At 39.8% G+C, this 119,858-nt stretch overlaps 2 protein-coding genes across 7 annotated transcripts; one reads left to right on the top strand and one right to left on the bottom strand.

The window, feature by feature from the left end:
* Nucleotides 1–15,654: 15,654 nt before the first annotated feature.
* GASK1B (golgi associated kinase 1B) lies at nucleotides 15,655–42,220 on the bottom strand. 2 transcript variants are annotated; one of them, XM_067551828.1, is made up of 5 exons: nucleotides 42,010–42,220; nucleotides 40,131–41,393; nucleotides 30,255–30,469; nucleotides 21,295–21,521; nucleotides 15,655–18,146 (listed from the first exon to the last, which is right to left on the bottom strand). In XM_067551828.1, exons 2-5 carry the CDS (start codon nucleotides 41,089–41,091, stop codon nucleotides 17,939–17,941), a joined length of 1,611 nt encoding a protein of 536 aa, XP_067407929.1. In that variant the 5' UTR covers nucleotides 41,092–41,393; nucleotides 42,010–42,220; the 3' UTR covers nucleotides 15,655–17,938. The 2 variants fall into 2 exon arrangements, with proteins under 2 accessions (XP_067407929.1, XP_067407930.1); XM_067551829.1 differs by having other exon boundaries at nucleotides 17,981–18,146; nucleotides 21,437–21,521.
* Nucleotides 42,221–52,501: 10,281 nt separating this feature from the next.
* On the top strand, nucleotides 52,502–80,881 carry TMEM144 (transmembrane protein 144). Of its 5 annotated transcripts, XM_067551831.1 has the most exons (13): nucleotides 52,502–52,751; nucleotides 53,518–53,662; nucleotides 59,372–59,569; nucleotides 60,939–61,061; nucleotides 62,496–62,595; nucleotides 63,092–63,172; nucleotides 64,891–64,972; nucleotides 66,151–66,227; nucleotides 66,925–67,043; nucleotides 68,858–68,977; nucleotides 71,345–71,442; nucleotides 73,387–73,440; nucleotides 75,415–80,881. In XM_067551831.1, exons 3-13 carry the CDS (start codon nucleotides 59,431–59,433, stop codon nucleotides 75,496–75,498), a joined length of 1,077 nt encoding a protein of 358 aa, XP_067407932.1. In that variant the 5' UTR covers nucleotides 52,502–52,751; nucleotides 53,518–53,662; nucleotides 59,372–59,430; the 3' UTR covers nucleotides 75,499–80,881. The 5 variants fall into 5 exon arrangements, 4 of the variants coding, with proteins under 4 accessions (XP_067407932.1, XP_067407933.1, XP_067407931.1 ...); XR_010920501.1 differs by lacking the exon at nucleotides 53,518–53,662 and having other exon boundaries at nucleotides 73,387–73,563; XM_067551832.1 differs by lacking the exon at nucleotides 53,518–53,662 and having other exon boundaries at nucleotides 59,375–59,569.
* The last annotated feature ends 38,977 nt before the right edge of the window (nucleotides 80,882–119,858 follow it).

Here is a 119,858-nt window from a genome sequence, read left to right as displayed (position 1 = left end):
AATTGCAGAATAGTGCCCACAGGTATCTCCTGTTATGTCAGTAGAACTACCAAGAGGATCAATTTAGACAGATTTTTGGGGGGATGCAGAGCTTGGATCATTGCATCACAAAAGTGTTTTAATTGCCTGCAGAACAGAAGCTGTGTCTCTCTATGAAATCAACCAGAGAAGTAGAATGGGTGTGCTTAGCAGAACGAATTAGTTACACTTCTTTTGTGCTAGGACTCAGGGTCTCATTAAGATTTCTCTTAACAAAATAATTCCCCTTCTAATAAGAAATCAAACAATTCCGATGCATTATTTAATTTCAGCTAATTCAATTGATCTTTGTTTCATAGAGGTCAATGACAAAGCTTTCCTTGACTTTAGTGGAAGCAAAAACCAGACCTTTATATATTTGTCAAAAATGGTTAGATTAAAGATTAACTTTCTCTGTTGAATATTTACTAGTGTTTCACTTCACTTGAAATATGAACTATAAGTCCTTTCACAAATAAAGTAAAGCTGTCTAGTTTAAATGTGGTGTCAGTAAATCTCTCTGTATCCTTTGATGTTTGTTATAAGACTGATCCAAAGCCCAATGTAGTCAATGGGAGATTTTCAAGGGCTTTTGATAAGGCCCTAAGTGCGGTGAGCTGGCATAATAAGTTATACATAAAATTTTAACAGGTCTCCTTGCTATAGCAACAATACTGCTGCAGTATATTTTTCTAAGCCATGTAACAGAACCATTGTCGCAAAATTAGAGCTGAAATTAGAGGGCTCTGAGCACACTCATTTCAACAGGTCATTCATTTAAAATAATGCAGACCCAAAATGGTGATGTTCCTAATGGTTATATTAATGACCTGATTTTTCTCGTTGTGTTTTTTTCAAGCATACGTCATTTGATGTTGTATATAAGACTACCATGTCTCTAGTAAAACAATACATGTAGACTCTATATCACAGTCCCAAAAAGTGACTTTACAAGGAAACAGTAAACCAGAGCCAATAGGTTCCCCCCCTCCTCCCCCCGCTGAATATTTGCTTTTCATTGTGTCAAACCAAAATAATTGATATATTTTATTATTAACAGTAATCCAGCACTAGAGGTGTGCTATTGTCCTGCTAATCGTCCTTATCTACTTCATAACAAATTTCACTCTTTGTAAGCATGTGGGGCTCCATTCTGCTCTCTGTGTGAAAAAAATAAACTGATAAAAGTTGCTAAGTCTCTGTATGTTGTATGGGAAGCTCAGCTGTGGGAATTGTCTGTGTGCTTGATTTCCAGATCTAGCCTTCTTCAAAATCTGGTTCTTTTTCTACTATTATATCTAGGCTTCTTTTGCTGCATATATTTTTTTTAAATCTCCCATGTGCCTTATTCTGGCTACTTATCTGTAATAAGGTTCCTACCCTCCCATTTTTAACTGACAGTAATTATTAACTAAGTAATTGTGATTAGGGGCCTGATCTGAAGCCTACTGAAGTCATTGGAAGTCTTTCCATTGATTTTAATGGGCTTTGGAACGGGACCTAAATGAGGAATAATCTTTGGCTAAAATGGCAGCATTCAAATAGTTTAGGCAACACATATTTGAGCAGGAAGGAAAACATATAGAGCCAAATTTCCTCTAGGATACACATCACTTTTTCCTGACATAGATATACATTTATAAAGATTTTAATGGTGACCATATACCTGAGTCATATGCATTTGTCTCTTAGGTTGTAGCATTTGGCAACATATGGCACATACCTTTCAGCAAAGTGACAAGCCAGCTGTGAAATCCCACAGACTAGAGGTAATATTCCTCTGTCAAAAATTCGTAACACTACATGCTTTTCACAAACTGAGAGGTGAATGCTCTCTCAGAAAGTGACGCAATTCCTTCTTGATGATTGTATAAGCAATTTCCATTCTGTTGCATCCTTCCACACTGTTTTGAAACAGTTAAATAAAATTTAAAATAATTCTAAATTATATTAATAACATCTGTGGACTGATACTTAGATTACTTGTTAAATAAAGAATATTACCAATGTAACATCACCTGCAGGTGGAAAACTACATGTATGGATGATGACTGTACTCCACTCATTTATTTATGCTCTCCAAGTTTCTCACACAGTGTATACATGGCACCTCTGAGGGATGGATTTTGCATTTGGAATTAGCGGAGAGATGTATAACACCACATCCGATCTAGCAGTTCCCTGCTACCAACTATGCTTCACAAGAGACATTGCTTATTTCAGCACATATATGGAATATATTGTGCTCATTAAATGTGCCCTGAAGACATTAAGACCTGATGGTCATTTATGCTCCATTTACATCAATTACATTTACACCAACTTTAAGGCCTCTTTCCTCTGCCAGAGCAGTGTAAAGAAACCATAAGTGTTAATGATAACTGAACCCATTAGTTTTAGGCAGGAATAGGTCAATAACTAATGTGAAAAGCTCAAACTGTCTTTTAATCAAACCACACCCAAACAGGTGCCACAATAACTTTATTAATATACGTAAAGTATCTTAATCTTACCTTCATGTTACATGTTGGTCCATCTTGGATATGCCTTTGGACTGAATTCTTCTCTTCTGATTTTCTTAATCTTTCCTTTCCTTCTTAGTTTACGCCTATATTCTCTGTCATCTCTTAATGCACACTTTTTCTTTACTTGTCCTTATTCCATTACTCCTTTATTATCTGTGCTACGGTAGCATCCAAAAACACCAGTCAGAGAGTAGTGCCCATTCCACTTAGGCACTATATAAACAAGCACTCCTGGTACAGGGACTTATTCTCCTACAGGTTCAGTTCTACAGCTAAAAGGTAGGAAGCTTCTCCAAATCTTGTTTGTACATTCCGAGTCTTCAAAACTGATTTAGAAATCTGTCCAGGGGAGCAGATTCTCTTGTAAGATTTCTGACTTTTTCTGGTGAGGCCAGAAATTCAGCAAAAATGAGGTTCAGCAGATGCAAAAATGCTTATCCATTCAGCAGTAACTTATTCATTTTGGCAATATAGAACCCCAAAACCCATCCTTTCCTAAGGTGGGATCCCAGGGCAAAGCTGGTAAAGAAGCCCTGGTCGCACAAATCCTGAACAAGGGACAGGATGGAGCTGTGGGGAGCTAATGCAGTGGCACTGAGGCTCTGGGACAATGTTCTTTGCCTTTGCATATCTTACAAGATCTACATGTATCTTCTATTTCTGTGGGGTTGGAGGAACTCTTGGCTTCCTTCCCAATGGAAGGATGTGAAGTAAACTCCATTAGTGCAAACTGGTAGAGCTATTTCCTAAGTAGAAGTAACACATGAAAGTTATTCAAATTTGTATCTTGAAAGAAACCAAAATTACTATTGCATTATTTCACATTATACCTTAATCCTTAAACTACCAAATATAGGGTACATCTTCACTGACAGCGGCAAATTCGTTGCCATCAGATCAATCTATCAGTCAGCGAAAACCCGCTCAATCAATCTGGAAGTTGACGCGTTAAAAACCCCCGTCAAGTGGCGCAGCACAGTGAAGACGCCACGTAGAAGAGGAATTATGAAGTCAACAGGAGTTATGCAAGCTGCTGCTGAGTTTGAAGGTAAGTGTAGACCAGGCCATAGACACTATTAGGAACCCATATTGTTTTTAAGGGCCTCTTAATTGTTCTCTGACGGTGTGGTTCTCTGTATTAACATAACTAGGAAAACATGCACACTCACTCCTACTGCATTTTAGCCATGCTGATAGCCTGATGTACAAACCATAGGGTTAGTCTTAGAGCTGACAGAAAAAGAACCAGGCTTTTCTCCACAAAAATTCTGAATAGTTTTTCTTTTCTTTTCAGCATTTTCCTTTGACATTTTAATATTTTTCATGGGAAAATTTGAAAATTTTCATTTCAGTTCAAAATAAAATTTTACTTGAAAGTGTGTTTGAATGGAGCAAAGATGTACTTCTGTGTAAACAGGAAAATGGAGAACTAAACCTGGGAATGTCTCCCCAAACCAGGAACATTGCTCAGAAACATATTTTTTTAACCAACAAAAGTACAAAGGGTGGGTGAACATCATCAAAAGATTTAGATTGAACCCAGCAAGGCTCTCATTTATGTCAACAGGAAGCTTGCCACTTATGGTCAGGATCAGGCCAAGGTTTGGCAGATCAAATCTTAATTGTGATGTGACAACATGACAAACGCAACCTGGTTATGACGCCAGCAAAATCCACGTTCCAGGGATGGAATGCAGGCAGCAGGAGACACCAGAAGACGGTACAGGAAAGCATGGCTTCTCTTTACCCATAAGTCCAGTGAAAGTCTCCCAGTATGCAGGACTTTTCCAAGCTGTCATTACATTGTGAGGTGAATGTGTCATATTTAAGTCTGCGATGTTTCAGTTCAGCAGATTCTAACAGTGTTTATTCGGAGGGACTCATTTTTTGTAACCATTCACCCAGTTCTTAAATAAATATATAACCATGGCATTGACCTCACCTACTATACTTATGAGTGAATATCACAGATTCAGTTCTGTACATGAAAATGGAAAGCAGATTTCACTTTGGTGACTCCTAAACAAGAAACTTAGTTAAAAGAACTGAGTGACTGAAAGAGTAATTCAATAGAGTCCAGTTAAAACCCTAAGAAGATTACACATACTTTGTAAAAATTCCATACCTCGAAAAAGAATCCCATGTTAAAAAGTTTGGAAATGAACAGCTAAGGGATCCTGCCAGCCCCTTATGCTATAATATTCTTCACTTTTCAATAAGCATGATCTAGAGCATTCACCCAACCTGAGGGTGGAACTGCTAGCCATGATCAAACCATTTATGTTTTCCACTCCCTGCCTCTAGGGTAGAGGGTGGGATTCTGTTATTCCTCCTCATCCAACACCTTCATAGTTCCTCCACACAAGGTTGTTTCAGTCAGACTTTGGCAGAATTTTACCCATCCACAGGAAGTAAATGGATTTATTTTTCCATACTAATTACCCCATAACTATGCTTTAAAAACCTGAGAGACATTGTGCTGAAAACATGGCCCTAAATTATGAGTGGAAGGTGGGGTGGCAATAGGCACTGAAACAGATGTAAGTTTTGTTTTCTTAGTAGGCAAGGCAGCCATTGTGAAAGCTGAAGGATATCATCACTGGGTGGTAAAGTTGACAGCAGAAAATCAAAGAAACCTTAGCATTAAGGCAACAATGTAACCAAAAAAAATGTGTCAGCTCTCCATGGCCTTGCAGATTATCACTCAGATCAGACCATGTTGGAAGGTAAGAATTGTTTCCCAGTATGGTGTTGATACTGCATGAGCTTTAATCTGTTGTTTTTTGCCTTTCAGATCTCTTGCTTCAGAACACAAACACTAACAAGATGACAAAAGCTGTATTTCAGCATTATATCTATTTGCGAACTAGCGTTTCAAGTTCAAGTTTAGACACACTAGCACACAAAGCAAAATGAAGAGGAAAATTGTGATTTTAATGGGGCTTTAACCTCTTTTGTTCTTTGACCTTTTGTAGCTCTCAGAATATATCAACACTTCTGTCGCATGAATTACCTTATCAGCTTAGTCGACGCTGATATAGCCATTTATGCATCCAATTACAGCTAGAAGCATAGATTTTGGTGGGTTTCAGCACCCTTTCCAGTTGCAGGTATCCCAAAGCACTAAAAGCAGTAAGGCACACAACTCAAGCACTGGGGAAGGTGTGATCACCCCAAAGGAGGAATGGAGGGGAAGTAGCATCATGCCCAGATTGTAGAATGACTGGTCGGCAGCTACTACTGCCTTAAATCTGCAGAAACTCCTTGCTTCTGATTTGTGGTGGGCAAAGGCAGGTTGGGAGAGTCAGAGAAAAATTGTATGTTACTGAAATACTGCATTTCATATTATACTTTTAAAAACTCTACATTTGAATATAAGACGACATTTTCAACACATATTAGTTCATTCTCTTTTTCCCTTTTATAACAAATTCAATCCTGTGATAGATGCTAGACTAACATCATCATATGACAATTCCTATGTTCCTAACACCTCCTAGCGAGATGGATAGCTAAACTGAGAACTTCTCAGAGCTATTGTTTCAGGCTGCCCACAGATTCAAACAGATGTGTCACTGCATTAGTTTATACTTTGTTCCCATTTTCAAAGTTTTCATCACAAACATAAGAAGTCTAGACTTAATTTTCAAAATAACGAAAGATGAGATTTGGAAGCATACAGCCATGCTCCCAAGAAAAAGTACCAGCTTGCTGAGCTGTTGTGAGTGAGCCTATTTCAACCCCTGAGCCTCAGAAAGATAGAAACTCAGTCTCTTTCCTAAGGGCTACTTTTTCTGTGATTGTTTGTTCACTACTGAACCCTCTAATGTTGTTTCACCCTCTTATAAAACTCTTTCCCAGCATGCACTTTTGCTTTAATTCAGGGAAAAGGCAAGCAACGGCAGCCCTCCAGTGGTCATTTGGCACCAGACTGCTGTGGACTCCACATATCACTGAACAATTTTGTGTAAATACAGGAGGCATACTGTTCTAGTACCAGTTACTCTTCATAACAAAAAATATCTTTAGTTGTCAACTAAACAAAAGCCTAGTTGAGAAGGATGAGGATGCTCATGCTATCTCTCTTATCATCAGATCACAGAGGGACATTTAGTAATAATAATAATGAAGGTCAGGATTTATTAGATGTACTTTTTCTGTAGAGGAGGAAAGCCTTATATGCTCATTGGAATCCAACAGCTAAGTAGGATAGAGCAGAACATCTATATAATACAAGCTCCCATTGTTTTTTTTTATGGGTCAGCAATAGCCATTCAATAGTTAATTTTTCAAATAATTGCTCTCTCTCATAGGTCTCTATTCTTTTGGAAATGTGAAACTCAAATAATTTTCCCTACCAACAGATCTTCCTCCATGATGTGTGTACACACATGTTTATTATTACAGAGTTCTCCTACTCCCATTTGATTTATTTGATAGAGGTAGAGCATGCCTTTAAATCACCACTCTGCGTTTGGGGTGGAGTGCATGTGAGGGGGTTACACAGCAGTGGGAACCCTAAGAGGAATTCAGATTACTGCAGCTGGACTCACGTGGTGGTGAGTGAAGGCCTGGTCTGGGGAGCAGGTGCAGTATAGACGCTATAAAACATAGGATCAGTGCAGTTAGAAAGGAATTTTTCTAGTTCATTTAGTCTAGCCTCTACATCAGGGGTTTTCAACCTTTCCTAGAAACTGTACCTCTATGGTCTCAAGGTTTCACCTGAAGTACCCCTTCATGGTTTTCCCTCCCAGTTCCAGTGGCATATCCTGGGTCCCCAGTGCCCAGGGGCCAAGCTTGCATTTGGGTCCCTCACCCACACACAGCTTTACACGCCCCCCTGTCGCGCAGGGCAGGAGGGGACCCCGGCTCCCACAAGATGGCCCCGCCCCACAGCTGTCTTGGAGAGTGGGAGTCTATGCCTGCGGGGAGGTTAGGAATATGCCACTTATCTCCTCCTGCCGGGCTCCACCATCCCCACCTCCACACTGACCCGCTGCACGGCATAGAGCTCTGGCCTGGCTCTGCTCACTTCTCCCCCCCTCCCCCCGCCCCACAGTTACCCACTGCGCGGCGCCTGGCTCTCTTGCTCCAGCCCTGCAGCCTGGCACTGGTTCGGAGGGGCAGCCTCAGCTCCCGGCCTGGGGGGGGGTGGGGCGGCCCCGCTGTGCGACATGAAGGGCCAGCCAGGTGCCCCCCCCACAGGCCGGCACCCAGGGGCCTGGCCCCCTCAGTACATGACTGCCCACCTCCCGCCAGGTCTGGAGCAGTGCCGGGACAGTCACCCCGATCCTCTTGTGTACCCCCTACGATACTCTGAAGTACTCTCAGGGGTACACCTACCCCCGGTTGAAAATCTCTGTTCTATATTTTCATCTCATCCAAAACCAGTCCACACATTACCATTAGCTAGATCCTGATTGACCAGCTGTGTAGAAAGACCAAGAACTGATTGGGCAGAGAGACTGAACTACCCTCTTACTCCTAGTGAGTGTTCTATTAAGAGACCATTTCTGGGGAATCGTAAGTAAGCTTGCAGGCTACTGCCTATGATTTGGATAGAAAACATCTAGGATTAATCCAGCTCAGTATCCTTTCTCCAACAGTGGCAAGTGATCCCTGGAGAACAAACTGCCTAAACGCAGTTGTTGCAACCAAGTTCTGGCCCTTGTAATGTACATCAAGGCTGGATTCCAGAGGAAATCTAAGACCGTCACAGCCTTTGTAGACCTGTCATCAGCCTATGATATGGTCCGGATTAAAGGCTTGATGCTGACGCTCACAAGGATCATCCCCTTCCGCAAAACACTATGACTGTTATGAACAATGCTGAGCAATAGGTGGCTATGTGTCCACTTGGGCAACAGAGTCGTTTCGCCCCAGATCCTCAACAATGGACTGCCACAAGGCTCAGTGCTCACGCTAATGTTTTTCAATGTTTACATGAGCTACATGCCTCCAACGAAGTCATGCAAATTTGCATATGCAGATTATCTTGCCCTGGCAATGCAAGCAGTCACCTTCAGTGACATTGATTCCACCTTGAACAGGGAGCTAAACACCATGGCGGAATATTTGGCTCATGCCCAATCCTCACAAAACAACCGTCCCTGCATTCCATCTTGATAACAGGAACGCTAAGTGCACCCTGAAAGTGACTTTCTGTGGCAACCCTGTGCGACATGACCCCACTCCGACCTAGATAGAGTCTGGAGGTAGGCATTTAGGGAAAGACCTGTGTTAAAGATGATGCCCAGGTCATAGGTGCTGGAAATAAGGATGCGGTACGTGCAACTGCAGCCCCCTGGCTTGAAATGGTTTCCATTATATGCATGTTTACAGGTTGGTTCAATGACTATCAGTCCTAAGTGACAAGCAGGATGCTGATGCTGTCCACAGTGATTGACAAAGTAGGTAGAAGGGTAGGTTTGAAGGGGGAAGATTAAGATCTCTGTTTTTACCCATTTTGAGCTTGAGCTGATGGCTAGGCATTCACAAGGAAATGTCAGAGAGACACCAAGATTTTCAGAACTACAGTTTGTTGTGTTTAAAATAGTTAATTCTTTTATCTTCCTTTAGCATGATGCTTTTATAATAAAATATTAGCTAATTTTTAGGTATCAGCAGTTTCCTGTGTTTCAGTTTGCCACAACTGCACCACTGCTTCCTTGCAAGTGTCCTTTAGCCCTCTAACATTTTTAGCTTTCTGAATGTGTATTTCCTTTTCTGGAGAGATTGGAGGCAGGAAACGCTGTCCATTTTTATCTCGGGTATGTCATGTACTGAAAAGAATTAAGAAGTATGTCCTGTTGTTTTTTGAAATTCCCAAACCAAAAAGGCTTATCAAAGCGCCAGCTTTTACCATCTGTCAGACATAGTTTTCACACTTCATAAAACTGCCTCTCACGCTGGTACCATTTTCTGTAACAGTTTGTTAATAAATTCCATCCAAATCTTCAAGTGTTTCACATGACTGGCTGAAGGATATCACTGATAAGGCATGCTTATGCTGCTTAGCAGCCCTCCAGGGAATGCCATGCTAATATTTTTGTGGAAGGAAACACAGATAATATTCCTTAGCAGAGGATGCCAAGCCTACATAATTAAATGACAAGTACAGTGCAAAAGGCTAACAAGGAAAAGGTCCTGATAATCTGGGACAAACTGAATTTTTAGAGAAAGTTAGATTCACCTATTTCAACATCAGTTTCAATTCAACAGACTATGTTGGTATGACAAATGCTAAATTCAGTGCAATCCAATGTCTTCCGAGAATAGGACTTCATGGCAAAAGAAGGTTTTTATACTATGTATTCATTTAATTACGGTTCATTGCTCATGCTTTCACAGACTGCCACACATTAGGAGGCATATTTTGCCCATCTTACACATCCCACAGTCTACTTTACTTTTTTATGATTAATTTCTTATCTTGTGTGTAGTGCTCTATATTTTGAGCATAGGAGCTGGACATGTCTTTGTATTTCAATCTCTCTTCTGTACACAGATTAAAATAATTCCTTCTGGGTTTTCAGTATTCTATTTTCTGGGATTTTTTTTTCTTTCCAATTGGTGATCACAGATTCTGTTTTTGTTGAGGATCTGCCCATTTTGTGCCAGACCCTCAGCTGGTGTAAATCATCTTAGCTCCACCAGCCAATTACAAGAACCACACAAAATTACAAGAGTTGCACATCATAGAAACCTGGATGCAGTGAACAAGATGTATCTCTTGAAAGATCTTCAAATCAAGTTGCTCCCAGATGACCAGTCATTCTCTGTGCATTAAACTATAGTATTCATATGTGTCTATACCTATTGGTATTACATACAGTTATCACCAAGGAAGAGAAGGAGGAACTAAGCTTCACAGAAACATCACCAAGAGAACTAAAGACACTATTTTCATCATTCCATGGGAGACACTCATACAGTTAATCAATACACATACATTAGGAAGGAAAAGGATATCTACATTTTTATCATGCAAAATTTCACTGAGATTTTTCAGTGAAAATATGATTGGTACAATATGTGATCAATCACATCTTGTTCCAGAAAACAGAATTCATAGGAAGTACTTTGCAAAATTGTTATGAAGCTCCCTATGGACCTGAAATCATATTGCTAAGTTGGAAAGAGCTCATCTGCTGGACTCTTTCAAGTGGGCATGGAGTCAAAACTGCTTCACAAAATTATCTTATCCATCTTTGGAAACACAGAAATAATTTCTCATATTCCTGTAGATAAAGAAAATATTGGCACATCTTGCAAAATTGCAGTCTCCTTCATCTCATTGAGTGCTAGTCTCACTCTTAAACATCATCTCATTTTGAAACACTGCGTTTGTACCGTAACATATGGCAAGAGGTGCAGATGTCAAGCCATTATGTATTTCATTGTAATTACTGATTTCAAATGTCCAAATTCTTCCATGGGATGTGGGAGTAGAAGTGAATCTGAAACTGGTTCAAAAGCCTTGTCAATCCCAGGAGACCTATTTGGAGCCCAGATTATTAGCAGGAATTGAAGGTCACCTGACTGGAGGCCCTGTACCCTGCACCAGTTCAGTATCCCAGGTAGTTCCCCTGCCCATTCTATTAGAGTCATGCTGCCAAAGACTTCTTCTAGCTCCAGTGCTTTAAAGCAGGATCCTGATCAAGGAAGGATCCTTAGGGCCTCAAGTTGTATTATTTTGTCAACCTAATCTCTGCAGTGTCAGAGGACATCATTTGGGTTCCCCCATTCCTACTTCCACCTGACAAGGGGCCACCAAGTCCCTGCCCCCAGCCCATGCAGTCACCCTCCCCTACTGAGCAATCATCAACGTGTCCCAGAAAGGGATGGGCTAGGGTGTGGACACAATTGACCCTTTTGCATGAAAGTTTTGAAATTGGGAATTGGAGGTTCCCCTCCATGTGCAGAATTAGGGTCACAATCTGGCCCTCTGCTCTTGTGTATGCTGCAGTAAATCTGGAGAAATCTCATTCCATTAAAATCTTGGTCTTATTGACAATGTAATTATTCAGCAGCGTTATTCCGGATTTATACCAGTGTGAGAGGAGAATTTGACCTAAAATATAGAAAAGTGTTATGACATAATCGAATACAAATGTATAATTAATCATAAGAAGTTAAGAACATAAGAACTGCCATACTGGGTCAAACCAACATTCCATATAGCCCAGTATCCTGTCTTCTGACAGTGCCCAATGCCAGATGCTTCAGAGGGAATCAACAGAATAGGACAATTATTGAGTGATCCACTCCCTGTCATCCAGTCCCAGCATCTGGCAGTCAGAGGTTTAAGGAAACTCAAAGCATGGGGTTGCAAAAACAAAAATATGAATTATAAAACTATGCAGATTAATTGGTGCATGGGGAGGGAAGAATTCATAAAAATCTTAGTGCTGCCTATTAGTGTATTTTTGGCTCCTGAAGAAATGTACACTCCAAAGCCTTTAAAAATAAAAAAAATCTTGAGCTACTTTAATTCTATCTAACAATAGTTGTTCTGAGACAGGGATTTCAGCTCTTTGTACCCATTCCTGTTAATTCTGTTACCAAGTTTACCACCCGAGATCATCTCTTTCTGACATCAGAACATCACCACAAACAGTTTTCTTTACAAATTAAAAAAGTATTTTTATTGAAACAAAAATGCTTGAGTAGGACTAGACTAGAGTAAATAACACCACAGTACTCAGAAGCTTCACTGCTAGTCAACTCCATTTAGTAAGAAAGAGTTACAAGCCTCATGAATAAATGACTAGAAAACGTTTCCACAGGAAAAGCTTCATAATCTGATTTGGATTGTTTTTTGAAAGAAGAAGCTTCAAGGCTATAATTCTTTTAAAAATACCATACCATCAGTACTATACTTTAAGAGTCGTACTTACTTCCAACCTTGGTACCATTGCAAATCACAGGGATCCTAACTAAAAAACTATTGAACATACTTATTTTGTTCTTTATATTCCAGGAAATACACACACGCACACACTCCAGAAACAATTACCTTAATGATTCATTGCTTATGACATTTTTTTAAAATTTTTAAACACTACAATGACATTTTAAAAATATTCAGAGTCAAAGAGAAAAGAGATTCAGTGTTGGCTATTATACTAATGTGCTAGTATACTAATGTACTAATATAATGTGCTAGTGTTAGGCAAACATCTCAGAACTAATATTCTGCTGTTGTTAACTAATCTGTAATCAGATAAGAAGCATTTTGTCAATTTTTCCCTCATTTAATAACTAGAAGATTTCTTATATGGAAATATTATCAGAGGGAGATGCTTTCTAGGGCAAATTTTTAAATTTGTCAACCCGTACATGGGTACACAAACTGGCATTTGTACACACAAATCAGACAATTGTACATACAAACACCAAACTTTACACACAGATAAGCATTTGTGTGTACAGTTGACTACTTTTTAGAAAAAAGTTAAGGTATTTACATATATATAAAGAGGCATTCCCAGAATTTAGATGTACAGAGTCACAGGCCAACCGGATATTTGTCCCTCAGTTTAGTATAAATACATATACTGTTTTGAAATCATGTAGTTTATGGACAGTTTTTGAGCAATACGCTGTATTATATTATATGAAAAGAAGTAGGAAAATTGCTCTCATTTCTCATCTTCTGTACTTCTGAAAAGATTCAAGATTATTAAACATTCTGGCACATTGTTGAGGAGATTTAAGGCATCTGTGGCCATGCTACTTGTTTTGTACTCTGTTTTTCAATACTATGAAATCTGAGATAGTCTCCTTACATCATTTTTTTTTTTTTTTGGTAATTCCATTTTTTGTGGTTCTGGTTTTCAGACAGATTCATAAATGACACAATCTCCTTCTCCCACCCACAGATCTTGGATTCCTGCCATTGGCTACACCCCTCCAACTAATGTGGAGTATGAAGATATGTCGATCCCATATGTCCATAAATGGAAGGTAGCTCAGCACAGAAGATGAAGTGAATGAATGAAGCACGTGTCCACAGTTTCTTGGCTGAATGTGGATCCCTAACAGAGAGTAAGGCTTATTTTGAATGGATTAATTTCATTCTTGTATTCAGACAGGAGTGTCACTTCATTTTCATGCTGTTATTTTTAAAAGGGAGTAAATTAATCTAATCATAAGATAGGTCATACATTGACCTAGACAAATTGGAGGACTGGGCCAAAAGAAATCTGATGGGGTTCAACAAGGACCAGTGCAGAGCTCTGTGCTTAGGAAGGAAGAATCCCATGCACTGCTTCAGGCTAGGGACTGACTGACAGCAGCAGTTCTGCAGAAAAGGACCTGAGGGTTACAGTGGACAAGAAGCTGGATGTGAGTCAACAGTGTGCCCTGTTGCCAAGAAGGCTAATGGCATATTGGGCTGCATTAGTAGGAGCATTGCCAGCAGATGGAGGGAAGTGATTATTCCCCTCTATTAGGAATTGGTGAGGCTGCATTTGGAGTATTGTGTCCAGTTTTGGGCCTCCCACTACAGAAAGGATGTGGATAAATTGGGGACAGTCCAGTGGAGGGCAACAAAAATGATTAGGGGGCAGGAGCACATGACATATGAGGAGTGGCTGAGGGAACTGGGCTTATTTAGTCTGCAGAAGAGAAGAGAAGTGGGGATTTAATAGCAGCCTTTAACTACCTGGGGGAGGGGAGGATTTCCAAAGAGGAAGGAGCTAGGCTGTTCTCAGTGGTGGCAGATGACAGAACTAGGATCAATGGTCTCAAGTTGCAGAGGGGGAGGTCTAGGTTGGATATTAGGAAAAAACTTTTTCTGTAGGAGGGTGGTGGAATCACTTAGGCAGATGGTGGAATCTCCGTCCTTCGAGACTTTTAAGTCCAAGCTTGATAAAGCCCTGGCTAAGATGATTTAGTTGGGTTTGGTCCTGCTTTGAGCAGGGGGTTGGACTAGATGACCTCCTGTTCTCCCTTCCAGCCCTAATTTTCTATGGTTCTGTGATTCTGTGTTTAGATGAGAGCAAATCTCTTGTGTTTGAATATATTAGCAGCAAATAAATAAACTATGAAGAGTGCTTGTTTGGCTCAAACCACTGCATCCACAGTAACTGTATGTAAATGCACTTGAAATATACAGAATTCTTGTTTATTGAGAAATCCTTCACCTTTTGTAAATTAAAAAAAATCTAAAAGTTATCCTTACTTCGGCTAGTCAGTATTCATATGCCCTGTATCAGTCATTATTCTTTGGATTATTAACAATACTGTATTCAGTATCATGTCATATAATAGTAGAACAAATAATACCAAAAAGAACAGTTGCTTTCCAGGGTTTGTATTCATCATTACTAGCATTAGTAATAATTCAGGACCTGATCCTACCTCCCATTCTCACATCAGTACTCCTTAAAGTCAATGGGAGCATTTACTTGAATAAGGAGAATGCACGTCAATATGGGATGCAGGATGAGGTGTTTAGTAACAGTAAAAGTAAGTAAGTAACAGTAACAGTAAGGCACAGTGATTTTGGGGAACAATGTGCAGGTGCACCACCCTACACAAACACCAGAAAGCATTGTTCCTGAACCAGACACAGTACTTGAATCCTTGCATCTCAGAGAGTGCTACGTTGATCACTCTTGGAAACAGTTTATGTCTGTTCCCCTGTGAGATTAGCCATGGCTCTACTCACTTTCTATCCTGGCTCACCCAGTTTGGAGAAGTTAGCACTGGCAGCGTCATGAGTCTCACGGAGACCTGACAGACTATGGAGGCTGCTTAGAGTATTGGCACTGCATTTGGCAAAATATAGCAAATGCATAACACACACAAACACACACACACAAGCACTGGATGGTATCCAGGGAAACAGAGAACCATACAGTGAGCCATGGCAAAAAATATGATGAGTCCATTCAAAAGAAAAAATATCAAAACCCTCTCTGAATTCCATTTCTTGCTCCTCCTTGACAACTACCTTTCCCTAGGCTTTAGCTTATCTAGTCCATAAGTTAATGCTTAACTGCGGGCCTGCTTTTCCTCTCTTGCTTGTAGAACTCCACTGACATTACTTCTGATTTACACTGTTTTAAGTGAGTACCATTAGCTGTAAGTGACACAATTCAACTCATTTAAAACTTTTTCTTTAATAAAAAACATACAACGGTATTTAAATTTCTCACAATGGAAAAATACTATTGTACATACATTGTTAGAGATAGGTACGTATAGAAATGTGTAACATGCCCCACTATCGTCTTACACCTCCAAAGAAAAAAAACTTCCTCGAATGTCTGTTGAGTAGTAAAAGGCAGCTATATTGTTATGGTATTCAACTCTGATTTCTGTTTTATCATCTCTGGAAGCACATTAAGACCTAGGAAAGGTCTTATTCAAAATGAATGTTGGACCCTGTCTCACTTTCCCAACACCCCTCCATTCAGAAATACTTCAGGACAGATATTCACTGGTGCGAGTTGTCATAGCTTTTTTAAGTCAACACAGCTATGACAATTTAAACCAGCTGAAGATATGCTCTATTGATGTTTTATGGCTCATCCCATCTCTAATGACAAAGTAACTTCTTAAGGAACAGTGCCATTCTTAATGGAACACCAGAGGCTACATTCAGAGCTAGGAAAATACTAGAAACAACATTTTCTGTTCTAGTTTTAACAACATTCATTTCCTTTTGTGTTTGCCGGTCAGAATTCTAGAAAATTAGTTTAATGCCAGGAATGTTTGCAGAAACAAAAACATGTACTGTAATATAACAGAATATACACAGACCGCTAATACTGAATTTATAATCACCATTATTTGCACTGGAAAGCTGATTCTTGGAGTTGAACTCAGTCCAACATGAAACAGAAACCGATCATGTGACCAATAAGCACCATCAAATGATTCAAATGCCAAATATTTATTGCACTCAAAAAATGGCTCAAAAACAATCTGCAGATGAACTTGGACAATCTGAGAAACAAAAAAAAAAAGGCAGATTTGGTCCAAATAAATGATTAGTGAGAAAATATTTGGCCTTCCCAAGTGCTGGTATAAGCAGGCTATTGATAATTGTTATTGATTATTGGCAAATTAATTAATTACCAGTAATTGATAAAAATTTTAACTGTGATTACATATTTATGTCTATATGTTTAGTGAGAGGGTTCTCGCGAATCTGGATTAGTTTAATAATTAACAAACCTTGAACAAGTCAGCTTTGATTTGATTTACTGATTTAACAGTTAGTAAAGACAGCACACACAGAGAGAGGCATAATTATCAGGAGGTGCAGAAGACCTTCCCTGTAGTTCTCTGACAGCCTGCATTCAGTGTCCAGATGGTCTTACTTCCTCTTGATTTCTTAGGATAATTATACCCTTATTACTCAATTGTTTATCATTCCAACCTTTATTCATTTCCTCCTTTTGGTACATCCTTCATATCTTAGATTATTTTCTAAATTCCCTGTTCCCTTGTAACTTTCCAACTACCTCAACACCTCTAGTTCATCATTATTTATTTCCTTTTGTGGGGTAATATTATTTGTTATACCTCTTGCACACATTTTGTGTTTAATGTTACTAAAATATCTGTTGCAGCAATTTCCAAATATGCTAAAGGTTACTGCTCAGTAAAATTCCACTCCTTAAAATTAGCTTAACTGCAAAGCATCATGGGATTGTTCCCAAGAAAAGCTTTAGGTTCTTTCTTTAGCCTGTTTTAAGTTGCAACTAGGCACAGCTTCCATATTGCCTAAAATGGGAGCTAAAATGGCTTGAAAAAGAGCCTAATTTGGTCTCTAGATTTAACAATACCACATATGCAATAAAAAAAGTTTGTGTGTTCTAAAGAAACAAAGAAACAATCAAGCAAAAGAAGTGCAACTCCCTGAATTAATATTCCCTTTAAGAGGACTGGTTATACTTTGAGATTGGGATTTTTAATCAGAAGTGTCAGCACCGGCTTAACTCTGCTCCACATTTAAATCAACACTAAAACTTCAGTAAGAACCGTTGGCCAAGTGATTTTGAAGATCCCATTCTTAGTTATGAAATACCTGGCAAACAAATCCAATGGAAACAGATGAGTCTTTAACCGATAGACTAAAAGAAAGTTTAGCAGATTGGAAATTCGGTATTTATATTAAATTTCTGCATTGTTTATTACACTGCTTAGACATCTTTGTTAAAAGAACATAGAAATAAATGCATTTAAGAATGATTTTAAAGAAAGTTTGAGAACTGATGCTTTTATACTATGTAACATTTCTTTTAATATGTCTTAAAAAAACAGGCTTACCAGTTTACTGTTATGTTTTGGAAATTAAAAGAAAAGCCAATTTTGCCATCAGTTCTTGCCTAGCTGTTTAAAGCCTCTAACTTTTAAAATTAGAAAAAAAAAGACTTTCATTCATACATGGGTAAGACTTTGGCTCCATGTGCATTTATATAGGTAAGAAGAATTTTGGCCCGCCTTTCTACCACATCAATAAGTTTTTCAATTCCTCGGCGACCTCCTTGGCTCTCCCAGTATACTTTGTCAAGGAACAGAGACTGAAGAAGCTTCTCTCGCAAGCGTTGGCTTTTCAGCACTGAAACTGCAGATTCAGGGAACCTGAAAAAGCATAAAGGAATTGATCAGCTTTAGTATCACTCTGAACTACAATATTTATGTTGTAGTTTAACAACCAATTCCATGTATTCATCAAGCTATTTCAATATGTGCCTATTTCTACGTACATAATCCCATTTATTTCAACTCACATGCTTAAAGTTAGACACTGCAGCACTTCAGTGAGCAATGGCTGTAATTACTGATCCTGGCACTGATTCTCCAGTCTGGCTGACTAGCTGAACAGCTCAGGATGGGGCATTTATAGATGGATGTACTCCCTGATTCTGGGGCTAGCTGCGTTGCTAGGGATCAACTAGGAACAGGGATATCCTGGCCACATACAGGATTGGAGCAGCCAGGAAAGGGGGGATGTAAGATCTGCAACAGAAAGGCTACATCATCAAATAAGCCCCTTGTTCAGAACTGAGGGAGAATCCTCCAATGTCCAGTTAAGCCAGTTTTCAATACAGGAGTGACCCAAATGTACTAATGAACCAGGCCCATGTTACTCAAAACTATCCTAAAATTTCCAGGCTTTTTTAAAAATGCCTCTAATTCTTCCCCTGACAACCTTGAAAGAAAAGTTGCTGAATTTTAAAAGATTGTTTGAAATTTCTCATAGCAATAGCAGATATAACTGTAAACTGGACATATTTGCAAAATATTAACTGGCCCAAGAGAAGCTCAGCAGAACATCATTAGTTATTGTTAAAAATGCTAATAAGCACTGTCTACCCTCTTTTCATTCAGATTCCCCTTCAAGATTAACGTCTTTTGGAATGCGCACAGAAGACAGTCAAATATATGTTTTATTTATATTGCTTTAAAATGAAGAAATCAGAGTGGATTTGTCAAGAACAAATCATGTCAAACCAACCTGAAAGTTTTCATTGACAGGTGACAAGCCTTGTGATGGGGGAAGTGGTAGATGTGGTATATCTTGACTTTAATAAAGCTTTTGATACTGTCTTGCATGACCTTCTCATAAAAAAATGAAGGAAATACCATCTAGCTGGAGCTACTATAAGGTGGGTGCATAACTGGCTGGAAAACCGTTCCCAGAGAGTAGTTATCAGTGGTTCACAATCAAACTGGAAGGGCATATAAAGTTGGATGCTGCAGGGATCTGTTCTGGCTCCAGTACTGTTCAATATCTTCCATCAATAATTTAGATAATAGCATAGAGAGTACACTTATAAAGTTTGCAGATGATACCAACCTGGGAGGGGTTGCAAGTGCTTTAGAGGATAGGATTAGAATTCAAAATGCTCTGGACAAACTGGAAAAATGGTCTGAAGTAAATAGGATGAAATTTAATAAGGACAAATGCAAAGTACTTCACTTATGAAGGAACAATCAGTTTCACACATACAAAATGGGAAATGACTCCTTAGGAAAGAGTAGTGCAAAAAAGGATTTGGAGGTCATAGTGGATCACAAGCTAAATATGAGTCAAGCTGTCACATTTGTAAAAAAAGCAAACATCATTCTGGGATGTATTAGCTAGACTGTTGTAAGCAAGACATGAGGTAATTCTTCCACTCTACTCCATGCTGATTATGCCAAAACAAGAGTATTGTATCCAGTTCTGGGTGCCACATTTCAGGAAAGAAGTGATCAAATTGGAGAAAGTCCAGAGAAGAGCAACAAAAATGATTAAAGGTCTAGAAAACATGACCTAGGAGGGAAGATTGAAAAAATTGGTTTTGTTTAGTCTGAAGAAAAGAAGACTGAGAGGGGGGATGTGATAACAGTTTTCAAGTACATAAAAGGTTGTTACAAGGAGGAGGGAGAAAAATTGTTCTCAACCTCTAAGGATAGGAAAGGACAAGAAGCAATGGGCTTAAATTGCAGCACGAGCGGTTTAGGCTAGACATTAGGAAAAACTTCCTAATGGTCAGAGTAGTTAAGCACTGGAATAAATTGCCTAGGTTGTGGAATCTCCATCATTGAAGATTTTTAAAACGGGTTAGAAAAACACCTGTTAGGGATGGTCTAGATAATACTTAGTCCTGCCATAAGTGCAGGGGACTGGACTAGATGACATCTCAAGGTCTTTTCCAGTTTTACGATTCTATGGTTCCGCCATGATATATACTTGCCCTAACCAAGTAAGGGCCTTCTTTATAATGGATTTTTTTCTCTTTTGGTTTTGGTTTTCTTTTAAAGCAGTGTGACCTCCAGGTGCAAATGCATGGCAATCTATCTAAAATGGGCTTCCACTGATGCAATTTGTCCCAGTAACTGACAGCATACTGTGTTTCTGCATTAGGGGCTTATTTCGGTAACTCACCCATGTGCAAAGTATCTACATCAGGGGTTTCCACCATTTAATTACATCAGTGAAGTTAGATTGGTGCAGATTTTCCTAGTCTAGATAGCCTTATTGATCTCACCCCCCCCCCCCCCCATCCTCCTTTCTCCTTTCCCTCCCTTTCTGTCGGTCATGCCTTTGGTGGCAAGGATCTTGCCTCATCTTTTCTGCAAAGCACCTAGAATACCTGTGACACTGCAATAACTTCTGCTTAGACACAAAAATATTTACCATAGAATCTCAGAATTACGAACACCAGAGTTACGAACTGACCAGTCAATCACACACATTCATTTGGAACCAGAACACAATGAGGAAGCCACAGAGAAAAAATTAAAAAGGCAAATACAGTACAGTACTGTGTTAAGTATAAACTACTAAAAAAAAAGGGAAAGCAGCATTTTTCTTCTGCGTAGTAATGTTTCAAAGCTGTATTAAGTCAATGGTCAGTTGTAAACTTCTGAAAGAACAACCATAACATTCTGTTCAGAGTTACGAACATTTCAGAATTACAAACAACCTCCATTCCCAAGGTGTTCATAACTCTGAGGTTCTACTGTATACCCATACCTTATTTTCATCAAATTTCCCTGTGGAGGAGACATAGAAGAGACACTGGGTCTACTACTGCAACAATTTCCCCAGCTACTCAGAAGACAGAGAAGAAAGCTTCTTTATCTCATTCACCACCTCCTAACTCCTGTAGACATACTCAGCACGGCCCTTTCACTCAGGCTGTATGCTGAGGAGAGAGGAGAGACTTCGATCCTAAATGAAGAACTAGGAAAATCTTATTGAACCTATGCAAATTTGTAGGAGTATCCTAAAACTTACTCTTTTATTCCTTGTAATATTTTGAAATCGAGATTGTCTTCGCTTCTGTCAAAGAAACCTTTATTATCTATAAAGACCAAGTGCCTAGGGTCATGCTTTCTCTGAATAATGTGTGTCAGGTCAACAGAGTCTTGATCCTCACATTTCAGCTTCAGTCCTTTCTGAACACAGGAATCCTCCTTGCGAGGTTTGAACCCACAGCAATTTCTGTCCAGTCGATTGTAGACCTGGAAATGAACATAACACATGACCAAAATGAAACACACAGGATGCAAAGGTTGACTCTTAGACATCCTGGCTTGGATGCACAAAAGGATTTAGGTACCCAAGCCCCAATTTTTGGCTCCACTGTGATAGCCAAAACTCCTGCTGAACCTTGTAGACATATAAAATCAGCACCTAACGTTTTGCAATAAAACATCCTCAGAAGCCTATGTTTCTGCCTCTGAGCATGCACACTGCTGCTTTCCTTTAGGCATCCGGGTGCCTATCTCCTGCCTAAGCCCCAGAGCAATTCACAAACCAAGGGAAGATACCTGAGCACACCTACCAGATCAGGCCCCTTAAGCAAGGTGAAGGAGCAAGATCTCCTTCATAACTTTTAGCCCTGTGGTTCAGAATCTCACCTAGGATGTGGGAGACCACCAGTCAGAGTTTGCCAGCCACATGAAGGGATTTGAAGAGGGATCTGCCACCTCTTAGGTGAGTGCTCTAACCACTGGGCTATGGGATATGCTGATGTGGTGCTCCCTCAGTCAGTCTCCCTGTTGAAGCTGTTCCATTGTAGGTAAATAAAGAGTCATTGGAACAGCAGGACTGGATCTTGGGCTTCCCACATCCTGGGTAAGTGCTCTAACCCCAGGTTCTTGAGTCACTCATGTTTGTGCTTCTCCCTCTCTGGCCCAAATGACTAATGATTTAATGCAGAATATAACAACTTCAACAGGAGAGAGACTAAGGGAGTCCCACATCAGAATATCTGACAACTCACTGGTTAGCACACTCACCTGTGAGGCGGCACATGCTTAGGTGGGGGGACTTCAGTTACAGATCTCCTACCTCCCAAGTGAGTACTGTAAGCACTGACCTAAGAGCTACGAGGGAGGAAATTTGCTGGCCTCCTTTTCTTCTGAAGCCTCCTGGCTTCTTGCAAAAAATGGCATAAGCACCTAATTCCACAGAGGGTGCCCGGCTGTGAAATGCTAGTAAAGATAGGTGCCTAAATCCAGGCTGCAGGAAGGCACCTATTTCATGGGGGGGAGGGGGGGAAGCCTAACTGCACACCCCTCTTGTCAGCATATCCCACTGGCTATCTTAGGTGGCTCCCTGACTAATGTGACGTCTCTTATGAATCACAGAAAGACACCTATCTCTCCCCGTTCACTGTATAGGAGCTTAGGTAACACACTCAGGCTTTCTGAATCATTGCGACTTTCTAGGTGCCTAAAGGTTAGGCACTGTGATGCTCGGCATCACCACACTAAACTTCTTTAGTCAGTGCATCCAGGCCACCTATTACTTAGACCTCTCAGAGTTTGGAAAAAACTCTCATTCCTTCCTAAAAGGTGTTGCAGGTTCATGAGCTCAGAGCAAGCTTAATTAAAGTCAGTAGTGGGGTTGAGCATGGAGGGGAGGGAAGAGCTCAGTATCTGATCCTCCATAATTCATCTGTCATTAAAACCCATTTCCTAGTCTCCATGTTGTACTCATATGTCCTGATTCACTCCTCTGTTGTTCCAGTCTTGTACCAGTTCTATTAAAAAAAAAAAATCAATGGAGTGACAACAGTGTCAAACCCAAGTAACACAATGGGGAATCAAAGCCAAGATTTTTCAGAAAGCAGCATCTTCTTTAACTCTCTGAGCTGGAATATTATAGAACTGACACAGACTTAAGTACACTAAGAATCTTTTGTATCATATAGCGTGTGTGTTACAGTAATATCACACACAAAAAGCTACATTAAAAAAGCATTATGGTTGCAAAGTGACATACTCAACCATTAAGAAATGCCAGAATGAAGGTTACCTGTGCAGCCTTAATTCAGCCTTGTTCACTGAATGTATTATGAAATAGTCTTCAACATACTATTTTTCTGCAAGACCTCTGTCTCATTCAGTGCACATGACAGATGGTGATCAATTCATGAGTAATTGATCAAGTAATGATCAATATTTAGTTTGATCTTCATTGTTCAATGTATTGTCCTAGGCTTTATTTACTGCACAGTATTCAAACTCTGTTGTGAATACAAAATTATCAATTTCTGCATGGACATGTTGCTTTACAAAACATTAATTTATCTTCATAACATGCCTGTGAGATGTGGCAGTATTATTATCATCCTGATTTTACATATGGGGAACTGAGGTACACTTTAAAAGTGTCCACTAATTTTGTGATAATTAAAGATTATATCAGAAAGCATATGCACACAGGAGCTGAATTAAGATTGCACAGACAACCTTAAATCTGGCATGTCCTAGCTTTTGAGTGCTTGACTTTGCAACTTTAATGTTTTAGCAGTGTTTTTGTTTAGCTAATACATTTTTATATCTTGTGTGTCTAATATATTTCTATAAACTATGATAATATAATTTTCTTGGTATAAAAGAAAGGTTATATTTTTTTCCAAAAATTAAAACTGAACAGTTACATCTATTTAAATTTCTTTGTCTACCGAAGTTTGTTTAAAAGGCAAGTAGTATGATAGGCAGATAAATATTCAGCCTATTGAGAATCACAGAGTTGATACCATACCTTTAAGTGTTTTAAAATTACAGTGTCTTTCTATATCTTATAAAATCATTGAAATTAGAGATTTAAAACATCTGTTAAGGTCAACTGGTCTATTCTTTTGTTAATTAATACAATACAATATTTACTATCCTGCTTCTCTAATTTTAAATGACTCACGTGGAGATTTTACTTGGGGAAAAAAAACTATTATGGTCTAAATAGATAGCACTCTTAGCACGCATTTCTTGATAGGCAGCCTATTTGTTTCTTTGATCCATGTCATCCTATTAATCCTTCTTATATCTACTGGGACCATCCTGTATAATCCCCCTGTCTTCTTGACATTTACACATTTCAGCTACTTGTAATCTGTTATCATATCTCTCCAAGCCAATCATCATTTGGCTAAGCTACACATATTTACTTATTTTAATCTTTCCCCATGAATCAATCCCTCCAACCACGGTCCCTTGTTGTTCTCTGAATTCCCTCCCATTTCTCTGCATCTTTCATCTCAATTCATACTCAGATTTACAGTATTACACAAAATCTTCCCACAAACAGAAATGTACTCCTTTGATTTATAGTATCACTTCTGCTACTAGTTACTTTCCAAGGCCTCCACCCAGGAAGTCCTTACACAGGTATGCCCTAGAGTGAATGTGACTGTGTGATTTATATGATGAATAAGGGGCTGCTGGATCAGGCTCTTAATTAAGATACTTTTTTCTATAACCAAAGTAAGTAGATTTCCAACTTTAGAGGGATCAAGGGCAAGCTATGGCTAGGATCAGGAAAAATTCAAGGTGGATGAAGGGTAGCCAGTCATTAACTCTTGCACCACTAAAAAATGTGAGTATCATCAACATGTTTGAAGTTACTCAGGCAAATAATCTAACTAGTACAGGAATAGCTCAGAGGTTAATACTCAAATGCAATAGTTGCAAAGCAGTTAGAGAACTGCTTCTCCGTCAATTGAAGGCTTCTTGGTCCACTTATGTGCAAAACTCCCATAATACTGATCACTTTTACTAGTGATGAATACACCCCCATTATATTGGTCATGTCACCTCAGATTCCCTTGTTAATCTGTTCCTTTTTATGGCTTTTTCAGGTATCCGTATTCTCCTGTTGAAATGTCTCTAAAGTTAGTTGTATATTCAAGTGCATCTTGAGAAACTGTGGCTAGAGTCCTGCAAATCCGCAGATATCCACGGATATCGGCATCCCTGGATGTAGATATCCACAGGCCACTTTTTGTGGATCACAGATCGGATGGTCACGGAGGTCATGGATAGATTTTCTGGGACCTCTGTGATTTCTGGGGCAGGGCTGGAGCAACTGCCAACCATGGGCGCCACTGGAACAGCCAATCAGCTATTAGGTGGAAGGCAGGGCTGAACAACTGATCAGCTGTTTGTGGGGCAGGGGATCAACAGCTGATGGAGGGTGGCTGACTGCAAGCAGCTGATTGGCCATGGGGATGCAGATACATCTAAAAGAGGGAGGGCGAATTGCAGGTCAGATAGAAGTTTATTCTCACAGATGCGGATCGGATGTGGATCCACATATTTATATCCGTGCAGGATACAAATTCATCTAACTAAGAATCATGCAGAACCAGAAGATGACAGGGCATTTGTTAGAAGTGCAGGAAACCCCAGATTCATAGCCAACCTTGTAAAAGTGATTTGCTTTCTTTTTATTTCATGACTGGCTCAACCCTGCTGCATCTCCTCTAGTAGTTAACCTTTATTTCTGGATAACTGAAGAAATAATATAATGTTTATTGCTAATTTGCAGTCTTTACTACAGAAGATACTAAAATTAAAAATTGATATATACTTCCATGCATCTGCTCAGCACAGGAACCATGCAATCTTTTACACCATTAAATGAGAACACATTAGCATTTATAGATTAACAAATCAAAAGCCATTTAAATGCTCTGACAGACTTTGTGCTATTTCTATAGGGCTAATGCTATGTTTAGGATCAATATAATCCACATATGACTATCTCAGATTACAAGTATTACTCACTCATAGTAGGACTGAGGATGGAGTCATTAGACAAATAACCTATTTTAGGCAGAAAATTCACATTCTATAATTACCACAAGCAGTGTGGCATAAATATAACCCAAAAAGTAGAAACATCCATGCATCTTGGTAAAAAACAAAAACTTGTGGAGGGCAGAGATAGACTGTGTGTTAGCAAATGCAATGGTTTCTACATTTGAAAAAACAAGACTTTATAGAACGTTGAATTATATGATAGATCAAATGCAGAATATACACAGGGCTAATTGTAGATTCTGGATGCAAGGGCCAGGAGCAGTGCAGAAGTGTACTAAACCAAGAGGGGGTTCCTTCAGAACAGTGTGCCCACACCTCCATCACATGTAAATGAAAGATGTGCCACCTCATAAGAGGGGGTATCATGACGTTCTCTCCACATCCAAGCAGCTCTTTTGGTCAGTGTCAGAAAGGGATAGGAAAGTATAGCCTTGAGGTGTCTAGTGCTGCTGTCCCTCATTCTCACTGTGCTCTACACAATGCAATGGCTGAGATTATGACCGAACACTAAAAGGGGAACGTATAAGCAAGAGTAAGTCTCCATGAGCCCTCCCAATCCTCGCACACCTGCTCAGTGGTCAATTACAGTCTGGTCCATGAGATTATATTTGGTCAAAGTATGAATTTAAAATATAGATGGCCAAATTCTTCCCTTAGTTACACCCATTCAGTTGATTTCATGGGTTGCATACCGAAGACAGAAGAATTATGCAGATCAGACCATTCTGCATAGGGTAAAGAATCATGGAATTCAGAGATGGAAAACATTTATTGGGTGGTCTAATGCAAGGATTGGTCCTTATAGTATATATGCAAGACAATCTTTTACAAATGGTTGTAGTGATGATGGATACACATGCCATTTGTGTGATTTTGCCCTTGTGTACTAGTATGGATCAGAACTTTAGTTTTTTGTGGGCTTAGGATGTTGCCCTAAATCCTAGTTTAAGTGGGGCAATCTCATTTTTCAGACTACCCCTGTTATAACTGCCAATGGCTTTCCTGTTTCTTCACACAAGCCCAAATCTTCATTCACCCATCAAGGTGCTAAGTGGACTTCTCACACTGGGAAAATCTGCTATTGTCCAGACTTCAGTTCGCATGGAACAACCTGCCAGCCCCTTCTCATCCATCAAATTATATGGCTGAAAAAGCATATCTTGTAGACAGAGGGACCAGGCTCAAGGAGAGGAAATGGTAGGCCTGCCTCAAAGAAGAAGTATATGGACTAAGTCAAGACATGGACTGCTGTGAATGGACTAAAAAAAGGTATAGGTTGCTTGTGAAGTGTTCCTACTACCTCCCGGGGCACTTCCTCATCTATCGTTATGAGTGTGCACTTACCTGTGTTAAGGTTATGATCATACAGTCCTTGGCTATCCAAAGTAATTTGCCTGATCTCCACTGATAAGCGATGGCTTGCCTGCCTAGTGCTTATGTTTTTGCCATCAGGTGCTATATCCAGCCTTATCTCTAATTTACCTCCAAGCTATGTGTGAAGAGTTGGCACACATGTTTGTAAATTTGGCTCACGGCCACTCTTCGATACTACCTGCTTCGCTTAGAGCAGGATTTGGTTCTAGGTGTTTGATACCTACCCTAGTGTTCTATTTTAAGTTCAAATCACTTCTGAGAGAAAACAAACTATTCATGAAAGGGAGCGAGCTGCTAGGGAGTAAGTGTATTTCTGATTATGAAAATGTTCAGTCACTTGTTAGAATAGACTCAAAATCTTTGAGACTAAAGCTTTGATCCACAGCCCATTATATCAATGGGAGTCTTTCCACTGACTTCAAAGGCATTTGTGGAAATCAAACTAATTTATGGGATTAAGTTACTTACTCCACAAGTAGTAGAATAAATGAGGAAAATGAATAAGAGCAAAACACACTTTTGATGCCAGCAAAAACTACTCAAATGTCACTTTTCTGGTTACTATGTAATAGCTTATAGCAATATCTTACTTATCAAAATAATGGGAACAATTATAGAATCATAGAAATGTAGGACTGGAAGGGACCTCGAAAGTTATCTAGTCCAGTCTCCTGCACTTTTAGCAGGAATAAGTATTATCTAGACCAGCCCTGACAGGTGTTTGTCTAAAATGTTCTTTAAAATCTCCAATGATGCCGATTCCTCAGTCTCCCTAGATAATTTAAGTGCTTAACTACCTTTACAGTTAGGAACTTTTTCCTAATGTCTAACCTAAGTCTCCCTTGCTGCAACATAAGACCGTTATTTCTTGTCCTGTCCTGAGTGGATAAGGAGAACAATTTATCACCCTCCTCTTTATAACAAACTTTTATGTACTTGAAGACTGTTATCATACCCTCTGCCAGCCCAGTCTTCTCTTCTCCAGTCTAAACAAACCTGGTTTTTTTCAATCTTTCCTTGTAAGCCATGTTTTCTAGACCTTTAATCTTTTTTGTTGCTGTCGTCTGGACTTTCTTCAGTTTGTCCACATCTTTCCTGTGTGGTGCCCAGAACTGGATGTAATATTCCAGTTTAGGTCTTATTAGTCCTGAGTACAGTGGAGTAATTACTTATGTTGTCTTGCTTATAACACTCCAGCTAATACCTCCTAGAATGAAGTTTGCTCTTTTTTAACAATGTTACATTGTTGATTCAGATATAGTCTGTGATCCACTATAATCTCCAGATCCTTTCCAGGAGTACTCCTTCATAGCCAATTCTTTCCTATTTTATATTAGCGCAGTTGATTGTGAAATCCTAGGGATGCGTGAAAAATGCATATACACATCATAGATTATAAAACCAGAAGGGACTGCTGTGATCTTCTAGTCTGACCTCCTGTGTAACACGTCACAGAAATTCCCTAAATTAATTCCTGTTTGAACTGGAACATCTCCTTTAGAAAAGCATCTGATCTTGGTTTAAAAATTTCCATTGATGGAGAATCCAGCACAACCCTTGGTAAATTGTTCCAGTGGTTATTCATCCTCACTGTTAAAAACATGTGTCTGATTACTAGTTTAAATTTGTCTGCTTCAACTTTCAGCTAATGTATCTTGTTATACTTTTGTCTGCTACAATGAAGAGCCCTCTATTATCAAATTTCAGTTTTACGCTTAGAGGTATTTATATGTCAGGATCAAATCATCCCCTAACTTTCTCTTTGCTCAACTAAATAGATTGAGCTCCTCGAGACTATCACTAGAAGGTACGTTTTCAATTTTTTAAATAATTCTTGTTGCTCTTCACTGAACCCTCTCCAGTGTTTCAACATCCTTCTTGACTTGTTGACACTTGAAACAGACGCAGCCGGGGTTGCACCAGTGCCAGATACAGGGGTAAAATATCTTTACTGCTACTCAATATTGCCCTGTTTATACATCCAAAGACTACATTGGCCATTTTGGCCACACCTTTACACTGCGGGTTCATGTTATATCCACTTGATATCCTCGTGACAGGCAGAGTGCTGAGAAATACCACATATTCTTTTAAAAATGTTAACAGAAAGGAAGACATAAGAGCAATGAGATCCTCACATGTCAGCTGAATAACAGCAGCCTCTTGCTGGAGAAGGAGAAATGAAGAATCTGGTGTCACTGCAAGTGATTCTCTGCGTTTTTCCAGATCATGTGAGACTGGCATTGCAAAATAACTAGGGCCAGATCCTCAGCAGGTAAGCTCTATTAAATAGAATGAAAATGAGTCATAGAAGCTAAAGATCTGTCCCTATGACTTAAAAATAGAGGTCCGGACTCTTCAGTGCCTCGGCCCTTGTACATTCATTTACACCTGTGTGAAGTGGGTGTAAAATGCTACCAAACCAGGAAGGCAGCGGTTTCCACTCACTTTGCACAAGTGTAAATGAATACACAAAGGGAGAGGCACTGCAGAATAAGATCTATTGTCTTTTGTGTGTTGGAGTTGTACTACGTGCCAGAAACAAGACAAAGAAGCTCAAGCACATGCCTTTCTAATGAAAGAAAAGACAAACAAACTAAAAACCATCTTTTTAAATACTCCCCTTCTGCAAAATTGCAACTGGGTATGAATTTTATCATTAGACTTATCTGTGGAAATGGTTTATCCTTAACCAGAGTGGTGCTCAAATAAATCTTGCAAAGACTGGTATTCGTTATATACAATTCACACTCAACATTGTTCCCTTACCTGCAGAAGAAAATCAAAGAGTGCCATCTTGGACCACTCATAGTGGTGGATCTCAGTACAGCCCCACTCGGGTTTGGGCACTTTGCCATTCTGCCAGCACTTCTGTTTCAATAGCTGCTGATAGGCCCCCCAATTTAGTCTCACTGAAGAATGGGTCCAATTATTTGTCAGAGCCAATGAGGAATCCCAGAGAACAACAGGACATGGCAGACCATCTGAGAAGAGGCAAAATAGAATAATTACCATATATGAATAATTCTTCCATATTGGAAACTAAAAGGACTTGGTAATTCTTTAGACATTGTCTAGGGCATCACTAATGCCTATTTTTAAAGAAGACATTTCAGATGTGGCAGGAAAAAAAGTTACTAACTTTTAACTAACTCCCAATAATTTCACATCCTTTGGTTTATGTGGTCATAGTCCACATCTAAACACAGCCACCACAGAAAAGGAAAAACCCTAGACATTATAGTTGTCTTGAATGTCTGAGAAGAGCTGTTCTTTGTTTACAACAAGAGCTGTCTGCTTAAAAGTCATTCTACTTTTGGAGGCTATTTATGAAATCCATTTTAAAAGTTTGGCATCAGATCCTCAGCTGGGGTAAATTAATGAACCAATGTTGATTTTCACCAGTTGAGGATCTGGCCCAGTCTTCCTTCCTTTCTAAGACATATGAAAAGAGACAAATCCTGGAGTCCATTCAAAAAGTAGATTTTATCTTCTTTAAAGTTTTGGTCCTACAGATATAAGATTTCACAGCTGTAAATAGAAAGGTTATAGATAGACTATATGAGGGTGTGGCATGATTTTGGCTTCATCATTCATGAGCAATATGTTCATGCCAATGAGCCATACAGGTCATCCTAGATGAGTGCCAATAAGACCTTTATTCCACCCCACACCATCATATGTTCTTTATATATGATACATATCTCACAGAAAATCCATTTTAGATATTCCAGAGGGGTAGCTGTTTAGTCTGTTTTCAGCAAAACAATGAGAGTTCTGTGGCACCTTAAAGACTAACAAATTAAAGACTAACCTTAAAGACTCATTAAACACCTTAAAGACGAACATCTGACGAAGTGGGTTTCTGCCCACGAAATCTTATGCCGAAATAAATGTGTTAGTCTTTAAGGTGCCACAGAACTCTCATTGTTTTAGAAGTGTTTTAATCAGTTTTTAAAATGTACATAAATAATATTTGTCTTATCCCTCCAGCTGTAAAACCAGGTACCTTAGTTATGATGAATCCATCTATACAGGGCTCAGAGAGAGAGGATTTATAATCACCAGGTTATATTCATTGCATACACACAAAGAAGCCAGATGAAAAAATAAATACCTTTGCTGAAAGGCTTAAGGTAACACTAGTTTCATACTGAGAATTCAGGGTGATAACACACAAGAACCCAGCAACGGAGAGAGAGAAGACAGGCTCTCCATAAGGCAGTGAGGCAAAAGTATCCCTACCTTGTTTTTAAGATACCTCTTTCCAGACTGGCTGGATAGCATGCTTTGTTACCGAGCATCCCTACCACACAAGGAGGATCCCCAAATCTGCTCTTAAAGTGGTAGCTTGCAATTCCAACACAGTCCTCAATTCACCACACACCACATCTAAAAATTACTCCAAATTGCCTTTCCTTATATAATAATGTCACCATATTTGTAAGTAATGGGATTATTTTCTTTCCAATAGTACAAACATGACCTTTGTTTCTAACTCAGATGTCCACTTGATGGCTTAAACCTGTCACTGAACTAGTACCGAATACTGGTGCTGCACTTCCGAGCAGAGGAATTTTTTTGAGGTGTGGCAGGGAAATTATATGTTTGCATGCAAAGAAGGAAACATTTATATAGCAAGTTAGTAGATGGCAGCTGCTGGAATATAATCTAAAGTGTGGAATTTTTGTATGTTAGTCCTGATCAGTGAGCAAAAGTACAGGCAAAGTGGTTGAATTTTATACTACCTCCAAATGATCACATTGCTACCACCCTGATGGGTTACATTGCAGCAAGAATCACCTCACTATTTCCTTCCTGTAGACGCTGAACAAGAGAGGTGTCAAAAGAAAGTTGCAGCACCCCACATGAGAGCAGTACCAGAACAATGAGTCCAATAGCACCTTCTGGCATCTCTCTCAGAGCAAAGAGTAGAACTACTTAAGAATGAGTCTATCCACTCCCGCCAAGAGCCGCAGTTGAGTCAGTAAAACATCCAAAGACGCTGACTGACCTAAAATAACCAGCAAGGACAATACATCAGCAAGGACAACTGATGTTTGCTCATTATTAGCAAAGGATCGTCTGCCAGCAAGGCCAGTGCTGTTTTCATAACACTGAGTTCTCCCAGGACGCAATGACTTTGAGTGACCCTAAACTGAATAAAAACCTCCTCAACTTGATTAGGAAATCTGAGGTGCAGCAGAATGGACTGTACCACCAAAACCAGACATATTTCTAACTTCTCCAAATCCTAGCACTCCCACACACACAGGGTGATGACAGTCAAATGAACCCAGTGTACAGCTCCAACTGCCTCTAGAACTGTCCTCCTGGTTGCCTGTTTTATAAAACTAAACGTCTCCAACCCAGAACACATTTTTTTCTTATGCCCTCCCATCTCCTTCTTTTCACTACCATCACTGATAATTACACCATTCTCCCCTGTCATATTCAGCTTCTTTTTGTTCTTCTTCCCCTGCTCAGCAGTTTTAAAAATCAGGTCACTTATTTAGTTGCCTAAATAAAGATTTAGGAGCCTAATTTGGGAGAATTTATATTTGAAAAGCATGGCCCAAATCTTCCATATGCAGTCCACTTCCCCAGCCTCTCTCATTCTGGGTTTCACTCCTGGCGCTGTCAGTGACTTATCTCTTGACCTTAGCCAAATCACCTCTCAGTGCTGCTTGCTCTTTATTCACGCAATGGGGATAGTGATCTTTACCTTCCTTTGTAAAGCCCTTCGAAACCCACAGAAAAAAAAACTCTATATCAGAGTTAAATATTAGATAAAGATCGATGGGCCCCAAAACTAATCTATTTTCCTTATATCAATAATCAAAGTTCATGTAATTATTTATGGGTTTTCCCCAAAGCAGGTATACCAATGCTCTTTCAAACAAAGCTAATGCCTCCCCCCGCGCCCAAAAGGGTCAGGATAACAACAACCACCTCGCTGTTATTTATTATTTTAATGTTATGAAAATATCTTGCCAATTTTCATTCAGATTAAAACAAGGTTAAACACGGGAAATGTTTGTGATTCACAGGAAAACAAAGATTGAGCTGAAACAAAACATTTCAACTTTCTAACACAAACGGAATTACTGTAGCATGGCTCTGTAGCTGAAGTAGAGAGCAGGAACCCAGATTGCTGGCTATTGCAGGGAAAATGTGAAGGTGGTGAGTAAAAATAGATAAGAGGCTTCATCCTAGCTGGTGTAAATTGGCATCACCCCATTAAAGTCTGCCAATTTACACTACATGATGATCTGGCCCAATTTAACTGAACAACAATAAAAAGGAGTTATAGGACTGACCCCTCTACCTCCCATTTCTGCTGGACCCTGCTCTCAGCCATTCCTAGAGGTGATGCCACAGAGAGGGAGTCAAAAGCCTTTCTACCTTCCAGTGCTGCTGCTCCCTGAAATCCTATCCCGAGATGTCTATGCTTCCATCACTGCAGTGTTTGAATCTCTCTCATATGTTTAATTAAATAGATCCTCCCAAGATCACGTGAGGAAAGGAAGTAGTAATGGAGGCACAGAGTGATGTAAATGGCATGCCCAAGGTCTGTTAATTTAAAAAAAAAAAAAAACAGATTGAAAGTGTGAACGCTTTGACAGCTGCTCTGACTACTGATAACATTTTGGTTCATAGGAAAATATGGTCACTGGAAAATTGTTTCAAACCTTCTAATAGAGAATTCAGGTTATCTTTAGATGGGATTGGGCTTTCTGGAATAAGACAACCTTCACATTAAACACTCTCACTAAATGTGATCCCCTGCTTCAAATTCTCAAGACTTTTGTTTGGTTTGGGGTTTTTGTGTCCCACTCAAACTTCATAATTGTTTCCTTGTCTGGCTTAATTCCACCCACAAGAGCAGTCATTTTAACCTGGGCATTATCATGGGACAGGGAACATGCAGGCCAGAATTTTCAAAAGCTTGCAAGACAAATTCGGCGGCTTGGCTGGCTAAAAGGGTTAATTTTCTTCTTTTTCTCAGGGGGGGGGAGGGGGAGCTCAGAGGCATTTCCAAAAATAGGGTATAAAATCCTTAAGTGGGTAGCTAACTTTAGCATGTGATTATCAATGGGATGATTCACATGCTTAGACTTGCTGAAACAGAGCTGAAGTGACCACAGAGTGCTCAGAGTGCCTGCATGGGAGTGGTGAATGAGGATTGAGAATAGGATATACTAAAAAGGCACAGCCTCTCATCTGGCATCCCACGGGCTCCTCCAGTCATACCTGAGGCTCGACTATCTCAGCAGGCACAGGTTTACATGCTCACCTCACCCACACAGCACAACCCAACAGACCCTATGAAACACTAATTAAAAGATCAAACAACTCAGTGTCGGAGCTGCACAGTTACCCAAGGGCCATGGAGGAGCACACAAATGCAGACTTACACCAAGAAATGGAGGCGGGCGGAGAGCACAAGCAGGCATCTACTATAGTAGTGTTTCCCAAACAGCGGGTCAAGGGAAGGCTTGAGGGATTGGCAGTTGGCAGCTGGAGAGCGAGCCCACCCTGCACACACCTGCTCCGGTGGCTCCTGTCTCACGGGGTTGGGCCCAGTTCCCCACTTCAGGTGTTGTGACCTGAGACATGGCGTAGCAGCGCCACTCACTCTCCAGTCTCTCCCCTCCACACTGGCCCAGGATTAGAGTTGGGAAGGCAGAGCAGAGGGTGTTGCTGTGGGTGGTCAGTCCCTCCGCGCCCCCTTCCCAGAGCAAGGAGAAGGCATACAGGGGTCGCCTTAGTAAAAAGTTTGGGAACTACCGTACTCCAGAAATCAGGGGAAGGAATGACTGGGAAGGAGGTGAAAAGGAGGGGTGAACTAAAGCATGCTGGTTCAACCAATCGCCCATTCACAGGCCTACAAGCAACTACTAGGGAACATTAGAGAAGGGAAAGAGTGCCCAGAGTGGAGGGCTGAGCCCTCTCTGGTAAGAGCAGGCTCACACAGGAACTCTGGGGGGTGCAGTTGACTTTAAGCTTGCTTAGTTATCGCAGTTGGACACCCACAAAATAGACACCTCTAAGATTAGTGGACACTTTTTAAAGTTTAGGACTATAAGGGTATGTCTACACTGCAGCTGTGAACAAGCCTCCCACCCCAGGTAAGACTGCTCAAGTTAGTGTGCTAAAAATAGCAGTGTGATCATTGCAGCACTGGCAACAGCACAGGCTAGTTGCCCAAGTGCAAGCCTGCCCCATTCCCTGGGTCCATACTTGGATGTTGCAGCACATACCAGGTCTACACTACAAAGGTCTGCCAGCATGGCTATATAGGTTAGGACTGTGGGGGAGGGGACACGAATATCCCTAATCAATATAGTCATGCTGGCAAAAAATCCCATGGAGAGACAGCTTATTCTAGCAAAAGAGCCTTTTGCTAGTTTAGATCATATCATTGGGGAAGGCGGTTTAACTATACTGGGGGGAGGGAGGGAACAACCCACAGTTTGTTTTGCTAGTATAAACTATCTGTCCACTGGGGACCAGTATAGCTATCCTGGATAAGCCTTCTCAGTGTAAGCTAGCCCTCTATACAATAAGGAAATGGTAGAAGCCACTTAAACAGATCTCAAAAATGCTAATTAAAATATTTTCCCCCTTTCGGCCACATCTTAATTGTAAGTATTATACACTTTGGCAAAATCTTGGAAGGGAAGAAAATCTTCTGTCATATATGCGTGATGGCAGATTTTAAGGAGCACATGAGCTGTGCATAACAAATGGATTTTTATTTAACAAACTGTTGTGAGAATATGATCTCTGATCTCTTACTCAGATACTACTATATGACAGCAAGAAGTTCACAGCACAACTCAATCTGATCAAGGGCACACAAGAGAGACATTTAAAAGCTGCTGAATGCTTAAGTCAGAGTGCGTTCTCATTGACCTTTGCCTTGACATTAGTAATTAATAACAAGTGTGCCCGATTGTTCATCTCTTTTGGTGTGATGGAAAGAGCATGCAAACTATGTCATGTGTAAGAGAAAAATCTATGGCTGTTTTTCTCATTGTGTAGAGGTCGGTAAAGAAACATGACAACTTTAATCAATGGAATTTTCTATCACATATATGCCAAATTCCCAGTATCCATTTGCACATAACCAATGAAGAAGTGAGCAGAAACAATGCTACTCAAAATCCAATACTCTTGCACTCTAAATAGGTTTTTGTTGCAAAAACAACTCTGTAAAATTCAGTGGACTAGATCTTCAGCTGGTATAAACTGGCATAGCCCTTCTGAGTTCAGTGGGGCAATGCCAGTTCATGCCATGTGAGGATCAAGCCCATATAAAGAGATATGGAACCCGTTTCAGCACGAGAAAATCTAGGATAGACAGGGGAATGTTGCTATCACTGCCATCCTGAAGAGGGATCTCAGACCCTAAGCTACTAGTGTAACAAATGTGTTTGGCAGCACCTTTAAATTGCGCTGGGGCTGGTCCTGAAATCCAAGAAGATAGAACCATCTCTCTAATGCTGCCCCTTTCAGGGCCGGTGAGAATTTAGCCCATAATCTACCTGTATCCTGCTACTTCACTACAGATTGCATCCTAAATATGCCAATATGGACATGTCCCCAGTGTACAGGTGAAGAAACTTATTATGGATATGCTGTGCAGCCGTTTTGCTTAGCCAAAGTGCAGAGTAAGATCGGCACCAACCAACTCCCATCCAATAAGTATCCTTTCCTGTTTTGTAAGTAAGGGGACACAGGGGCTGGGCAAGGAATGAGTAGGACCTGAAAACTTCAGGGCAGCAATAGGAGGAGGAAGTGTTCCCCAACTCTGTGAGTTAGATTTTACAGAGTCTAAATCATTCCTGTATCTGAGGCAATGTTTTGAGGCAGCACAGAGGGACTAGAAATGTAGCCTCGAGGCTGTGAAGTCCAAGGATCCCTGGGGAAATCTAGAGCTTGCCATGAGGGGGCATTACATCTTATACAGATTTCTGCTTTCAATTCAGTTTGGTTTGGATGGAAGCATGTCTTCTAAGTGAGAGACTCCCTAATTCCACACCACCATGCTGACATTATCAGACCCTAAAGCCCAGACTTCCAGCCCCAGGATGTCCATGTGGACTTCAGAAGGCTCAGATGTAAGAGGATCATGAACTATTTGCTCCAGTGCTCCTATCACACATTTATGCCATTTTCCCACTTCTTTGCAGCCCTTGCTTTACTCATTTCTATCTCAGTACCAGAGGAGTTCTTCCAGCTAACACCTACTGCTTGAGCATGAGAACAAAGAAGTATATATTTGCATATGCATAGAATTAATTTTTTGCTTGGTTTTCAATCCAAAATTGTAGAAGGCTTTGCCCACCTTTAGTCTCCATGCCTATATGGTTTTTGATCAATCACTAGCAAAGAATATTGGGGAAATAGTTATCGTGACCCAACTTTCCCTACTGGCAATGTCACAGAATAATTTAAACCTGTGGCAAATGGTTCACTTTTGTTTAGCGGAGTAGCAAACAGAGAGCTCTGATACAGTATTTTGCTAGCCTCTCTGTCACCTATCAGGGGAGGAGATGTGGAAACAAGAATGAACCAAAGTTGTTTTGTGGTTTACAAGTGCCTCTTTGAAAGTGCTTTTGACAAAATTAATGGCTGTTTTGAGAAGCCTGTTTTTTAAGATTCTAATGCCACATGTCTTGTTACACTGCATCATGACTGAGGCAAGCTAAAGGGCTGTGTCAGCTTAGAAATTGTAGATGAGTCCCGTCCTGCACTGCTTTCTTTCTGCAGCCACACTGAAATCACTTGGGCTGCCCACAAACAGATTACTCAAATGAGTAAAGGCTACAGGAACAGGCTCATTACTTTTTCATCTTGTTTTCTAAAATATGGTTTTTAATTCCTTTTCTAAAACAAGAACAGAACAACAGATGAGGTGTTTGCTACTGAAATTTGTGTAGTTAATTAACAATCAAAGCCAAATACAATCTAGCAAGTAACTATGGCAACCAAGGCAGGCATTTAGGATCCAGCACATTTCCAGATTAATGAAATGGAGAGAGGTAAGGTGCTGTGGCTGTTCCAGAAGCTGAACTCATCCTGTAGCTGGAAAACATGAAACAAGACCCAAAATGAAAAATGGCTTTTTTCTTCTTACTACCTAGCAACACTTTTCATGCTGTACAAATATAACCAGTTACAGGGAAAAGGAGGCTGAAGAAACTAGAACCTCTCTCCCAGACAATCCAAAAGGTATTGCAGGCTGAAGCTATTAAGCAATTCTGTCTACAGTTAACCTAATAGCAGTTTCCAAGGGGCCTTCAGTCTGTCATCTGTGCAGCTATACTATACAAAATTCCTGAAACTAAACTACCTTAATTTCTTATGACAGCTCTATAGCAATAAATCCTGTTCCTAAAAACAGAGTATGCTTAATGTATCTTCCGTGCTCTGCTACTATGAATAATATTCAAAAGCCACCAAACTGTTTTTCCTAGAGACTCATTCATACTGTTGTAAAGGTAGCCAGAGGGAAGGCTTACGTAGTGCTGATAAATCACAGATCTGTATGTTCTTTTCCTGGGTAACTTGGGCAAGGACATTTTTGCTTTACCTTTTCTTTGATAAAATACAGGCAGATATATAAAATATTTTGTATAAAATAATCTACTTCAGTACTAAGAAATGAACAGCAAAAACAAATAGCAAACTACTTTAGCAATCATTCAGTAAAATGTAATGCAGCCCTTTCAGCTTATGATTTATATGTATATAAAAATGGTAGTGAGGCTGAAGACACATTTAACAAGACAGTAATATTAAAGATAGACATGTCAATTTACATTACATTTATTAAATCTAATTTTAATTTCATTTTAGGATGAAGAAAAAAATATAATAGTCTGTTAAAAGCTATTTGCATTATACAATCACAATGAAACATTTATAAAAGGTGTATTTATTTAGCTAGACACATGTGTAATGAGCTTTAAGTTGTCAAACAGAAGAATCCACAGACTTCAGTGACGGCATAATTTCTGTTTTAATTTCCAGAGACATTTGTGCTTTTGGGATTATGCAAAAGTAGTTCAAGAAGGAGTTCCAATACCTCTCACAACAGGTGCTTGGGCTAATAGAAATGTCTCTCCTATCCACTAGTTGTGAGGAATGAATTCCAGAGATCGTTATATGCAATATCTTTTAAAAGTGAAATCTAGGGGAAATAAAAAAGTAATAACTAACCTCTGAAGCACAGAGCACTGTGCCAAAGGACTTCCAGGCTGTGACTTCTGTGGTGTCACTTTATCAGTCTATATAATTTCATATTCATTACAAATGATATATAAAAAGGATCACCCCCTTTTTTCCCTCACTCAAATTAGTCTGATGGAAGGAAAACTGTCTGCTCTCAGCAACTCTATTAGTCTATGAGGCAGCCAGAAACTTTAATAAACTCTGAGTGTATTACATCCTTCAGGGCAGAATTATTACACTGCAGAGGAACCCTGAAATTACATAAAACATATTCCAGATTAAGTTCCTTATAACTGTGCTCTGTAGAGTTCTCAAACTATCTGAAGTTAAAGCCTGCTGTTGCCCAAATATGAAACACTGGAGTCCCCCAGCTGAAAACTGAAAATCATGTGAATTTGTTACCTTGGATGAATTCTGATTTCCTGCTTACAGAAGGCAAAGTCTTGTTCAGTCCCAGGATCCTATCTAAATGGAAGGCAAACACCTCAATCATGTCCAGGGGTCTCTTGAGGAGGCCGCAGTACCCTTGGCTGCAAGCTGCTCCCGTGGCACTGGGACTGCTCTCAAACACCAGCAGGACTCCATGCTGAGAGGGTGCTTCTCGGATACTGCCTATCCGGGAATCCGCCAGCCAACGCATGCTTAGGATGTCATCTTTGCTCAGCCAAGAGGGGGACCTCTCACTGTATATCCTGATGTTACTCTCCAGAGCCTTGGGCTGCACATTTACACCTCCTGAAACCCCAACATGTCTCCAGCCTCCCCTGCCCACCGCCTCCCTCTCTCCATCCCAGTGCTTCTCTAGTTGGCGCCTTGGTGGCTCGGGAGCGCCTGCTGGGCCCCTTATTTCCATGGAGTGGCTAGTCCTCCCCTGCTGCTGGGCCAAGGTTTCCTCCTGCCCAGTGACACCCACTGGAAAGTGCTGCCCATAGAGCAAAGGAACTGCATGCTTCTTCCTGAGCTTGGGTTTCACGCTGCCTCGGATGTTGGTGGGTTTACTGCGCTTGGACCGCAGTGTGATGTACACCACATTGGGTGGCCCTGAGGTCCCATTGCCACCTATTTGGGGCCCTTGGAAATCAGCTGGGGACAAGGTGCCATCCAGTGGGATCCCGAGAAAAGGTGTCTGGCCAGCATCTTGAAGACTCCTGGAACTGACCTTCTGGCGTCCCCCTCTGTGCTGGGGTAAAATGTGACCCACTTGACTGACCAGAAACCCCAGGTATATCACACAGGCAATGCCCAGCAGCAGATTCCTCCTGGTCCTGGGGCGCCTGCCACTCCAGAGCCTCAGCACCCGTGGGGTGCACAGCAAGCAAACAAACCAGTTTATGATTTGGCCTGGCTGATCTAGGAAGGTCATTTCTCCGATGAATCCACATGATGAAAGCAGCTTAAAGTCTTCAGTAGTTTCCAACCAGGAGGATGATGCATGATTTCCCTTCACAGATCTCTATTTCTTCTTTTCCAAATAGCTTCCAGTGCATGCGTTACACAGAGGCCAGTGGTGTAGCTGGGAATGTGAACATTTAATACTACCACAAGCTGCTAAACTCTTATCAGCCAGCACAGGGGAAGTGATTTGTTTCAGACAATGAATGGAGTCAACTGTGTAAACAAAGTTAAGTGAGTCACGGACAAAAATGTCTGAGTTCCCTCTGTGAGCTGTGAAAGGAAAAGAATTACAAATAATATTTCATTTCATTATTCACACTGATATATAATGTAGCATATCTCTAGATCTACACAGGTGAGAAAGACAGAAGGTAGAGATCTAGAGACATGCCAAATTACAGATTTCAAATTAAAATTAGAAGACAAATAAATCCCAACATCATGGACCACGAGTTACAATTTACAAGTCCAGAGTAACTGAACTCCAGCACTATGCAGAAAACTTGGAAAAGCCAGACTTTCCTCTCCTTATGTTTAAGACAGGCAGTTCCTCAAAATAAAAACCACATATTTTGTTGCCTCATGTTACTTTTAAAATACAGTTCATTAACCAGCCCAGTAACTGTACCAATCCAAATGTGAACATTTCCATTATCAAATAATGATATTACCCGGGCCTACTAATACAGCTCACATGCTTCATAATCTTACATTAAAGATAAAATATTATTTATTCTATACATGCTTGTGAAGCTATGAAATGGCATTTCCTCAATGACTGACTATAATTTCCCAAATAAAATGACAGTGCTTTTTATTTCTTCACAAGGAAGCAAAAAACAAATGTACATTTTATTGCACTACGAAGATATAGAAATAGTCTTACCTATTCAGCTTGCTCCATTCTTGGCTCTGGTTAATCCCTTATGCTGATACCAAGACCTTAGTAAAAGCTGCATTTCTTAATGTACTCTAGCACACACCCCATATTTAAGTATGCTCCACATTTTAGGTATTTGATTGCAGGCTTAATGCTCTTTGTAAATGTACTAACTGTTCAGGGAGGCTGTTTCCCTATGAACTGCTATAAACTTACATGAACCTTGTTATAAAAAACCCTTCTATTTTAAATTCAGCAATGAAAAGTCCTGTGAACTGTATGCCTTCTAAAAGTACATTCCAGCAGTTTCTAACTCCTGAGGGCCCTCTAGCGCATTGCATGCAAACATGTTTAAGAAATCCCAGACTTCCACAGTAAAAGGGGAAACTAGATCTTTTAACATTTCAGAATCATACACCCTTATATCAGAAAAGGTAACTGGCTTTACAAATATAATAAGAATCATAGTATTTAGCAGTTATCTAGTGCCATTCATCTCTAGTTCTAAGAAGGGACGTATTGGCCACATTTTATATATGGGAAACCTATGGCACAGAGAAGTTAAGCAGCTGGCCCAAGCTCAAACAAGAAGTTAGTGGCAGAATCAAGTACAGAACCCCTGACTCCTTCTCTGGTGCCCTAGCCACCTAGATTCCTATAAAATTAATGCTACCTGCAAAAATAGTAAAACTTACTCATTCCACACAAGTTTCTATTTTCCCTATGGCTCACAGCAATGGAGAGACTCTCTTTCCCATTATTATTAATAATGGGAAAAGCACTAAAATTTGAATATATATTTTAGATACATTTCAAGATGACTTAAAATATTGTATGGCTACAAGTGGTTTTATTTTAAATTAACTTGGCATTTGTATTCTTTTTATGTGGGTGTTGTCTAAGAGTTATACATCAAGATAGGAACTCCCCATACCCAGATATTTTCTGTGAGGACAATGCTCCTGTGAACTAAAGCTTTCCTCTAAAACTGATTTTTCCTTGTACCTTGGAAGGGAATAAGTGATCTGTAGAGAGAAAAAAGAAAGAGTTCCCCCTCTGCGACTTATGGCTCGCCCCTTCTTCTATTTCACTTTTTTACAGAAAATGTGAACTGACATTTCTCAAACTAGCAGGCTTAATTCAAACAAGCTAAGGAAGTGCACTAACAACTTTGCACTAATCTTGTTAGTATAGCTGGCTATTTCCATGCTCAAGAGACTTTTTTTTTTTTTGTCCTCCAGGTTTGGAGGGACAGCTGCCAGATATGGAAACCCTGGTAGAGAAACTCCAGTGGAGCTGCCATAAGCAGCTCTATGCCATCTGAGGATTCCCTTATGCATGAGAATATAATTATTTGAAATATACAATAATGAGTCATATTTTATGGACAAATTACACAGAGCATTAAATAGATTTTAATTACAGTGAGCTGGATTCTGTACTGACACAGTGAACTTTGACAGCCTACAATTCAGCAAGGAATTTGTCCCACTGAATTTTACATACTTTAGAATTATTTATAGTTTTATTCCTTATATTGCCTGTGACAGATTCCATCAAAAAATATATAACATTCCCTGTTATCACAGCTATTTTATTTGTTTGTTTTTGCATGCCAGGAATACTACGATTTGCCGGTGCCATTCCAATAGCAGGAGAATGGATTTAGTTTTGGTTACTAATGCTTTCCTTTAGTTCATCCTTTTGAAACCTTATAACCTACACAAACCTACTCCTACAGTTCTTTATAAGATAGAGTGACCAGATGTCCCAATTTTACAGGGACAGTACCGATATTCTTTTATAGGCACCTATTACTCCCCACCCTCTGTCCTGATTTTTCACTCTTGCTATCTGGACACTTTTTATAAGAGCATAGATGATTTGGAGCATGGTTTTTTCATTCCCAATTTCCTTTGCAGGAGAAGTCCATGTAATTAACTGTTGGGGATTGTTTTTTGTCTTGATGCTCCCTTGATATAATTATAGCAGAAATGCTTCCATTATTCTTGAGCTCCATCAATATTATTCTTTCTTGAAATGTGGTACCAATAATTTCTTTGGAATGGAAAGATGCCAAGACCTTGGCTAAATGGGATATATTTTCTTCTAACCTAGGTGAAAGTTTTTTTCCAAAATGTATACTTTTGGCCTGCCCTTTAAAGGGACACTCCCAAGAAATCATCTTATTTTTTCAACTCCCCTGACATGCAGCCATTCTGCCTTGTGCTGGGATCCTATTAGATCTCACAAACCTAATCAGTATAACTGGGTATGGACTTGTTTGGAAAACTGTGAAGGAACACTAAAGATGGTCCTGTAGAAAGTGTTATTTGTGATTCCATGGGTGGCACTCTTCTCTCTGAATCAATACTGAACCAAAGATTCAGCACAGTACTAATAGGCAAACTGTTCTGCTGGAGGTGTCTTCCTTCAGTTGGGATGCAAAAAATCCAAGGTCCCAAGCACCTGGTCATAGATATTTCTTGGATATTATTTGAAAGAGTAGATTTATTAACACTGGTGTTCTGGTCGAATTCCAACTCAGATAATTGCACTTTGCCTCCCTAAATTTCTCCTGCAATTTCAATTAGATTCTATATTCATCTTCACTTCCTGTCCTAAACGATCCTGTATTGCTGTATGCCACTGGCATGTCACTAATTAAATTATCCACTCCACCAATCTCTTCTTTGGATTCCATTTGCTTATTGCAACAAATTCAAGCTCCTTATCCGGACCTTCAGGGCCCTGAATAATTTTACCCTCACCCCTGATCTCCTCTCGTCTTGTTCATTACAGTTGTTGCTCCTCCTGATCCCCCTCTGTTTACGCTTTCTCACCCCCACTCTCAGCTAGTACCTTCTGATGCCAAACAGCCCTCAGAGCTGAGAAGTTCATGACCATTCCCTGTTTCAGGGATCCAGAAATATCAAGGCTAATATCAGGGATTTAAAAAAAAGTATTGTCTTGCCCTTTTCATTACAGACAGCCTTGAAAATGTAAACTGATGGTGAGGAACGTCTGTTTGTTTATTGACTTGTAAAATCCACCACCATCTGCACCTCAGTATTTGGAAGAAGCCCAATCCAATTTATGGCTGTAGGAGATAGTGCTGCTCAACCTGCTCTTGCTGGTTCTAAGTCTGCTTCAAACTCCCGACCAGCTGGAGGCCTGTACCTATGCCAACTCTTCTACTAAGCAGTCAATGTGGCCTATGGCCAAACTGTGGGCAGTTCAAATAGCATGAGCAGCAGCCTTCTGTTGCAGGCTAGTGGATTAAACATAGGACGAATATTAAAACATCTGCATTCTGACCAAAGCTCTGACCAAAGACTCCTTTAGGCAAGTTACTTAACCTCTCTGACTCCATTTCCACATCTCTAAAATTGGGATGATAAATAGTTTATCTGTCTTACAGGGAAGTTGTGATAATTAACTCATTCCCCCAAATGAGTTACCGTGCAGTGGGCTATGCTTGGAAAAGCCTCCCACATCCTGACAAGCGTACTCTGAACTCCTTCATGTCCCAGGAATTCTTCCTCTTTCTTTTCAGCTCAATCTCTCCTCCTGACCCTTTCCTTCCTATGTCTTCTCTTTGTTTATCTGTCCACTTCAGAATGTAACTCCTCAGGATGGAGCGTGTTTCTTACACTATGTTTGTAGAGCAAAATGTAAATAGAAAGCACAAGGGAGGCCATCTATAATTACATAGTGATAATGTTACTATTATCACGACAGCCTGCTTAACAGTTGTCGTATTTCATCCCAGAAGTGCACAGTACATCCCAACATTCTCTGCCTAAGAGTGAATAAAATAATCCCTGAGTAGCTTGTAAAGCACTTTGCAATACAAGGTGCTCTATAAATGGAACTGTCTGTAATACTCAACATTTGGAAACTCCCTCCCAGTTTCATCATTTTCCATTTTAGTAAATACTGCATATATATCTATTGATTCCCTTCTCCACACATAGAAATCCTGGGATGCTGGGGAAAGGCAATGAATCTGAAATACAGATAGCTGTTTTTGTTAAACCACATGGTCAATATAAATAATATCTTTTCACATTTAACACTTAGGTTTGTGCAACAGCTTCCTCTGTGGTGCCAGCACATCCCCGGGAAGGCTGTTTTAGGGAAGTGTTGCTGCAGAACCAGCAGAGGGAGCCCAAAACATTCAGTTATGATTATTCCCAGAGAATAGAGAAGCTAGCGAGGGTTTCTCCTTTCTTTTTGTCCATATGTCATCATGTTGTTATTGGCTTCCACCCCTCCCACCGCACACACACCCACATGCACTTTACACACTCACATGCACTTTTACCTGCTTGATGGACATGGATGAGACAGACAGCAAATGCAAATATAATTTATAATTCCCATTTACATTTATTGGAAATACGGCTATCCTTCTCTCTCATGGATAAGTATGAATCCCATGGCCACACCCACAGTGGGGATTTTTGCACTATTGTGTGTCACTGATCAGGATGTCGGTGGTCATTTTTACTGGTAGCCAGTAATCAGAGCCAAAGGTCTGAGTGTTATGACTGGGGCTTGGGCAGTCATGCCTAATGCTCGCAGCAGGAGTGATCGGAGGCCAGGAACAGCACTGAAGGTCAGAGCTGGAATCAGGTGCCCAAGAGCAAGCCAAGAAGAGGTCGGTCACTACAACTGACAGGGGAGTCCCCCTTGTTGCAAGGACAATACCTGGAATTCCTCCTAGTCTTAAATAGGAAGCCTGATTGTGGCACTCAAGCAACATGGAAGATTTTCAAATCAGTCCTTTAAAAATCTGCATTCTGTTTTTGGTGCTCAGATTCAGCTGGCATCCCAACCACCAATATTTTCTAAACATCACTGCTAAATAATAGCATCATCTCCAGGCAATGCTGTTTCTAAATGTCAGTACCCCCCACCACACTCCAAGGACACTCAAGACACTATCACAGTAATCTCCGGGGTACCTCTGACGGGCTGGGCCAGTAAAACAGCCTCAGCAGCACCTGAACTGATACAGAGAGAAGATGGGGGAGGACAGAAGGAATTGGTCACTGCTTTTCTCAGAGCGAGATTCAATTCTCGAATGCTGCAGAAGTTGGAATATGAAGCAGAGAGGCGACAGTAACTGAGGGTTGTACTCTTAGAACCTTATAGTGCCATTGATTTTAGTATCGACTTTAAGGAGGTTGAGGATAATAGACTTGGCCTCTCACTATATCCTTGGGGGTGCAACAGGTCCCTGTACTCACCCTCTCTTTGGCATCCAATGGCCAATGGCACAGTTCCAGATGTGGGAGACTCTGTCTTCCAGCTGGATCCCATGGGACTCTACCCCTTACAAGTTTACGAAAGACCAGACAAAGTAACTGCTGTAAGCCCATTGTGGAACTCCCTTCCCTCAAGGGGCCCTCAGCAGGCCACAGCACATTTGAGCACCCACAGGCAAGTTCCTGGTCAGAGTTCTGGAATATTAGTTCAGTGTTTGGCCTCCTTTCCCCCTGGGGACTAAGACAGGAAGTGGTTGTGCCAACAGTTCCTGTTCCCAGCCACATGTATTCCACAGTGTGGCAAAAATTGGAGGTCTATTCTCTTCCCAAGGGTGCCAACTGAGCAGGGCTTCTCCTGCTTAAGGCCATTCCTGCAGGCCTGACATGGCTTGCAGGTGAGGTGGGGCAGGGGTGCTTGAGCCCATAGCAGTTCATTAAACATGTTCCTGGCCATTGCAAGGTTTGTATACCACATCACAGGGGTCCAGTTGTATTTCAAAAACTATTCAATATAATAGATAATCTTTTTAGAATATACTTGTACAAATACAGCTGTCCCCCACTCTGAGTTTTACTAACATGAGGGGGAGGGCCCAAACTTAATCACAGAATCATAGAAGATTAGGGTTGGAAGGGACCGCAGGAGATCATCTAGTCCATAGTTTCTCAACCTGTGGTACACGAGACACAGGCAGGGGGTACGCAGCAAAAAACCGAGTGAAGGGAGGTGAGTGGCAGTCGCTGACTTCTGGGGAGGTCACGTTGCAGCCGCCTGCTTCCCGGCCAGTCCCAGCTCCCAACTGGGAGGTAGATGGCAGCCGCCCTAGTCCTGGGAAGCTGAGCAGCAGCCACCGGCTTTTTGGGATGCCAGGTGGCAGCCGCCTGTTCCTGCCTGGTCCCAGCTCCCAGGTGGAAGCCCAGTTGCAGCCTCCTGTACCTTGCAAGTTGGGCTCACAGATGGGTGGATGCCACCCGCGCCCCAGCTCTGAGCTGAGAGACAGCCTCCCGTGCCCCAGTTTGAAGACGGGCAGCAGCTGCCTGCGCACATCCCCGGGTCCCAGCCTGTGTGGAAGCCTCCTCTGCTCCAGCTCTTGTCTCCAGCTTCTTGTCCATTGTAACCCACAGGTCCTTTTCTGCAGAACTGCTGCCTAGCCAGTCAGTCCCCACTCTGTAACAGTGCATGGGATTCTTTTGTCCTAAGTGCAGAACTCTGCACTTGTCCTTGTTAAACCTCATCAGATTTCTTTTGGCCCAATCATCCAATTTGTATAGGGCACTCTGTGTCCTATCCCTACCCTTCAGCGTATCTACCCAGCTATCGTCTCCCATCTTAGTGTCATCTGCAAACTTGCTGAGGGTGCAATCCACTCCATCCTCCAGATCAGTAATGATCATTAATTGGAGCCTCTATGTGGTACCGTAATGCAAACAAATATTAATGTTATAACAATTACTGATTATGACAGTTTGCTTTCACAGATTGTCTCACCTCACTTCAGAAACAGGGCTGGATTCACCAATATTCCAGTTTTGGGTTTGTTTTTGTTTTTTAAGTGTTATGCTAATAGGTATTTATGCTATTAGGTGTTAATGGTTGCCATCAAGCATGTCTTTGATCTATAAGTACTCACAGAAACATAGAAATGTAGGACTGGAAGAGACCTTGAGAGGTCACCCGTCCAGCCTCCTTATGCTGAGCCTTGACCATCCCTGGCAGGTATTTGTCTAACCTGGTCTTAAAAACCTCTACCAATAGAGATTCCACAACCTTCCTTGGAAACCTATTTCAGAATTAGCTATTTAGAATTAGCTATTTAGAATCTATTTAGAATTAGCCCAGGTCTACACTAAAAACTTATGTTAATGTTACAATGATACTCAGAGGTGTGGAAAACCCTGGGCAATGCAGTTATACCCATCTAACCCCCCACTGTAGACAGTGCTATGTCAATGGGAAGGCTTATCCCATCAGTATAGTTACTGCCTCTTGGGGAGGTAGAGTACCTATGCTGATGAGAGAAGCTCTCCCATCATTATAGGTAGCGTCTTCACTAAGCGATATGAGGAGACAATAGACGCCCAAGGCGCTAGGCTGCATACAGGGCCAATTAGAAGCTGAGCCATGTGGGCCAAGGGGTTTTTCTGGGGACTGATTGCAAATGCAGATGCTGAGGCATTGATTGGTTGCTCTTCGGGTGGGTGGAGGGAGCCAAAAGAAAGCATGAAGAAAGCCAGGAAAGCAGTCATGAGTGTGGGCCTGAGAGGGATTGGAGCTCCTTGGGGTACAGGACTAGCATTAGTCCCTTCTGACCTTAAAGTCTATAGCTGAAATGGCAGGCTTTCAAACTGTGAACAAGTAAATTGCCTGCTGTTTCTTCCTCCTGTGTGCAGGGAAGAACTGGATATTTTTTATAAATAAATAGGTTTGCATCAAAGAAATACCTAATTCCTATAATCAATGTATCCTTCTAATGGAAACAGCCCAGCAAGGCCCCAGATATGGACTAACCACTCAGCCAAAGACAAGATTTTTTTTTGACATGTGTTTGATATTTTAAAAATAATCGTCCATAATTATTTCACAAATTTTAAAAGATGTTTGTACCTGGCAAAATGTTGGTTCCCAGCATCCTCTCTGTCTGCTTCTATCTGCAACAAAATTATAATAATGACCTTGTCACAACTCTACCATTCCCTTTGCATCATGTTCTGATGTCACAGACAAGGATCCTGCTAGCGTCACCCAGACCTGGGCATGGAGAGGCCCCTCCCAGGTGAATTTCACCTATCCCATGAAGGAAGTGTGTATGTGTGTCTATAAAATCAGCTAATATCACTGTACTATCCCCCCTATCCTTTCAAGTGATCACACAGAGTCAATCTTTCCACAGGGTCAATCTGTGCTGCAGTAAAGATTAGGAGCTGGGTGTGAGATGGGGAAGAGGGTGGGAGACTTGAAAAGGCCATCATCCACCTACTAGTCTCAAAGATTAGCCAGGAGAGGTGATAGAGCAATAAACTACTTTTTTCTGTAAAGCCAATCCAGATGGGAAACAACAAATGCAGTCACAGCCAAGAGAATCCTGATGGCATGACTCCTCCATTACAACCAGATTGCCATGGAGTGGGTTGGGTGTGCTGGGCTCCCAGCACCAGTGTAGAGGCTCCAGATCATGCAGCTGGCCCTCATCCATGAAGATTCTAAGGGGTCTGTGTGACTTGGGGAGGAATCTCAACTGATTTCTTGCAGGAAACAGGGAGAGGAAGGCACACACATGCAAACATCCTCAAAGACTTGTGGAAAACTCTGCAGCCTCCAAGAATTTGAGGAGAGCATGATCAAGGCCAGGATTATGACTTCATTGCAGAATCCAGACTGACAATTGAGAGCGAGAAAGCTCTTATATCAAAATGCAAATACCTTTTAACCAAAGGATATACCATTCACTATAAATATCAATCCCAAAACTACCAGCCAGTTATTAGTGCAGCACATTTTGTTTCTATCTAAATGTTTTCCTCCATTTCAATTTACTTTTGCATAAAAATTCCCCTCTGATTACTACAGTCTTTCTGCTGGTGTTTCCCATGGTTTTCCAAAAGGTGAGTGAATTTAAATTATCTAAAATTCTTGGCCAGATTTGTCTATAGTATATATGTGTACTTGTGTGTACCATATCCATGTTATCCTCCAGTAATCCACAATCCATGGAATATCCATAATAAATAAAGCAAGCAAGATTTTTCTTTTGTATACCTCAACTTCTAAGGAATTATTTCAGGTACTAGCTTTGTTGTTTTATTTCTAAAATGTAAGATAGTTTAAAAAACACCTCACACTCTGATACTATTGAACCTCAATTTGAAAAAGAATAAGTGAAGAAACAAACAAGTTGAAGATGCACTTGAAACTTGAAGACAGAAGACAAAAGTGGTTAAGTAGCAAAGTGGAAGGGGGCAGGAATGGATAACAGCAGAGGGGCAGGAGCTGGGAGGTGGATGGAGGGAAACAGAGGGGGAAGTTGAAAAATGCCAGCCCACTTGGGCATTATGATACAGACAGTGTCTAGCTGCATGATCATTTACTAGTTTTCCCACAAGACCCCATCCAGGAATTCCGTCCAGGTTAATGTCATCTGGGAGAACTAGATCCTACCCTTGCTTCTGCCACAGAGTGATGCTGAGCAAGTCATTTAAACCAAAATGTTCACATGTGACCACTAATTTTATGTTCCTCATTTTTGGGTTGCCACGCTTGACACTCACCAGGGACTAGATTTGCAAAACTGCTGAGTGCTCATGACTGCAAATGAAGTAGATTACAGTGGTGCTTTGAATGTCTGAAATGCTATACAAATGCTAAATACTCTGAAAAATCAGGTCCTAGGGCATCTCAAATTGAGCACCCAAAAGTATCGGAAACTTTTGATCTTAATCTCTGTGTCTCAATTCCACATCTGTAAAATAGGGATCATATCATCCCAGACCTCACAGGAGTATTATGAAAATAAAATATGAATGTTTGTGAAGCACTCAGACACTATAGTGATAAGCGCTACAGAAACACCTGTGTGGAAATGAACAATTCTGTTTCCAGAGGAGGATTTGAATAGTGTGCAGTAAACAAGGCACAGGGCCGCTCATTGAACAATAAGGAGAAAACCAAATATTGAATAGCTGCTCATTAAGTGAGCACTATCCATCCTGTGCACTGAATGATGCAGGAAAAAAGTTGTATGTGATGATGTAATTAAAGTCTGTATGGTAACACAAAGTCACAAGGGGCTTGAATAAAAGTTGCACAGGCAACCTTCATTCTGGCATTTCCTAACTTTTAAGTGCCTGACAGTGCAACTTCAATAATGTTCTTTTAACTTGTGTGTGTGATGACCACACACAATAAATATAGATCTACATAAAAAAATCTTAACTAAGCGCTAGATAAGGCTGCATGCACACACCAGTGGTGTGAGTGCCTACTTCCTTTCAAAAGCATTAGAGGCTATTTGTTTTTAAAGAAAGCTTTAAGTGTTAGAAACCCAAACAACATGGGAGTTAAATTCAGCCTGCACCCAACCTGCCTTAGCTTTTGCAGCCCATGTAGAGCCCCTCCTCCTGGAAAGTCAGTGCCCTGGACTCGTGATCAGACCCAAGCACGTGATACGAAGCAGCTGGTGCTGGGCTGATACACCAGAGCCATAAAGGGGAAGGCGATGGGGTACAAAGATCGGAAGCAGAAGGCTGTTCTGTTTCATTTGCAGTTTGCGAGGTCCCTTCCCCACCCCTCTCAACACACACACATGTAGTAGTTAGCACGAGTTACCGTCAGTATCAAATGTGCCCGAGAAGATAGATGAATGAAAGAGAAGGAAGGGTGGGAGTTTTGATCACGTGAGGAGGAGCCGGAGCCGGTAGTTTCTGCAGAGAAAGTCAGTCTGTTGTCAGTGCAGGAAGCCGGAAGTGCAAGAAGCAATTGTAAGTAAAGTCACTGTAAAGTAAAACACATTTGTGTGCCTGGGATTTTGTAATGTGAGCAAAGCGATTGCAAGGAGAGCCACATAGATACGCTAGGAAAAATAGAATAGGAAGGGGGGAGGGAAACATTTGTAAAGCACAAAGTAAAGGAGATATTAATTTCTAAAATAAAATGGGCAGAAAGAAATTGGACTGAAGCCAGAAGTTGGTTTGACAGAGTTCCTAGTTAAACTAAACCCACAGTAACACTTCATTAAAATCAAAGTAAGCTACTGCCATTTAAATGAAGCAGTTTTTAATAATGGTATAATTATGTAAAGGCAATGAATGAAATCCCAATGGAGAGGATGTGCTGTGCCTATAATGCTCCTGTGGGTATGTTAATGTCTCTCTGAATATGGTAGTTCACCTAGTTAATGCTTCTGGAGTGAGTGAGATAAAAGGGGTGAAATACCTGCTGATGTAAATGAGGGACGTTACCCTGAAGGCTCTAGAGCTGAGCCCATTTCCACCAACAGACAATTTCACCCTGGGGGGTCATCTGTACAAGAAGGCTGACTGTAGAAAAAATCCTTTAAAATTGTAATTATTAAATGGACTATGATCCATGTGGTTTTGTTTGAAAGGGGGGAAAAGGATAACAAAGAGTTTGAGTATTCTCAGTTACCACTGGAGTTACATTTTTGAAGAGTTGCAGATGAGTGTGTGAAAAATGAAACTGTTGTTTCATTTGTGACAGTATTTGTGATTACTTATTTCTGGCCAGATTCTGCCACTTGTATTCTAATTGGGAAGTCCTTTATTATGAGTGTAGTTCTCTTGACATCACCGAGTAAGGTACTACTCAGCATGAGAAAGGGAGGGAGCCCTTGGTGAATTCCACTGCGTATCTTTTCTATGAGAGAGAAAAGGTAGGTGAGGCATTTATCTTTTACAGGACCAACCTACCTTGTGTCTCTAATATCTTGGGACCAAGACAGCTACAACACTGCAAACAACTATTTTTTCTATGTGATTTAAGTACAACTTTTTGACAACTTAGCCTGAAAAATCATCTCTCAAAAATATGTAATTTAGAAAAAAAAAATCCTAAGAGACCTTTCCTTAACGAGTAATCAAATCACAGTCTTACATTTTAGTATCATTGTAATACTTCTTTGATGTGAAAGGATTCTATGACAATTACAGTGAAAATCCCCTGTAATCTCTTCACTGAAGAGGGTAACCAACTATCAGTGTGGCATGCAGTCTCTAAAAATACCTGGTTTATTAGCAAGCTCCATACCCCAGAGCAAGCCACAATTTCTCGGAAGTCTTAATAACATCTTTCATTCATCTTGAGATGAAAGTTCTTTGGAGCAGGATTCTTATCTTCTTCATACTGGTCTACAAAAGAGTATAGTAAATTGTAGGTGCTACATAAATGATAATCATAACCTGTCCTTTTCTTTATGCCTGGCCTACAAATTAACTCAAGTGTGGGATATTTTCTAAATATGAATGAAAATATAGGATCCGATCATCAGCCTTGCTATGGCAATACAAAGCAACTTAAAGCTGGTTTAAGTGGACATCTCAGATTTCCCCTTCTTCTGAAGGGGAACAGAAGACTGCAACAGAGCAGGGTGTCTACACTGCAGTGCTGCTGCTGCATCTGCTCTGCTGTCTTCCCAGCATCTGGGAGAACAAAGGTGGCTTATATTCATTTTTGCAATCCTTCTCCTGAGCGGTTCCAGGCACATAGAGGCCATACCCAGGAGTTGGTGTATAATATATAAATAAAACAAATGTCACTAACCTAAATGCTATGGGATGTCATTTCAAGGGCAAAAGTAGCCTTGAATTTTGGGGTGTTTGAAAACTGAATTTACAGTTTGTATCCATATTTCTGTAGAGCTAGTATTCTTTATGTATTTCTTCCTCTGATTTTTTTTAAAATACCTCTGCAGGTGCCCATTAAGAGCTCTGGGTGCCCATCTTAAATTAAAAATTAAATTACCAAATTAAAAATCAACATAATCATAAACAAAGGGCTGCCCATAAATGTATCCCCCTCAGCTCACACCCACCTCAGCCAAGAGAGAAAGGATGGGCTTTGTAGTGTGCCTGGGAGGTTAACAAACCTCAACTGTGGCAGACTAGAGGGATCAAGTCAACCAAGGATCAAACATCACCTCCAAGTTCTGTTCCTGTTTTATAAACGGAGGTCACATTGCCTCTGTGAGAGATGCCAATGCGAGTTTTGCCAACTTTTCTGGCTGCTTCCCCCAGCCCAGCAACATGGGGTCCCACGGGGATCCATTCTGGCTCCAGTTCTGTTCAGTATCTTCATCAATGATTTAGATCATGGCATAGCGACTACACTTATTAAGTTTGCAGATGATACCAACCTGGGAGGGGTTGCAAGTGCTTTGGAGGATAGCGTTATAATTCAGAATGATCTGGACAAACTGAAGAATTGGTCTGAGGTAAATAGGATGAAATTCAATAAGAAGAAATGCAAAGTACCCCACTTAGGAAGGAACAATCAGTTGTACGCGTACAAAATGGGAAACGACTACCTAGGAAGGAGAACTGTGTAAAGGGATCTAGGGGTTATAGCGGACCACAAGCTAAATATGCGTGAACAGTGTAATGCTGCTGCAAAATAAGCAAACATGATTCTGGGATGTATTAGCAGGATTGTTTTAAGTACGATGTGAGACGCAATTCTTCGGCTCTACTCCGCACTGATTAGGCCTCAACTGGAGTGTTGTGTCCAGTTCTGGGCTCCACATTTCAGGAAAGATGGGGACAAATTGAGAAGAGCAACAAAAACGATTAAAGGTTTAGAGAACATGACCTATGAGGCAAGACTGAAAGAATAGGGTTTGTTTACTCTGGAGAAGAGACTACTGAGAGGGGACATAACAGCTTTCAAGTACATAAAAGGTTGTTACAAGGAGGAGGAAGAAAAATTGTTCTTCACCTCTAAGGACAGGACAAGAAGCAATGGGTAAGGGAAACTGCAGCAAGGGAGGATTAGGTTGGACATTAGGAAAAACTTCCTAACTGTCAGGATGGTTGTCTAGGGGGGTTGTGGAATCGCCATCATTGGAGATGTTTAAGAGCAGGTTAGACAAACACTTGTCAGGGATGGTCTAGATATTACTTAGTCCTGCCATGAGGGCAGGGGACTGGACTAGATGACCTCTCGAGGTCCCTTCCAGCCCTATGATTATGTTGTCCTTGTCTGGACTGAACCACAGCCAGCTAGTTCTCATTCAAGCCCTAAATCCATGTAGGCATTAATTCCACTGTTCTGGTTGGGTCAGATGTGACAGAGACATAGTAAGATCCTGATTTCATGTTTTGAGCCAGGTGAATTTGGCTCATCGATGGATAAATTCTGAGTCAGGTTGATAGCTTAGCATTTATTAGGAAAAAAAGAGCATTACGACAAATATTTTTGTAGGAGAGAGAAAGTACATACAATTATATGGTATTTGCAGACAGGGTTTGGGTGCATATGTCAAAATTGGAGTCTCCTTACTTTGAATGTTCCTCAGTAGCTGTCAGTCTCCTGCCTTCAATCAGTGTTTATATTATATTAACAGAAGATGGCCTTGACACTTCAGTCCTTGAGGGTGACCTACAAGGAAAAAAATAATTAGCTTGTGACTCTTTTCACTTCTCTCTGATGTACAAAGAGAGAAACTAAAAGGTTCTTTTCCTTCATATACACAATTCATTTTCTGCTTTGTGTTTTTCCCCCCTTAGAATTAGCAGAAATGACCAGTCTTGTCTTCTTTTGTTCCTGTAATTATTGTTGGGAAAACTCTGAGGATAACTCAGATGGCTATTGGAAACTTTTTCAAACCGTCATTGAAGTGAGAATGTTGAATCTTAAAGTGATTCTCCTAAGTGCTTTAGGCAAATGGATTTTAAGGAAAACAAGGAGTTTTAAACAGTCTGAATAAAATAACTTCCGCTTGCAGTTAATCAGAGATTTCACTTCCTTTGTACTTGTGGTGTAGTCCAACTACTTTTCATGTCATACATAGTCTTCCAGGGTACACAATATAACAATTTTAAAGGTCATAAACAAGCAGAACACTCTCTTGTTTCCCACCACACCCATTTCCCCCTCTCCCTCCGGCAGAAATAAAACATTGCAGGGCTCTTTTATATACCATAATGAAGTTCAAAATGGCACAAACCTTTTTTCGCCCCTTTGAAGGGCAGCTTAAAGCACTGTAATGTTTTATGAGAGCAGGAAAATCAGAATTATCTCAATGTTCCTAACAGCGTGAAGGTTTTCTTGTGCAAAAGCCAGGTATGGCGACTTGCACACTTAAATTAGCACAATGGCTCAGTGAATAAACAGACATGCTGGACTCTTCAGCTGGTGTCTATTTTATCTTTCCTTATCTATGCCACACCCATTCCTGTGGTGTTTGAATGCTGTATGGAATTAATACTCGGGCATGATGTTTCTCAAACTGGGAGGCTAGTCTCTCGAGCGTTTCCCACATGTATTATTTTTAGTTGCATTAGAGTAGTGCCTAGATGCCCTAAGCAAGGACAGATTCCCATTATACTGTTTGTGTTTTTTAAAAAACACACAGTAAAAGACAGTAAAAACTCTCTGAAACAGCTTGCAGTCTAAATAGACCGAACAGACAAAGGGTGTGAGGGGAAACAGAGACCTAGAGAGGTGGAGTAACTTGCCCCATACTTTTCTCATGGTGCAGTACCTCCTACTCCAACCTCAGGAATCACCTCATTTTTTCTTGGGTGTTCAGGAAAACACCCCCAATATCTTCCAGAGGGAAACATTTCTTAGATAATTACAATTTCACTCTGAGGGGGCTGAACTTTTCACCTGCTAATATAAATAACTAGTTTCAACCAAAACCTGCGACACTGCTGCAGCAGTTGATAGCAGTACCAGTCCAACAGAAGCGATGGTGAGATTCCAGAGAAGGTGAGGTAAAGTAAAGGAACGAGTGTGGAGGAATACAGCTTTTCCTCCTTTGCTAAAAGCAGAAGGAGAGCTCCCTCTCTTCTTTGGCTGATGTTGTGAGAGTTCCTCATCCTGTTTCAGTCTGCTATAACCACTGAAGCTAGCTAAGGAGCATGTGCGGAACTGATCATAGCAACAGGAGCTACTACTTGGAAGGTTGGCCAAAATCGCATCCACAAAATTAAGCATTTCAATAAAAATGCCCAGATTTTCACAGGCCTGAATACCTCTGCAGCTCAGGTCACTTATTTTGATGACTGATATTGGAACCAAATTTGGAAAATTATGGCTGCAGTTATTTATAAATATTTACTACTTTTCCACTAGCAGTGTTTAGTACATCTGTGTGTGGAGATGCTAGACTGCACTGGGATGTTATTTTAGTCTAGTATAAATAGTGTGTCATATACAATAGTACTACATAACAAATACTCTCCTTTATATTTATTTTTTGGTATCTTTACACATTAAAATCCTGCTGTCATGGACAAAACCCAGTGATTTAGTGTGAATGAAATGTTTCATTTCGTTGCCACCTGGAGCTATTTCCTGATAAATTCCCAACCATTAGTTTTTACACACAGTCCTCTAAATCTGATGTTCCTAATGTATTTAAATAACTGTTACATGCTTCTATCTACATTAAACAGCATTTCAGTAGTGACTGTGACAGCAAACAAACAAAATGCTTGCTTATATAACAAGTGAAATAAAGAAAAACCCAGTGAATAGCTTTACATTAAACTGTGTCTTAAATCTACAAAAGAACAAACATGAAATGTCATTTTTTCTCACTAAGACAAGATGACATTTCAGAACAATTTTACTTAAATAGGTCCAGAGCAACTCTTCCCTAAGGAAAACTCCACAGGAGTGGGGCCAATCTTTCCCTCACTGTGTTCTTCCCAAAAGTTTCCATGGGGATCTATGGAAGAAACTCTCCCCACTTCCACAAGAGGAAAAAAAAAAACAACAAGGCTCTACCCCTTAAACTCCATGGATTGTAAGAGCTGCAGCAATCCTACTGGCTCTGTGGGATCACGGCACTGCCCATGTTCCCTCTCCATTCTGGTTTCTAGGCAATGTGGTATGACTGGAGTCTCAATGCCAAGACTTCCTCTACCAGTGGAAGATGATTGCACTGCATTGTCTAATACTTGCTGCCATGCAAACCCAAAAGACATCAGCCTGCTTGGTTCCAGGCAGTCTCCCATAGGAACATTCTGGAGCTAGGATTATTCCGACATTCCGGTATTGGCATCTCTCCATAAAGAACCATGGATCTTCCCTTAAGCTTGATAAATTTGAGTATTCATAATTATGTATTATGGCTGTGTCTGTTCTCTATCTACTCATGTTTTGTATCTCCAAATGCTCTTCTGCATGAAGTTGCTTTTAAGCTAAGATATTTAGTGTGTGTTCCTTTATTTTCCCCCTTTATCTAAATTTTATGGTGGGAACTCATTAGACTACATTATTCCTTACAAATGTTTTCAACTTGTAGGAAGTAGAAAAACAGCACTTTTTAAACCCCTACGTTACTAAAAATCAAACCCCATTAGGACTGTTCTGATCCAAAGACGTATATTTGTTTAATTCTGGTCTCTGTTTCCAGAAGCCATCTGAAAGGATCTTCATCAAGACAGCACCACAAGAAGCACTTTCAGAACAGATATGAACAGTTGGAGAGCAAACAACAGCTCCATCAACAGCAATGGAACAGATCTCACTATCGGCTTTACCTCTTCTGCAATAGCAGTCTTTTTATTTGGGACAAACTTTGTACCCGTTAAGAAATTTGATACTGGTGATGGTAAACAATCTGTTTTTGTGTTTAGTAGTTTTACTACTTGTAAGAACAGTGTTTAAGTTTTACACACTCTCAGAATGTGGAATCTGCTGGGTCACTGAAACTTCCCAACTGTATCAGCATTATCTGATAGAGGGATCGAAGTAGTACAGCATTTTTTTCCTCACAGCAATTAGTTTTGTAAAAGCAATAATAAACACTTCAGAAAGTGGAAAATCTTTGAGGCCCTTCTTATATCTTGCCATCCACTTTGAAGTGATTGAGTATACTACAACAGTGCTGCAAAATTGAAATGCATAGAAGTGAAGTGCCTTTCAATCCCCCTTCACTTTGCAGATTCTCAAATACACCCTGAAATACGTATTATTTACACTTTATAGCCGGTGATGTATTAAATATCGCCACCCCTTGAGTCATGTTATTGTCAATAGCGTAAAAGCAATCAAAAAAGGAAACTCGAGTTTTTGTCTTGGCAATCTGATAACACGAAACAGCCCCTTTAGTTTCCTACTTACGGTTTATGATTTTGCTACAGCACTTCACTTGCTTGATACTGGAGTCGTACTGTATCTCTATATGGGTGAAGGCACATTATTATTCGTTGGTTACCAGAGTCCCACAATCAAAAAAGGCTTATCCCAAGTTACTTTTCTGTAACCATATCTGCATTACAGGCTAGGATCCATCCTCTGTTTTCTCCTCTTTTTGTGCCAATTCAGTACTACAAAGGGGACAAAGCTTGCTTAAATATTCAGCCAAGGATTCCTCTTGTGTAAGGGAAGAAGCCCTGGTGGGCATAAAGCCAGCAAACACATCACCCATTCCTGGCCCCTCTGCGTAGAGGATCTTCATGGAGTCAGAGGAAGTTTGGCTAGAGTGTACAAAGTGACTATCCTGTGTTACTAGAACAGCTCCAGGACTGTCCCACAGAGTGTAAGTTAGAGCAGCCTAGAAGCCACTCTAAGATGGTCATGGTTGGGAGTGGAAGGGAGGGAAAATAACTTAAAGTCCATCCTCTTCAAGAGCCAAGCAGAGTTCATGAGCACCTGAGGCTCTGGGCCTACATTAACTTTATCTGGGTAAGTGTAAGTGTACAGGGAATGTGAGAATCCAGAAATAAATGACTGGTTGACTGCTAACATCTTGCCCCAAAACATAACCATTTAAAAATATTGTAATATGGCTACCTAAACTTCACAAGGGATGGTTCTGTAAAGTATATGGCCAGATTTCAATTGTATCTGCATAATTTCATCTGAGACAGATTATATTAACAAGGAGCAACAGGCTTATATGTACAGTACTTTAAGAAATCTTTTTTAAAATAATTGATGGTAACATATTCATTAGTTTGTCTGTTTCCTCCCCCCAGGAATGTTCTTCCAGTGGATTCTCTGTGCTGCAATATGGATAGTATCACTGGTGGTCAACCTTATTCGGAATAGCCCTAGGTTTTGGCCTCTTGCTATGGTTGGGGGTTGTGTATGGGCTACAGGTAATGAGGAAGACTTCTTCAGAGACACAATAAAGCTAATTCCTCGGAGAAGGAGGCAGAGATAATAACGGAAATATTTCATATACTAAACAGATCTTTGTTATTTTCAACACTGTTGGATCTCTGCCATTATTATATATATTACTGTGAACATATTTTACAGTTTTATCATTAAAATTGACAGTGGTCTTCAGCAGCCTTATTTAAAAACCGAAAGTAGTACCAGCACCAAATAATATCCATGTTTTATAAGGGCTGAAGCAACAGAAGATGCTAAAGTTACCTTAGTCATATGGCACCATAGGCTGAATTCTTACATTTTAAAAGGCTATAAGAAACTTATTGGCCAAGTTTTTCAAAAGTCTAAAGTTAAGCTTCTAAATAAGTGACCTAATTTTCAAGAGTGCTGAGCACCCAGCAGCGCCCACTGGCATCTGTGCATAAGCATTGTATTTCCTAATTTTGTCCTCAGATTGTATTGATATAAATGAAACCTTAAAGAAATATCCACAAAAGAAATGAATGACACAGCCTCCCAGAGTGCAGAGAGGAGCTTGAGTGTTTTAATTTAGTTGATCAAAAGAAACATGACTAGATACACTTAAGCTATCACCCAGTGCAAGGCTTTTTAATAGGAAGTATTGCATAAGTCAGACAGTTTCTTCACCTTAGCAACAGAAATCTCCCTAAATTGCCTTGATGTGTCATCATGCCATTGGTTGTTTATAGACCACAGTTTGAGGGGTCACTGTATTAGTCAAAACTAGAGCCATTTTTCCCAAACCCTCCTCACATCCAAACTTCAGGAATTAAGATCAAACTGAATGCATACACAGAAACAAAATGTCCCAGGTTATGTGAATTAATACTAAGTTGGTGAAATTTTGAATACCCATCTCTACTTTGAGTTCAAACTTGGGTCAGCAAACATGCAGAGTAGAACCAACTTAACCCACTTTAATGACAGAGAAACCTTTGCATAATACAGACATTTTCAGGTTAGTAAGTAAGTTGGAAGATATGATATAAAAACTTGAGAATACTGCATCAAATAAATACAAAGTAATATGGTCTCTTCCTAAAACGTGATCTTTGAGCAGAGAGATTTAGGACCAGAATACCAATGATTCTTGTAGGGTTGAGGTGCATTAAAGACCTTACACACAATGCCTTCGGCACCTTCCTTTTGTAAGCACCAAATTCACACCAAGAATAACTTTCAAAATTGTGTATGATGAAGAATTGAAAAAAGCGTGTGCACTTTTAAATATTTAAAAACAACATCGTGTACTGCATATTGACTGTGATGTTGCTCAAAAGAACTGATCTTATAAACCACATTGAAATACAAAGTACAAATATAAGCTCTCAATTTATAAACCAAAATATTTTGGTAATGGAATAATTTTGCTTTTGTGTTTTTCCATATTGCAGGTAACATTACCGTTGTCCCCATTGTTAAAACCATTGGTTTAGGTCTGGGGCTTTTAATCTGGGCTTCTTTTAATTTGCTAACTGGCTGGGCAAGCTCAAGGTAAACACATTTAAACTACACACTGTGCATGCATTTCTTCATTAATAACTCCAATGAAAACACTTGCCATGAACGCAAAAGATTTATCAAATAGAAAAGATTTTTTTCTCCCAATAAAAAATTCAGGCTAATTGTACTCCATTGACCCTTATATACAAGATTCTTAATAAGAAGAAAATGTTTACTGGATCTCCTTTGCAAAAGATACTCACTCATCTGATTAAATAAAATCATTTTTCCATGTGCAAGTAAAATGCTGTTTGTATTTTCATTATTTTCTTTATCATAGTAATTGTGCATGGTTAAATTAATTTCCCCTAGCCTGGGCATTTACATGCCTTTTGACAAAACTTCACTAAGCATGAGCCCAGTCCCGATAATCTGGACTTCAGTGGGACTACTTGTGTTAGTAAGGATTTCCAAGATTGGACTCTAATTTACAATTTGTAAATATATCATAAATGGAATCAAATAAAACTGTGATTAAATATTCCAGGTTTGGTTGGTTTGGAATTGACCCAGAAGAGGTATCAAAACCCACCTTAAATTATATTGGAGCTGGACTTTCAGTGTTAAGGTAAGTATTCTTCCTAATACACAACAACTTTTATTTAAAAGATCATAGATTTAATGACTAAGGTGTTGATTTAATAGGTCAAGATGTGTATTAGTTGAATAAATTTTGCAAATGAGGTTAATTTAAGACTTAATAAATTGGCTTATCCAGTGTGACAGAGCAATATTTTCAGAATTAGACAAATGTTCATTCCAGTTCAATGGCAAAATGGGTCTTCATAAATGGAGAAGCACTTTTATTCCAATGGACATGTTAAATACCATCCCAGATGTAGATTGATGATGTCATGACGAAGATGAATTCCTCAAATGTTTCCCTTTGCAAATTATTGTTTGGCAAAGCCTTCTTTGGAAAAAGCTATCTCCTGGTGGAGTTTGCCTCTAATCAATCCTTCAGAGGAGTGGAGTTTGCCTCTTCTTTGCCCCTTTCTATAGACTAGGCCACATGACTCCTCCTCAGCCCTGGCAGACCCCTTGCATTTGACTGGAAGCCAGGGCTATTCACTCTATCTCTTGCCTTCAGAGGTTCTTCAGACCGCAGCAGTGAAGCTCTGGAGCCATAGTGCCAAAAATTCCCCAACCATGGCATCCTCCAGGATTCCCTGAGAGGCCTCCATTATTTATTTATATATGGGAGTAGTTACTCTAGGCAAGACACTTGCCAAACACTTAGGAAGGCTGGCGCTCACAGTTTAAGCATTTCATCTAAGCTTCATGGGCCTGGAGGTAGAACAGTGAGTGTTTGCCTAGTTTTCATGGAGGAAACTTCCCCAGTATTTCTCCCTATCGTCTTAGGAAGGAGAAAAACCATATATGATGGGGACCCTACATTCCTTGCAATTAAAAACAAACCCTGCCAATCCTGATTGCACTTATTACCTGATGAAATTTGAAAATTACATTTGTTGGTAACCTACTCCTGTTTAAACTTCAATGTCCTACACTCCTACCAATCACAGAACTAGGCTTCTGGAAGAGGGCCTTACATTTTCAATTGAATATAACTGAAAAACATGTAGGACTAAATAAAAAATATATATATATATATATATATCAGAGTGCTGCTTGAGGAAATGGTCCTAGAATTTCTATTCTCAGTATATGTCTCAGGCAAACTAAGTTCAGTAAGCTGTTGAGCCCGCTGATAGAAATGGTGAATGTAAAGGTGTGTTAAAAACATTCTTATTATGAACAAAATTACCTTTTAGAAACACTAATTCTGGTAAATGTAGTATGCCTTTGCTTTTTGGAAAGCAGGTCTCATTCATTTTCTCCTCCCCCTACTCCTATCCAATGGAGGGTATATATAGAATTTGCTTTAGAATATCCCAGTGTACATCTGCTGTAGTTTGAAAATGCGTTGCTGGGCAATGGTAACTGTCTTTAGAAAAATAATGCAATGATATATGAGAACAGTGACATTTCCATCCTATTATTATGACAAAAGATGATATAAGGACTTACTAAATTTTAAAAAGTAGATATGATCATATTATATACTGGTATTTAAATTCATTTGGTTAAGATTAACCAGTCTAGCTAAGAGTTAATTTCAAGATATATTGAAGTGTGACATTGGTTTGAAAATGATGAAAAATAAGGAACAAAATGAAAATGGTGATTATGCCCTCAACTATTTTGTGTTTGCCCCAGGACATTAAATGTTATGTCCTCATGAACTGATGTTTGGTCCATGTTAATGTACTTTTCTCTTCACAGCACTATCATATTTCTTTTTATAAAAAGTGAAGTTCAAAGTTCTTCAACTTCATTAGAAACCACCCCATTAATGGGAGAGATTGTAAGTACTCTGACTATTGTTTTACATCACTGAATATGCATCAGCATAAAAAGAAAAGCAGTTACTTGATGTTAACTAGATTTGTCAACATCCATGGTCAACTGGAGATGCCCATTTATATGCACTTCTGTTTATAGATCTTTTAAAATCAGTGACGTTTAGCAACAGAAACAGCATTTCGCAGTAGTCTTATTGTGACTAGCTTGGCATGTTTTATCTGGTTCACAAGTCCTTTTCCATTATGACACAGATTCTGTAAAAGATTGAGACTGTTCCCCCCACCCCTCCCATGTCAAAGAGGGGAAATCATTTAATTACAGCTTTTGGAACTAAAACTGAGCTGTAAAAGTAAGAGAATATTAGATAAAAGGAAGCAAACATTGAGTCTTGACAGCTGGATTCCCTACTGCACAGCACAGCGGGGAGGCTGGCAGGGAAGTAATTATGTCTCCCTGTTTCTTGCCCCTTGCCTTGGCACAGGTTAGAGACCTGAGGCTGATGCCAGATGGCTATTGTCCCTTATGGAACACGAACCAGTCAAGGATAACTGGAGCACAGCACACTCCAGTCAGTCACTATCCCTCCTCTCTCTATGCTGCCTGAACTGGGGACTTCAGGGAGGGAGGTATAGGAGCCAGCTGTGCCCACTGGGATTCTCCCTATCAAGGGAATTCTCATCAAGGGATTTGTGGGTGGACCAAGAAAGCAGAGAGTGGCATAGAATCTGCTTTGTAATAGGGAGGGATTCAGCAGGCGCATGGGAAGAAACAAACAGCGATGGATATGAAATGATACTAATGATGGCGAAGGATGCATGGTCAACAATAACTTTGGAAAGGGAGAACAAACAAAACCTCGGGATTGAAGGACCCACCAAATTTAAGGGAAAACATGTTTTGAAATCCAAAACTAGATTCAGGACCACATTCGTAATTGGATTCTCCCTCTACAATGTGTTGAGCCCAACTCCCACAGTCAGACAGCTCTGAACTTTGAAGCATTTGATATCCTGATCTAACCTTTTTGGCTTGGGTCTCTCTCTAAACCCATGTGTCCTGACTTTCATTCAGAAGATTTTCCCCCTGATGTGAGACTGTTCCATTTTATAGCAAAACATACACTTTTTTTTACATGTTTTCCAAAACATTTGACACTAAAATTGTAATTGTTGTCAACAGTCAGTCAACAATTCTGAAAATATCTATTCTGATGCTTCATGGGTAGACAGTCTTTCTCCACTACAAAAAAGAATAATGTAAGTAGTTACCATTTCTTTTCTTCGTTCTGGCTAGTTGACCTGGATTTCTTGAAGTTGCTACAAAATAGTATAGGAACTTCTGCGTCCTGAAGTGCACTGTAACACCTTAACAAATGAATAATAATTTTAAAAAATGTTAGTACTATAATGAAGAGGTGTAAATGCAAAACTACTTGGATACATTTTAACTAGACAAAAGTATTTGTCCTTCTAATTGTTCAGTGTGCTCTCCCTTACTGGCCACAATATTAATTACAATTACGGATCATCTATCAGGTTGAATGCAAGACTGTTTTTATTTCCTCTCTACACAGACTTTTACCTACTTGTTATACGTCCTTTAGTGGTCACCTTGTATAGTGATGCTAAATGTTCACAGCTACCACCACATCATAGTAAAGTTCATTATTGTGTCTTATCATTAACCTTGATTGTAAACTCTTTAGGGCAGGGACTGTCTCTTTCTTACCTGCTTGTACAACACTTAACTCAGTGGGGCCCTGGTTTGGGCCTCTAGGCACTACTGTAATATAAATATAATGTGACAGAAGGTGTAATTTCTGTATCATTACTAGCAATTTGCATAGTATCATTCTAGTCCTGGATGTCTTAAGTATATTATCTAGCCTATTGGTTAATAATGGCTTCCTTTCTCTCGCTTTCTTTCTTTTTTTTTTTTTTTTTTTTTTTAAAGAGGCTGTATCCTAGCAGTAGTTGCTGGAATATTGTATGGTTCCAGTTTTGTGCCAGTGCTTTACATCAAGGACCATGGTAGAAGAAATGGAACTATATACACAGGAGCAAGTCAATTTGGTAAAGGCCAATGAGCCATTTTTATTTCACCTTATAACTTCCGTATATCCTATTAGTTGGACTTGGTGTAAATGGACTCGGTGATTCTTGCCATGCCTCCTTGTGCTATGTGGTGACAAAGGAGTCAGTGGGTCTGATTCTCCATTACCCTTCTGTAGTCATTTATAGCTGTGCAAATTGGGTGCAATCATTCCCATTCTGAGCTGGTAGTGTTTTACATCCACTTTGCCCAGGTGTAAGTGATTACACAAGATGTGAGGCAGTGGCTGATCAGGCCCAGTGAATGCCAAACTTAACTCATGTTTAGACACAATTTTATTCACAACAAAATGTTTTTTCTTTGAAGTATTTTGAAATTCAGTCACATTTTATATTTATTTTTCTTTTAAGGCTATACAATTTTTTCACTGCTGGATTGATAGGCAATATCCAAATACTTAAGGAGCCCAATTAATATAAATGTTTAATTTTTTCATCCATTTTTCAGCTCATGCTCTCCTTTTACTGTGCAGAAAATAAATATATTTGATGTTTACATTAATTGTCCCCACACTTAAAGGGTATTATCAATTATGGGAAAATATAGAGACCAGCTGTTTTAAGAGTGGAAATGCAGCCAGACAAGACAAGCTTGATTTTCTCCCTAGGTTGCAAGTCTCCAGTGGCATTAATTCCACCTGGGGTGCGTGTGAGAGAATACAAGTGGTTACTCCCCTGACCTGGCCAGCACAGCGCCACAAGGGGTAAAATAAGGGCATGAGCCCAGCCCAAGCAGGGGAGACATTGATTGATTGATTGATTTAGCGCCTACTAGTGGAGCTGGTAAAGAGCATTTAAAGCCATCCTCCCCCAGGGTTGAACTTCCCTCCCTTGGCCGCCTCCCCCCCCCCGCCTTCGCAGCCTTATATGCTTCTCATCTATCTCCCAACAATTCATGGGTATTGACTACTGTCATGGTAGGAGTAGAGCTTATAACTTGTCCTCCTCAAGAATAGAACGAATTCCTAGTTAGCCAGGTGTGAGACTTTTGGCTCCATGTCCAAATGCACACAGAGCAGAGGACCTAGAAGATTGCCCAAATAAGGAAACTGTCTTATCTACTCTCACAATCACCTCAGGAGTGCAGCATTACGACAAACACAGAGAATTCCTTTTCTTCTTGAGTCAAAAAACATTGGTGCCTAAGTGCCAAATACACTATGGGCTTATAAATAAGATAGCGATCAAATTGTTCTCCATGTCCACTGAAGGTAGAACAAGAAATAATCCCCTTAATCTGCAGGTTTAGGTTAGATATGAAGATAAACTTTCTAACTATAAAAATAGTTAAGTATGATAACAAGCTTCCAAGGGCGGATGTAGTAGAATCTCCATCATTGGAGGTTTTTAAGAACAGATTAGACAAACAGCTGTCAGAGATGGTCTAGGTATCCTTGGTCCTGCCTCAGCATGGGGGGGCTGGACTAGATGATCTCTTGAGGTCCCTTCTAGCCCTCCATTTCTATGATTTTGTGGCATAGTCAGCCCAGTGGAAGCCCCCTATATAATTTAACCTGCATGATTGACCAACTCCTTCTATAATAGTATTTGTAGTCATGTTTGTATGATGTGGACAATGCAACAAACTTGTTTTGTTTTTCTTATTTTTGTTTTATTAAAAATGGATGGCTAATGACCAAACTTCAGGTTGCTAGTATTAGTGTCCTAGGTGTTTTTGGATTTGTGCACACTATGTATGAAACAGCATAGAATAAGTTTAGTAAAAAAAATATTTACGTTTTTATATCTTCACATCTGTGCAATTTCTGTTTCAGATTTAGACTATGTCTTTGCACACTTTAGTGGAATCTTTCTCACAAGTACCATATACTTTTTGATCTACTGTGCAGTCATGAAAAATAAACCTAAAGTGTACCCTGAAGCCATAATACCAGGTATGACTATTCAATCAAGTAGCTATTAATTTAAATTATTTTCCTCTAATCATTCCAACTGTACTACTATAATTATTCCAAACCATGCTCTTTGGATTATAGTTAATCTTGGAATTATGTTCGCTTGACTTTTGGTATCTTTTGAAAGAGCACATTTATTAATACATGTGAAAAGGTTGGGAGACAATGAAAATTGTGGTCCAATTTGAAATGTGATGTTACATGTTAACGATGTTCTGGAATTGACACTTTGCCAGACGTGAGAACACATTGTCTAGAAAATTATGACTAAGACCTATATATCACATTAACCTTTGAAAATTTTGGAACTTTTGTAAGGGTAGGCATCAGAAAAATATATCCTTTTTGTGAAAGGCCAGATGGTGAAGAAGTCTCACTGCAAATGTAAAAACAAACAATTGAATAAACTCTTAATTCAGTAGTTGTGGGAACATTTGGATTGCCTATATTTTTCCTGAACTCAGTATCTAGCAGGATTCTTGTGACACCCATATACGTTAGTCTTAAAACAAAAAACATTGAGCTCAAACCCTTGTCCTGTTATTAAATGATCAGTAATTAACTGGTTTTTTTCTAGTTTAATGCAGTGAATATCACCCATTGAACAAAGCAAAACCAACAAACAAAAAGCCAGGCTAAATAACTCCCAGACCCACATATGAATACAAAACCACAGTTTCCTAAACAGCAAGTAAAGCAATTACTCCACATATGTGCTCTTTCATTTGATAATAATGCATTATTTTACTACATGGTTGCCATTTAGAAAAAAAATATTTTGTTCACAATGGGGATGGGGAGAGGTTCTCTGCTTAAATTTCTGATCACTGGCTCTGCTGTAAATGTAAAGAGAACAAAAGTATAATAATTAAATTTGCCTGGGATAAAGACCAGAATCTGAAAGAATGATTCTTTTGATTTCAGCGGAAGTTCTTCTCTTTTCAGCACACCCTATCAATATTTATTTTTGCTATTAACATTAAGGCATATACTATACTTCAAACTTTGTCTTTATGTTGAGTAACAGAAACATTTAAGATATCCAGTTTGACTATCAATATTAAATATAAACATTGGGTTGTAAATCTATTTAGAATATGTTTCACATCAGTCCTGACTGTGTCAGTCAGATCCTACTGTAGATGTAGTGCACAGTGAGACCAAGCCACATCTCCAGCCAGGGCTGAGCTACCTGTGACCGACTGATAATATCCTGTAATATCTTGAACAAACCTTACGGCATTAAGATAAACTTAATTAAATAAAGTTAAACCTTATTGAATTAGGTTTAATATCTTTGGGGTACGTCATATTAAAAATGCAGTTGTGTATTTGTTAATGCATGTACCTTCTCTAGTAGGTAGGGGGATGTTGATGTACTTCCTCCATTATCAACCCTTTGAAGCCACCCCCCTGTACATGTACACTGGTTCAAACTGGATCCTCCAGGAACCAACAGACACAGAAAGGGTTTTTTATCCATAGCCTAGTTTTAAACCAACTCAGGGCCTTCTTTCTGACATAGCAAATGGGCAGGACTTTTGGTCCATGGAGAGTCCCAAACTTTAGGGTCGAATTGGAAGTACTGGGCCCCTGGAGGCCTCATAAAATTTGGGTGTTTGCTCTGAGCTGAAGCTGTGATGAACTTATAACCATAGGGAATCCCCTGGGGAAGGAGATTGAAGGACTGCTCTTGCCAGAATTCATGTTAGTGGTGAGCTTTGGTAAGCTTATTAGCACATCTGTAGATTCTTTTATTATTTTTTCTGTTGTTTTCTCTGTAATGCTTTTTACCTTAAGAATAAAGAAAGCTTGCATAGGAAGAGCTGTGTGGTACCTTATAACTGTAATAATTACACCTGTTAACCATCTCTGAAGAGAAAACAAGCAAGTGTGGTAAGGCAGCCTGTCTGTGCTGGGAATAATACATTGTAGGCAGGGAACTGTGCAGCCTGGAAATTCTCCAGAAAGAGAGAGAGAGACACACACATCTCCATCCAAGAGCAGTGGCTGAGAAGCTGGAAACCTCACAGTGGGTGCCCTTGCTGAACCACTGAGGGGAATTACAGGTGCAGTTGCCTTGAACTCTGACACCACCTAACTGCTGCTCACCCAGAAACACTCCATGTGGAGTTAACATTCCATGGGCATTTCTTTTGGAGAGGATGATTTTATCCCTTGAGGTTAGATGTAGATAATCAAAAACAACTTGTTAAAGTAGTTAACATTCTATTCAGATTCTGTTTTACATTTGCACATAGTAAATTGTAATGTCTTTTGCAGCCTGCTGCACATGGCCTCTATTTTGCTGTACATAGTTTTCTGATTGGAATTTGTTATTTCTAGGGTTTGTTGCTGGTGTACTTTGGGCAATAGCCAATTGTTGCTGGTTCATAGCTAATCACTACCTCAGTGCTGTGGTCAGCTTTCCAATAATCACTGCCGTAAGTACCTTTAAAAAAATTGTTCATTATGTCACTATTATTTAAAATGAGGGTTTTCTTTTCCCTTTTTTCGGATAAATTTGCTACTTTGAGGTATCCAGCCTCTTGATTCAGTCTGTGGACTTTTCTCAAAACCCCCTACTTATGCTTCTCCACAATTGCCTTTGGCTTTTAGGAACATGTGTAGTTATGACAACCACCATCGTGGGTGGTATCAGGGATTGAACTAGTGACATCCAGAGCTAAAAGCACGAGTAAGAGAGTCAGTCTCTGTAATAGACTCACATCCTCAGTAAATCAGGCACAAAGGGGTGTGTGTAGCACACGCTGATCACTTGGTTATCTGATTTCATCTGGGCAGTTACACTGTGTGCTTTATTTCTCACCGTGATATTTTCAGTCTTTAATAATTCAGATATTAATCTTTGTGTTTTCAATACCTAAAACATACTGTTTATTACAAAGATTAATGGTACTATTTGTGTAACTGAGATGAGTAGGAGTTGACCAATTTTATTTACATATATGAGCAATACATAGGAGCATTGAGTCTTTTGTAGCTGCATAAGTTATATCTTCACTAGGTAAAGAGCCACTTTGCCAGGTACTCTGTGTCACTGGGGGTATGTCTATACTGACGGCGGCAAAGTTGCCGCCATCAGATCGATCTTTCTGGATCAATTGAGCGGTCAGCGTAGACCTGCTCAATTGATCAGGAAGTCGACGCAGTAAATCCACCCCCTCGAGTGGCGTAGCACTGCGTCGATGGGAATGCGGTTCCCATTGGCTCAGTGCAGTGAAGGCGGCGCGTAGAAGGGAAGCACAGCAGTCAGTGGGAGTTACACAAGCTACGCAGTCTCCCATCGACTGCCACCAAATTTCCAGGTAAGTGTAGACCAGGGCTGTAAGATGATGCTGCAAACCACCTTATGCGTTAATGCATGTTTCTTTTTGTATAGGGTAACTGTAGTCTTATGGTAGCTATCAAGACTTTAGTTTTGCATGAAATGCACTTCTTTACTTTCAATCAAGATTACTACCTCTCTGCTCCGTTTTAGGGATTGGCATCTTAGGCTTTCAGACAGCACACTCCTATTATTGACCCTCTTCCCCCTTTTCTAAAGGAGAGGTGTATTCACTTTTCATATAATATTAAGTGTAACATGAGAACTCATTCATTGCTGTGTATTTTAAGTGACATCTTTTTGTTCGTAGTATAATATTTCCTGGTGTGTATTTAATAATTCTTTCCTTCTGGCACCAGAATCATATGATAGCTTTTACTGGTATTTCCAGGTGCTCTTCATTATCACTAAGTTTTCTGTCAGCTAGGAAAACTGTAGTGTGATGTTACTGATAAATGGTAGTTTTACAACCTGTCCATCTGGTCTGACTGTGTGGATTATCCAGATTCTTGCTAAATAAAAGAGGATGTAGTTTTAGTCTTTTGCTTTCATGACAAATGTTTAAGGCAAACTTTGTTCAACTAGTTTAGTTGTAATAATGAAGTAAGCATTCAGAATAACCCTGGTAGCTGCTAAAATGTTGTGCAGAAGCCTGAGTAGCCTCCTCCAGCCTGGACAGCATATGAAAATCTGAAGTGAGACTTGCTCTTTGGAGAATATCAAGAACAAATATAGTGGCAGGTTCAAGATTGTGGCCCTGCAGTCTAATTTAGGTACAGATCATACCCTCTCCTCAGAGGTTTTCTCCCCCTTTTCTTCTTCCTGCAGGATTTACTGAAGCTTCCTTTAAAATTTTTACAACGTTTATGTTTTTGTTCATGAGCATTTACAGTTGCATTCTACAGTAAGGAAAAGTCTGAATTTTCATTCCAGACAAAATAATTAAATCTAATATAGCCATCCTACAAGAAGTATTGGGAAAATTGCCCATTTTTAAGAAATGCTATGTATAAAAAAAGAAACTAACCTTGTTCTTTAGGGCCCTGGCATTGTGGCTGCTATGTGGGGAGTCCTGATATTTAAAGAAATAAAGGTAAGTCCAATAGTGTCCTAACTTTACTCTCTCTTTTACCTGTGTCCGAGTTCAAGAATTGCATGTGAAACCTGAGACTTGAGGATACATGGAACAATATCGTGTCCATGCGACTTCTCATAAGTGAGTAGATACAAGATGGAACTATGAACATTTTCTTAGAAAAATTACTCTTGCATGACAAAGTTTGAATGAAAGCTCCCATCAATCTTATCACTTTAGAAGAATGAAAACTTGAATTCCGTATCTCATAGACTTTAAGGTCAGATGGGACCATTCTGATCATCTAATCTGCACAACGCAGGTCACAGAACCTCACCCACTTCTGTAAGAGACCCTTAACCTATGACTAAGTTATTGAAGACCTCAAATTATGATTTAAATACTTCAAGAGAATCCACCATATCTGTTTAAGGAGCAGTTGGATAGCATGAAGGACATTTAGCAGGATCAGGAGGCAAGAGCCCAGGAACAAAAGAATATTTACGAATATAACAAAGATTTTTTAATGTTAAATGTGTTTTAGATTCACAAGGACTAACATAACTACATTAATAGAGTTCTATTTTTGGATGTCGGAAAGAAGATTTTGGAAGTCTTATGCATAGACAATAGGCTTAGCTGTAATTTTAAGATGTATATACTTAAAAAGTTTCTCACATTTTGAAAGATTAAGAGGGGAATACTGCTAAAATTAGTATTCTCTCTAAACAGCAGAGGCTAAGTTCTACCACCATAATTATAGTTGGATGAAATATTTGTCATAAGTTTTTTTTCCCCTTAGTTGAACCGTTGCTTGCTTCTAGTTTGTGAAATTTACATAAAATTGAAGAGCTTTGATTTATTCATTTTGAAAAAAATTGAAAAGCCATTTTCACTTTAAAAGTCATCCTTGTGAAATCTGAACAAGCTTCTAGAGTTGGTGGTGCCACTGTCCCATGAGTCACATGGCCTAGTGCATTAGGCACATACATGCCTATGAAAGGACCACTGGCTGATGCTTAACGTTCTAACCAGGGTCCATAGGTTAACACCTAAATCCCTTATGGTCTAATTCCCATTGATCTTAATGGGAGTTAAATGCCAAATACCTTTGAGGATCTGGGCCTTGGGCCCTTTTCCAGAAAAATGCTTAAGATCATGCAAGTACATGAAAGTGTCATTGATTTTAATGGGACTACTCACATACTTAATTTTACATATGTGCTTATGGATACATCCACACTTCAATAAAAACCTGCAGCACAGAGTCTCAGAGCCCAACTTAGTTGACTCAGGCTTGTGGGGCTTAGGCAGCGGGGCTAAAAATTGCAGTGTAGACATTTGAGCTTGGGCTGGAGGCCAGGCTTTGAGACTCATCCCATCATGGGGTTTCAGAACTAAGGCACCACACCAAGCCCAAATGTCTACACTGCAATTTGAGCCCTGTGAGCCCAAGTCAGCTGACTGGGGCTTTTGCTGTTTGAGAATTGTCCTTGAGTAGAATGAATTTTCTCAAAAATATTCAAAGTTATTTATTGAATAGGTTTTGTGAATAATTCCTATATAAAAACCATAGATGGCTGTGTAGCTTACTCACTGTGAACTGCTTTGTGAACAATTTTTATGAACTGAGGCCCAGCTCCTTTTGGAGTCAACAGAAAGACTCACATTAACTTAGTTGAGCAATGTTTGGCTGGGTTTGAATGGACATATCAATCACATTCTGTTCCCTGACTGGAAGAAAGTAACTCTTAGAATCAGGTTTCTGTTGTAAGCACTCACGTTATATGAACTCGGGATTCACTTTCCATGAATATTCACTTAAAATTTGTTTCTGATAAATGCCATTCCAGGAAACTTGCTTATTCATTAAATCTACTGTAAACAACCCAACTTCACTTTCATTTTACCCCCCCCCCCTTTTTTTTTTAAACACTGTTTTATATACAAATGATGACATTACATTTTTCATCTCTTTCTTTGGCTACACAGGGACTGAAAAATTATCTTTTACTCTCAGTAGCATTTTGCGTCATTTTGGCTGGATCACTCTCCACAGCGTTTTCTAAAATTTGAAGGGATTGCCTGGACCAGCAGATGGTGCTAGTGGTTAATAAAAGAAAAACACTCTAAGAAGACTGAATTTCTGACAGTCTAAACTAATTGATACATCTTCATTCTGACAAGAGACAGGTGATATTCATAATTCAAGATTTTTTTATGACAACTGAGAAAATTCAGCATAGTTTGTTTCAGATATGAAACGAGTTAAGGAGAGCGTGGAATAAATATATATATGTATATTTTTAAATACATTGGAAGATACCGGTGTTGTCTTTCTGGATGATTTTGGGACCAAACACTGGGTTCAAAGGGTTTCAAATAACTTTATATTTTTTGTTATAGTCTATTGGTCTATAAGTTATCATTGAATCAGGAGTTTTAATTCAACTTTGCAGGTTGGAGGATAAAGGGAATGTTAATGCTGGGTTCTTAATATTTTACTTCCTTGCAAGGCAGAACACTTGTTTTAATATATTGTGTGTTTGGCTTGCTAGGGGTGGTATGCAAAACAACTTGTCAACAAAGTAACCATAGTATCACTGAAGCTAGATTTGTTGGGGTTTTCTTTTTTAAGACACTATCGGTTAAAGTATCAGTTTACATTAAAAATGTTTATCTTCCATTCACCTTATAGTTTTGAATGTAAAGCTTTTTTGTTGTTGTTGTTGAAATAGTCAATATTTTGTTGATTATCATCCTGTTTTGTTTGAAAGTAGTTTACAGTTCATTTAAATTACGCAAATGTTAGTACCTGGGGCATCATTCTTGAAATATTGTTTTCTAAAATCTACTCAGTTAAAGTAGAATTGTGAGGAACTATGCAATACCTTCAGTGTAAGAAATCTAAGTATGTTGCCAAATTAAATATACACTTAAGAGTTGGACAGGCAGCATCTATTGTGCATTTTCTGAATAGTTGGGAGTTTTTCATGTAGCACATTTCATATTAAAACTAAGGATGTCAAGGAAACATTTTGTAATTGGTTATCCTAAAAATGCGTGGTAATTTCTATGTTGTCAAACAGATTTTTCTGAAGGGCAAGTTGCATGTGATGTATCATGAGTCGATCTGCATGTACTGTTTCAAAATAGAGTAAGACTCCTCTTAGTGACCAAACAATTGTAAGGAGCAAATGCTGTCTGAAAGCGCTTTGCTTTATGCCAAAAAGTTACCAGGAACATAAGGGCAAGAGTTGCATGTATTGCTTGCATGAAGATGGGGTTTAAGGATAAAAGTTGTCAAAGTGTGTGAAGTGTATAATTGTATCTCAATCTCAATCACACCCACAATTCCCTCATCCCTACCAATCATGTGGCAGGGATGTGTGGAATGATATCGTTCTAACCTCAGGCTTCAGGAGGCTGCCTGAGGCCCTTATGTCTAATGTTGTTCAGAAAATAAGGGGGTTTTCCCCCTGTGGAAAATATAAATGAAACAGGAATTAAAAATACTTTGGGAATGAATTTTTGTTTTCCAGTCCAAAAAAAAAAAAAAAAACCCAACAATTTTAGGAAAGCATAGATTTCTGAGCCACACTGGTGTCTGAGTTTACTTAATGAAGGGGACATATTTTCTGAGTTTAAGCAAAATTAAAGTGCATGATATCCTGCATTTCTGGGCCCTTTGAAAACACACATCAAGGTGAAAGCCTCATGTTTTTCTGTTCATCATTGTAGGCAGATACCTGCTGTGCAGGATCTCCACTATTGCTGCCTATTCATATAGCCACCCCCCTATACTTTCACACACAGACAGTTTTGCCTGAAGTGAGGCACCAAAATTCTAATACAGACACCTACATAAATGGTCTAAGATTTTCAGACATTCTGAAACTTTTCAGTAAAATCAAGTGGAGCTGTATGTATGGGCTCATCATAAAGTGTGGCCACTTCTAGGTATCTTAAGTGTAGGAGCCCAAGAAATTTACATTCTCCCTGACCGTTGCGTATGTGCATCTTGGTACCTAACCACATATAAGGGGACAAATCATTGAATGTCTGGTCCAGTCTTCCCATGACAGTTTCTACTCTCTTCCTTGCTCAGTTATTAATCCCAGCCTAACCCACAATATACATGTTATGTCAGTAGGAACACACCACATTTCTAAATGCTTCTACATTTAGAGCTTGTTTTATAGCAATAATGAGCCAAATCATCAACTGGTAGAAATCAGCAAAGTTTCATTGATCTCAATCTCCTACAAAGATTTAAACCAGATGAGGAATTGGCCCAATATTTCTTGCTGGTGTTTAAAACAATAAACAGCTATTAAAAATTAATAGCCAGAACAGAGGCACACTTTGCTTAGCCACTGATATAGAGTTATGTTCCCCAAAAATAGAATAATTTACCAACCATTCAACTCCCTGACCACTGAGTTGCCCACATTCTCCAGATACATCTTGCTTCCTGAACCAGATGGACAAGTAGGAATAAAGACCTTCTTGATCCTTTAGGTTCATCCTGGACCCTGCATAAGAGGCAGTGCTTGACTGGGCAATCCCAGAAAGGAATTGTAACTATATTGTAATTTTGCCCCTGATCCCCTCTTGCTCCATAGGGAAGGGAAGCAAGTAATTACAACCTTTAAGTTTGCAGCTCACTTCACTCCTCATGCTTGGCCAGCAAATGTGAAGGGGGTCAGGGCAGAGTCAAATCTCTGCCCACACCCCATAGCAGCAGTATCTGGAGAGTAGGGATTGCTCTCCCCACCAAACCCAAAACCTGGGTTGATTATGCTTGTTCTCCTTGCTCAATCTAGCCCTAAAAATAAGATTTATTAATTTTTATTACCTTGCAGTTTAGCCCCTCCCTTTCCCTCAGCAACAATACATTTCTCCTGCACTTCAGAATGGGTTTGTCTCAGTTTACGTTTGGGATTCCTTGATGTATTTCAGATGTCAATTACTGGAATTCAGACATGGTGGTGGTAATTTTTTCTGAAAGGATTATAATGAAAGAAGGGAGCAGCATTACAGGAGTTTGACTGGCAGACTGGATGGTTTAGAGAGAGGCTGTTTCTCTCATTACCACCACCTCCAGGTAATGGTTCTAGTCTGACTCAGATTAGTAGTGGCCCCACCTCTTTACAGTGCAAGTGCTCTTCAGTAGCCTGTGTGAAGTTAGTTGGTAGTGGCTCAGTCTGATTCCTAGTAAGGGGTTAACCATGAGTCTCAGCAGAGAGTCCAAGGTCTGAATAAGCATGGAGCCTAAACTAGCTTTAGAGCAGAACCTGTAGGACGTGGTTGAGGCAGATTGGCAAGCAGTGAAGAGCCTTGTATGGACATGGCCTGGGGTTTTACCTTCTGTGTTTCAAATTCCAGTCCATCTGTTGCATTTACAAATTAGTGGGTTTAAGGCAAATTGGAGGTGACCACTAGGCAGCTTCTGTCATGCCCATTCCCATTTCAGTACGCTAGCCTTGACAAAAATGAGTCACACAAACACACCTGGTGGTTTGGGTGGATTTTGGGTTTGTTTTTTTTAAACTCCCACAGTAGGATTCAGTTTGTTTAATTATTGGCAAACTGAAGAGGTTCTTTTAGTTTATTTATTTTGTTTTTTAAAATAATTCTTATCACTCCATAGGGACTGTCTTATTTTTTTGCCTTGTACAAGGTCCACTACTTTCTTAGCACTTGAGTAGTGAGGGAGAAATAATTTGTGCATTCCAAGGATAGAGCCTCCCCTGGATTGCTGGGGTTCTGCAGAATCTCAGCTTCCATCTGAAAAAACAAAGTGGGTTTCTATCCCTTCTGATAGTGGAAATTGCCATGGAAATGCAAACCGATGCACTGGTGTCTCATCAAGTCTGCAGCCAGTCACATTTAAAAAACATTATGAGATGTGTGAATTACTACACTTATCTCAGTGGGGCATTGACTGTGAATCCTAATTATGAACACTGAAATGTCAGTGTTACTAAACATTTCCTTACTGATAATTTTACAAAAATATCTAGCCTGTGTTAAACTAGTGTAGCTAGATATACCTGTTGTAGCTTTACTTCCCAGGAAATATTTTTTCAGAACGGTGGACTATCAGGATGTATGTTTTTAATATGTAAATAATCCAATTTTGTTCACTTCGTCCTGAGACACTTGCAATTTAAATTTCAAACAAAAATTAAATTGGTGTTTGCTGTGCTCTGTTTTGAAATGTTGGACTAGTATGGAGTTATTTGTGGGTCTTTTGTATAATCCATTGAGCTATGCCCATTTAAACCAGTTGAAGATCTTGCCCAAAATATTTTTGAGATGTTCTTGCTGTCCTACATGATCCGTATATTTGATAATATGCAAATAGGACCAAGACAAAGAAACAACATGGAAGGAAATACTGCTGCAAATATTTTCAGTTCAATTTGTCCATCAATTTGGGTTTACCTAGCAGCATCTTGCATATTATATTCAACTGTTTCTGTCCACATTGGTCTTGGTGTGGCAATCCTTAGAAATACATGAAGTTTAAAATTAATGCCATCTGTACATTTGTTAGAAAAAGAGGAAGTGGGAGATTACCATCTTTGCTGTTAATCTGCATGGTGCTAAGGATTTCTGATGCTTGCCTATTCTTTCTCCCTGTATTATCTGGATATGGTCCTAGACCTTGGTTTTTGACTATTAGATCAGTTCTATAGTTTATACTTGCTTTTATAATCTAAATTAATAAAGGTACTGATGCTGTCATCTGGAAGAAACCTCCCTTTTTAAGCACTCCTAACGGTTGAATTACTGGTGTTTTTTTTAATTTAATCAGCAAAACTGATGTCTTTTTGCATCAGTATATACATATTTAAATCATATTTCTAATATTTCCTTTCCAATGTTCTTGTTAATGCAGAATTAAAATTCAGAGTCTGACTTGAGCTTTGAGCTTCCTTACAGCAGACGTAAAAATGAAATGCCAAGCAAATTTATGAATACCCCATCAATTGACTCAAATGTCAGTTTTAATTAAGAACTTGTTTTCAAAAGAAATTCATTTTGAAGGTGCACTATGCAATTGCTACGTGTGACAAATGGATTCCACTTTCTTAAAAATAAAACTGATATAATGCTGATCAGAGTGTTGTAGTTGATTGCAGTTTAACAACGATCAGTACACTTTTAACAATGTCACATTTTATGCTCATGCAAAATGTACATTGTTTTATACCAAATGTTAATATAAAAATGTTAATTTTCTAGAGTTATTTAATGAAAGCATACTGTGAACAACCAACTTTGTAAAGTTATTATTTGGAGGGCAACTACTGTTTTTGTTCAGTGTCGGGCATAATGGGGTCCCAGTCCATTACTAAGGCTCTTAAGTGGTATGATAATGTAAATACTAAATGGTAGTATATTGTGTATAACTACATCTGATTTAATTAATAAATCTCTAACTTTGCTGAGCCTCAGTCTCCTCCTCTGTAAAATAGGAATATATTTACTGACTTTTTACCTAAATGTTCGTAAAGTGCTACACAAGTGTAGTGCATTATTGAGGCATATTAAGAATAGGAGGAGTAAAATGAGTGATTGATCCACATAACCAGCTGGCTTTCAGAGAAGTGACAACATTCCAGTCAAATTGCACTTGTGAAAAATGAAGATGTTTTTACAGAGTTTAAACCAATAGGATCACTAATCGAACCACACTATATTGCAAAAATGTCTGAATTGCCTTTGTCAAAAATCTGACCTACAAGCAATGAAGTGTTTGTGTCCATCTTCAAACTAAAAATCAAGCTAAGTTGTAAAGTATCTAAAGTTTCCTTCCTAGTGAGACAAACCTTACCAAAAGCCATGCTTGGCCATTTCATATGCTATTAATTCACAATCCATAAAATACACAGAAAAACTGTAACTATGGCTAGATACAACATTCTCTCCAAAATGGCAAAGTACTTTGTCCTAGGTTCAGCCAAGACTTGAGTGAATTCTTGGCTCCATTGAAGTCACTTGGTGGCAAAACCCATTGATTTCAGGAGGGCAAGGATTGCACTCCTTCAATGCAAATGTCTGCGGTTCATGGTACCCTGTGGAAAAAGGGGGACACTAGAGATACGACACAGCCCATGTTGTCTAGCAAAGTGATTTCTCAATTGAAGTGTTATGTGGGTCTACTTTCAAAGCATTATCACTCTACACTGACACGAAGTTTCTTTGTTCTGGGAGGTAGTTATATCACCTTCCACTTTAATTGCAGCTCAACCCATTTGTGGAATTCACTGTTGCTTCATATAGCTGCACATGGTGAACACCAAAACAAACAAACAGACACTGACTTAGGGCCACAATCTTGTGTCTCTGCACTGCATGTAGGGGGGCAAGAAGGGTAGGGGGAGAAGAAAAGCAGGAATTCCTCATCCGGTTTTGTGGAGACTGGAGTGGAACAGTGGCACACATAGAAATTCATGTAAAGGGAAACTGGGCTAAGTGCAGCTCTCACTCCTTTCCCTGATTTGGGTAAGTAGCACTCTCCCACAGCTCCCCCCCCCCCCCCCCGCACCTTGTCTAGTATGGAGAGAGTCTCCTTTAATCTATTTTACCTTTGGAGAAAATATGGCAACTGTCCCTCTTGTTTCTCAAAGTGCCTATAGACTCCTGCGTGAGCAGTGTGTGAAGGACATGGGAAATGGTGGTAAATACCTTATGAATATTATACGTACACCTCTGTTTTCTATATAACTAGCAGGAGTTACATATGCATCCTCAGGAAAAGGAATAATAGTTTCAGATTGCCCCTTTAACTAATGATGAATGGGACAAAGCAGGCATTACTCCCTTTGAAGTTTACCTCGGACTCTGTGGAGATCAACTGCCTGGCAGTGCACTCTGGAGAAAAAGTCCCAGCTTATACCACAGGGCGGAAACTCAAAGAAAGTTGGGACTGATAAACAGAGCCCCTGAAGAGTGGGGGAAGAGACGGGCTGTGGGGAAGACGACTGAACCCAAGTCCCCACATATGGGAGGGTGCCTAGAAGAAGCTAGGCCTATGGAAGCTTTAGGTAGGCTAGATAGAACAAGAGACTATTTTAATACAAGTCTACATGCATCCTTTGATCCTCTTGTTGAGGTTAAGCTACACTAGGTTTAGAAAAGGCTATCGTGGGTCACTGTATTCACCTACAGAACTCTCAATTCCCATAGGGAAGCTTGCTGTCACTGAACCCAGTTGTCCGTGCTGAGCAATCACAGCTAGTACAAAAGGTTTGCAGAAGACCATCTGAAAGTGGAAGAATTGTGTGATTCCACCCAGGATAGATGTAGACAAGCGACCTGACTCTTGAGGGGATGCATTTAAAGGAGCATGGGAGAGGGCTCAAAAGGCACAGGTCGCCTTGAGCTATGACATGTATGGCTGGCCACCTGCAGTGTCAGAGGGAATGGAGTCAGTGCTCTGCTGCACTACACTATATGGCAACATCCCCCACAAGCCCACAGAATTGTCCTAGTCAGCCAGTACTGCACAAAGCACTATTAACTCCCAGGCTAAACTTCCTTACTGTCACCATTGGGTCACTGCCTAAAGCATCACCCACAGAGACCCATTGTTCTTTTCAAATGTGTTTTGTAGGGAAAACATTTTTAAAAAAGTTAGGTGAGCTGTGCTGCCAGGGACCCCAAGGTGAAATAAACCCAGATCTGCAGGGAAATCCTGGAGATTGTGGCATTTCACTTGCCACATCTAGAGGGCTATGCCTCAAACTTTTCTGCAGGTTAGGAAAGACTCTCCCCCTCCCCATCTGCCTGATTTGACGATTTGACAGTGGGTTGTAGTTTGCTAAGCAAGTTTTTTCCTCCCACACATAATTTTTTCTACATGGGAGGGATGATTTAGCCTTAATCTTTATTTGAATAAAGATACTTTGCAAGCTATTTAAGGATTTAGTAGGTTCTGCCAAGCAGCTGGCAACTCTATAGCTAGTTGGCCTGTTCAGCATAATTTCCTTGTAGCTCTCCTAAATTGGAGCTTATAAACACTTATTTTACTGTATTTGAATTAAAGTGCTGGGATACTGGTGGTGACTTGTAGATGAAGACTGTATAGTAAACCTTATCTTATACATAAAAAAAAAGTTAGTGCAGAAGAAAAACTTCTTACACTTTCACCAGGATTTGGCAGGCATGTTTTGAAATCCCACTACTTCACTTGTGAGAAGCCTTTTAGGTAGGACTTTGAATTTAGTAGACATTTAAAATTTTTCTGCTTTTGAAGACAGTTTTATATAAGGGTTGATTTTATTCAGCTATGCTTCAGTGTGCATTAAAATAATCTCTCCTTATAAACGGTCTGCTGCAGAAGCTGTTGAAAGCTAGTAGCATAGAATTTGATGGGGGCTCTTTGCTTGTTTTGTGTTTTCATAACTGAATGCAATAGTTTGAAGTGAGTCAGAGAAAAGAGCACGCATATCCTGGAGGTCCCATGAGAAGTAGCGTGACAAGCTTCTTGAAGAAAAAGACTGTTTCCTATTATTACTGTTTTTATAGAACATTGTTCACACGTATCAAAGTTCTATTCAAATTTAAGGCCCCCTCCTGCACCAATGGAGTCAAGAGCAGGATTGGGACCTAAATAGAAACCAATATACTAATTTACTTAGGGCTAAACAATGGAATTTAGCCACAGCATGGAGTAAGGGGTGGCATGTAACTGTGCCATTCCAGGGCACCTCTCTCGCTGCAGATTGGAAATAATGTACTGGAGCCCTCAAAAGGGTACAGCTTACTTCCTCCCTTGTGCCCAACCAACTTTGATTGCTATCATGTGGGAGAAGAAAAACATGGTGATTTGCCAGAGGTTAGCAGCAGGGCCAGGAGTGAAACCCTGGACTCCTGAGTCCTTATGGCCTAACTACTAGATCACAGTGCCTCCCACTCATGTGGGGTGGTGAGGGAGTGCTTGTCCCGTGATAGAGGCTAGTCCATATAATGGGTTTTTGAATTTGCTTCTGCTTGCAGCTGGGGGATTTAGTCCTTTGACCTAAATGATGGAGGTTTATGCTTTTAGCACTCTGATGCTGGGTTCAAACCCCACAGTTGGCCCAGATGAGAATGGTAGAACATGTAATAAAAATGCTACCGATTCTGATAGTACCAAATATACAGCAACTGTAGCAAGTGCAGATGAAAAGGAGATAGGGCAATTTTCCTTAATGTTCTGGAGCTTGCTATCCAGGAATAGACGCTTAGGGTTTTTGTTTTTTTTAAACCAAGAGACAAGGAGACATGAACTTTTGAAAACTGGCTGTCAAACCAGACAAGTGGCAAGCACAACAATAAAACTACCTTTGAATGTATAAATAGCCATATAAAACTAGGAAATATGAATATAAATGTTCAGAAGTGGAATGTTCATTTGCGAAATACGAGCAAACAGGCTCTCTCACAATGCAACAGCAGCATTTAACTATAGAGCTGCATGTTTTATCTTTTATGGCTAAAAGTTAATTAAGGATTAACCTTGGTACACATTTTTAGCAGTTTCCAATCCCTTCACTGTAATCCTTATCTTGACAGAGGGTTTGATATAGTGGCATCTCTTAAAGGGGGAGGGGGAAATAAACAGTCCACCTTCTGCAGTCTAGCAGTTGAATCTTTTCCTCCTAGTACAGATTGTAATCTCTTTAGATAGGGGCTCTGTGTGGGTCAGGGAAGGAGAAGGTGATGTTAGCACCCACAATGTGCTAAGCCTTATCAGAATACAAAATTACAGCCAATTCATAGCCATATGCTCATGTTTTTAGTGATGCCTGAACCTTCCAGTGTGAAAATTATCAGGGCTCCTTTAAACAAATAATGGTCGCCTCTAATCCAACACTAATCATCTCTCTTTACTTGTCTGAGGATGTGCCTACACCAATTAAAAACCTACAACTGGCCCATGTACAACCCATGTGGGCTCTCTACAGGAGACAGTCTTTACCAGAGAACTGCCTAGTAAAATGAAGTTAACTAGAGTCAGGTTTCTGTGCTGAACAGCCCTGACTAGTCTCTGTGAGGGAAAACACTCAAGTAACTTAACTAGCTTTGTAAATTCTGTGGAATCCTTTTAGGAGCCAGACCTTCCCACGTGCCCCCCAAAAAAGGTCTTTCTAAAAGTTAGGCATAGAAATAACTATGTCCTTTAGTCTCCCACTTACACAGGGAGAGAAAACATGCATCCCCTCTGACCCAAGTGGATAGCCAATATTCAGGGTGTTGCAGGTTGTCGTCATTAGGAAGAGAAGTTGATGATAGAGTTAAGTATTGCTTTGATACAATCTTGTTTATCTACAAAGAAAGTAGATAAAAAGTCCTGCTTCCCTGAACACAGTAGAAATCAAACAGGAGACAGTTTCTTCAATCAACATTCCAAGACTTTTTCCAGACCACTCTACCCAAAAAGCTCCATCTTACTTTTGTCTCAGGGTCATGCTAACTGCTTCTCTGCCCTCTTTTCCAGAATTTGGTCTTCTGTTTTTCATCGGGTATACAAAAGATAATTTGAATTTGATTGCTGCTCATGTTTTATGTAGCTAAAGAATAGTAATCTTTCAATACCACCATTTGCTTGAGAAAAACTTCATCTTCCTTGCCTTGAAGTGGACATTTCACATTTGTCATACCCTCAACCTTATTCTAGCATGTGATAATAGCTTTCCTTCAAACACTACTACTACTAATCTTTACCAAGTCACAAACAAATGTAATTGTCTTCATGTTATGACAGGTCTTCCTCAAGATAAAACAATAGAACTAAGGCTATTTAACAATGTGGTCTTTTGGACCCCTTCAATAAGCAATTACAAAGCAGGTAGAGTATTTTATAGCTCACCCTCATGGAAAGTAATGTTTTGGGGTTTTGACATCTTGACATTTCAGTTAAAAATACAAGCATTCAAACATTCCCTTACAAACCCACTGTATGTAATCTTAAATCTTATCCATACCCTCAAACTTCCATCAAATCCCTCTTGACTACAGGATTTGCCTAGCTATTTTTCTCCTACCAGTACAGATTTAAAAGGGGTCACGTGTGACTGAGGGACAATTATCCAATAAGGGGCCTTTAATAATAATGTAGCTTTAATATGCAATGTAAGGCTTGTATAAATAAAATCACTTGTATTCCAGAACAGAGTGTCCAGACAGAGTAATTATGCTGGAAAAACTCCAACTGTGCTTGTCAGTTTTACCCATGTTAAGCCTCTCAAAGGGGAACTGCCCTTTCCTTTAACTTCAGCTATTCTGCCTCGTGTGAAGTACATTGGCTAATTTCATATTTTATATAAATATGAATGCTACGAGGAAGGAATTTTTATTATATAAATAAAATATGAAATAATTAGCCAATGTACTTCACATGTAGCAGAATAGTTTAAATTAAAGGAAAGTGGGAAGAGATTAAGTGCATCATCAGACTATGTAATGGAACCTTAACATTCTAACAATTTATAATTGTGGGTTGTTTCCAAACAGTGTCTTTGCGTACTGAATTACAGTGCTTTAAATTAGATTGAGTGTATTTAAATGAGACTGTAACAAAGTTACTAAAATAAAAGCTAACCCAAGATTTTCTGGAAACTCCAAATAAATCATTTTAGTTTCATAACGCTTAGGTGAAGGGGAAAAAAGAGTGTTTTGCTGCTTGCATGGTCTGAGGCATGTGGGGTAGTATAGGAAACAATGGGCAGAAAACTTCCCATGTACCTCCAAGCAGTCAGGAAAGAAGGGGACAGGAAAGGTGTCCTTCACCATCAAGAAAAAGTTGTGGCAGTAAAAGTCAGAATACTAATGGATTTTCTGACATTCTGAAATTCAAGGAATAGGGGTGAGGAGGGAAGGGGGGGCACACGACTGGCAGTATTTTGGATACAGTGACATAGGAGAGGTAAGAAACAGTGAAGTAGGGTGAGTCTTCTACAGTTTGAACTACAGATCCAGACTCTGCAGATAGTGACTGCAACTGTGGACCTTGCTCAGAGGTGGGGATGCATAATGCACACTGACCAACAGGTTACACAAGAATACATTTTATTTTTAAAAGCACATTAATGTTGTGTATTTCAGAGTAAAACTGCCAAATGTGTAGTGCTTGAGGAAGGAATTTTTAAAATGCACTATTCTCCCTCCCCATTTCCTTGAGTTAGATATGAAATTTTATCATTTTTGAAAGCCTGTTTCCTGTAGCTAGCTGGCTCTCATGCTGTGCAAGCTCCTTTCTCCACCACCACCACCGAGAGTCTTCCTATTGGCTGGTACATCTCTCACCTACATATTCCTTGGTCTGCCACCTTACTGCCCTCCACCACCTGTTTCCACAAAACCCAAAGTTGCTTATTATCTCCCTTTCTGTGTTGTCCCCATTGATTCTCCATCCTACCTTCCTACATCTTGCTTCTAACTACCATCTGGTTTCCAGTCCTCCAGTTCCTTCTCTCACCCTCTCCACCTTTGTGACTGCCACTGACCACCCACCCACCAATCCTCCCAGCTACTTTCAGTACAGTTTCCCTCTTACATTTCAAGAGTGAGGATGTTAACCAAGATCAAGACGTTCTTTTAATCAATCTGGGTAGAAGGAGCCACTTATCCCTCTCAGGAAAGGGAACATCTAAGTATCCAATATTCCTCAAGCAGACAAAATCTCACTGAAGTCCAACTTACAAGCAGGCAACTATGAACGATTCCTGTATACCATGACCATAATTGTTGGATTGGCTTCTAATTGTTTTATGTATCAACTACCTCCCTTGGCAAATTATTGTGTCATCTAATTGGCCTCACTAAGAACTAAATACTTCCATTTCCTTTCAAGCTTTAAATCCTTGTTACACCAGTCAGACAGCTGCACAAAATCTAAGCTTTTTATACTATTTCAAATATGTTTGTGTACACACTCTCCCCTCTCATTCCCACACAAAAAGCAAATATATGTCTGACCACTGCTCTGAGTCTATATTTTTAATTGAAATGTTTTCTTGACAATTACAAATAACCAAGTATTCAGAATTTCAGAGAATCTCTTTCGTTATTTCTAAGAAGAGTTGGTATGGAGAAAAACACGATGAGTAATTGTATTCTAAGTAGGTGGAAGCTAGCACATCACCTTCTTGCAGAGCGGAGAAAATTAAGTGCCACAGAGGTGTTTAAAGTAGACACTAAATATAGGCCTCATTGAGACTGAATGCTCATCATTAAGACATACTTCAAAAATAAGAATCCCGCTAATTTTGAAGGGAAAGAAGAACATTTCGAGCTGTATCGTATTATAATGTTTCAAAAGATCATTTTAACACTAATTACAGCATTCTGTGACATTTCCTGAAGATTAACCATAAATTGATTTACCTCAAGCTACTAAACAGAAGCTCATCACTAATTTCACAGGAAATGGTCTGGGCCAGAGTTATTACAATATAGTTTGTTTTAATTTTAAAATGGTACATGCTGTAGTTAAAACTAAACCATACTGTGAGCTGACAGGAAGCAGGACAGTTAAGTCTGCTTACATTCAAGAGATTCATAACCACCACCTACTTCAGAGAGGAGAGGAAAGTCAGTCAAATTACCAGTTACACTTCTCTCTCAACTTCTCTGTAAATCAGCAATATCACAAATCAGGATAAATTGTCTTGTTTAGATAGAATAAGATTATCTAAAATACAAACCTACTTTTTTCCCCGAAGTGAAAAATTGTGGTTACTTTTTCTCATCCAAACATGTGGATTGAGCCAGGAGCAGAACACTGAAATATTACAAGAAAGCCTTGTCTTCACACAGCTAGGAACCTAGAGAAAGCAGACAGCCTCAGGGGGTTTCTGCCACACTTATTAGGTCATCAGAACTTTTGGCTGCTCATCAAGCCAAAACCCTAGAGTCAGTTAGGGATTTTACTATGAACTGGCAAACTGGTTCAAAACTTAAAATAAAATAATCAATCCCTTTCAAAGCCTTTACCTACTTGTTTGGATAAATGTCACCTTTCCCCTGAAATCCCAGAAGAGCCCCTACACCATGACCATTCCCCCCACCCCAACTGCATTTACAACCTTGTGGTCTCTTAGACATTGAGCTAAAATTACTCCTTTAATAAGCAAGGTGCCCTATTGCCTTGATTCTATAGAAGGCAATGTATTAATCCCACATCCTTCTCATCCCACAAGGTGACTCTGTCAAAATTACATTGTGAAGAACCCCCCGTCCCCTCCTTTTCCTGTCATTTTATAGCACAGCAGACTCAGCCTGTGATGCTATCATCACCATATACCACAGTTTTCACATAAGCAAAAATCTATAGCCTCTCATACAGTCCTGTATACTTAAAAAAAAAAGTGAATTGATACTCTTTAAAGGCTACCTCACTATCCTAATACACTCACCCCCTCCTTTCAGAGTATACTGTTTCACTCTGAGACTGTGTCCTTTTTTCGCCGCCTACTTCCTGGCTTTATAGTAGCCCTGCCTGTTGCTCAGCTGGGCAGTGTCCTCAATCAGTGCCTGCTCATCAAGCCCAATTCTTCCTCAGGTCTAGCCTATCAAGTTGTTTAGCAACTTCTGAGCCTCATTAACCCCTTCCAGGCTAGTGTGGGGGTGAGAACACTCCATCACAATGAGACTTTCATCAGGGCCAGATTACCCCACAAACACTTTTTGCAGGGTTTCCTCTACTTTCTTCGGAAGCACCTGCTGTTGGTCATTGTCACCCAGGATATGGAGTGAGGTGGACCATAGGCCTGATCCAGCATGACAATTTCTATGTAAGCAATGGTTGGAGGGTCAGGCTCGATTCCTACTTGTGCCACTCACTTGCTGTGTGAGTTTGGGTAAGTCATTTCACCTCTGCTTCCCCATCTGTAAAATCGGGATAATGACCCTGGCCTCCTCTGTAAACTGCTTTGAGATCTAAGTCACTGTATAAAAGCAAAGTATTATTATAAGTTAATATTTTATTAGTTTTATGTACAACAATACTGTCAGATCAGGTGTTCTATGGGCTAATTATCATAAAGTAAATATATGCATATACATAGGCCATAAATTTATGTTGCTAAATTAAATGTCACAGCATAAATATTTCTATTATGTACCAAAACTATATAATTCACATTCAGGACTGCCAATTATCAATAGCATAGTTTCTAATGATGCAATGTTTTAATAATAGAAATAAAATCAAACCTTTCCAATGGCAAATAATCATTGCTGGCTTCACATCCTTTACAGTTACATTATCACAATGACAAAAATATTTTCAGCCATGGTCAATAAGGCAGAAAATCAACTTTCTTATCACTGACTATGCAGCATTTTGATAACAGGAAAAGCTAAAATGGTTATTCCAAAGCAAAATGCATGAAGGAATATATTTTAATGTATTCAGTTACAAAGAAAAAGGCTTAACATAAAGGATAAGCTCATCTTCTGATTGACAGGTAACTGAGAAAAGTGAACTAATAGAGAAATGAGCATTGCTTTCAGCAGTCCCTCACTAAAGATTGGCTTTTTGCTCAGAGACTGACTCAAGTCAGCATTGCCTTGCAGGGGCTCACATCATATGTAGCCATTCAGTAGGGAAAGAAATAAAAGCATTTCAATATAAATCTTGTTTCAAACTATTTTTGACAAAAGGATCATTGCAAGTGAGTTTGAATGGAACAGAAACTGGACACCACCTGTAGAAAACAGATGGTTGTGGTAAAAGTGATAACTCTTTGATTTTCACAAAACATAATTCTTTATACTGTTGTTAAAGGCTGGGCTTTTCAAAGGAACTTAAGGGAGTTAGGCACTTATCTCCTATTTGAAATTCAGTGGGAATTGGGCACCTACCTCCCTTAGACTCCATTGAAAATGCCAACCTAAATATTTAACCTTAAGTGTTCTTTTAGGTCCAGATTCCACCTGGCCCTTATATGAAAGCAGAGTTGAGGGTGGAGCAGGAAGAATTGCCTGCAAAAGGGACTAGTACAATTGCAATCCTTGTGTTCAGATGAGCAAATGGATTGTTCTTTCTCTACTTCATAACGATATACAAAAAAGGCCAGAGCAGTATGACCCCCAAAGCACCTTTCTCTTCTCTGTTGACTGGAGAGAGCTGCCTTTCTTTCTTCCTGTGTAGGCAGATGTCAAAGATGATGCAGCAAGATATTAGCTAGATTATGCCTGCTACAGCAACAATGCTCAATCAGATTTATAGTATAGCTTTATTGAGGAAGCAAGATGTGAATAGAATGAAATGCAGACCAGAGCCATATTCCTCTCTGGGACTCCAGAGGCCTTGAACCTCCCCCACAAACTTCTTTGGCCATTGCCTATAAGGACTGAGGGGAAACTGAGGAAGGATGTCAGGATATGGCCATTGTGATTATGGAAAATGAAGCATAAGTGGCATACTCAGCTTCTGCTGATGGTCTTCAGAATGAAATATTTTCAGATTTAAGCATCTATCTAAACGTTCCTGAACAGTGACTATAAGAAGTGTGGGAATTTGATGTAATGGTATTCACTAGTTTTAGACACAAACTTTTGGAGATTATTCTTCAAAGTATTCATCCTGATCTTCTCTCTAAATATTATGGCCTCAATTCTGCCAAGTGCTGACAACCCTCCTCTTTTGTAGAATTGAGTTCTATAGGTGTAAGTGCAATTCAATTGCTCTGGCTCATACGAAACTAGACTCAGTTAAAAAAACACTCTGTTAACACCTGCAAATCACTGAAGTAGGGCCCCACAATACTACAAGTGTTCTACCTTTCACCTGCCAGGCTTATACAAAAACTAGCTGATGTGCCATAGTATCTACTGCTTATCTAGAGAAAAATCAGTGAGTTAATTAAGAAAGGAGTTTCAGACATAACTTTGCATTTCTTTCTTGTGTAGCGAAGAATCAGATCCCTAATATTAATTGGAAGTGGTCTGTGGTTTAATAAATATGAACACTCCAGAGGAAAGTTACTTGTTTCCTAGCTTTTTGTTTTGCTTTCTGGCACTCAGTGTTGGTATGTAACACTGAAATGAAGTGACTTGTTAAAGTGGATTCTTTTTTCTTCATTATATTTTCTTGATGTTTCAAATCCAGCAAAAGTGCAAGGGATTAATCTTGTAGGGAAAAAAAAGTTTATTTTTCTATTTTAAAAGCAGTTACTAGACCTCTGCCACAATAAGTACTTTAAAGGAACAAACAGATTTCCTGATTGTCCATCTCTTCTTAGATTTGACTACTGAATGGAATCTTATTAGAAATCAGTTTTTTAGTAACTACATGAATTTTGCTGCAGCTGAAAACTCCTTTGGGGTTGATTGTGCTCTTACAGCTTTTACAGAAAATCCATCCTATGAGCAGATTTCCAGTTTGTTTGTTTACAGAATGTAGAATGTTGATTGTGGGAAATCTTTAAATGTTTTAACTAATTATTTATTGTATTCTATCAGAAGGCGGGAAGCTCCATTATTGCCATGTTAAATACAGTATTGAAAAATAATTACAGTATGAGGCTAGTTGTACAGAACTGCAAAAATCTTTAATTTAAAAAAAATCATTTAGTAGAAAATAGCTTCCAAAAAATTTCCATTATTTTTTATCATTCATTAAGTGCCAACAGTGTGCTTGTCACAGTTGCTGTGTCAGGCAGCTTACAGCCTAAAAACACAAAACTCTCTCTGCAACTAGTACTTAGGAGGGCTCCTGTGAATTTGCCTCGGACTATGGAAGGCTACTGGATCATAATTTGAACTCCTTCAAGAGGGGAGCAATATTACTTGTGAAATCAAGTTGGAGAGTTTGGGGGTGATTTCATCCAAGGCTCTAGCAGTTCAATGGAATGATTTGTACACCAACACCTGATGCATCTTAATTTTCCCCACAGACTCCCACACAAGGTGGACACTATCAGATCTAGCTCGGGGCTAGGTGACTTTGTATATTTGTAGTCTGTTGCCACATCACCTTCCTGATCTCCCTTGCCTCATGCTGAACCAAAATCTGACTAAAGACAACTGTTCCAACACTAGGCTGCAGTGTCATTCAGCCAGGTCTCAATTATACATCCTTGAGCAAATCACAGATGGCAGTAACTGTAACCACTGACTTTGCATGAATTAGCATGGAGTGAAGAACAAGATCCCTGCTTGCTGACATCCTTTGTTCTTCAGCATTAATACAAGGGAAAACCAATGGTGCAATCATTGAAGCACTTTGGGCTATATATGTAAAGAATATTGATTAAAAAGATTCTTTATTGTGTGAGCTACTAGTGATGTGTGCTTTTATTTACTTTGACATTCAAAAACCTCTTACAGGCCTACTCAGCCATGAACTGTTATGAATTGGGGAGGGGAGGCAATTGACAATTTCAAGGGGTTCACCTGTGCCATAAATAGCCCATATAATTTCACTGATACTGATGGAATTCATTGTTGTAAGGTTAAGAAAAGTGAAGTAAAGATGAACATTTCCAAATCAAGCTACGGTTTTGACCTGAAAAACATACAATAAGTGAGTTAACTATCAGGATTTGGAGGAGGATAGATGTTTCAGATCTGTGCCTTATGAATTCAGATGATGGCTATGGCTGGATAATACTGGAAAGGAAATTAGTAGGCTGGCTGAATGAGATTTGTGGAAAAACAATAAGCTCTGCAGAAGAAGACAATATGGGTAGAACATGGATGGCATAGGATAATGGTGATACACAGTAGTTTATCAAAATTAGGTTAATGGTCTTTTTATGCATTGTATTCAAAATTTCAGTAATGGATAATTATTTTAATCCCTAGTTGGATTCATTTTGATAAAACCAGCATTTGATTGTAAGCTACATAGTACAATTAGATGCATTATACGTAGGCAAAGCTGAGATGACCTATTTTTCCATTTCCATCTATAGCTCATTTTGTTTGTTTGAAAATCACTTTCTAGAAATACATTGTATCATTTAAAATTAAATCAGTGGACTTTTGAACATCATGTCACTTTTGGAGGGCTTAATCATTTCAGTGTCAGGAGCCACATTGTCTTCAAGAAGAATGAGTGCTCTCTGATCCGTGAAACTCTTTCATTGAATCTTTCAAACCATTTTTTAGAGAAGATGTAAAACCAAGGTCCTAACTACTTGTGGCATAAAGAATCCCAAGGCACTCTTTGTACAAGTCTTGGTTTTATCCCTGGCCAAATTCCAATATTGTGGATTATATTCTGCTTTCCTACAGATCGTCTTATGTCAAATGGATATAGCATTCTTCACTTCCTCTCCTAAATGGTTGTGTAGTCTTTCTGCACCATTAAAAACAGTTGTATTTCATCCCAAAGATGGCTTTCATTTAAAAAAAAAAAAGATAATGTAATCGTTTTCTATATGCTGTGACAGGGGCTACCGGAAGGTAGTCCTATTTGAAAACCCGGGAAGTGGGCGGGCCGAGGCCCTGTTCCCCTAGCAGCTGCCCGAGATTTCCCTCAGGCTGATTAGGGCCAGCTGAGGCCAGGGTCAGCTGAGACCAGTTAAGGGCTGCCTGGGGGCAGATAAAAGCTCCCTGCCAGGCAGGCAGGGTGCTCTTGGAGTTTGGAGCTTTGGAGAGAGGCCGGGGACCGGAGGTGAGGTGGCCACCATCTTAAGAGTGGTGGGAGTCCCAGATGGCCATTTTGTGCCCAGCACATTTGGAAAAAGCGCTCGGCCCATGGGAGCATGAAGGCCACCCTACCACAATGCTAATAGTAAATAAATGTTTGCAAATCAATTTAAAACAATAAGCGCCTTCTGCATGAAAGGGACTATATATATATATGTAATTCCAGTTTTTTATGATGATTGTCATCATCATCATAATTTATAGAGTTAGAACTGGTGCTAAAAGGATGTGGTTCTAGTTTGTTCAAAAAAATGTCTAGTCCAAAAGGTTTAGCATGATTCTCAAAGCTTCATTTTGTCTGAATTTAGTGGTTATAAAAGGTGCTGGATTATACCTGTTGTGATTTATACATACAGAACAGGTATAGCACAGGCACTAGTACAAGTTTCCCCAGACCACCCTGCCATCTTGTCTCCTCATTGATCTAGAGTGATCACTTCTGATAAGAAGGTAGTTCAGGCTCCACAGCCCATTCTGCTGAGCTTGCCAGTACAGTGTCAATTAATGCCAGTTGTATGTTTTGCCATATGGACAACTGGGGCTATATCCTTGCTCTCACAAAAATCCCCTTTGCACAGCTACATGAGTCTAACCTCGTGAACAAATTATTCTACTGCACTTCTAACGCCATAGCTGGAATGAGAAGGCTCTTCACTATGGAGGTGTTGGTGATGGCAATGCACACATGCTACACAATTTTTCTGCTTAATATCTCATGGCTGCCATGACAACCATAAGACTGTCTCAGGCTGTTTTGTTTTTTCCAACTCAATTAGGGTGTGCCTACAGTTGGAGCTGGGGGTGTAATTCCCAGCTGATAGAGCTAGTGTGCTTAAAAACAGAGCATAGCAGCAGTGGTGCAGGGAGAGGACTAGCCACCCTCAGTATGTACCCAAAGAACATGCTAACCCTCATGCTACTCATACTGCCACGGCTATACTGCATTTTCAGCACACCCTTTCCATCAGAGGTACACAAGTATGTCTCCTCCACCTGAAAATTACTTCCCAGCTTGGAGTACAGCTTTAACAACAGGTGGCTGTATTCTGGATATGGTGTATGAGATGGATTGGAGGATGAAGAGGAAGCAATTACTCTGTTGCAGTGAACTATCCACTGTATCGTTAGGTGTGAGATTAAAGCACAACTTTCTCATTGGGGAAAATAAATCTCTTCTAATTGTCTACCCACAGCAAGCAACAGAGCCTGTGATCAGCCACAGCATTTGAAGTGTGAATACTGCTCTTAATTATTAATTATGATTATTCGTATTACTGTACAATGGACCCGAAATGTCCTCTCACCTCACTTCCCTCTCCTACATCAACGTGGTTTATACAGAAGACCTGTGGTGAGTAAAGCAAGTAAAGTCTTGTGAGATATCAGACAAATGATGACACAAAATGTTGTAAGTTATGTCATGGCTGCACAGGAAGCAAAGGCAGATTTAAAAAAAAAATTGCCACCTCAGTAGTATCTGCAAAATCTCACACAGTGACAGCATTTTGGCTGATGCACAGCCTGGTTAATCTAGGTTTCTGTCCATCAGTTACCAACTTAGTTGTTTGTTTGTTTGTTGCCATGATGAATCATGTTTCTTTACAGATAAAAATCACTAAGATCTGACCTGAGCTGTCTGTTTCCTCTGTTCCCATGGTGACCAGACAATTATCTCCAGGCCACATATGCTAAATAAATCTTCTCTACTTCAGTTTCAGCTAGCGTTGCTCACTGTCTTAATGGGATGCTGGAGGTTGTTCCGAGCTACAAGCTATAAACTGAACCCATGGTCTTGCTGGATGTTGAAGGCCACTAGGGAAATACTGGGTTTGTTGTTGGTCTATATTAGGAGTTTTCCTTAAGGAAGGGGGAGAAGAGGCTCTGTTACTCTTAAGGAAGCTATTTTAAGGATGCTGTTGTCTTGTAAATGAACCCTGATATTGCACCAGTGTCCAATCTTTGTTTTAGAGGGGACAGAAACTAGTTGAAAAGGTTGTGGAGAGGCAATTTTAGAAGTATCGGAGTCCTTAGATTTCCATCACCTCCCCGTCCTCCCCTCCATTAGGTTTTAGGCCTTGATATGAAAAGTAAACTATCCTGATGGCATTACTCAAGCTTCTTGTAATGGAAGTGTCCAGGGCATTCTCTAGGAAGGGCCTTTACATGTGAAATTCACTCACCTCCTTGGTCTGTCATAGCCTGATTTTTTTAAACTTTCTGGGCTTGCTAAAAAGCCCATATTATTTTCCTGTGGTATTTGAGGAAGAAATGAACTAGTGGCTTGAATGGTTTCTAGAGGTGCTGGATGTTATGATCATTATGAGAAAATACTGTATAAATTTTGTATTTTAGTTTGTAAAAGCACCTAGTGCAATAAAAGGACACTTGTATATCAATCTAAAGAAATAATCACAAAAGTCTTATTATGAAATGTTGACTTTTTATCAAAGTACTATCAATGATTCAACATTGACTTGAAAGCTAAGACCAGGTAGGGATTGGTGTTCCATATATGTTGTTGGAATCTTGTGGAGTCCCCTGATTAGCTTTGTTATACCTGTGCCTTTAAAGCACAGTTCAACTGTTATATCATGTGAAAGATGAAGCTTAACAAGAACTTTGAAGTTCTACATTTTTACACTATAATCTAAGTCACTTAACTTTTTTCCTATTTATGGAGCTAGTGTTTAAAACAGCATATTTTTACTGATTAGGGGAGTAACTGAAAAAGCAGATGGTCAGCAATATTTTAATGAACACTTCACTTTGGCATGAGTAGCATGAATAAATATTCTGCCATTTTCCTCTTTAGACAAATGCAGAACCTCTGCTTCCTGCACAATTGTTTGTCATCTTCAGACATCAAAAGGCATGTTCCCCATCTTTGCTTCATAACGCCTATTACATTTCTCTCCTCCACTCGAGAGGCAAAAAGTATTGCCCCTTTCATACATCACATGGTTTGTGAGAGACTTTCTTCTTTTTGTAAACAGTCTTATCAGCATTCTCCTGACACAGATTTTCAGTACTATCTGGTATTGATTATCAGAATTTCCACTATGGCTTTCTAGTTTTCTTTATACATTTGGACTGATTATGATCTGATTTCTTTTGCCATTTATTGTTGCTTAACTTTTTGGAAATTTCTAGATGTGTCCTGTAGTTCAGCATGTACACAAAGGCTTATCATGACATTTGCAGTTCACTGAGAAAACGTGAGGCACAAACACAGTGGAATATTTCCTCAGTCCTGTGCCTATTGAAGGATTGTATTGCAAACACAGCTGACTGAAAGGATTAATGTTATTAATAATTACTGCCTTCCATTTAATCTTATTGTAAAAAAAACTGTGACCCAAGATATCTGGTTGGAGAATGGTTCTTTATCACCTGGCTCAAGTCACATGAGATGGGTTCGAGTTACCAAAACACATACTTTTGTCACAGGGCAGGGTGGATATCCACTGATTCCAGTGACTGCTATTAAATATAGGGCTTCACACTCCCAGGAATATTTGAAGCTGAGTTTAAAAGGCGGAAATGTGCAATTGGACATTTCATGAACATCTCAAAGGCGCTTTGAGTAGCTCAGAAAACCACAATATTTATTTTACTCTTTCTGAAGAGTTAATTTTGAATAAAATCTATTTTTCCCTACTTGCAAGTAATTTTAACTGATGGAAAGTTTATTTTAATTTATTAGTTTATTTTAATGAAAAGTATTTAACCATATCTAGAGTGAAGAGGAAAGCTCAGAATATTGGTACTGAGCTTTTCTCAAGCCACCATCTTAAATTCAGATTAGGTTGTAGGGAAGAAGGGAGCAGTGCAAAGACAGAATCTCTGCACAGATGGACCTGATCTCCCTGAAATTCTCTTGTATCCATGTAGATCTCTGTATATCTGCAGGTTCTATGGATAGAATCTCTATCCAGTTCCGTATTGGAGGTGGAAGGAGCCTACTCACAGAATTATCTGAAAGAAACTCCACAAGCAGAACTGAGGGTGAAATCGTGGCCTGACTGAAGTTAGTGAGAGTTTTTCCACTGATTCGCCCTACACAGGGGAACCATACAGGGTACAAGCTGTCTTTAAGACCCTAAAATCCTCCAGTGATTTATATTTACCACTTACTAGCTACTGACTTAGAAAAAAGCTATAGCCATCAATTTTATATTATTTTAAATGTATGATAGTTCTCAGATATTAAGTGACTGGATTATAGAAGCAACATTAATTGTGCTAGGAACGTAGTATAAATTTAAAATTTAAGATGTACCCAGTGTAAATCCTTCAGATTACTTCATTTCACCTCACTGACCCATGGCTACTTTCAACAAAAATGAAAGTGGCAAACACATCGAATCACCAGTCAAAACATGAGCTCCATAATTAAACTTTGTCTCTGCATCAAGATAAATAGGTGAAAGTGCAAAACTTTCACAATGAGAAATTGCATTCCAAAAATAGTATATGTGCAGCTGATTTTTCAGTTTCTAAAGGTTTTTTTCCCCAAATTAAAATATCCCAGATTACTGTACCATGGGATTTTCCAGTTCAAGAACTCTCAGAATTACTTAATTCCATACAAAGCATGAATTTTCAAACTCGTATAAACTACACATGCTTCAAAAGTGAAAAATATTCACTTCAGAAAATTTTTTTCATAAGTAAAACATAAAATCACTAAATGAATGAGTAGCTGGAGTTTCTGATGGGAGTTGTACTTCATAAATGCATAGTTCTGACTTTCACCTCCTCTATTTTCATTTCTTGGCAGAAAGCATATGATGAGTATTATGTTCGTGTTACATACTGTACAGTAAATCTCTTCTCTTGGGAAAGCATTTAACTTTACAGCCTCTTCAGTTAAGTTAATCACTAAGAACAAACAATTTGCATGTTTTCGTAGATGCATTATGTGGGTGCATAAATATAAAAAAATGTTCCTATCCTTCTAAATTACCTCCACATGGAACTAGTAAATACTTTAAACTGTTTTGTGTTTTTGCTTTGCTACAGATTTCATTGGGGATGTTTACAATATCATCTATTGTGACAAAAGGTAGCATTTTGAGTCAGATAGAGCCACATAATGAAAGCCCTACCAAAAATGAAGACTAGTGTAGGGAAATATGCAGTACAATGTCTGATACAGGAGATAATATAACAGCAGAGAAACTTAGTTGGGAAAACGATGAACTGCTGTAGGGTCAGAGGCCAGGGACACAAAGTACTACAAGAATATATGCTTTGGAATGGTAAGGACTTTCATCCACTCCTTCTACTACTGTGCTTCAGCTAGCTTATGTAAAGCCTTATGTAAAGCAAAAGAAGAGTTTACACACCTTGATTACTGCGTGCAGATCTGGTCACCCCATCTCAAAAAAGATATATTGGAATTGGAAAAGATACAAAAAAGGGCAACTAAAATGATTAGAGTATGAAACAGTTTCCATATGAGGAGAGATAAATAAGGCTGGAACTTTTCCGCTTGGAAAAGAGATAACTAAGGGGTGACATGACAGAGGTCTATAAAATCATGACTGGTGTGGAGAAAATAAATAAGGAAGTGTTATTTACTCCTCATAACACAAACTAGGGGTCACCAAATGAAATTAATAGGCAGCAGGTTTTAAATGAACAAAAGGAAGTATTTCGTCACACAACGCACAGTCAACCTGCGGAACTCCTTGCCAGAGGATGTTGTGAAGGCAAAGATTATAACGGGGTTCAAAAAAGAACTAGATATGTTCATGGAGGATAGGTTCATCAATGGCTATTAGCCAGGATAGGCAGCGGTTGCTGTTTGTCAAAGGTTCGGAATGGGATGGGATGGATCACTTGATAATTACCTGTTCTATTCATTCCTGATGAAGCACCTGGCATTGTCCACTGTCAGAAGACAGGATACTGAGCTAGATGACCATTGGCCTGACCCAATATCGCCGTTCTTATGTTATATACACTCATAGAACTCAGCAAAATGCTTTTAATTTTCTTTGCTCTTCTAAATTTTTTCCTCTCTCAGAGGTCTATGACTTTGGAAGGTTATTCTCTTTTAAAGAGGAAGTTCTCAGTCAGCTCTATTATTTTACTTGGTCTATGCCTTGGTTTCCCATTTGAAATTAACGTTTTTATGTGTTGTACAGAGTGCTGTTGAAGACTTTCAGATATATGTCATGCCAAACCAACCCAATTTCCTTCTTTGACAAGATTATTGGCCTTGTGGATGGGGGGAAAGCAGAAGATATACCTTGTGACACCTATCCGTGCCTAGGGTAGACCACCTGAATATGCCAAGGTCAGAGCAGGCTGCAAAAGGGAAGCAGATTCTCCCAGCACTGGTGGGTGACACTGAAGTCAGACTTCCGAACCAGCCACAAAGAGTGCTTCTGATTCCCCATACTGGGTATCAAGAAGCTAAAACAAAAGTATACACAGTCCCCTTTACTGCATTTCAGTCTCTGGCTCCCAATCAGCCATTAGGTCCAGTAAAGAGATGAGTTATTTAAAACTCTATGCTCTTTATGAAAAAGGCTCACCTGATTCCAAAGGGTCAGCCACATTACAGATCAATATAAGTTTGGAGCTTACCCAAAATACCACACTCCCAGCCAATCCTTTAGTAACTAAAACTAAAGGTTTATTATAAAAGGAAAGAAATAAACTATGAAAATGTTAAATGATTAAAGCAGTCAGATACATACAAATGATTGGAAAGTCCATATATATCAGGTTTCCAGTAGAATTGTGGAGTTTGCAGGCTTGTATAATCCCTCTCGTATATATCCAGTACCTGGATGGGCCTCAGTCCTTTGTTTCACAGCTTAAGTTGTAGACGAGTTGATCCAGAGGTAGGTGAAGACTGACTGAGGACTGAAAACAAAATGGATGTGGTGCAGATGCCTTTTATGTCCCTTGGCCTTTTCTATGCTGCTTGTGGAACTTTACAGAAATAAGATGGAGGCCAGGGTCACATGAGTAAGTCCTGGTGACTCATCAGGTGTAACCCTGGCTTCTCCCCCTGGGCCCATTGTACCCATGAGTTTCCTTAATGGGCCATTAAGCAGGCTAGTACTGCAGCCATGCTGTCTGGTGTGTCACCTAGAAACACAGTACAAGTTGAAATATAGATAATCAAACATATCCATAACTTCCAATACACATATAACACATGAACATAACCAATATCATCATACTTAGCAAATTATAACCTTTCTAATGGTACCTGACATCTCATATGCATTATTGTAATTTTGACATACTGATGTTAAATAATATCATAAATGGTCCCCCTTATCCAGCCAGCGTCAAATCTTGATTTAAGTAAGGTTTTTGACACATGATATTCTCATGACCATAGTGGGGAAAAGTGATTTAAATGAAATTACTATAAGGTGGGTGCATAGCTGGTTGAAAGAATGTATTTATAGTTATCAATGGTTTACTGTCAAGCTGCAAGGATATATAGTGGGTCCTGCAGTATCTATCTTGGGTCTGGCACAATTCAATATTTTCATTAATGACTTTGATAAGGAAGTGGAGAGTATGCTTATAAAATTTGCAGATGATACAGCTGGGGGGGCAGGATTAGATTTTCAGAACAACCTTGACGAATCAGAGAATGGATCTGAAATCAACAAGATGAAATTTAATAATGACAAGTGCGAAGTACTTCACTTAGGAAGGAAAAATCAAATGCACAAATATAAATGAGGAATAACTGGCTAGACGGTAGTACTGCTGAAGAGAATCTGAGGGCTATAGTGGATCACAAATTGAATCTCAGCTAACAGTGTAATGTAGTTACATAAAAGACTAATGTTCTGGAATGTATTGACAGGAGTGTCACCTCTAAGACATCAGAGGAATTACCATGCTTTAGCTGGCATTAGTGAGGCCTCAGCTGAAGTAGTGTGTCCAGTTCTGGGTGCCACACTTTAAGGTTACATCCAGTGCTTAATTTGTGCCAGAGCACCTCTAGATTTGGCAGTTCATAGCCCTGGCACCTTCGGGCTTACTGCATCAGTTATGAAAGTAACAAAACTGCTTGAGCCCCAGCACCTCTTTCAGCACATTAAGCCCTGGCTATGTCTACGTGATACGCCACTTTCAGTGGCACGTAGTGTACATTTGGCTACACACCACAGTGAAAAAGCACATTGATGCACCACTACACATCAGTGAAAGGCTTTGACAGAGGAGAGGCAGTAGGGAAAAGCTAAGCCTTTTCCCCTCTGCCTTCTCTCTGCTAGAGTCCTTCCCTGCTGCCAGTCTTTCGCAGAAGCAGGGAAGGGTTTCAGCAGCAGGGAGCTTCCACGCTGCCTGCTGCTGAAGACTCTTCCCACAGATGAGACGGGCTCCAGCAGCAGGAGGAAGGGAGACACTACACTGCTAAAAATGGCAGTGTAGACAGGAGGCACAACATGGGTCAGTAGAAATATGTAGGGTATGTACCTGGAGTTCATACCCACCCCCTTCAGGCATGTGTTTACTGGCTTAATCAATGACTCATTGTCTACACTGCTATTTATGTCCATGCTGGGCGGGGAGGGGGGTCTATGCAGGTATGTACGTTACACGCCACCAACAGAATCCTGCAGCACTAGATACAGATTAAGAAAGATGTGGACAAATGGAAGAGTATTCAGAGAAGAGCAACAAAAATAAAAGGTTTAGAAAACCTGACTTCTGAGAAAAGGCTAAAAAACTGGGCATGTTTAGTATGAAGAAAAGAAAACTAGGGAGGAACCTGATAGTCTTCAAATAAGTTAAGGGCTGTTAGAGAGCGGACAGTGATCAATTATTCTCCATGTCCACCGAAGGTTGGACAAGAAATAATGGATTTAATCAGCAGCAAGGGAGACATAGCTTAGATATTAGGAAAACTCTTTTAACTCTAAGGATAGTTAAATACTGGAATAGGTTACTAAGGGAGGTTGTGGAATCTCCATCATGGGTTTTAAATACAAGTTAAACAAACATCTGTCGAGAATAATCTATGTATACTTGGACCTGCCTAAACACAGGAGGCTGGACAAGATGATCTTTCAAGGTCCTTTCCAACCCTACATTTCTATGATTCTATAAAGCACTTGAAAATAAGTGTTTATTGCTGTGCATGTGTGACGATGCACTTGTGTCCACACCTTACACTTATTGTAATAATCTTTGTGCAAAGTGTGCCGTGTGAGGTATCTCTGGAAAACTCATCATTTGCTGGTCATTATTGTCCTGATGATGTGTGTGGCAACACTATATGTGAAATTATAATATTCCACTGTATGGTGTTCTTAACACATGTTCCAAACTGAGGCTGGCAAACAGGTCTGTCTCCAACAAAGGAATGTGGGCTCTGCTTAATTTGCATATACGTAGTAAACAGTCATCCATCAGGAAGGGAAACAAAAGAAGCTCCAACAGGTGAGGAAAAGCATCAGGCACCATCCTTCCCTGGAGACTCCATCTCCTGAATCTGAGCTAGAAATCTTTTTCCAGAGGGGACTGACACTATAAAAAGGAAGGATAGACACCGCAAGACACTCCCTCTTTCTCTGCCTGCCCATTGCCATCATGGCACTTGAAGTCACAAGACAAAGGTAGCATTGACTAGATTCTGCAGAGAAGGATCCTGACCTAACAAATTTGGTCAGTAAGACTTCTGAGAAAACATTGTTTTGAATTTAACAGTTTAAGTTTGGCACCAGTTGCATTTTATCTCTAATTTTCATGTAATCATGTGATTTTTATGTCTCATTACTTGTACTCACTTAAAATCTGTCTCTCTGTCGTTAATAAACTTGTTTTATCTAATCCAGTGTATTTAAAATGAAGTGTCTGGAAAACTCCAATTAGGGTGGCACATTATGTGCATATTATTTCTATTAAGCAATAACAGACTATATAAACTTCTATTTTACAGGAAAGGGCAGGGCAGTACAGGACATACATTTCTGAAGGAAAATCTAAGACTGAGTGTTTTCGAGTGACCCTGAAGAACCAAGGTGTGGTTGGCTGGCTGCAGCACATACATAGACATACCCGAGAGTGCCTTGCATGTTAGAGGCTGTTTGTGAGCAGTCCAGGCTGGAGGCTACTGCAACAAAGCATTGCAAAGGGCATCCCAGCTTAAAGGGCACGGGTGACACTGCTACTCATTAATCTGGACTGCACCCTGTGTGTCACAACATGATTTTATTTTTGAGTTAGTAATGTTTGTTTCTCAAATGCCTGTTCGGACAAAAATTCTATTATTCATTGTAAAAAATTCAAGTATATCCAGATTTACTGTAAAGTGACAGTTCATTATTACCTCTAAAAATAAATGCTGTGACTAGTTTGGAAAATTGTGATTAGAGAGGGAACTATGGCATCTGTATCTCTGAACAGTGCTCAAAGTATACTCTCACCATCAGAAACAGTGCGGTTCGTAAAAAGAAATGGGCTCTGATCCCAAATGCTGTATTCAAATTTCTTCAGACTTTAGATACATTTGGATCATCACATGGATCTAGATGATATCTAATGATAGAAACCAAAACCCAAGATCTGAACATCCACCTGAATCCTGAGGAAGTTCTACTCTAATTTGAAATGGATGGCTTGGGCCCATTTATATATTTTTTCATGGCAATATGTCTAATAGTACTTAGAGTAAAAGCATTACACCTGGAAGTGGTGTTACTATATCAGACAATTCTGATCGACAAAAAGACTGTATTCAACGTTAGCAAGCAGAGACAAGTGACACTATGGAAAAAGGCAACCTGGAGTGCTTTGTGGCAAAGTGGGTATTTGTGGACTATCCAGAGGTAGAACAATAATCTTATGGTAATATTTATGGAGAGTACTTAGAATGTAATGACAAAAAGGGCAAATTTCATGCAAATATAAGGAGAAACTAAGAAGTCTGAGGTTGTTTTGTATTAAACACTTATTTTTAGTGAAAAATAGATACATCTGCTGTGAGAACAATGCTGAATGCAAGAGTTGGCACTAAGGATCATTGAAAACTGCAAATTATTTTCCACTAAACATTTTTTGAAAATTTCCTTTTTCCAAAATTGTTTAAAAAAAAAAACCAAACAAACCCTGTTTTTCAATGAAATACCAAAACTACATTTTTTTTTTTTTTATTTTTTTTTGCTTGGCAAAAATGTTCACTTTTCATAAAAACAAATTTTACTAAAAATATTCAGGTTGTATTGGAACAAAAACATTTTCATTTTGGTCAAGAAAACCACTTTTTTCCCCCCTCCTAAAAATAAAAAAGTTGACTGTATTTTTAAACTAACTTTTGTTATCACACTATGCCAGTAAATTACTGGGACAGCAGCGTGGTTACAGCAAGTGATAGGAGGCTTATGTTCCACTATCTCTTTGCCACTGGTTGAAGTGCTTGACCTTGCATGAGACTCAGGCCCACATCTTCAAAAATATTCATTAATTTTGGGTGCATCAATTTTTCAGTATCAAACTGAGCAACCAAAAAGCGAGACACCCCAAATTAGAAAATAACTTTGAGAAACTGGGCCCCCACCTTCTCTGTGGTTCGGTTTCACCATCGGAAGTGGTTACGATACTCAGAAAGTGGCTAACGTAGTTTGAGATGCAGGGAGGTGAGGGAGGGAAAAGATCCTAAAATGGTGTGAATTTCCATAGCACCACTGAAAACAATGAAGCTACAACACTGTTTTAACAGTTGATGATCTGCCCCAACATAAATAGTGATAGTGTATATGTTCAAAGTAATAATATACCAAAGCTATGCTTTGATCTCCGTATTAAAAAATAAACAGATGTGGAAAGAAGTGTTACAGCTTTCATGAGAATCCAATGGTCTGATCTCTTATACCATGAACATGTTTTCATTGACTTAATTATTTCTTAAGGCTTCTTTCTTAAGGCTTCCAGTGTTTAATTTTGCAGTTCAAAGATTTCAGTTAAGATCCTCAATGTTTTCCATTTGCTTGCCAGTCAAAATCTCAGACTGTCAAGAATCATGGATAGCTTTATCCTGCATTTTATGTTGAGTGGCAAACTCACTCCAATTATTGGGAGAAGTGAAGGCCCGCAAGAGAGAGATATTACAGTGTTTACATAACAAACATTTACTAAAGTAGGACAAATTCATTGCTGTCCTACAATTTCTTTAATGATGATGATGATTTCTATTACACTGAAAGCATGCTATCAGCATTCACTGAGATAGTTGCCAGCCTGACATAGCCTTTTGACAGTAGTTCATAATACATTACTTTCCATAGATTGATAGCTTACTTTCTTCATTATAACCATACAACTATTTTAAAATGAAACTTTTATATTAAAATGAAAAAAATTATATGAGCCTTATCCAATGCATAAGGGATGAGACTATCAAAGCAGACATATTTATATTGGTCCAATCATCACAGTATCTAGGTTACAGCCATAACATCTAAGCACAGATCCTCAAAGGTATTTAGGCTCCTAACTGCCATTGATTTCAACTGAGGCCTAAATACCTTTGTGGATTTGGGCCTAAGAGTCTAATTCTGCGTTCTTTGAAGTCAATGACAAAAATCCATTAAAATGAAAAATATTAATTATTTGATATTTCCATGCATTTTTTAAGCATTTTCAGGCTTTTTACCTCAGTCTCCTGGTTACCTTCTAAAAGCTGGGTCATAAGACTAGAACACAATTCTTCATTTGGCAACATGTACAAACCATTAGGTTCCTGCCTTTATTTCCCAGGTGTCTTACTTGGGGTCGGGAAGGAATTTTCCCCCAGGGCAGACTGCCTTCCTCTGCAGCATGGGTCACTTGCTGGTAGATTCTCTGTACCTTCAAGTCTTTAAATCATTATTTGAGGACTTCAGTAACTCAGTCTTAGGGTAGGGGTCTGTTACAGGAGTGGGTGGGGAAAGTTCTGTGGCCTGTTGTGCAGGAGGTCAGAGTAGGTAATCATAATGATCTCTTCTCACCTTATAGTCTGAGTCTATTAATTTCATTATTTCACCTCCTTTATGTCTTTAATTGAACACACCAATTCATACGTCTGACTTTAACTGGCCTCCATGTGGGTCTAAGGATCAAGGCCTCTGTTGATGAATTGGTGAGTTTTTCCAGGCTGTCAGTGGGGAGTATAAAGGTCCATTTGCATGTATCATTTTGCATGGTCATGCAGGATCTGTATGACCAATGTCATATGACACCTTCCTACCATTTAAGTATTTTGGTAGTTGTCATAGCTCAGAGAAAAAGAAAGTTTACAAATTAGTATCATTAATAGGTTTGTCTTGCTCACAATAGTACATCCTGACCAGTCTTCACAGTGCAGGGTCAGATCCACCTCTGCAAGCTAGCAAGATGATGACTTCCTGTTTCACTGTAAATTTTTTATTATATTGACAATTTTGTACTTAAATTTGTTATTCTATTTTGAAGTTAGATGACTGACTTCAAAATCCCTTGATTAACTGCAGTTGATTTCTTTAAAAAACAAACTATGTGAAAGATAAGGAAATCCTGACTCCTTGCATTCTTCCCATTGCTACATCTGAGCCAAGAAAATTGGCTTTGCTGTCCTTGTTTAACCAGTGTAGTTACAGCAAGTGACAAGAGGCCTATGTTCCACTATGTCTCTGCCACTGGTTGAACTGCTTGACCTTGCATGAGACTCAGGCCCACATCTTCAAAAATAGTCATTCATTTTGGGTGCATCAGTTTAAGTCTGGGTATGTAACTCCAAGACAAATCTACCTCCAGAGATGTACATCTATTTTTTGTACTTAGATTTTTAGGGTCAACTCCTATATAATCTTTACTCGAGGGCAGATTGTGTCAGGAATGCACAGTCTCATTAATACAGGTAGAAGTTTTGGGAACTGACAAAATGCAGGATCAGGTGCTCAAGTCCTTATTCATCCAGGTATTTAAGTAGCAGGTACCTCACATTAAGCATGTGAGTAGACCCGTTCTTCCTCATGCAGAACTCCCCTTACCATTTTATTTTTCATAATAAATCCAAAAAGGAAACAAATCAATGCCATATTGAAAAGCAGAACTGGCTGGCAAAATCTCCTCCTTCACAAGGCTAGTTTTGGTTCCTCTTCAGTGAATAGTGGTGATTCTTATCTAGACCTCACTTTTATATTTGGGTCCAGATATTTTAAAATTAATCTTGATTGAGGCTTTGTTTTTATTTACTAAGTGGTAATGACAAAGCAGCAGAAATCAATAAAATATGAGAAAGGTAAAAATATTTGTAAGCAGAGCCTGCAGAACCTCATTTAAACAGAATAAAACCAGCTGTTAGATTGGAAGATCAGTTCTGGTTTTGGCCATTTCCTGAAAGATCGTTTGAAATTCGGTTGGGGTTCATAACTTTTCCAATTTCACAGAAGATTCAGAGGCTGCAGAGCTTTTCACCTCAGAGTTCCTAGTTGTCAAACACCATCCAAGTCAGTTAGTGACAAAGGGTATGCCAGCTCTGCAGTAAGAGACTCCCCATTGATACCAGCTTGTAGGGCTCAGGCAGCAGGGCTATAAAATTGCTACCTAGACCTTGGGGATCCAGCTTGAGCCCAAACAGAGACTGCTATTTTTAGGCCACAGCCTGAGCCAGCTGACCCAGGCTCTGAGACATGGCACCTTGTGGGTTTATTGCCGCGTACACGAACGCAAAGTCTAGCTCTGAACAGCTTTTCAGGGTTTTATATATAAAGTGGTTAGTCTCAGCCAAGACTGCCCACCTCACAACTGGTAGCCTTTGAACAACTCATCAAATCGTTTAGATGTACAGGGCAAACAGCCTGTAACTCTATGACGACTGGGGACAGAACATGAGGATCTAGCTCATTCATATTTTCGCTTTGCTACTAGAAGGGTGAACTGTGCCAGACCTGAATTTGGAGCAGGAAGGCTTAGGGGAAGAGAGGAACCATGACCCTTAGACCTAATTGAATAGCTTCATAGGGACACCCTGACTTGTTTGTATGCAGAATAGAAATATAAACACCAAGAAGCTTACCATGGCACCCACCATTTTAGACTGATCGACACTTCAAAAGGCTTGGAGTGCAAGTTAGGTGGAAGTATGATGACAGGATGACCCTAACTTTTTTTTTTTTTAAATTAAAAAAAAGTATTTCAATGAGATTAGTGAGTCTTCCCATAAATCTGAGAAAAATTTGAATGTTTTTTTTTCCCCCTAAAAAAGCTGCTCAATGGGAGCCACTAGAAAAGTTCCTGGTTTCTGTTGCATGAGTGCAGGCTTTTTCACCATGAACATCTGACAGCTGGGGACTCAGTGTGGAACTGATCACTCAGCCAGCTGCCCTGAGTGAAAGCACAGATTACCAAAGCAGGAATGAGGGAAATGGATTTCCTGGTCATCCCTAAATGAGAGCTTCCAATACTGCAAGAGATACCAAATGCGGCCCAGGGGGAGGGAGGGACTCATACCAGAAGGAGGAAGAGGGAGTAAGTGAAGAAAAAGCTAATGGGAAGATTTTCAGGGGCTATATTAGGACTTACCTCTCAGAGAGGGAGAGGGGAGAAGTTGTCTGTGGGAAGAGGAGTTTTTGTATGGCAGTTTCCTAAACCACCAAAATGTTCAGTTGTAGAAACCAGCTACAGACCAAAGCTTATTTTAACTAAATAATTTCACCCATTCTTATTGCACAGGCAGAGCATTAATACACAGCAACTGTGTGGAGCTTACTGCTTGTATTGCAACTTAGTCTCCTAACAGTACAGTTCCATGGTCAAAGTGTGTGCTGGAGAGTTATTCTGCTTGGATGACTGAAGTCACTTGGGCCTACCAACATGTAATAGGCAGTAAACAAGCATCAGACAGAAATAGTGAGAACAGCCTGTTCTAGCTCAAAACTATGCTTCTGAAGCTAAATGGGTCCCTGCTACAGTCATCGCCCAAACAAAACCTGTTTCCTACACTGTCCAGACTGGAAATAAAGTGGGAGACTGAGGCTGAGATTCTCAACGGATGCAGAGAGAAAGAATGATAGTGCAGCAGGAGCTTCTATGACTGTAAGGGGCATGCAAGTCCTACCTTCACCCTCAGGAAACCCTCCTACTTCAGACACTTTAATATGGGTATCCTCCCCCTGCAGGGTCTTATATTGAGCCTGAACCTATGCCATGTGGTGGAGAGAGGGAAAAGAGGCTACAGCTGTTTAGGAACAGCCAAACAGTAGGTCAGGCACCTGGACAGACAGCTAAAAGGTAAGAAGATGACTGGGAAGGGGCTTGAAACACAAGACAAACAAGATGCATCCTATCACCTCAGGCATTTGCTTTTATGTTTGTCAAGCAAATAGAGAGCCATTAAAACAAATAAATCACGTCTTCACGACTCATTTCCATCTCCTTAATACAAACATTCAATTTCTTCCCATAATCTCTCTTTAACAAGACATCTGTTATTACAGTAGTAATTGCAAAGATTCTTTACTTTTTATGACCCAGTACTATTTATATTCAAATTCTATCTCCTAGAGTTCAATTTTTATTTCATTCTGCAGACAAATTCCAAAGCTGATAAGTTGCAGTAAAGGTGAGTCATTACAGGTGCTGCTTAAGGTGAAAGTGTTAATATTTTTCTTCCTAATATAACAGTTTATTTTAAAGGATAAGTAAGCCCAAATTCTAACAGGTTTCCAGGTGGAGAGACAGAAAAAAATAAGTGACAGAGCTAGGGTAAAAGCAAGGAGAGGAAAAAAGGTGGCAGTGTTAAGAGAAGCAGTGCTCAGGAGAAATAAGGGCAAGGGAAAAAGTCAGATGGGATGATAGGGTTTTCCAAGGTTTCCTGCTTTCACTTGGGCCAAGTAACTCTCAGTGGGCTGGAGAGTGAGTCTGTAGAAAAGAGTAGACAAAAGATTTGAGAAGGGAATAGGCAGGGGTAGAAGGGATGTGGGAAAAGGAGAGGGATTATCTAGTAAGAATTTCAAAGAGGTTAACTGAGGTTTGTATGGTGCCTCGTCCTGGTCCAGGACTACCACAGTACAAAAAGTACCACAAAGCTTTCTGACCATAGATCAATCGATGAAATACGAGTGGCTCCAGTGCATTCCTCAGAGACCCTCAAATCAAGGTTAAGCAAGCACAGTACTTGAAAAGGAGCATGGAGAGCCTTTGATACGAGTATTGGCTGATCCAGCTTGCCCTTGCCAGGCCACTGATTTAAGATTATTTGACTTATGACCATATTGCCTTCTTTGCTTGCTGAATCGGACTGGCAAAGAATGCAGACATCTTAGGGGAAAAAACTGCAAAATGTTGGCTTTTCAGTTCTTAAGCTTTTAATTGGAAATGCAGTATTTCTGTAAACTGGGCAAAAACTGATGCTGGCCTGGGGAGCTGCAGCTGCGTACGTCTCTTAGAAGCAGCCATTTAGAAAAGGATACAAACAAGCCCAAGTCATTCAGAGACTCTCCTGTGAATGGGATTTAAATGTTCTCAATGTTGTAACCATTTTATTGCAGCTCAGCAGGGAAATGGATTTCTTGCTATCAAATAAATTCCAATGTCCCACCCAGCCTGTGTCAATATAGTCTCTCTCCTTCATTTATTTTGAAGTTATTTGAAACTAAACAAAGGAAGCCAACATTGCAAGCAGCCTTAGTACAATTGCACAAAGGAATACTAAATGCAAGCACCCAAAACCATTTATAAACATCTGTACTGTGTCCTTCTCAGAAAGATATAGGGAATTCAGGAGTTAGAAGTATTCAGGGAACTGGTGCAATGTTCCCAACCACCAGTATTTATGCTCTTGTTATGGGGACTCTAGCTCAGCCTCTTTACTTTAATCCTCAAAGGTGAGCCTTCAAATTCATACCAAGTGCACCCCCCCACTACCTATCTCCACAGCCTTCCCTCGGCTCCCTATTTCTACCAACTAACTTTCAAACTTCTTGGACTCACCTTGAAGGACCTTCACATTTCTGCCCTTTCCTACTTATCCATTCATTTCTCATCACATTAATCCAGCTAAAATGCTAAACTTGAACATCCATTGTCTGTTTCTCCCACACTACTTCAATGTTTCCTTGTGAGTGCAATGCCCTCCGTGTATGAGGGCATAAGGCCACTGCCCTTTTCTTCAAATCCCTCCTCTCAAAACCCATTTCAGCACGATCTCCACAAGAAGTCAGACAACTGCTGATGGCTCGGCTGTGCAGCAGTCAGCGAGCAGGCTTGTTTTTAAAACCTTCCAGAGGATCTAGAAGCACGAAGCCAGGAAATAACTACCCTATGTAATCACCTGATCTTAGTTTCATCGCCCTCAATGTTTTGTTTAGCATGTTTACATGCTGCTGGAATAACATTAAATTAGTTTGCAAGTTGTGTGTATTTGTCAGAGTCTGGTATCCTCCTTGGCAGGTCCTGCAACACAAACAAAAATATCTGATAATGACATTACACCTGCCACCGGTCCACAAGTGAATATTGCCTGTCCTGGGGCCAGCCTGGAAGAGAAATCCCTGATTTAGAGAGGAAAAGAAAAACAAAAAAAGGAAACAAGTAAGTGGCTGTTAGAAGTTGCTCAGAAGCTTGGAACTTTAAAGTAAATCCAGGAGGAAATTGATCAAGCCCCCTATTTTAACATATGCAAAATAACACAAAACAAAAAACCCAACAACATATAAAGCAAAATAAAATCAGAAAACTTACCCTATGACTCCTCCCCCATGGAATTAGGCCCGGCTCCCCACCACCAGGCATTAGAGGATGGGGGGTTGCAGTGCTACTCAGTCAGATTAGGCCCTTCTACCCGCTGATGGAGAGGAGGATGGGCCAAACCTGAGCCATGCTGCAACCCTACACACCAGGTTGCAAGGTCCAGAGCAGGCAGCCAGGCCCAGCCCTGTGTGACAAGAGCCACCCCTGCAGAATGAGTGCAGGGTAAGCTTGGTCTGCAACCCACTTTAGGGCCTCCCATTGCCCTCAGGGCACAACCTGATCCCCGCTGCCAGATAAAACAAAACTCCCAAACATAAAATGAAAAATTGTTTTTTTTATAAAAAAAAAAAAAAAAATTCACTAAGCTCTGGAAATGGATTTGTGGCAGGCATGCAGGTGCAAAGTGCATGATAAATACAATATAATATCATACCATTCACATATGTATGTGTGTATTAGTACTCACTGACTGCTCTGATGCCATCTAATCATCTGTCAGGGGATTAGCTCACCAGATGGTCTGACACCCCTTCCTGAAGCTGCTGAGTCCATCATCCCCCTCACTTGCCCTGTGGCCTCTCTCTCACTCCTAGAACTACAGCACTTTCCTTTTTGTGATTTAGTTCTCTGACCAAGTCACACTGAAGTTCCCCTTCTTGGGTATTACCAAAGTCTCCTCCCAAACTATCTTCAGAATAGGCTACCCCTCATATACCACTCCCACAGTGGCCTACAGGGGAACCCAAAGCTGCCTACTACATAGGGAGCTAATCCATAGACCCACATTCCAGCAGCACTTCCTCTTATGGCTCTTTCCCTGGACTTGTTCCTACACTCTTTTCTCCTCTCTCTCCTTTATATCAGGGACTGTGACTGCAAGCCTGAACCTCCCCTTCCTGTTCCCAGCTCCCTAGCTCTATAAAAGCCCCATCTCTTGCTGCCCACATGAGCTTCATCCCCAATAAGCCTCATTACAGCCTAGGTCCCTGCCAGATACAGCCTCTGGCTAATTAGCCCCTCTTGCCTATATTAACCCCTGCAAGGCAAGTGTGCGGGCAAATGCCCCATTACAATATGATATACACATGTAAGTGTATGTAGATAGGTATACAGGCTGTATATATACAAGGCCCAATTTCCTAGCACTGTAAGACACAAACAAACACCCTGATTTGTCAGATGCATAACAGCCGTGTTATCATCACCCTTTCTAGAACAGAAGCAGCCCCAGACCTCTTGCCACAAATGTTTTGTCTCCAGCCACCAGTAAAGTAAGTGTTAATATCAGGATGTGCTTTGCTCTATTAACTACCATACTATTTGGTCTGAGTGGGAGAAAAAGTATGTGCTGGGTAACTGAGCTCTCTGCTCCTTCCCTTTTAACAATACCAGTCCTCGTCTTCACTTTTCCAACTGAATATTTACCCAACACTCAGCATCACCCTCCCCTTTCTCCTCTGCCACCAATAATATTTTTTCCATATGGTGAAATTTGTGGTGATGCGTCTGACAAAGAGTGATTGCTCTCCAACTTCTTATGGGAGGGACAAAAAGCAAGAATTAATTCATTATCCTTTGTGCTTGAAAATGTTTATCTCCCTTTTATTTGGACATCTCCACTGCATAGCAACAAACGATTCTCCTCCCTCAAACAAACAATAACTAACATTTAGTTTTGTTACAAGTCCAAGTGGTCATCTGTGAAAATTCCACAGTAGAAAATAAGAACCTCAACTCCCTGCTATGGCTGCACTCTGCCAAATGATGCATGAAACTTATCATTCAGTCACCTGACAGAAAGAATATGTCAAAATAACTTTCACCTAAGAACAAGAAGCCCTTGTTCTGAAATCAGCTCACTGCAATGCTGCATTGTTACAGTGTGCTTCCTTTCTGCCTGAGTTCTTGCCCTAGCCTCCAACTCTGCTTTCCTCCCTAACTTTGCCAGATCCCTGGAAAGCCATAGTATGTCTCAGGGTCTTAGGCCTTTTATTTTTAAATCTTGAGCGATGCAAACATTTGCAATACACTTTATATATTTTATTTTATTTTAATTTATCCACTGGAGATTTGTTTTACCAAGTGGTAGGGACATTTCTCCAAGCGTTCTATTAACATTCTGAGAACATACAAGGCTCAATTTTCAAACAGGCACATTAGTAGAAGGCCAAAATTCTGTCTTCAAGTGTGCTAAACAGGTAATTACATGTCTAATTAGTGGCTTGACCCTCCAAATATGGCATTTGGTTTCCCTGTATCTTTTCCTTTATAGAAATTTGATTCCTGTAGAACTTTGCTGAATGAGATCAATACATATCTGACACTAAAGCTCTATGGCCAGTTCTACAGTATCTCTACCTGCAACAGATGCATATTCTCAACGCCTAACAAGTATTTCCACATCTTCTCAACCCGCTTGAGTTTTATTGTTTTGTTTTTTGTTATTTTAAAAGATCAAGAATGAAATATCACCTGCTGCATATACAGTTTAAAGGAGCAGTGGAGAAATACTAGCCTGATTAAATACAGTATGTACTGCTCAAAAAAGGTGTGTTTTTACATGGAGATGGCTAACTCCATGTAAAATGCTTGTGGAGACAAAGCACTGTAGTTTCACCTCCATCTAGCTACTCAGGCTAAATGTAAATGGAAGATATAATGTTGACCTCAACTTGCTACATCAATGTAAAAGCTACCTATGCCTTGTTGCCACTAGGATTTTATATTGAAACAGCTATCACAAAGTAAAAACAAATTTGCTTTTGTGCAAGGAAGAGGTACCCTGAGTGTGTCTGCTACACATTATCTTTACCTCCATCTCTTTGTCATGGGTCATTTATTTCTCTATAATTTCAAGCTATTCACTCAATGCAATAGCCATGATTGCTGTACTCACTCTGCAGCTAAGGAAGTAGGTAAGGTCTTTCCTCCAAAGTGCAACAGTGCTTGGTAACCAGGCAGTAAGGGGTACAGGCATTGATGCACACTGTCCCTTTCCTCTTTTTCCTCCTAGCAACACATTCACAGACAGCATCCCGAGATTTCATCCCAAATAGCAAGAACCAGGGCCCCCAAATGGGGGGGGAAGGGTACACTTTACCAGGGCTCAGAGGCCCTGGGGGGCCCTGCCCAGGCTGCAACCCCTATTATGTGTGTGGGAGGGGACCCGTGTTACAAGTTTATACTGGGCCCGAAAAAGTTATGCTTGGGCCCTGGCAAGAACGCACATTTAAGCCCCATTGTCCACTGCATGGCAGTATATAATTCTCCCCCCTAGGCCACCACAGTACAATCCTTTTAATTTACAACCTTGTGAAACCAGATCTGTGAAATTCCTCCCTCTCCTGCTCTGTGACTGATGGGGCTCAGCAGGTAATGCACCTTTGTATAGAATTCCTGAGGATAGATAAGGAGAAAGCTGTTGTAAAAAAAACCAGAAGCTTGAGAATTATACACTTCTTTGTTTGTTTGAGTGGCAACTCCTACATCTAGTGAATTTCTAACTATACTGAGACTTTTGGCTCAGTCCGTGTCTTCCTTCTCCGTTATGGTCAAATCTAGTTCACAGTAAGTAGCAATTGCTGGCAAAGACACCTTTTCTAAGGGCCTCCAGCTGCTGTCATCCAGCTACTGCTGAGGTTTTTCCTTCCTACAGACACATTCATAAAGGATGCTCAGACACAGTGCTTATGGTCTGAACGAATCACACTTCCTGACCACAAAAGAACCACCCTCTTACTTGTAGGTACACAACAGACTTGTCAAGCACTAAGAATTAGGGCTTGGTTTTTGTTGTTGCTTTTTTTTAAACACCAGACTTTATTTTTCATGTTTTCTATTCTTTAAATTTGAAAGAAACATGGGGTTTTTCTTTTAAAAAAATTGCAGGCAGTAAGTGTAAGCCAAAAAAAAGTCTAATCATGTTGAGAGGAAGGGTGGTTTTTCACCCTTTCTATTTACCTCTTTTCAGCTGCCAGTGCCATTAATTCACAGATTGAGCTACAAGAGTTCACTCTGAAGCACCTCTCAGGAGCATCAGCTGACACAGTACTCCTTGCCCTCATCAGAAGCAGGGGGGGGAGGGGGAAGGTGAGGAGATGTCCTGAGAAACTATTTTAAGGTTGAACTATTGGGAGTCCTCAGCCTTTGCCCTTTCCCATCATTGGCAATGAGACTGGAACTGGTTCCTTTACTCTCCAAAGGAATTGGTGGTTCTGTCTGTTGCATAGGGCAGCAAGCCTATGTCCAAGGCTTTTCAGCTGCCTCTAGAGATCCCAGCATTTCAGAATGGGTCTTTTTGGGTTAAACTGAAATTGCTACTTTTACTTTTCTGGACTCAACACTCAATTTTAGTCAATCAAGGCATAATAACAAACCAACAATAATAATAATACATAATAATAGGTGAAGCACTTTAAACTTTTAAAGCATCTTACATCATTAAACCTCACATCTGATCTGTTACTGATCTTACTACCCATTCATTCTAAAATAACTTTGCTACTAATTACTAAATAATTATCTGGTAATTTCTGTAACATGCTATAGCCTTATTTTAATATCTAAAAGTAGCAATTAGTCTTTGAACACCTAGGCAGCATCATTCTGCATAATTTGTAGGAAATGGTGGTAATTATATATTTCTCAAATATATTAACAGTACACTTCACTGACATGGAACATAGTCCTCTAGATTAAAATATTACCATAGCATGGTACAAGGTGATCTGGGTTAAATCCTGTGTCTTTACTATAAAGATGTTCTTTGGGAGTTTGCCTATATTAAGGCTACAGTATTAGATTCATTGAATATAGTGAGCTAGATCCATGGCTGGCATAAACTGGGTTCAATGGAGCTATGCTGATTTACACGCATAGAGCATATGGCTCAGTCTTGTCAATGCAGAAATGATGACAAGACTCACTTGGGATAAACAGGAGTAATTCCGAAGTCCAGCTTCCATCATTACAGGAGGCCAGATTCACTTAAAGTGGGCCCGCCTCATTCGTATATATCAGGGGTGGCCAAACTTACTGACCCCCAGAGACTCCCTTCCTGCTGGGCAGAATCCTCTAGCCCCACCACCCTGCATCTGGGCAGAAGCTCTGAGCTCCCCACCCCAGTCCAATAGGCAGAGGAGGGGGGAGAAATGGAGGGCTCTGTGAGCCACACTTTAATTGTAAAAGAGATGCATGTGGCTCATGAGCTACATTTTGGCCACTCCTGCGATATATGAATTCCAACATTTCAGCACCAGTCTTCCAAAAACATATGTATGTGCTTAACTTTCTGCACTCCTTATTGGAGTGTTGAGGCCAATACTCAGGTGTCTAACTTAAGTATGTGCATAAGTGTTTGCAGGATTGAGACTTTCTTTGCACTCTTAATAATTCACAAAACAAAACTGTTGTAGATCCCAATGTTCCTTTAGCTCCTTTAGGGTTTTTTCCTCCCTACAAAAATCTATTTATTGGCTGTTATATTTTTAAAATTTTAGAACATAGGATTTGGAGGCAATCTTAAATTATTTCACTCATTTTATTCTCTCTCTCTTTCTCTTCAGGTGGCCACGCTGAAATGGAAGCTGTCAACTACCACCTTCCATCTTTCACAATCACAACAGAGTTGTAAAGCTTTCGCTCTCCTTCCGATACCAATCAGTGAGCGAGAGACCACAAAATTGATGCAAAAATTATATTAATACAATTACTATAACTTAATATATTTATAAGTTGTTAAAAACTTGTTTGCACCTTTGCTGAATGTTCAGATATAACTACAAGAATATTATAATCCAGATGCAAGTTACTTTTGTATATACAGAACAGATGTATTTTTACTTTCTGAAAACAGAATTCCATTTCCTGTCAAAGTCTAATAAATCAAAAGAATATTTTAGAAAATGGACTGAAAAAAAAGAAAGAGTTAAAAGTAACCTTATAAGTTATCTGGAGCTTTCCTGTGACAAGAAAAACAAAGGCAATTAAAGAAATGTTACACTCATTAAACAGACTGAATTCAGGAGATGAAAGTGTCACCTAAGCCAAACCATAAAACCAATGAAAGGGTGACAGCAACCAAC

This window comes from Emydura macquarii, unplaced genomic scaffold, assembly GCF_026122565.2.
Source record: "Emydura macquarii macquarii isolate MOO-44397 ecotype Brisbane River unplaced genomic scaffold, CSIRO-AGI_Emac_v2 contig_1363, whole genome shotgun sequence".
In the NCBI taxonomy this organism is placed as follows: domain Eukaryota; kingdom Metazoa; phylum Chordata; order Testudines; family Chelidae; genus Emydura; species Emydura macquarii.
This window is presented reverse-complemented; position numbering and strand designations above follow the sequence as displayed.

Excerpts from the sequence above, each read along its gene's own strand:
- GASK1B (XM_067551828.1), bottom strand. The coding sequence starts at position 41,091 with ATGACCTTCCTAGATCAGCCAGGCCAAATCATAAACTGGTTTGTTTGC. Across the intron at positions 21,522-30,254 it reads TCTTTGATTTTCTTCTGCAG|GTCTACAATCGACTGGACAG; the intron begins GTAAGGGAACAA and ends GTTCATTTCCAG. Across the intron at positions 18,147-21,294 it reads ATATTACAAGGAATAAAAGA|GTTCCCTGAATCTGCAGTTT; the intron begins GTAAGTTTTAGG and ends ATGCTTTTTCAG.
- TMEM144 (XM_067551832.1), top strand. The coding sequence starts at position 59,431 with ATGAACAGTTGGAGAGCAAACAACAGCTCCATCAACAGCAATGGAACA. Across the intron at positions 71,443-73,386 it reads GCTTTCCAATAATCACTGCC|GGCCCTGGCATTGTGGCTGC; the intron begins GTAAGTACCTTT and ends CTTGTTCTTTAG. Across the intron at positions 73,441-75,414 it reads TGATATTTAAAGAAATAAAG|GGACTGAAAAATTATCTTTT; the intron begins GTAAGTCCAATA and ends TTGGCTACACAG.